Consider the following 130,309-nt stretch of genomic DNA (forward strand, 5'->3'; position numbering starts at 1 on the left):
AATTCCAGAAAATCTCAAACTCCTGTAACATGAAAAATGTCATTCATGTCTGATGATCCAGCAGCTGCTTCTCTGTCTGAGTGTCAAACTGGGTCACTGATGCAGCAGAAAACCCATCAGCTGATCCAGAACATGGCCCTCAGGTCTGGTTCCATGTGAGAATTCTTGCAGAACATTTCATAAAGCTTAGCTCTCAGCTGTGATGTTCTTACTTATCCATAAATAGTCTGTGTTAAAGACCCACTGAAAACGTTTTTAACATGTTTTTGTGGCATTTTTCTGACGTTGGGGGAGATATGTAAAGAAAATTAAGCCTAAAACGGCATTTCTGAGTATTTCTTCATTCAAATCGCTACAAATCAAGAAAATATGGGGGGGGGCGTCATGTAGAAGCTACAACAGCAGACCACGAGTTCCCTGCTCTGCTCCATTCTGATGCATCCACTTGCAGACAAATAGATTCATGTTAATCTTTGTTTTCCTCGTCTGAGCTGGAATCTGGCTCTAAACTCTACGGCTGGTTAGCTCCAACAATGCTTGCCATTTTACTTGAACCGCTAATATTTGTTTGGGTGTGTGAGGGGCTGTAAGTTAGCGGATGAGCGTGTAGACAAAGGTATTATGGGAAGTAAGGCTCACTCTGCACCAGCGGCCCCACCCACAACTTGGAGGCGGATTTCCAATGAACTCCTGCTGCTCTGCAGAAACTCTGTCCAAGAAATCCAGAGTTTTTTTTAAATTTTGCCTAAAAACTGCATAATCATAATTAAAGGATCACTGTGTCACATCTATGTGAGTTGTGTGTGTGTGAATGTGTTCAACTTCTTTAACATTCAAATTTCTAATTCTGCTTCAGAAAAAGTACATAAATATCAAATATAAAGCTAATGAAAGCCAATTTCACTGTTGTAAAAACAATGAACGAATCTTCGTCTAACGAGAGAACCATCAGAAACGGCGGAGACTGCATTTCCATAGCGACAACAAACACTAAATTCTTGACAATTGTGTAGGTTTCCATCACATCTGCAGCATGCCTCTAGAGCGCCACCTAGAGATATGGGGAAACGGAACCCTGTGGATGGAGTCAGAATGTTCAGCAAGAAAAGAACAAATCTGGATGCCGACCGCAGAGACAGACTCGAGGTTCCTGTAGTAGTTTTTATTATTGAAATGTTACGTACAGGTGGGTGTGGGGGGGGGTCAGCCTGGTCCTCGCAGAGCTGGAAACACAACCAGATCAGCAGCAGAACCACACAGAACCGAATCATTATAAGTTAAAATACTGTTTTTACATCCAAGTGATGGCTGCTGGACCGGACCCGCTGACCCGCCCCGGGTCAGAAGTGGACCCACAATAATCACAACAACACCAAAAGCTTATAGAGAAAAAGGATCCCGCAGACGTTATAGATCTGCTGGGTCTGTACAGGATTCCTCGCTGCACGTCGGAATAAAAAACATTCACACAAACATTTGAAACCATCTTTAGCACCAGTGTATCAGAGAGTTCTCGCCGCCACTTCTACAAAATTGCATAGTGTTGGATTTGTGCACGCACAACACGAGTGCCGAGGGCGGAGCGAGCAGGCGCCAGTGAGGCCACGCCCACAGAGGCGCCTGTGGGGGGGTAAGGGGCGGGACCCACAGGTTTTTTAAAATAGAAACTTTTCCCACAACAAACACGTCAGGTGTTAGCAGGAATCCACAAAAAGCTGCAGCCATTTTCCTGACATGACGTGATTGTCGCTTCTAAAAATGTAAAACCAAAACGAATATAAAAGAAACAAATTTTAAAAAAAATGCGGACATCATTTGTTTCGTCTGTGGCCAGTAGGGGACGCTACTTCCTGTGTTGAAGCTTGAGAGCAGACTCTGGACAGTCTGCAGGAAGCTTTTAGTGGCGTACGGCATGATTCCTGCAGTTACATCACATATTTCTGCAGTGCACTCTTCAAGTTGGTGACACAAATGTTTTTTACAAGGCACCAAAGAGAACTTTTTTTTCTTACAAATAGGAGAACAAAACAGGAGTGGGTTATTTGGATTTCCATGATGACGCAGACGTGTGAGCTGCTGAAGGACACGGACTCCTGCTTTTCCTCAGGTTGAAACAATGGTAAAAATATGAATCGAATCAGCTTGAATTAAATACCTGGAACAGTTCTACAGTTTACCAGCTGAGGGCGCTATGGACGGGGCAGACTGCAAGGAAGTAAATGAAACTTTGACTTGGAACGGGGCTGCCCTGTCCTCCACATCTACCACCCTGCTTCTTTCCCAGATGTTTCAGATTACCTGGATCAGTTTCTAGGTTTTAGTTGGCTGAATACCAAATCCGCGTTTTAAGTAATTTGGCAGAAACCTCTGGGAAACCAGCAAGATCTAAATGTTCAGGATGGAGCAGCCATGAAGTAGATGTTAAAAGACGTTTTCAGACAACAGGCTCCTGCATCTGAACATGATGTGTCCATTTTAATGTCCTAAAAACAACAAGTGAGGAACATCTCAGGTTTTTCAACACCAGAGCTGGGACAGCTGCACCTCCGACAGAACCACGAACGCATCACAGCTGAGCTGTGATGTGCGACAGATAGAGGGAAGAAGGTTTCCACAAGTCCAACAGGAGCTCAAGAGGTCAGGACAGTTTATGAGGAAAGATGCAGCTGTTCTTCATCTCACACGCATGCTGAAGAAGAAGCCGAAATCGAGCGGTTCTTTCCTTCTAGTTTCCAGATGACAGGCAGCAGCAAAATCATGTGGATCTGGTCTTCGTGTTTTTGCAGGACCATGTGGATCTGGTCTTAGTGTTCTTGCAGGACCATGTGGATCTGGTCTTAGTGTTTTTGCAGGACCATGTGGATCTGGTCTTAAGTGTTTTTGGGCAGCTTTGTACGGAGCAGGGCGAGTTCTCATGGCTTTACTGCCCCCTGCTGGAGAGGAGAATACTGTAGATGCAGGGAGCCCAGATGACGGTTCCTTCACGTAATCTGACAGGAAGTGGTGTGGAGCGGAGTGGAGCCGCGGTGCGGCTAGACCTCCTTTGAGAAGCTGCAGTCACTTCGGGTTGGTGGTTCTGGTTTTGTGCCTCCGCACGGCTCAACGTCCTTGTTGTGAAACCACGCCCCTCCTGGAAAACGTCGGCAGAGACGAGAATCGACGATCAAATGTTTTAAAAGTAGTTTTGGTAAAAGTCGGCATGTTCGCCGGAGTGTTAGACGTGAGTGAGGGGAGGGTGCGTGTCTAGAAGAAGAGGGCGGGGCTAAGGCCTCTCCAGGGACGGAGTGTTGAAGCAGCCTTCAGGTAGCGTGTTCTTGATGTCATTGAGGTTGGCGATGTCGGCCCGGATCTCCCGTATCTGTTGGTCGTAGCTGTCAATCATGTCCTTCTGCGAGCTGGCCACAGCATTCAGCTCCTTTAGCTTCTCATCCAGCTTGCTATCGCGCATCTTCTCTTTGGCTTTCTTTAATGACTCGTCAATATCGTTCAGTTTGCTCAGGTCCACCTTATCGATGTTGCCTGTGGAGAAAAATGCCATTTTATTACAGTCCAGTTGGAAATTTCATTTCAGGGTCTAAAGCTACATGCATACTGCATTTGACGTGTGTTTAGTCGGTGATATTCACACTGGACAAGCAGGGAGGGGCTTATTTTTTTTCTTTTCTTTTGCTGTTTACTAGCAGATGTCCATGACCTACAGTTGGAAGTGGCATAATGTGAAATGTTGAAGCGGGACAGACCTGACAAATTAGGCAGAAATGAAAACGGTTCCGTTCATTGCTAGCGTCCATGCAATGGTGGATATGGATTACCATCAAAGCCTTTTTTTTAGAAGTGGCTGCTTGAACATGTGTTGCTGAGGGCGGTGTGTTTTTATCATGAGATGTTGCTGATGGTATGGACTCTCCTGAATGTACTTCAGCTAGTTTACCATTTTCCACACAGATTGAGCTGTTATTGCAGTATGTTTATAATTGTTTAGTTCTTCCAACAGTTGTAGGTTTTAAATTGGGAATAAGAAGTAGCAGCATTATTCAGCCTCTACCATGTAATTGCTGTTGATAAAAGTTTCTCTGTTTGTTAACAAAGTTCGACCCTTTCATGCAGTTCCTCTTCAACATCATGAAGCCATCTTACCCAGCTGGGCCAGTAGGTCAGTGATGACCTTCAACACCTTTTTCACCATGTTCTTGGCCTTCCGAGCATTATCCTCTGCCTCCTTGGCGTTGTCCGATGCCTGCGAAGCAGAAGAAGGAGGAGTTGAAATGTGGACAGTACAGAGACTCACAGGTAGCTGAAGAAGTTTTGGTACCATGGCGGCCATCATCATGTCGGCGTCTGCCTCGACTTTCTTCTTCGCCAGGTCCTGCTCTGCAGCGCTCAGCTGATCCATCATGTTGTTGACATCGTTTTCCAGGTTGTTGGTGTCCTGTAAGGCCTTTTCTGCGTCCTCCTTGGTCTTGGCTGATCCCTGCAAGGAGCCATTTTCATTTTGAAGCTCTGAAGCGAAAGACTATGGAATCAGAATGTCAGTAAATGCTTACAATCTGCACGTTGCTGGCGATTTTTTCGGCCTCCTCTGCCTTTCTCTTGGCCTCCAGGGCATTTTCAGTTGCATTGCCGAGAGCAGTCTTTGCCTCCCTGGTCTTCTCGTTGGCAGACATGATGGTAGCATTGATAGCAGGGATCTTCTTCAGGGCTTCTTCAGCTGCAGTCTTGTTATCGTTGACTCTCCTGTCAAAGTCTGCAGTAGATTTTTTTACTTTAAGAGCTTTTTTAACTTATTGTTTAACATAAAAAGGATAAGTACCGGTAAATGCTTAAAAGCTAGTGCCACACAAGTCTAATACCCACTTACCTCACATGCATTTTTTTTTAAAGCGTTCCATCAGATGTACAAATTATCATAAAAACAGACAAAAACTTTTTCTTAGACACAGCCTCGAAAGAAAACTTTACAAAACTAAAGATGCAAACTTGGGTGTAAATTTTACTAAACTAAGACATAACCTTATATGTAAAATTTAACAAGTCAATAAATGGAAACTATGAATTTAACAGAGACATTAACTATGAAATACACTTTAGACTTTAACATAGATATACAGTGGTGGACAAAATTGTTGGTACCCCTCAGTTAAAGAAAGAAAGTCCACAATGCTCACTGAAATGACTTGAAACGCTTAAAAGTAACCATAAATTCAAATGCATTGAAGATTAAATAATCAAAATCAGCCATTACTTTTGAGTTATTGATTAACAGAATAAAAAAAACATTATGCAATAGGGCTGGACAAAAATGATGGTACCCATAACTTAATATTTTGTTGCACAACCATTTGAGGCAATGACTGCAATGAAACGGTTTCTGGATTTGTCCTTGAGCCGCCTGCACCTGTCCACAGGTATTTTGGCCCACTCCTCATGAGCAAACTGCTCCAGTTGTCTCAGGTTTGACAACTGTCTTCTCCAAATGGCATGTTTCAGCTCCTTCCACAGATGTTCAATGGGATACAGATCTGGACTCATAGAAGGCCACTTCAGAATAGTCCAACGCTTTTCTCTGAGCCATTCTTGGGGTTTTTTGGATCCTTGTCCTGTTGGAAGACCCATGACCTGCCACTGAGACCAAGCTATCTGACACTAGGCAGCACATTTCTACCCAGAATGCCTTGATGATTTGGAGATTTCATTTGACCTTGTACAACTTCAAGACACCCTGTGCCAGATGCAGCAAAGCAGCCCCAGAACAGAACTGAGCCTCCTCCATGTTTCACAGTAGGAACAGTGTTCTTTTGGTTGTATGCCTTATTTTTGAGTCTATGACCGTAGAGCTGATGTGCCTCACCAAAAAGCTCCAGTTTGGTCTCATCTGTCCAAAGGACATTTTCCCACAAGCTTTGTGGCTTGTCAACATGCATTTTTGCTAATTCCAGTCTCAACCTCCTTGGTCGTCTCCCATGAAGTCCACTCTGGCTAAAACACAGACGAATGGTGCGATATGACACTGATGTACCTTGATCTAGGAGTTCACCTTTAATGTCTTTGGAGGTTGTTCTGGGCTCTCTGGATACAGTTAAAACTATCCGTCTCCTCAATTTGTCATCATTTTCCTCTTCCAGCCCCGTCCAGGTAGGTTGGCTACCGTCCCGTGGGTCTTAAACTTCTGAATAATATATGCCACTGTCGTCACAGGAACTTCAAGCTGCTTAGAGATGGTTTTATAGCCTTTACCTTTAAGATGTTTGTGTTAGATTTTGTTTCTAATGTCCTGGGACAATTCTGTCTTTCACTTTCTTTTGTCCATGTTCAGTGTGGTTCACACCTTTTCACCAAACAGCAACGTGACTATTTGACTCCCTTTAAATAGGCAGACTGACTGATGATGGGTTTGAAAACAGCTGTGATGTCAATTAAAGGACATACCTGAGTTCATCATGACCCCCTGGGCGATTAATTCTCAGTCTTTTATGGAGGTACCATCATTTTTGTCCAGCTGTATTTCATTAATAATTCTGTTAATCAACAACTCAAAAGTAATGGCTCCTTTTGATCATTTAATTTACAAGAAAGTTTAATTTATTTTTACTTATGAACGTTTTAAGTCATTTCAGTGAGCATTGTGGACTTTATTTCTGTGTTTTTGTTTTTGTGTAATATTAGAAAAGTGACTGCTTGCTGTGGTCAGATCTGTGGATGAAGACTGGGACGTGTTGCATTCGGGTACCTCTGAGGTCTTCCAGGATGTTCTCAGCTTCTGCAAAAGTAGCCTTGCCCTTCTGGGCAGCCTCTTCAGCCAGAGCTTTGGCAGCGTCTGCCCGGGCTAGCAGCTGGTCTGCAGTCTGTCCAAAGCATTAGGAAATGGTGCGTTCAGAGCCCAGTAGGAGTCTGGAGTTCCAATGTGAAGATAAAGCGTGCATATCTCCTACCTGCTGCTCACTCTTGCCTTTCTCCAGCAGCTTGCGGACCTCCTGCTCTTTGGACTTCAGGTCGTCTCTCATGTCGTTGTAGTTCTTCTCCATTTTGTCAACCAGATTGTCAAGGTCTGTTGCCTCTTTCTTGATCTTATTGGCTTCGTCCTGAAAGGACAAAGCATCAGTACTGTTTCATTTGGATCACCTGCTGCTTCAGGTGGCGTCTGCCTCACCTCCAGGGCCTTGGCGTCAAATGGCGGGAGGCTGGTTAGATTGGCGAAGATCTTCAAGGCCTGGTTTCCAGCCTCATCTGCCTCGTCCTGAACCTTTTTGGCTTGCTTCTCCAGGTTCTTGGCGAGCTCCTTACTCTCATTATACCTGAGCAGGAGATGATGTGTTTAATGACATGTGGGAAGGAAAGCTGCTAAAAATGAGAGCACAAACACACAAAACTCCCACAAAGTCTCAGACAGCAACAATAAGACGCAGAAAAGGGTAAAAGTTTAATAATTCAAAGGCAAGACGGAAAAGTCACACAAGAATGAGGCAAAAACAAAGGAAAAAACAGACCAAAGAGCTGCATAATGAAACCAAACCCACTTCTTGTTCAGCTCCTCGATCTCCTGGCCTGTCCGGCTTTCTCCCTCCAGAGTCTTCAGCAGCAGGTTATAGGCCTTTGTCGACGTGTCGTTGGCGTCTTTGGCAATTTTCTCAATCTGGTCAGCTTCAGTCTTGTGCCTGCAGACAAAGGAGACGGCAGAGGTTTCTAGCATGAAGCATTTCAAACAAGACTTCATGCTTGGTAACACTTCCATGTTCATGTGTTTTCCCCGACTCCTCTTCCTGAACGTTCATTGCTGTTGTAGTAAAACTGTGTATGAGTGAATCCTGGAAGAACGCCATGGCTTAATTTATTGTCCTTTTGATGATCGTTTTCTCGCCAAGACATAATCTGTTTCAATTTCCCTTATTTTGTGGTAATTGTAGGCTGTAACCAACACCGTACAGCTTTTCTATTTATTTTCCACTGGTGTTTGTCTTTGTGTATTTTATTGTGTGGGGCTAATTTAATGTATTTTATTGTATTTTATTGCATTTGTTTTGTTTTTATGTACAGCACCTTGAGCTGTCTTTCTTGTCATGAAAGGTGCTATATAAATAAAATAAAATTAATTTAATTTAAGTAGAATAATGCAAACGCCTTAATGCCATCTCATGCACCAGCCCCCCTCCCTTTATTCCCTCTAAAACCCCCCAACAACAGGTTGAATGACGGGGCCGACAATCGTCTCTGTGTGATGCGTTCGCTGAACTCTTTTTCTACAATCCGCAGCAAAACAAAGCAGTTTGTCGGAGAAAATGTTGACTACCAGAAGAACTGATCAATTTCCAATTGATTAATTGAATCGTGGTCTAACTCAGGTGGAGACTGAGCTGATGTTGTGGGTCATAAAAAAACTCAAATGATGTGACCAGATGAAGAGATCAGGCCGTCTACACGGTTACAGAATGATGCATGAGATGGGCGGGCTGGACTCACTGCGTGTCATTGGGGCTTCTTTTAATTACAAAACAAAAAAGAAGGGTAGGCCGTAGAAGCATGATGGTTGTGAATGGTTTTTATAGCCTTAAATCTGGATCTGCCTACAGTGAATGAACAACCAGATTGTAAATTTCAACAATAGATGTTGTAAATTTGAAAAAAAGAAAAGAAAATTTAAAACTCTAAAGTAAAGCTCGAAAGTAAACCTGGTAAACTTGAAGGAATTATTGAAAATTTGAAAAATAAAGTTGTAAATGTGAAAAATATTTTTAACTTGAAAGAAATACTGAAATTGTGAAAAAAATATAATTTTTAAACTTGAATAAAAAACAAAAACTTTAAACTGTTTCCAAATGAAATAAATTTGTTTTGTAACAGCTGCCATTTTGTATTTTTAACTTTTTTTCACTTCTCCTTCTTTGCTTTCAGTTCTTGGTTTTCAGTTTCAATTCAGACTTTCAAGTTTTCACTGCTGAGCCTAATTTTAGGTGGGGGCGGGGGCTTTGAGCTCATTGGCTCCTGGGGCATGATTCCCATGGGTAACAGGGGGGACGCCTCACTACACACTTAGACTCTTTTCTCAGACAAACATGAACATTTTCCCACTTTCCTGTCACGTTTAAAATCTTAAAGTTTAAAACAACGAGTCCAGCAAAAATAAGAATAAAAAAGTCTGATCGAAATGAAGATTTATGTAACTCTGTCAAGCTGCATGTGTCGAGTTTTTATTTTACTTTACAACTTTAGTTTTCTAATTTTCAATAATTCCTTGATGTTTGCCATGTGTACTTTCAAGTTTAAAACTGTTGTTAATTTCAATTTCAGTTTTTCTTTCTCAAATTTACAGTCTGGTTTTTCATTCACTTCAAGCCGATCCTGATTTGACCCCATAGTTTCTGGAACTATGAAGAAGGAAGCATCAGAACTTAAGCTTTATTTGGGGAATCTTTTCATTGTAAAGCAACTTTCATTCTTGAACTTCCTCTTTTCACTTCTAACAGTAGTTCTAACAAGTTTTTTTGACACAACTGCAGGTATGTGCAGACGTGCGCATACAAGGGGCAGACAACTGCAGGATTTGCAGGCGACTGCGGAAGTGTCCAAGCGTTCACATTTGTGTTGGTGATCTTACTTTTCTGCGAGTCGTCTGGCTTCCTCAGCCAGTAGGGTCATGTTGTTGGGCTCTCCTGTTCCAGTGGGGGGCTTGATGTCCTGCAAACGGCCTCAGCGATTATCATTCCACCCACAGGGAAGGTTCCCATGACTACACTGACCCTGCTTACCACTTTGCTGAGGGCGTCCTTGGCCTTGTCCAGCTCCTGACGGGCCCTGTCGATCAAGCTCTCTGCATCCTGGACTCGGCTGCGGGCGCGGTCGGCCTGTGCACCCGTGTCGTCCACGGTGTTGCGGATGCTCTGCAGGCGGTTCCACTGGGTCGTCAGAGTGTTGTTGATGGTATCCAGTCGGTCCATCAGGCCTCTGTCCAAATCTGCAGGATGGTTATTAAAAAATATATATATAAATCTCCTCAGTTGCGCTGAAAATCTAAATCCTCACGGGTTCTGGTACCTTTGCTGGCCTGAGCTTCGGATAACAGCTCTGCAATGGCCTTTTCTGCTTCCTTCAGACGATCCTCAAATGCCTTATCGCTGACGGTTTCCTGGCCTGAGCCCAGGTTATCGATCAGAGTCTGCAAGTCGTGCAGCTTCTGCCGCTGCTGGTTCACCTGGAAACCCAGAACGGAAAATCAGTTTGTCGTAAAAGATGAGGGGGGAGCAGAGGTGTGGTGGTCCTCACCTTGTCCCGAACCAGGCCATAGCAGGAGGGGCACTGCTGGCAACCCGGCACGGAGCGATTGTAGAAGTAATTCTCCTCGCACATGTCGCAGCGGGCCCCCACGAAGCCGGGCCGACACTGGCAGCGCCCGTCATCCTTACACTGACCCGATGAGGAGCCTTCAGAGTCACAGTCACAGGCTGCAGCACAAAAAAAGATCACTTACTGATCCCTTTTTAAGTGGAAATGTCTAATAATTTTTCCACAGGATCTACAACTGCAGGCGAAACAAGCTAATGTGCAAAGTTTTGCGTTAAACCTTTTAAAAAATCGTAAGAATCCAACCAGGAGGAGATTGTGATCCTAGAGCAACCAGAGAAACCCAAAGAGAAGTCTTCCTGGAACTGAAAACCTTTAACTGCCCATTAATGATCCACCAAATTGAGAAAGCTTCTTAGAGAAGAACAGAAAATCTTCATCAATAAAATATGAACAAGGTCCAGCTGTCTGCTTTTTTTTTAACCCATTGCTTAACTGAAATCAGTCTGGGTGAATGAGAATCTACACAGATATGATTCATGAAAGCTACATTTTATGATCTTCCATCAGAAGAACCAATAGTACTTCGATGTTGGAAGAAGTTTCTTAGAAAAGCTTTGAAGTTTCGGTGAAACCAGAGGAAGACTCGCTCACGTTTGCATCCAGACGAGCTGAAGCCAAAGAAGTTGACCTCGCAGCGATCGCAGTGAAGGCCGCTGACGCCGGGCTGGCACTCGCACTGTCCCGTAACGATGTCACACTGCCCGTTAGTGGAGCCAATGGGGTTGCAGTTGCACCTGTGGACAAACCAAGAGTTATGGGAGGACATCAGAGGATGGAGAATAGATCTGCAGATACTGGCCCCTCCTCAACAGGAATTCTTTTTTTTTTAAGGTCAGAGTTCCCATCTGTGGATGGTGGAGAATAGAGTGCATTGCAGTGATGGAGCTACCGGCAGGAACTGACCGCTCGCATCCTTTGCCGCTCTGAAGGTTGAAGTGTCCAGGCTGGCAGGCGCTGCAGTCCCGTTCGGCCACGTTGGGAAGACACTCGCACTGACCCGTGACCTCAGAACAGCTGGTCTGTTGGCCCACGGTGCCAAAAGGGGAGCAGGAGCAGGCTGAGGAGGAAGAGAAAGCTTTAGAGTTTAGCAGGAACATGGCCTTTCCTTTCAGGATCCTTTTGTTTCCTTAGACTCTTAGGAAGATAATTTGGTCGCAGTCATACTGAATAAGAACCCTGAAACCTTTGAGAATGTTCTCCTTGTTAGCAACACTGAGCTTGCTGTAGCTACTTTACCAGCAGGAGATGGCTAGAAGGCTCTGAAGAAGGTCATCTGGGCTTCAGAGACATTTTTCTGTTAGCTTGGGGGAATTATCTAACAAAACTGATATATTTGCAATGATACAGACTTATGGGAAGAATCCAGGTCCTTAATAGTTAAAGGGGATGAAGGCTCTTACATTTGCATCTCTTGCCAGGGCCGGTGCTGAGGGCGTTGCCGTAGAAACCTTCTTTACAGCGGTCGCAGAAGAAGCCCTCGGTGTCATTGACGCACTTCAGGCACTCCCCGGTCTCCCGGTTGCAGTTGCCGACGGCGTTCAAATCGATGTTGCCGCTGCACATGCATTTGTGGCAGCTGCGCACGGGTCCGTTCTGACCCAGCGGGTCCCCAAAGTGGCCGTCGTCACAGAGCTCGCAGCGTTTACCTGCAGACATGTGAGCCACCGCCAGTTATACTTGGTTCTGCTGACAGTTTGAGGTCACCTGCTAGCGGCTGCGGGCACCTGTGGTTCCAGTGGGACAGTTGGTGCACACCACCTCCCTGGTTGACGGCACAATGGCACAGGTGGCCCCCCCAGGACAGGGACAGGGTTGACAGTCGTTGGGGCTCCCCTGAGTGGCGTCGCCGTAGAAACCGTCCTTGCAGCGCTCACAGCTCAGCCCAGCAGTGTTGTCCTGACAGTCGCACGCTCCTGCATGGACAGACGGGTGCTGAGAATGAGTTTCTCCTGATAACACCACCAGCTCACCACAGATCAACCAAAGAGGCGGCAGTACCGGTGACGGGGTTGCAGGCGTCGCTGTGTCCGTTGCAGCTGCATGGCTCGCAGGGGCTAAAGGCACCCAAGTCCGGGCGAGCGCGCCGGTATCCCAGCGTGCACTGCTCGCAGTGCTGACCTTGGTAACCCTGGGGACAGTCGCACTGCTCCACCCAACGGGCTGGTACGCCTGGACCCCGCCTGGCCGTCACCAAGGAGACATCATCCAGGAACCCGGCACCTGCAGATAGGCTGGTTAGAGCGGCAAAAGAACATTCGGACCGCAGTGGGCTGGGCCGTGTTACGCACTCCTTTCGCTGTAGGTGCCACGAATCTTGATGGCTGTCAGGTTCTGGAGCAGTTTCTGGAAATCTGCGTGGCTGATGTGCGGCCTCCAGGGGTAGTCGGTGCTGTCGTGGAGGCTGAGTCGGAACCAGAACACTTTGGATTAGTACAGCTGATAAAACAAGAATTTCACAGTTGTATGAATACATCCAGATAATCCCCTGATTTTAAACTGATCAGACTTTAAGATTACAAATAAAATAAAATAAAAACATAATTTAACACATTAAACTAATCATGTCAAACTTGAAAATAAAGAACAGATTTTTTTTTTACAGATTTTCTGTGTTTTCCAATACAAAAAAAAGTAGAGTTAAATCCAATTATCAAAAGAATATGACTGTTAAATGATTGTAAACCTAATCTATGGTTGTTTTACATAAACACAAACTCACTTCTAAAAATACATTTCAACTGGAAATTCCTCACCAAAAACCACTTTATTAGAACAAAGTCATTTATTAAAGAAAAGGCTAAAAAAAAGTAAAACATTGACATTTTAGAGAAAATAGTTTAAATAAATGAGTTATTTTAGGGGGCGGGGTTAGAAGAGAGAGGTGGAACAGGACCGGGAGCCCTGGAGGGGATGGATTTGCTGGATTGAAATATGCAGATTTTATGAATGCATTGATGTGGGGGTGCAAAGATACTGATACTGATGTCAAGAATGACACCCAGTCTGGGGCGGGGGCAGGGCTCCAGACTAACTTTTTTCACTAGGAGCACAGTGGCCCCTAACTGAAAATTTTAGGGGCGCAACCAGAAAATTTAGGGGCGCATACTGTAAATCAATATTCTAACCAAATCTACTAACTTCCACTGTATTACTAATAAATACTTTAATAATAGATGCAGAAATTACAATGTGCTGTTTCAAATTCAGTGTCACATTTTAATCTGCACTTTTGAAGATGCAACAAGAAGGTAAACTGACAGCACCATCGCTGTCATGACAGTACAAATAAGTAAAGAAAACTGATGGAAATTTATCTTTGTGACACTAAATAGGTGCAGCCAAGATGCACAATAACCGTGTTTGAGATCACTCAGGTGAACTCAACGCTGCGCAGATCACCTGGTGTGAGACATATTTTTGTTTTTGCTCCAACATCAACTGTCAATCATCACAAAAATATCGCGAGAAAGGGGTGGGAGCAAGGGGCAAACCTACCCGGACACAGCTGAAAAGTGAACTGACTGAAAGCTGCCCTACAGACTACAAAACAATGCATTATGGGACATGTGTCCTGATGGTTTTTGTAGTGGAGTGATTAATTAAAATAATTTAAAATACCAATTCATTAAAAAAGGCTACATACATCACAAAACCTTAAATAATCATAAATATATAATAACACAGATCATACTAAGGGGGAGAAGAATATTAAAACTAAATTGAATGTTAAGGACAACTCCAACTGTTCTCCTTCAGTCTTGCTGCAGATTCGCTTTCATCTCACAGCCCCCCCCCCCGCCTGGTCTCCCCAACGATCCAGGCGAGGCGCTGGTTCATCTCAAGCACGTCTATCGTTGCATTTTCCCCACGTATTTTCAGTGTGTCTAAAACTAATGTTGTTTTTGCTCGAGCGTGTTTAAAGTTCAAGCCCCGTTAGGTGTCACGCATGTAGGTGTGGGACATTTATTCTCCTCAGCTGACCCGACTCCCGCGGGACGGGAGCGGTGTGCTGCCGTAACCCGTTTGATGCGCCGCCGTAACCAAAACCTAAACCTTCCTCCGGTTCTGTGCGGCCCAGAGAAAAGTTCAGCACGGACTGCGTGTATGTAGAAAATTACGAGCGAATAAATATGTTATAAAAGAAAGTAAAGAACTCCTTAATGTGGTCCGGGGAGGGAGCTGTCAGGTTTCCTGCTTTCAAACCCTGTCATTGTCACGCCCCCAAGAGTCATATACCCCACTGTGATTGGTTGGTCAGCTCCGTGCACGACAATGAAAAAGTGTCTTCATACAAACTGGCGGCCTGCAGTAACATTAAACCTTCATATTAAGGCGGGGACCGCAAAATATCATCTTGGGGGCCGCAAATAGCCTGCGGCCGCGAGTTTGAGACCCCTGCTGTACACTCTGGCACTGGTACACTAGCCGCAGGTCGGAAGAACGAATCAATAGTTCGCTTACCCATAGCTCAGACGCACATATCAGGTTGTGATATTTATCTCAGTTTCCTTCCCACAGATTTTTACGCGCGCTCGATTATCTCTAGGCCCCGCCCCCTCCACGCATTTTAGCCACTCACAGTGGCTTTCCCTATTCTTCTCACACGCAGTGGCCGCCTCACAGACAGGTATCACGCGAGAGTGTACGTGCTCGCGTTTCATGAGTATGTGCGCGAGTGTGTGTGTCTGCCTGCGTCCGTGTGGCTTGCGTCTCATTGATTATTTCATTGATCATTGACGTGCCCCTTCCACGTTTGATGTATAAAAAAATACGAAGGGTGGGGGAGGCAAATTTATTGGTCGCACATGTGCGACTGGATGTAAAATTCAGTCGCACACTCTCAAATTTTGGTCGCAATATGCGACCAATTGCTCGCAGTCTGGAGCCCTGGGCGGGGGGTATCATGGCAAAGCAAGGGGTGTAATTTACAGACAATGAAGAAAAGGAAGTGTTGAAAAAATAGAGCCTGGGGGGACGACTGAGGTGACTAAGAAAGAACACCAAGATTTCTTATTTTAATATTAGTCCAGGTTAGTGATTCAGCACAACTTTTTACTAATATTTATTAACAGATCATGTGCAAAAAAAAAAGCCTTTTTTACCTTAGTCTGTATTTAGTTACTGTAATCATATTTCTACATCCATACTCTTAACCCAGACCTCACCGGAACACGTAGGTCTGCATGTTCTCATTGGGGTAGGCGTTGCCCTGAGCGATAAGTGGGACGGCCACCCGCATGTTAGCCCCCTCCAGAATCAGATCCTCAGCAGACAGACGGTGGTCCCGGCGCTCCACGCGGAAGTTCAGGCTCAGGTTCTGACCGTAACTCAGGATCTGGTTCCCCAGAAACTTCTCTGAAACGCCACAACCAGAGGAGCAGTAATGGGGGAGGGTCCAGGCTTTTTTGCTTTAAAAGGATTTAAACTATTACAGACTGTGTGTGAATATGGAGTGGGGGGTGGGTACCTGGAGCTACAAAGTACATGGGTAGGAAGCTGTCTGAGCTGAGGGAAACCTCTTGTCCGCTGGGAGACCACTGGATGGAGACGCTGGATCCATCCTGCTGCTGACCCCTCCACTGCTCATTCCCTGTCACACAAACACAATTCAGCACATGAACTAACTTTCTTGGGGGGGGGGGTCGTCCCGGCAGCAATGGCGTTACCGTTGGTGAAGCTGGAGGTGATGGAGTGGACGGAGTATCCCTCGGCGCTGTTGCACACAGACGAGTGCTGAAAGCAGAAGCAAGGCGTGCAGCCCTGAGGGTTATGTGGGTCCAGGTTGAAGAATCCCAGTTTACACCTGAAGCAAAAAACAAACCAAAAAAAGCGACCGGGGGGGTCACTGTCAAGAAGTCAGTCTGAAATATGAGGACGGTGGGGGCGAGCAAACCTGTCACAGCTGAAGCCCTCCACGTTCTCTTTGCAGCGGCACTGACCCGTCGCCACATCACACTCCTGAGTGCTTCCTGCAGGTGAGCAGCTGCACTGCCTGCAACATGAAGGAGGGGGCAGATTTCATGTAACATTATATAAAATTATTTCTGAGGAGTTCAAAACTGCATCACCAAGAGGAGCAAGTGAGGGGAAGTCTGACTGTGAGCGTTTAGAAAACAGGCTCATTTGTTTGTTCTTAACCTCCATAATAATGTAATTTAGAGCAGTTCTTCAACTGCATCCTGTGCATCTTTGTGGCGTTGCCAGAAGAGGGCGCTCAAAGATTACGGTCCATCACTGAAGATATCCAAGAAAAAAAAAATTTCAAGTAGATGGATTTACCTCCTGACCTACAACAAGGAGAAAAGAACCAAACCAAGGGCATCTGGCTGCAGACATCAATATTCAGAACCGAAAGTCCTTGGTCGGAACTGGAAGTACCCCCATTGGCTCGAAAGTTACGGTTTTTCCTGTTTTAAGCTGTCATACATTTTTCTGGTGGCTACTAATCAATAGATGGCTCTAATCAGCGGGGTTTGTACCTGCAGCCGGCCTCTGTCAGACTGTGGTATCCAGGTAGACAGCGGTCGCACTTCTCTCCGGTCACGCCTGGTTTACATGCACACACTCCTCCTCTGTCACACTGAGGAGACAGAGAGCCTGCAGAAAACCACAAGATGAGAATGAAAACAACAAAATGTTGTCTGTCTGTGGGTGTGTGTGTGTGTGTGTGTGTGTGTGATCCAGATTGGTTCTCTGAAACTTTTATTAGGCCATCAGATCCTCCTCTTTTTGCAGCAGGTGTTATGGCTCACCGATGGGGCTGCAGCTGCAGGGCTGGCAGCGGTTGCCGCTCTGGTCTCTGTAGTAGTTGTCCAGGCATCGCTCGCAGTTGGGTCCGTCTGTGTTGTCGGCGCAGTTTCTGCAGTGTCCTCCATGCCCAGTGGCTCGGTACAGCTCTGGATCGAAGTAACACTCTGCGCTCTTCCCGTTACAGTTGCAGGCTGAGACACAAGCACATGCGTGGGTTAACCATCGTCAGTCATGCAGGAGAAGCTGCAGAACCCACATACGGGCAGTAAGAGGCACCAGATGTGGACTAAATGGTTCATGCATGTAAAAACTGTTCCTCAAGTGTTGCTGGATGGATGGCGCAACTGTGGGAGCAGATTTAAGTAAAATCCCCTTTTGGTCACACCTCACAGTCTGGAGTATGAATCATGATCTGATACTGACTACACTTCCCACAATCCCCTACAGGCTCAGTTTCCCACATGAATGTTCAGATAAGCGAGTGGATTTTTGGAGGAGCTTCTGATATGCCTCCAGCTTACTGCAGGAGCTCTTCCCAGAACCGGAGTTACAAAACCCGGAGCAGCTTTATGAGAGTCACACAAATTCATAGGACTTCTTTGTGTGTTTCTGTGCAGATGACACTGTTCTCTCTGATAAAGAGACGTAGGGAGAACCCGAGAAGCTTCAGCAGAACCCAGTCCAAATGTGTTTTCTAAATGGTAAACAGTGTATTTGAACAAACAATAATCAGTTTTTCAAATATGTTTAAAACCAAGAAGTGGGCGTGGTTATCGTGTGGGGGTGGGGCTTTCCACATTTTGGGAGCTGCAGCAGCAAAAGCCTGGCTGCCGTGGGGGGTCAGTGCTGCAGCTGGATTTTCTGGACCGGGCATCAGACTCACACAGACACTCGTTGGCGCTGTCGGCTGTGGCTCTCCTCCAGGGTCGGTCGTTGAAGAACGGTCTGCAGGTGTTACAGTCGTCGCCGGCGGTGTTGTGTTTGCAGTCGCAAACCAGCCGGCCCACACTGTTCTTCACACACTCGCTGGCATGGCCGTTACACTTACACCTGCCACACAGAAGCACACCTGGATGACACACAACCTCCAGGAGGGGAGGAGGACACTTTCAAACACGGCCTTAGAGATTATGCTGAAGCTTTTGCAGTTGCTGCCTTCAAGGGAAGCTTTTCTTCCAAATCCACCCCTCACCACAACAGGACAGGGCTTGCTCAGCGGCTTTTGTCTCAGGTGTTTGCTGGCAGCCCGCTCTGGAAGGAAGAAAGAGCTTTCCCTAAGAGGCTGCAACCCCCCCCCCCCCCCCCCCCCCAACAGGAAATGGGGTTAAAGCTCTGACACGTGATTTGGCTACAGACACCAGAACCCTCAGCTTCAGGACGAAGATCAGAACTTCATCAAGAGAGACTTGCAGGACGAGGAGAAGCTCGGGCTTCATGGGAGATGATCATCACTGACTTTCAAAAGTTCAGGAACTGATAGGAGTTGCATTGGAGGAACACGGGACAATGAAGACATGAGTGCATGCAGGCACTCATGCAGGCGCTTTACCCCACTTCCAGCTCCCTGCTCCGCTCTATTCTGATGCTTCCACATGCAGACAAATAGATTTTGCTCGTCTGAGCTGGGATCTGACTCAAAACTGTACGGCTGGATAGCTCTAGTATCGCTCACCATTTTTGCTGTGAGGGTCTGTAAACTAGCAGGACAGAGTGTAAACACAATGGAAGATGGATGAACAAAAATTAAGAAATATCAAATTATTTACTGTGAAATGTGAAAAAGAGAATAGATAATTATTTGGAATATTATGGACTAATATGTGAAAAGTACATTGAGCGGTAGGCTTAAATAAGCAATGACTTCTGTCTATCACCTTTTCAAACATGTATTTAGACAAGACTTTTTTACTTATATACTTTATTTTTATAGTTCTATTTTGCATTGTTCTACATGTTTTGCTTTAGATGTTTGAAATAAATCTAAATCTAATCTAAATAGATGGATGGTGGGAAATGGAGGCGGCCTTGCTACGCCAACAGCCCTGGCCACAACTCAAAGGCAAATTTCAGATGAACTCCTGAGTACTAATGTCCCAGAAAAACAACACAGGTTCTTGGATTTTGGCTAAGAACGGCATCACCATCATTAAAAGACGACTGGGGGCAACGTTTACAACAGATCAAATGATGAGAGGAGTGGGGACTTTGAAAACAAAAGTGGGAAAAACTTTCTAAAAACATTCAAATGTTGACATCAGGATTTTACGCTTTCTAGAACGCCTCATCATGAATGATTTGGATAACAGCACAGAACTGAGCTAAAGCAGCAGCAACATGAATAAGCACACAACACAAGCCAAATGGCAGATGAGCTCCGACGCAGTCACAACATCAGAGTATATTTTTTGTCAACGTGTTAACCTTCAGTCATTCTCCAAAGCCTGCAAATTAGGTTAGAAATCCAGACAAAATTATGGCCTCAGACTAAACCATTTAGTTCTGTTTGCTTTAAATCAATTTAAGATTTTACCATTTCATTTGTAACTTTTGTCTGCATTCGTTTGTCTTTTTCCTGTAAGGGCTTTACATACAAAATTATTTAAAACTTTAAAAAAAAAAGTCTTTCTGGGGGAAAAGCTCAATTTACCATGAAAAGTTTTGTAGACTTCAAACATCTGAAGTTCTGATTGGTCTGATTCAGATATAAGGTAATGGTAAAAACATTTCAGGAATCTAACGGAAAATGCAGTCTATGACAGATCAGTGTGCAGCGTTTGACCGGCTAAATGGCAGTGAAGGCTGTCTGCAGGCGGGAATCTGCTGGGCAAACATTAACGGGGGGCACAGGTAAAGCCCTCCCTGTATAAGTAAAGGGTAAATCCTGCAGGTGGTGTGCACAAGCCTCCTACCTATTCAGCCGTACAGTTGGCCACGCCCCATTCCTGTTTCCCTGTAATCCATCCCTGCTGGGCAGGAATTTCAGGAATGCCAGTGAAGAAAATTCTGCTCTACATTTTGGACGGATTACGCTGAAGAAGGTTACTGCTCTAGTAATGCCTGTCAAGACCATTTCCCCCCATTTCTAACAGATTCTGGAGCAAGTGACAACAAGGGGGAGAGAAAAAACAAAACCTCAGGACCAAAAGACAACCTGCATACCAAACTCACTCACTTGTTAAAGCCAGTCTCCTACTCTAGTGAGGCGCCCAAAGGAGACTTTAGTCCAGACTCTGTTCCAGACTCTGGTTTTGACTCTAAAGGCCCGTACACACCGGGAGGAATTTTGCGCGCGATATTCGCCGACGTTTAACGCCTCGTGACTAAACAAAGGGCACCAATGTGAGTGTGCACACCGACGCGAAAAACGCCACGCGTAAAAGCGTCATTTTTTAAAAAACGCCTCGGGTTCGTTTTTTTTTGGTTTGACGCGCCGCATCAAAAACTATACGACCAATGAGAATGGCGCTTTCGCAAACGTGTCTGGAGCTTCTGAGGTTACAGTAAAACACAACTTGGGGGCGCTCAAACACAAAACTGTCTTGCTGAGCCCACATACGTAACGGCGAAGAAGATATACGCCAAGTAGCGTCTGCACTGCCGCGAAGAAATAAGACGAAGAAGATGCACTCAGTGACGGACATTCTAAAATATCCCCGAAAACGCTCATGATACATTTTCAGCTCTTGTACCAGTCGATAAAACTCCCCATGTTCTTCTCTTATTGTAACTATGGGATGTACCCAAAATCGGCGTCTTTTCCGGAGTCTTTCATCATTCAACAGAACAATAATTTCTTCATCGCTGGAACTGGAGCTAGAGCTACTGGTGCTGGAAATATTCATGTTTTCTTTGTTTGATTCTGACAAGCGCGTAAATACTTGCTCTCTTCTTCTGAGTGAAAAGCGACTTTAAGAAGCGTAAAGTTGCGCAGTGCCACCTTGTGTAAAGGAGTATTTCTGTTTACCATTAAGCGCCATCTAATGTCAGGGAATGAAATTGCATGTTCGCTCGGCTCATCGTCAGCGAAAATCGCCTGAGTGTGAACACAAAAAACGTGTTGAAAAACGCTGGCGAATAACGGCTGGCGAATATTCGTCCCGGTGTGTACGGGCCTTAAAGCAGAGTCTAGTTTAGACTCTGAAACAGAATCTACTCCGGACTCAGAAGTAAAATAGCACAGATGGAAGCAGACCAGTACAGACCGTAGCAGACCAGTCCAGATCGAAGCAGACTAGTCCAGACAGAAGCAGACTAGTACAGACTAAAGCAGACTAGTCCAGACTGAAGCAGACTAGTCCAAACTAAAGCAGACTAGGACAGATGGAAGCAGACTAGTACAAAACAAAGCAGACTAGGACAGACTGAATCAGACAAGTTCAGACCGAAGCAGACTAGTCCAGACAGAAGCAAACTAGTCCAGACAGAAGCAGACTAGTCCAGACAGAAGCAGACTAGTCCAGACAGAAACCGACTAGTCCAGACAGAAACCGACTAGTCCAGACAGAAGCAGACAAGTTCAGACAGAGGCAGACTAGTCCAGACTAAAGCAGACTAGTCCAGACTTTAGCAGACTAGTCCAGACTGAAGCAGACAAGTTCAGACTGAAGCAGACAAGTTCAGACAGAGGCAGACTAGTCCAGACAGAAGCAGACTAGTCCAGACTAAAGCAGACTACTCCAGACAGAAGCAGACTAGTCCAGACTAAAGCAGACTAGTCCAGACTAAAGCAGACTAGTTCAGACTAAAGCAGACTAGTCCAGACTAAAGCAGACAAGTTCAGACAGAAGCAGACAAGTTCAGACAGAGGCAGACTAGTCCAGACAGAAGCAGACTAGTCCAGACTAAAGCGGACTAGTTCAGACTAAAGCAGACTAGTCCAGACTAAAGCAGACTAGTTCAGACTAAAGCAGACTAGTCCAGACTAAAGCAGACTAGTCCAGACAGAAGCAGACAAGTTCAGACAGAGGCAGACTAGTCCAGACAGAAGCAGACTAGTCCAGACTAAAGCAGACTACTCCAGACAGAAGCAGACTAGTCCAGACTAAAGCAGACTAGTCCAGACTAAAGCAGACTAGTCCAGACTAAAGCGGACTAGTTCAGACTAAAGCAGACTAGTTCAGACTGAAGCAGACTAGTCAGGATGGAAACAGACTTTGAAATAAACTATTGCAGGGTTGTCTTACTAAGTCCAGGAAACAAAGAAAAACTTGTAAGTTTTCTTTTTTTTTTTTTTAAATAAATCCTTTGGAATATATAAAACATAAAGCAGGTATGATGGAAAATAGACACACTAAACCGTGGACGTGGATGTGAGCCAGCATGTATATGTCTCCCTGTGCTCACTCAGACAGAGGGACGGAGCTGCTCCATCATACAAACTCTAGTTTAGACTTTGAGACAAACTAGTTCAGACGCTGAAGAAGGTGGTCTATACACTTAGGCAGAATCCAGTCCAGACTTCGTAGTAGACTCTAGTTCAGAATCTGAAACAGACTCAAGTAATCAAGGATAAAAACAGAGAACTCGTCTGTTACCTTCCTCCCACAGCAAAGTCCGAGATGGCGTAATAGTAGGACTTGAGAACTTTGGGGTCATTGAACACTTCGTCTCCAAATGTATTGAGTCGGTTCAGGGTCACCTTGATGTCCGTGGCTGTCACCCAGTCCTGGAGCACAAAGATTACAATTATTTTTCTGTGTCAAAGGGATGTGAAGAACTGTGCAGGTTCAGGTAGAACCTAAATAAATAAAATAAAACAAAATAAAATAAAATAAATAAAAAAGCAGAAATGTGTTGATAATAACAATGCTAAAATGCTACATATTGAAAACTCTAGATAAAAAGCTAAATTAACTGCATTAAAAAGCATAAAACGGATTGTTTTGCTGAAATGCTAAATATTAAAACAAGCAAAAAGACAAACCATTACACAATAGACAAAGACAAAAACAAGAATGGTAAATATGTTTAACTAGCTAATCTTTAATTGTTGGTAGATAATGTAGATAATTCAAAAGGAGATTAGTAAAGACTAATTGATATAAAAATGTAAATTTTGTGCTCGAATTTAGTAGTCTCGTGTTTGTAAATCAGTTCAAACTGTAGTTCTAAGTCAGTCAGTAAATTCAAAGTAGAGTTCATGAAATTAAAATGTGTAAAAAAATAATTAACCACAGAAACTAAACTGCTCTGAGAAAAAAAAACAATACTATAAAGGCTTCTGTGTTTATTGAAATTAAGCTAAAAAAAACTTGGTGTCAAAAAGATAAACTTACAGTTACAGTGTCAGGAACTTAACGTACTAAAGCTGCTAAGAGATAAAGAACGTTTTGGCAGCTGGATCACCTCACAACAATGGAAAGCTCCAGGACAGCTGCGTTTGTGTAAACAGTCAGGTCGTCTGCATATAATTGGATCATGAGTCAAGGCTTCCACATTGCCATAAATCATGGAGGGATGACAGAAAACATGGAGAAGTTGACTTGAGTCTGAGAACTGAGGTGGCTCCAGTTCTCTGTTCAAACAGTCAGGAAAGGCCAACATTTCCTTCAACTTGGAAAAGTTGAAGCTTTTGTTTGTGATCACAGCCACAGACTCAAGGCTGCCTGCTAGTTTTGCTCTGTATCAGCGGGGGCTAGTGTGTGTATGGGGTCTGTTATCAGGTCCTTTGTTAAGCCAGGCCAGAGCAGCTGTTTGAAGACAAACAAGAGATCAGAGCTGGAAGTCTAGAACAAACCAGACTGTTGGGCATTGACAGGAGACTTCAAATGTCTACACCCCTCAAAACCATTTTTAGAAACCAGGAATCCCATTAAAGGTTTGGCCAGCCACCCTCACAGGTCAGATGTGTCAACGCTCGCCTTTCCCCCCGATACTTTGCACAGTTATGTGAAATCCTGGAAATCTCCTGGGAATGCGTTCAGCGTGGAAGCAAAGCCGTCCCAAATTCACTCCTTCAGGATTTCTGACAATCCAACCCCCTCCGCCCCACTGAGACAATCAGTATTAGATCTGAATTCACCCACAAACATGAGAAAAATGTGCGGGGGGGGGGGTTGGACCCTAAGGCTTCCTGCAAGGTCAGACTGTGTGTCTGGAACATGCGGCGACAGGCCCAGCCCGTTCTGAACTAGAACAGCTCACAGCTGACTTCACTCCTCAGCCCCCCTCAGCTGAGACTCCAAGCAGGCTGGGGTAAGGGCAGAACCTCAGGTCCAGAGCCAGCAGAACACTTGTTTAAAGGAACGCTGTGGTTGGGCTAGTGTAGTGTTCTGTAGTGTTCTGGTTATTATCTGGTAATTGGAGGCATGGACCTGGAGGGTCACCGGTATGGGTCATGTGGGGGCAGGTGTCTGCCGCTGACCCCAGCGGGTTGAACTCTGACTTTGGAAGCACTGACTTTGGAAGCTCTGACATGAAAAACCTCAGATGAGCTTATGTTTCCTTTTTTTGTTTTAAGGATTTCCTAGTTTACACGCTTCACTGTAACTGTGTGAGCTTTCATGGAGTTGCCCCTGCTCCGCTCAGGGTGGAGGGGTTCATCACACGGCCTATCGTTAAAACCATGATGCTGCATGGAGATGAAGTCACTTCAAGGGAACCAGCAGGTTTTGATGGGAGGACTTGCTGCTCTTCGCAATTGGTTTACAGGGTCATGGGCTGCGGGCAGGCGGGGCTTCAGTGGTTATTTCCTGCTCCAAGCCTGAAGACGTCCGGAATGTTTGAGCAACCCGGTGCTGCCTGACGCCCCCACGCCTTCAAAAGAGTCCCCGGCTTTGGTAAAAATAGCTTCATGCCGACAAGTCAAATAGGGAAGTTTGAACTGTGGAGCTAAATCTGTTCATGTTCATTTACTGGTGGTGTGTGTGTGGGTGGGGTGGGGGCAGAGCTGCTGCAGCAGAGCAAAGGTGAGCCCCATCCCCGCTAAGACAGCATCTTCAACATCTTCATCACCATGTGGTTCAGCAAAAGAACGCACTCATGTACTGTGGAGCCCCAAAGGCCCCCACAGAAGAAGCTCCGCCTCACAGGGTCACGGATGCTGCAAACATCATGATGGTCCATTACAGACATTCACTGTAAATGACAATCGGCCTGAGTGACCCCCCTCCCCTAGTGTTCCAACCAGGAAGTCTGGCTCTGAAAAGCAGAAATCCCGTCTACTTCTACAGAGATATAAACAGCTATTAATTACTCAGTCATTCTATTTGTCAGAATAACCAATGTTGCTCAGATACATTTAGCATTTTCTTGGCAATAGTTTTTTTGTTCCATAATATTTTTTTCTTTGTTGCAAATTATTCAGCTTATAAACTGACCAATAAAATGCCTCCATAAAATTATGTAACCTCACATTGAGCGTTCATAACCTTTGACCTTTTTTCCAGAGCCCGCTTTCAAGTGGTAGGGGTGTGGACTTCCAACAAGCTCACTCCTTATTGGGGAGAGTGGTTGCCATAGAGACAGCGACTCAGACCGACTCAAAACAATCATTGCTTACTGACGTTGTCCGAAACCAACGTGGTGGCGTCTTTAATGTGAAAAAATGGCGAATGATTGACTTTATTTCATACGGATCCAGGAGTAAGCCGATTTCTGTGGGTGATGTCACACTCAGTCAGTCCAGTTCTCATATACAGTCAATGATCACAGGTTATGATCATGGGGGGAGGGGGGGTCTCCTTCAGTCGGAGTTTAGAAAACAGCAAAAAGTCAGTTTCAGACTCTTATCTTCAGCTCTTCTGAACTCCTTCAGCCGTTCTGGTTTAAAAGGTTCAGCTCCTTCAGTAGATATCTGCTTCTTCTTAGACTTGACTGCTGTTCTCTAATCAGTCAAATAAATGGAAACTTTTCATGAACTCTCTGAGCTCAGAACTTAAGCAAGCATTACCCAGATGTTTTTTTTTAATATCACACATTCTCACTCAAACTCTGCTTCTGAACGATATTATTTCATGATACTTTTGCAGATTTAGTTTTTTTACATTTAAAAAATTCTACTTTTCAACTAGTTAGGCGTTCAGCATTTCTTGCGGTGAACTTTTATGGTGTTGCATCTTTGCTCAAGTGTTTGATTGAGTTTAGACAATAGAACGTTCCTGAAAGGCTCCTCAGTGTTGAATTCCGCTGCAGCATCTCCAGCTCTGTCCGGTCTGCAGCAGAAGGAAGCCTCCTGCTCTCATGCCTGAAGTTTTGCTCCTCAAATTCCAGTTCTGAGATGATCCGATGGCTCCGGCAGAAGGCCGTGGCGTGTGAGAGCATGCAGAGGGGGCTCTGAAGCCCCAGTTGGAACAGTATCTGACTGTTCTGCTCCGGATGACCCGCTTCTCTGATCAGGCAGAACAGAGCTGCAGTGGAGGGGGCGGGCCCATCCTCCACTAAGTTGAGCAACAAAGAATCTCTCCAGTTATTGAGCAACTATTTCCACAGAGATGGATAATGGAAACATAAACATGGAGGGCTGGGGGGGCTCTCCAGCTGTTGCTCAGCCAGACCAAGCCAAGCCAGTGCATCCAGGGAGGGAGGGGGCAAAGAAACTATCACTCACAGGAAACAAACCTGCAACCTGAGCGGGGATGGGCCCTGACATGCTTCCCCCCCTTTTTTTGAGACCTCCCCCCTTCCTTTCTGTGGTTGTGGTGGGAGGAGTTTGACTATGCAAACGATTCCTTTGCCTCCCAGAGTTCAAACTACTGACCAGCCCTCCAACACAAGCAGGAACCCGCTTCGCTAACTTCTACCTGCATCCCCTCTGTGACCTGGTGAAATCACAGGGCGGGGCCCGGCTCACCTGCAGGACGGGGCTGTTGTCAAAGTTGTGGGAGCTGGGCCGCCCCTCCAGCGTGGAGAAGGCCACGTTGCCCCCAGTGAGAGGCGAGATGTCGCTGAACTCATCAGTGCAGAGCGCCTGCTGCTCGTCGTCTGCGGTGCGGATGAAGCCGCGGTTGACCTTCTGGTACGTCTTTTCGCAGGAGCCGCTGTAGTACTGGTATGGCACCCAGGGCCCCCCCTCTTTCGTGCGCTTGTAGATGGCAAAGCTCTCCGGCCGGCTGGTGTGGAACTTGAGGCGCACGTAGGTAATGTCAAAGGCCTTCCCTGCAGAGAAAGAAGGTCACATGTAAAGCTCTCTGATCCAATCATCAGCACAGCCATTCTGACACCCCCATTTCCAGTTTTTGGAGAATTAAATAAGGGTCCAGTGTAGGCCTGCACAATATACCGCAAATTTATCGTTATCGCGACATCAAGCTGTGCAATATGCATACCGCAAAAGACGGCGAAAATCGCAATAAATGGTTACCTCAAATGTGCAAAAAAAACTCATGGCAGCCTGAAATAGTGAACAAATGAAATTAATCCCTTTATGCATTTAACCAATCCGAAGGACCCGTTTACCTTGTTGATCAATCAGATGGAACCCTTTTATGTTTGATGTTTGCCTCCTACGTCGACAAGGGTCATTTGGAGTATAATTTTTAAACTGTTGAAGTGAAATGTAAATTATGTTTTTGGTTGTTTGGTTATTTTTTTACATACCGCAAATTATATCGTTATCGCGATATTAATCACCAATATCGCATATCGCGAGTTTTCCTCATATCGTGCAGCCCTAGTCCAGTGACTTTCTATAAAAGCCTGAGCTGACCCAGACCCATAAGGCTGTGGGACACATGACCTCAGGGTGTGTCCCCCTGCTCAGTTATTGAGAAATCTTTTCCACAGAGATGGGTTATGGAAACACAAACATTAAAGCAGAAATTTGATGTGAAATAAAACAAAAAAGTTCCTAAAAAAGAACCTCGTCTCCATCAGCCATGGAGCAGAGAAGGTTTGAACGCAAACACAAGTGGATTCTGTTGTGAAGTTGGACTTTTACATTGAAATCACCAAGGTATTTGTAGAAAAAAACCCCAGTGGTTACCTGATAAACTGACGGGGCTTGGTTTGGTTTTTGAAGTGTTTGAAGGAGGCGGGGCCAATGTCTTTTTCATTTTTTTGGGAAAAATATCCCATAATGCCCCCCCTGGGTCCAAAAAGCAGAGCATTTTTTCCATGTCTGACAAATGTGTTCACTGGTTTTGGGGTTGAAGTTTCCTTTTCACACAGCAGCTAATGCTGAAGTTTGCCCCGCCCCCACTGTTGCCACAGTAACAGTTAAGTCAGGTAAATCTGTGCACTTTGTCAGGCTTTCTGTTTCGTCACAGGTCTGCTGGTTGCTGCCATGGTGGCGGTCCCAGGAAATGTGTCTGGCCTGTAATCAAAGATGGTCACCATGGAAACCATAAAGCCGACAAAGTGGCGCGCCGAAGCATCGGAGCGGCCCGCAGGTCTCCACACGTCTGAGGCAGCGTGTGTGGGAGGGGCACTTCTGGTGTTTGCTCAGCCCAAGAATCTGCTCTGTAAACAGCAGGGGGCCCAGCCCTGGGGGGTCGCTGTGTGTAAACCAAATAAAGGTGAAGCAGATGAGAGGACTGAGACTCACAAAAGCTCCAGTTTATGACAATGGAGCAAACACACCAGCTTCCTAAGCGCACGTGAGGGCGTGCACGTGCAAAGACCTGGGTAAACTTCACTGGTCAAGGTTAACAAAGCCCCTCCCAGAGTGAAGTTTGCACTCATCAGAGCGAAGACCTTCGAGTGTTTCAAAGAGAACCCCCCCCACTGCAGGAAGTGATGCAGACGCAGACAGCTGAGCGTCTGTCAATGGGGGGGGGTGGGGGGGTGGGGTGGAGGGGAAGTCCCCTTTCTGAACAATAACTGTATTGACCCTGAGAAAGAATGCTTCAGAGTCACACTGCACCCCCCACTACCACCACCATGCATGCAGGAAACCGTGCAGACGCCTGGGAATCTCAGACGCTCTTTCAGCCTCTGAGGTTTCCACCGGAATGTTTCATTCTGAATGGGGGTTTTTTATAGTCGCCCACAATTGGGATGAAGTGGGCGGAGCAAATGTAAAACTGTCATCTGTAAACAGGAAGACGCAGATTCAAAAAGCCAGTGCTAACTCTCTAATCAGGGATTAAGGATGTGCTTTCAGAGAAACTGAACTCCCCCCGCATGGTGCAGCGACCCTACAGGAGTCACCCCCAGGGCCCACTATCAGGCCCGGACATGAAGAGATAACCCCCCCACACACACAAACACGATCAGGAAGGAGAGTTTTCTTCCTGAGGAGTGGGGGAGGCGGGGGCTGGGGTGGACAACTGACAGCAGGAATGAAGCCTCTGGAATGTGTTTCTGTGTGTGTGTGGTGTGTGTGTGTGTGTGTGTGGGGGGGGGGGGGGGTCCACTAGTGATCACCTCTTATTCCCCTCTTCTCCCCAGTAGAAGCTGCACACCTTCATCTTTTGGACCATCAGGTCAGCTCCGAGCTGGACTTCCTCCCATGACCTCACTGGATTCTGGTAAACTAGAGGGGGCGTACTAATGCCCCCATGAATTTTGAACGAGCAAGTGAAATCACATGACTGAAATCAGGCCCCTCCCATTACTTTTCGCTTTACCTCCTGTTTATTATGTTGGTTTCTTTAGGCATAATAAAGACTGCATGCAGAATGCTTTATTTGTAGGTACTGTCTGTCCTCCCCCAGGCCTCTAGAATAACCTTTGCACTGGTGCACCAGCACAAACCATAGGTGAAATCCCTTTGCTGCTGCCTGTCGCTGGGAGACTAGTAGGGGTGTAATGACTAATCAGTAGGTGAATACATTTCTATTACTATGATCCAACCAGATCGATCTGCTGTTAATCAACTCAAACTAAACCGTTAAAAAATTGTTTCAAAATGAAATAAATCAATGTTGGAAAATACTATTTGGATTGAGTCACAGTAGGTTTATTTTAATATAACGTAAAAATGACATCACAACGACAACACACATGGGATGTCAGCAAAAAATGATCACTTTGAATTTAGCAAAGACGTGAGACCATACAGTGTGGTAGAATGTTCTATGAATGTTCCCTTTGGATTCTTTTGGTGTGGGTTGAATTTCATGAAACTACAATATGAATGGATTTGCCATATTCACATATTTAATTCACACTTTATTATTTTGCAAGAAATACAAGGATTCTGGAAAACCACCTGCACTGTTCAGAACCAGGTTTTTATCTCAGAATCATACTGGTTGAAGTTTTGGCTAAAGATGCCCTGAGTGCATTTTAGGTCGGTGAATTGGATGGTTCAAAATGAACCAATACTGACTATGAATCAGTGACCACTAATAATATGAATCCAGACATCGTTCAAACTTACTTTTCCAGGATTTACCTCAAAATGAATCACAACCAGTCACAAATGCACTATTGCCACCTGCCAATCAAAAGAATATGCACTGAAATCTGAGTTTTAATCAAACAATAGCTATTTAAAAACAAAATCTGCTCCACTTTTTCATAAATAGAATATAAAGCAGTAAACGTGAAGTACATTTACTAATTAATAAATATGTTTATGCTTGGTGTAAAATTAGACTTTTTAATTGGGGCTCAACCAAAAATGTCTCCATTGATCAGCTGATATAATACAGCAGTGTTTTTCAACCAATGTGAGATGGTCAAGTGTGCCGCAGGAAATTATTAATATTCACTGATCTAAAAACATTTATCATGACCAGAATATCAGCTCTGTGTTCATCAAAAATAGTCCAGATTTCACACTGAGTAGTTTGCCAACAGCTTTGTGGAGCTCTTCAATATAAAAACATCTAAATCTTTCATAAGGAGGGCGAGAAAAACTTTCGATGGTAGCTCCTCCCACATGCGGCGCGAGCAGCAAGTTTAACACACTTGTACAAACGTTGAGAAGCGAATTTGACGCAACAAAGGTGCAGGACGCGAGTTTAATCTGCGAATCACGTACAATGTAAACTGACAATTAATATAAATGCAGGGAGGGAGGACAAGTGGGGGGTAATCTGCGGCACACGTATGTGCCAAATCATGGCTACGGATCACGGAATCACGTATCATCCGTGCACCCCTAGTAGCTTTCCGTAGGATCCGGTGTCAGAGTGTAAAAAGTGAATAAAATAATAAAGCTCCGAGATGTGAATCTCTCTCCAATTTCTAACCTCCCCTTTATCTCCAAACACTCGAAAAAATAGCCGCCTCCCAACTTCATCATCCTCTCAATCAAAATGATCTATTTGAACCCTTTCAATCCGGTTTTTGCTCCCTTCATAGCACTGAAACTGCCCTAATAAAAATCACAAATGACCTTCTAGCAGCTGATTCTGGACTCATCACCATCCTCATCCTACCTGACTGGAGCACAGCATTTGACACCATATCTCACTGCATCCTCCGTCACAGACTTTCAGCTCTTGGTAGAAAGTCCACCCCCCTCAGCTGGTTTTATTCATATTTCTCAAGCCGCACTCAGTTTATCAATCTTCTTTTAAATCTCAACTCTCACTCCTTTTCTCTAGTGTTGCTCTGTTCTCCGTCCCCTCCTCTTCATTACCTACCTACTAACCCTTGGCAATATATTCCGTAAGTTCAGCATTAGTTTTCATTGTTTTGCGAATGACACTCAGCAGTAAACACAACCTTGTCATCCTTGACAGTCTCTCTCCCTGACATCCTTTCAGTCTCACATCAATCACATTACTGGGTCTGCCTACTTTCACTTACACAATACTAATCGTCTCTGCCCCTCCGTCACCGTCCACTCCGCTTCCATTTTAGTTCATAGCCTGGTCACTTCTCACCTTAACTATTCCAATGCACTTCTCTCTGGTCTTCCCAATAAAACTCTGAATAAACTTTAATTGGTCCAGAATTCAGCTGCCCGCATCATCACCTGAACTCCTTCCTTCCTTCCATCACATCACTTCCGTTCTCCAGCAGCTGCACTGGCTTCCAGTAGCTTTCAGGATTAAATTCCAACCACTTCTCTACACATTCAAAGCCCTCCATGACCTGGCTGGCTCCATCTTATCTATCAACACTCCCTCTCGCCTCTCTCCCCCCCAAACCTCCGTAACATTAACTCCTTTTCAATTTTTAAATCCAAACTGAAAAGCCATCTGTTTAAATTTGCTTTTCCATAATCCCAATTTTTCATCTTCTGCTATCTGATTTTATTAATGATTTCAACTTATTTATTGTTTTTAACATGCTGTGATCTCATTGGGTTTTACTTTTGAACCTGTACAGTGTCCTTGGGTGTTTTGCAATGCGCTTTTAAATAAAATGTATTATTAATATTATTATCTCCCATAATGCATTGGTTTAATGTGAAGGCGTTTCTTTCTGCGCTGCTGTCAACTGTCATGAAGCACAACAAACACAAACATCTGTTCTAACAGTTTGCAAAGCTTCTTGATGAAATCAGGAAAACTGTTTATTTCTCCTTGAAGTTTTAGAAAAGAAAGATCTGGTTTCTAATCATGTCTGGATTAAAGGACTCATTCTATTACAGACTTTATTCACTTTTGAAAAAATTGAAGTTAAGTTAAAATATAAGTAATAACAAAATAAAAGACCCAGGACTAAGGCGAAGCGTTCAACAGACACATTTAAACTAAAATGAAACAAATTAATCACCTAAAAGTAAATAAATCATTTCTGTTAAAGTTACATTTTTGATTTAGACAAAAGAAAAACAAATAAAACTTCAACCTGTTCAAATTTGGTCTAATTACAACTGAACTTAGAAACATGAATGTAATGTTAGTCTTTTTTGTCTGTTAGTTTGATAGTTTTTTTCTGTCTTTTTTTTTGGTTCATGTGAGGTTTACATGGAATTGCATTTTAATAAACTGGAGGAAAAAACAGTCAATTTTAACAAGTGTTATTAAAAATAATTATAAATAAATAACTATCACAAGGGAAAACAGCTGCAACTTCAAACCTTTTTGTGCCTCAATTATTACAAAAGATGAATGCAAGATTGTGGAGAGACTGCACATCAGAACAGACTGTAGAGTTTCTCTTTTTTTATTTTTGGCTGCTGCGGTATTTTTGTCAAGGACAAAGTGTACCTTGGCTCAAAAAAGTTTGAAAAACACTGTAATACGATGTGTTTAAATCCAGTGGGAAATTCCAATTAAGATCATAAAGTGTGTATGTGTGTGTGGGGGGGTGTCTGTCATAATTTCTTCACATCACAGATGGCAGCAAACAGGAGAACTGTCCAGAGTTGACCTTTGACCCCACAATGATTCAGGGAGGTCCTCTGCTGTCCCCAAACATACAGCAGGGACCACCAAAGAAGCATCCTCCCCCCCAGAAATACACAGCCCTCACTGTTCCAAATGACACCTCAGAAACCCCCAACAAACGTCCGACAAATAACTGCCATCGATGCATAGAGGATGCAATGGAACTGTTGGCCAAGGAGTGAGCTGAGATCTACACAAACAACCCACACCAGCACTAACACAAACCAGTCCTTCATAAAACAAATGAAGTTTCCTCACATTCATCAGCGGAGCACTTCATTTGTCTTCCAAAACTCTAGAAAGGGGAGGAAGAAAGGATGAGGAGCATCCTTGTTTGGCATAAATCTGTTCGCTATTCATTTTTCCCTCTCCAGGAGCAATAAAACTCTGACTCATGTCTGCTTTATTGCTGTCAGCAGACACAGCTGCACCCGAACACCACACGTGAGAAACTGCTCGGTGCTTCATCTGAAGGATTAAAGGACAGCCACGGGGAACATGCAGTTCTGCACAGAACACATCTGCAAAGCAACACGCAAAAGGTTTCTGATAGATTAAATAGGTGCAGCTCTGAAGAACGCCAACAGTCCGCTGATCTAATGCAGCTCAAGGGAAAATGAAACACTCTAAAGGTCTACTCTGCAAATTCAGCACAGTTTTCTAATCTAAAAACACATCTGCGACACTTGTGACACCTTTAGTGTCTGCGATGTTTACGAGATCTGCAACAAGTGCAACATCCACCTTGTAACCTCAGGCTCTGCAACCCCTGTGGCATCTCCAGCATCTCAGGCTTTTGCAACATCTGCATATCTAAAGCATCCCAACATCTGTAACCATCATATGCAAAACCTATCACATTTGGAATGTTTGTGGCATCAACAATAACTGCAACCATTGCGACATCTGCAACACATGCAGCTTCTGAACATCTGCAGCATTAAAAACAACTGCTGCAATGCATGCACCATCTGCAAGGTTTGCCACATTTGTGATGTCTGCAACCGTCATCAAGGTTGCCGTAACCATTGCAACATCTTTTTCAACATCTGCAGCGTCTGCAACATCTGTGGCATGTGCAGCATTTAAGGATTCCCCAGTGTTTGCAACATCTGCAATATTTGTGATACCTGCAGCAGCAGCTGCCGCATCTCTGGCATCTGCAACATATGCAACCCTTGCAGTTTCAGCAACATCTGTGGTATCAATGACAAATACAAGTATACCAAGCATGCAACTCTCCAACATCTGCAATCTTTGTGACATCTGCAACCTTTGCAGCTTCTGCAGCTATGGCAACGTGTGTAGTAGGGCTGCACAATATCAGGAAAACTTGTGACATTAGAGATCAATATTTGCAATGATTTCATTTACGCTAGCTAACAAAAACCAACTAAGACATCAATCAATTCCATTTCACTGCAACAGATTTATTAAATAAAAATGAGCAAAACCTAAATTATACTCCAAATGACGCAGGTCTAAATATGAGGCGGGAATCTAACATGAAAGGGGTCCATCCGATTGGTCAAACGTGTAAAGGGATTTATTGAATTTGTTACACACTTCAACCTGCCAAGAGATTGTTTTAGCATCTGTTTCAACATTTAAGGTATCCATTTATTGTGATATCGCGATGGCGATAAATTTAGGATTTATTGTGCAGGACTAATGTGTGGCATCGTTTGCTCTTACAGGGCATGCTTGGCAGTCTGGAAGGCACGCTTTTGGCATTCCTCAGGGGTTAAAACTGGTTCCTCTCATCATTCACAAAGACTGACACTGCCTTCAAACTTAGAAACCCACATCTGTGGTATCAGTTCAGTCTAATAGACGCGCTGTGACAAAAATATATGTTAACAAATTCAAATATGTAATCTTTGGACTTTCCGTCCCGCACAGCAGCTGTCCCTGTGATGAAGTGGAGACCTTGAAGCGGCGCATAAATCAGTCTGCACGTCAGCGGTGTAATCATGTGTTTACCCCCAACCAGCTTTGAGAAGCCCTTACTGTTCCCCTCCACCTCCCCCAGTAGCAGGGCTAAAATTACCCTACATGCATCTGCTTGTCCTGCAACTCTGTCATGCGCTCAGACTCCACGCTGACTTTAATAACAGACCCCTACGTGCTCTCCCAGAGCTCCCGGAGGTGATCCGACGCTTCCTGGGTAAAGCAAATCACACAGGCCCCTCCCCAGCAGACCCCCCCCCCACCGATGCCCTGACACAGCTTCCTCTCAGGTCAGAGTCTTCTTTTCCAGAACTCATTCCCACAGTGACGTAGTCCTCCCATGGGGGAGGAAGCCAGTTTTACAATCATATGGGGGGGGTTCCAACACAGGAAGAAAAGACAGCCAGAATCAGCCCTTCACAGACCAGTGAAGACTCTCAGGAGGATTTGGCCTTTTTGCTGTTTATCTGCTGATCCCAAAGAACCTGATCTGATAGAACCATCTGATCCATGATGTGTAGGACCTCCAGGGATATATCAGAAGATCTGCAGGGATGAATGTCTGCATAACGAGCGCTCACAGGTTAAAGAGATGGAACCATAGAGCGACTCTGCCCTTACCCAGAACACAATGCTGGGGGAAGGGGGCGGGGTGTCAAAACCTGGATTATGGCTTTGCATCAAGTCTAGATGGAGCTGTGAGACAGGAGATAAAATTAAAGCCCTATAATCTGTCAGACCTTTGAGTGTGGATCTTTTTGATGTCTCTGATCTCGCGCGCGCACACACACACACACACCCACACACACAAACATACAATACAGCATCACTGAGATGTCCCGTCTTCATGCTGCATCCTCCTCTGAACCTCCTCTAAAGCGTCCACTGGAAGATCAGAGACGGAGATGAAGATTATAGAAGCGGGCTGGGAATGCCGAAGGCGATGAGGAATAACCGGAACAGATATGAGCAGCACCATGGAGGAAAACCTATCATAAATAGTTTTTAGTTCTGATAGTGTCAGAACACAGCTGGTTCTGGATCCTAAGACCAAGGGGCAATTCTGGACTCTGACATAACCCAGTAGTAGTTCTGAATCCTCCTCAGAAACAAGAGCAGATAAAACAGTCTGTGTGCTCTGGTGTTTAGTCTAAGGCTGTGCGAGCTGCATGATAACAGGATCATATCTGGGGGGGGGGGTCACAGTTCAAAGGGCTGTGAGGATGAAGACAAGGAGCATTCCGCCGGTTTGGTTCTTTGCTTTCAGGACAGCAGAAACAGCTCAGGTGTGCAGAGATCTTCATCTGCGTTCTGCCTGTGATGCATTCAGGAGCTCTAAAAAAAAAAGTATGAATTCACGTGTTCCAATTTAGTGACCCACATCAGGCAAACAGGAACCAAAGTTCACATGAAACAGAAGAACATGGTTCCAGTGTGACTGCGACAGAGCTTCCTGCTGGAGCACAGGGAGCAGCCACAAGCAAGGCGGAACTTATGCGGTTCTGATTTAAAAAAATAAAATTAAACAGCTGCGACACGGCTCGCCTCCCAAACACAAACGCTCAGACATGTGCAGTTCCTGAACGTATCACAGGAGTCTCAGCAGCCTGACGACCTTCAGGAGGACTGAAGGATCAGGTTTGAGGTTCCAGCTGGGCCTCAAACCTGCAAACCTGCAACAGAGCCCCCCCCCTGAATAAACCACAGCAAACATCACACGAACTGAAGCAACCCTGAACGCACCACGGACCTTTAATTAGCACACGGCAGCAGGAATGTGTGTGTGTGTGGGGGGGGGGGGGGGGGGGGTCATAAACAAAGACCTGAGGGAACACCAGGGGGCCCCGGGCTGGGGCTGGTGATCAACAAGCTGCTGGGGAGGGGCAGCAGCCCTTCCACAGATCAAAGGGGAAATACAGAGAGGTGTTAAGGGAAACTAGTCTTTTTTGATTCGGGGGGGGGGTGTTGGGGGGCTCATTCAAGCCTGAATTCCTGGTTGCTCTTGGCTTTGTTTTCTGAGTGGCTCCAGTCTGACCCGCATCAGACCCGGCCAGCCCAGACCCCAGTCTGACACAGGAATGGCCTATTGGGAGCCGGAACAGTCCAGAGCCTCCCCAAAGTTCTTCTGGGGAGGGGGGACAAAACATCGCCACCATCATGCTGGTCATCTGTTGCTGGCGGAGCAGAAATGATGGTGAAAGTCTGATCCACCGAGAACTGGAGCGAGAAAAGTTCATCTCTACGGATCACGAATCATGAACGGATTACAAGCATGATTAGGAGACAGTGTGTGTGTGTGTGTGTGTGTGTGTGTGTCTGTGTGTGTGCGTGCATGGGGAGGTGTCTTTGAAGTTTGAGGGCAGAATTCCTCTGAAGATGAAAACAGCAGAAGATCAGCTGATCTGTTGTTTTGGGAGGGGTGTGGGGGTCTCTCTCATCAGCTCTGAGTTTTTTGGACAGCTGTCCTCCAGCTGTGCCCCCCCACCCCACCCCCGGACCCCAGTTTCCCACGCTGAGCCCATTCCTCAAACACAAAAACAATGAGGCCAACCAGATGAGCCAACCCCCCCTCCCAAGTTTGATGTAATTTTCAACAGCTGGCTGATCCAGAAGAAACTCGTGATGGGAAACAGAGGTTTCCCACACTCTGTTTTCACACTAAAAGATCCCCAAACACATCGTGAAGTGTCATGTGACACAGATTTGAGTTTTAGAATCCCATTATTCCAAATGTTGCTCATGAACGCCTCATTTAGGACATTTTATCAAACCTGATGACATCACAACCAAGAGTGCTTCTGTACTGCCAGCTGTAGTGGGTGGCCAATCAGAATGCAGCATCAAGGGGGCGGAGCCTTTCAGTTGGAGTCCCACAGAATCCTTTGCACAAAAAAAGACTTTTCTAACTCAGGACGCACCAAAATGACATTGGTGTCACAAAAGTATTTTGGCAAATGAGGCTTACAGACACAGTTCTGTATTTACTAATGTAAATACCCTCTCCACCAATGAGGGGTGGGCAGCTGTTGAAGGGAGTGGGAGTAACACCAGCGGGGGGGGGGGGTTACATCTCGCAGGTTATAGCTGAAAACAAAACTCAGTAAAGCCGATGATGCCCTGTTGGGTGAAAGAGGAAACATGGCTGTGTGCAGGATGGAGCACAAATACGTCTGACAGAACTGCTGCCACTTTCCACTGTACCGCTGTCCAAAAACAGGGGGTGGGGGGGCAAAGGAGCCGTGTAATTATGACTGGAATCAAGGGTTTGGATCGCTGAACAGATATAAAAAAGAAACCTCTTTGGGTTGTTTTTGTGCTTTTATGACTTGGTCTAAACCTCTTTCCCCTCAGATTTGTTTTAGTTTATTTGCATCTGACCTGACCTCAAATGTTTCATTATTTTGATTGTGTCTCATAACCCTTAAACATCTGAATGATATAGCATCTCTGAAGTACAGTGTTCCCTAATCTTGGGACTCGGGCACTAAAAATAACCCGAAATATTCAAAGTAGTGATCTTTATTTTTAGGGCTGTAAAAAAAACCTCACTACACACTTTCTACACTTCTCTCAGACAGACGCGAACATTTTCACACTTTTCTCTTGTTTAAGTTCTTAACCTTCATTGAAAATTAAGTTCGGTATAACAAGCATTTTCTATTGATTGTAAATGTATTTAAAATTTAATAACTGAATGCACAGTCACAGCTCAGAGCAGATTGACAATGGTCCACGGCCGAACAAGATGCAAGACTTTGATTACGAAGCTAAACAAGATGGAGGAGGCATGCTGTTTCCTGAGAAACAGATGTTCTCCTTCATTCCATTCGAAAGATTAAAGCGACATGAAGAATGAGTTGTTTATTTAACAGGGATCTTCTTTAAGGTCTTCTTCTGTATTGGTGACGATTTGTCCAGTTTGAGGCCCTCCATCTGTTGCAGAGGATTTATCAATGGGGCGGCGGAGGATCTCTGGTACAGCTGTGTATCCCTCAGAAAAAGCACATTTTGCTAAACTCAAACCATTCCAAGGCCAATTTCCTTTGGAGTTAAATCGTCCTTTTTTGTTTTTTTACCATTTGTAAATTAGCTTGAAGCTAATTGTTAGTAAGTCCAACGTTTTTCCTCCCTCCATGAGGAACCAACGGGCCTGAATACAGTGAACTATGAAGGTCATCAGCAGGGCTGCACCATATGAAGAAAAGTCGCAATGTGATCAATATAATAATAATAATAATAGATTTGATTTATCTGCGCTTTTCCAGACGCTCAAAGCGCTTAATATTGCGATGACGATATAACTTGAGGTACATGAACAAATAGCAAAACAATCAAAAACATAATTTCTATTTCACGGCAACAGTTTAATTGAAATAAATCAACATAACCTAAATTATACTCCAAATGAACCAGTCTACATCGGAGGCGAGCATCTAACACAAAAAGCCTCCATCCGCCTCCACGTTGTCCATCTGATTGGTCAAATGCATAAATGGATTTATGTCGTTCATTAAATACTTCAAGCTGCCATAAGATCCTTTTAGCACATTTAAGGTAACCATTTATTGAAATTTTCACCATCTTTTGCGATATGCGTATTGATATCGCGATAATGATAAATTCACGATTTACTGTGCAGGCCTACTCATAGCACTACAGTCTACGCTCAATGTTCAGTTTTTTAATGTCCCCTCCCAATAATCTGGACTATTTCCTTGTTTGGTTTAGATTCAAGATTCAAGATTCAAGAGGTTTTTATTGCCATATTCTGCGTAGCTACACAGAGTAGGAATTTGTTTCGGTGCAAATGTGCAACATAAAACAGAAGAACAGTAAGCAACAAAATTTTTACACAATGGACAGAACAAAAATATAAATAGAGTCAGTAGTGCAAGGAGTGTCAAAACAGTGCAGACTGAGAATGTTCAAGGTGCAGGTAGTGGGCTGGTGACTGGTTGGACATTGACGTGAAATTTTAGGGGGGGGGGGGTTACAGGGCGTTTAAGAGTCTGACTGCAGAGGGAAAGAAACTGTTCTTGTGTCTGGAGGTTCTGGTCCTGATGGACCTTAGCCTCCTGCCTGAAGGGAGTAGTTTCAGTAGAGCTGTCGTTTATGTCAAAGTCATCTGTTCCTTTGAGAAAACGCATTTAGACATTCTCCCACACTAAAACCTTGGAAAGATCTGGGGGGGGGGGGTCTTGTTCAACTATCTGCTGGACCTTTGTCCCAAAGAGAGGGGGGGTTGTGGGGGGACTTTTCATCCGTCTTTGTTGAGAGGGGAAATGGGCACTTGAGGGGCCCTCAGCTAGAAGGACAAACGAATGTTCAGCACTCAGGAATCTGAGGGGGCGGAGAGCATTATCACAGTCATATATGACCCCCCCACCCTTCATGAAGTTTTGGTGTCACCTGGTCCAAAGGCTTTCAACCGCTTTAATCCAAATTTGGAGGACCCGCCTCCCATTGTGGGTCTTTCATGTGGCCCCCGGCCTGGACTCACAGGTACAGGCTCAGACAAGCCAGTTTCCTGCTAAAGCTCTTCAAAAATGCATGAAACCCCCCCCCCAATTCACCCCCGTCCCCCGCACCCCAAGACATGAAAGCTGCAGTCATCTGCAGAGATTTGGGATGATGTGACATAAAGCCAACAGGGGGCGCTACCGTCTGGCGGAGTAGTTGTCATAGGTCTGAAATGTTTGACTTTGCTAACGGGAAACGTACAAATACCAAGAAACTGCAACGTCTGAAGGATTTAAACTACGGGAGAAAAAACATCCAAAAAACAAAATACTTACATAAGGATAAAAGTAATTTAACAGCAACAACAGCAAAAACTATGTGTAACAAAAAACTGAACGCTAAATAACATTTCTATATTAACCATGAATAATAAAAGTAAATTCATATCTCCATTGAAGAAAACAGAAAAAGTAAATGCATAACAAAAAACAGCATAATAAAAAGTTATAAATAATTAAACTGTTGAAAAAAAGCCACAAACAGCCTACCTCGCTTTTTTTGCTGTGATAACAACTAAAATTCCGTTGTAGCAATTTGTTTGTTTTCTCATAATAACAAAATAGTAGATGTTGTTATCAAAAGATAAAAATGTTATGCTGTGATAATGAAGAATCCCTTCTTATTTTTCTACAATTTGCAACGAAACGAGAAGGCAAGTTTGTTTTTTACGAGAAAACATGTTTTTTTCTGTAATAACACGAAATAGTAGATGTCGTCATCACGAGCAGCAAACGTCTTAATTTTGTGATTACTTTAATTGTGGCCTAACACTTGTAGACATTGTGCCGATGTTGTCGGTCATAAACAGTGTCCACATCAGTCATCGTCATTTGAGGATTAGGTTGGCCCCGGTACAGCTATGCAGGTGTGTATACAAGCAGGTACACTGTGATCACCACCGAAAAACCAATTTTCAATGTTCTCGTGGTAATGACAAGTACTATCTCGTGTAGACTCGTGTAGGGATGTCCCAATCCAATCATGTGATCGGAAATCTGGTGCAACTGCAAATCTGCAATGGTTGCAGACTCAATTGAAATTGGATGTTGTACCTCAATCAAGGATCGGGCATTTAATTTATTGTTAATACGATCAGCGATTTATATTTCAAGCTTAAAATTCCAAATACTCTACAAGAATTCTGCATATTATGAGCTGATCATGACATTTTATCGCGGCGCTAGTTTGAGTTAAATAGTCCGATTGACGGGTTAGTCATGAATACTTGTAAACATATTTATGCTACAACAATTTAAACAGAAAATCATTGTTAATTTTTAAGATATTTTAATGGAGATATGAATCCCATGTGATCCAAAAAGTTCAATAGTTCTGAGTAACCAAACTTTCTCTACATGACTAATTATCCCCTATTATTATTATTATTACAACTATTTTAACTTGATTGTTCAAGCTACTTGAAGCGGGTTAGGTGGGTGTAGGACTGGTAACCCTGTGCCTTGAAAAATACTGGGTTTCCAAACCGCCAATCAGTGAAAGCCGATTCTCTGTAGCGACCCCTAAATGGACGTGCCGAATGGTATACTTTATTTAAACCCACTTCACATTAGTGTTAAATTAGGCTAATTAAATAAGAAATAATAAAAATAAACATGTTTATTATATTTGTTCATTTTATAAACGTGTTGTAAAAGTATCAGATCAGGACCCGATGTGGAGCCAAATGACTTGGAATCGGATCGATCCCCAAAAACCTGATGTGGACATCCCTAATCTCATGGTCTTGTTATCACATGTAAAATAAAGTGTTTTCTCCTGATAACAAAATAATAGACGTCGTTATGACATGAAAATTTTGTTGTTAAAAAAAAAATGGGCTAAAAAAGCGACTTCCACAGAAAATAGAGTAAAAATAAACAAAATCAATTTTGTAGAAACATTTCGATATTAAAAACCATGACACCTCAGCAGGAGGCGGAGTTTCATGTGACATTGCAGAGCCTCAAAAAGATAAAAATAAGTCTTTATGACACAAATAAACTGATTCTGTTCTGAGGCGGGTGAGGAAGACCCAGCTGAGAGCAGTGATGAAGGCGAGCAGGCGGCAGCATGAGCGCACGCCTCAGGAATGCAGAGCAATGTCAGAACCAGAGGAACTGCTGTTTAACCCCCCCCCCCCAGGGGAATAGAATTGTGAGGGTAATTTTAATACCCTGAACACTAATATCACCACTTTGTTACACAACACACCCACAGCGGACACACAACCACCTGAGGGGCTCCAAAGACGCAATTTTCCAGACAAAACAGTCTTTGTTCCAAACACTTGACTGCAATAAAGGGAGGGGGGGGGGGGGGTTAAAGCTCTGGTGGTTATCGGTGGTACTACACCTACCCATGAGAACATACAATCAACTATGACGGCAGAACTTTGACCAAAACGTTTCATTGCATCAGTCTGGTTATACTGTCCCGTTAGTGGGCGGGACGGTTGGTGCGGATGTAAGCCTCAGCTGATGTCCCATTATCCCTTCATTTACACACTCTCCTGCTAGCTTACAGTCCCTCACAACCCCGAGCTAACATTAATATTGGAGCTATCCAGCCGTACAGTTTTGAACCAGACGTCAGCTCAAACGAGGAAAACAAATATGTGCATGGATCTATTTGTTTACAACTGGATGCATCCGAATGGGGAAGAAGCAGGAAGACTTTGGCACGCCCATTTCAACTGAGAGCTTTTATAAACGACTTTTTTTTTTATCCGCTCCAATTCCTCCTGATTTGAATAAAGAAATACTCAGAAACGCACTTTTAATTTGAAATTCTTTGATGTCCTCCATCATAGGAACAATGCTACAAGAACGTGCTTTTTAGTGAGTTTACTTTTTAAGAATCCATGATCTGATCCATCAAACGGCTGAACCCATTCTGCATTTTGGTCGTCAACTGTAACTGTTGTGAAAGGCCATTATTATTGTCAGTCTATCTGTACTTCAGACGCCTGTTTATCAGTGCAACACAAACCTGAGAAGAACCGTGCTACAGGTAAGCTACAGAGATGTAAGAGATCTTAAGTAATAAGTGAACTGATACAATTACACCATCAGGAGAAACTAAGACAGTTTCTGCAGAGTGGTAGGAAATTTGCCTGTGTTGTGGGTGGGATCGCTGGCACGAAGCAATCACTCTTTCCCCTCCTCCTTGCTGAGAGCTCTCTGTTTAACCCCTGTGCTATCCTATGGGGTCAAGATGACCATTGACGTGTTCTCCCTACCATGACAAAGGTGGATAAAGGTGGAGAGGATTTCATGTAATCCATGGACACCACTGAAGATCACAAATCATTAAAGAAAAAAGGTTCAGCGCACTGTCTAGTGGGTCTAGATGACCCAACTCCCAATGTTAACGTGCCTAGGATAGCACAAGGGTTAAACTCTCTCCCACTAGCTCACACCCCCAACCTAACATCAGCAGTGCAGCAAAAATAGACTGCAAAATTGGACCTATCCAGTTATACAGATTGGATCCAGATACCAACTCAGACGAGGAAAACAAACACGTTCAGGGATCTACTCCTCTGCTCCATCAGAATGGAGCAGAGCCGGGAGCTTGTGGCCTGTCCAGCATTTTTTTTAATGTAATACATATATACATATATATATATATATATATATATATATGTATATATGCTGATTAATGACACTTTGAACATGTTAAAAAAACATTTTCCTCTGAGTAGGTCTCTAAATATGGGAAATATCCACACCAGAAATAAACTAAACACAAAAGTTTGGATATTTAGGGAAGAAAAAAACCTAAACCTAACCAATCAGATTTTATTTGGAAAGGAAAGTTCCTACATATTTAAGATTTAAACATATCTTAGCAAAATTTAAGAATATTTATGTTCAAAAAATAAAACGAATTGATGATTTTTTTTTTTTTTGCTAACTTGCTCACAATAATTTTAACGTAGAGCTTCTCAGAGAGGGGTGCCCCCTTTGATGTTTTCATTGACGCCATCTGAACATTTTCTGGAGACGCCACTGTGAAGCAGGTGATACAGTCATAGAAACGACGTGCACGCGCAAGGGGAGAACCCGGGGGCTCCGACCCGCTTTCCAAAGCTCGAGCACCTTACCGAGATGCAGGGTGAGGTTGATGGAATAGGGGTACTGGACCCCCGCCAGCATGGTCTGGCTCTGCCACCAGGTGGCGTCCTGGTGGTTGTTGTAGTCGGTCAGGTACGCGGCGCCGTGGTGGTTCCGCGGGTCGCGCGCGTCGCAGATGTGGCAGGACTTGGTGACGCCGGTGGCTCCAGTCTGCACGCAGTACTCCTCGGGGGGGGAGCCGCAGGTGTTGGTGGCTACCACCGTCACGTTGAAAGCGGCGTTCACGAACTCGGGCATGCAGCGATGTGGCCGGCCCTGCGCGTCCTCGCACTCGTCCATGGCCGCGAAGACGCACACCGCCGCCACCGAGCTCAGAACCGCCACAGTCCGCACAAAACTCTGCATCCTGCTGGCTCGCTCCGTGCCCCCCCTGGCCCAGAAAAACTTTTCCAGAACTTTCCCTGAACTTCGTGGCCACTCTCCGCTGGGACTCCCGCTGGAAAGAAGCGGCGCTGCGCTCGCTCCAGGCCGCCTGTTGCTTCTCCTTTCCCGGCTGTGCCGCTGAGTTCGAGCCGCTGAGTCCAGACTACACCCAGGCCGCTACTGCGCAGATGCGGGGGGGGGGGGGGGGGGGGGTAGTCACTTCCGTGTCAGCCGAGGCCCTCTGACATCTCCAAATCACAGCCCAGGTCCCCGTGCGCTAACGAGAAGGTAACGGTATGACGTCAAACCCCCGCTGACCCGCGAGATTTCATGAAGTAAAAAACCAAAAAACACACACACCATCACATTTGGCCCACGGGCCAGACTTTGGACATGTAGATAAAAGTCTTTGCTGGTTATAAAAAGAAACACATTATGGAAACCCAAAGAGTGGACATGATTCATTTACTACGTTAATGAACATTGCATTTTTATCTGTTTCTTTTAAGCCTACTTGCAGAAATGGCTCCCAAAGTCCAACTTTGACTGTGGGAAAACCTAATTCAGAAAAGAAGAGTCACAACCTTTGGACGCAGAGTCGGAAGCGTTTAAAGATGGTGGGAAAAGCATAATTTACTTATGTATAGGCTAGATATTTTAATTAAATGCTTCCTGTGCATCGTTTTTGCGAACTTTTTACTTAAAGTACGGAGCCCCCCGGGGGGCAGTGGTTATAAAGAAAAGAAAATCTGCTAAACTGTGCGCACTGACAAGTAAACTGTGTTAACCACTGGCCCCCTGGGGGGCTCTGTATCAAAGCAACCCAGAAATTTACATTTATGTTGTAAACTTTGAGTGTCTTGAAGCGAAACTCCTCAGCCAAGCTGAGTAACTCTCCAGGTCCTCTTTGGTCTGTAGTAAAGGGCAGCTTTCCCAAACATCCTTTCATTTTCAGGACCTGCTGGATCACTTTCGGGGCAGCTGGAGCCAACCTAGTTAATATTGGGTGAAGGCGGGGTTCACCCTGGAAAAGTCACCAGCATGGATTGTAAAAGTTAACTGGACTGAGTGACCCCTCCCCCCTGGCATTCCAAACAGGAACTACCCACTGGTTCCAAGAAGCCAAAATTCCATAGACGTCTATAGAGAGATAATAAACACATAACAAACAGTATCTATTTGATTGTACTACTAGTCTATACTAAAAGGGACGCAGCATACTTGAAGTTTACTTTTTATATTTATTAATTAAATATATAAATATTTATAAAAATTATTTGGCCTGCCAAAATGGAGCAAATTGTGTTGTTAATCCTTAAAGATGTTTTATTTTCTCTGTATTTCTGCCGTCCCACCATATACGGTGCACTATAAATACATCGACATTTGGTTAGTTGCAGAAAGTCATTCAGCTGTCATGTGATTTTGGAAGATTTTGATGTTTTTCTGGTGTTCTTGTGTCTTTTCTAAGTCCGACGGTCATTTTTCTGATCATTCCAACAGCGCATGAACACAGCATGTCACTAATTTTGCATTTTTCCCTGTGGGACATGGTGGGGTGCAATTGGCACTAAAATTAGAACAAAGGCCACAGTTTTGACACACAACTCTGAAATTTTCTGTTTTAAAATATAAAAATTATTTTTTGATCAAAATCAAAGTTTACATACTATACTGTATACTGTCAACTTAAAATGTTCCAATTTAGTCTAAAGATGAATATCATACTTCCAACCCCACACGTACATGATCTATACAGTATACTTGCCATCCTTATGGTTATACTCAAGTATAAACTTCCAGTGTACTACTTTTTTTTTTCAAACTTTATTTGTTTTATGCAGAAATTGTACAAAATCTCCATCAAATCACAGACACCAGTTGAAATAAAGGTACTTTTGCACAATCTTCTTTTTTAAGTTAAATAAAATAAAAGAGCTGAAAACACAACAAAAACAACAAAAATCAAAAGAAAGAAAAAAAGAAAAAAATTAAATAAAAAAGAGAAACACAAAACCGCACCAACCCTCTCTATTAAAGCTTTAGAAAATATAATAGATTCCAACAATTGTAACTTAACACATGCCCAGATTTCTCAGAAGAGTAAATTAAAATAAGCAAGAAGTAAACCTATCCATGAGATAAAATCAGAGCAAAGGGAGCCCCCAGAAGAGGTTACTTAGTCTGGAAATGAATAGAATTGTATTTGCTGTGTCGTTTGGAAGAATGGACGCCACCTTTGTACTGCTACTTTTGTTTAAGGGAAGTGGCTAAGCAATTCAAGGAAGAAGATTTTTAGTCCAGATGCGATGACTCAACTTCAAGCCAACGTCAAATGAGACAATTGAGACAAATGAGAACCTCCACCCACATACACAATCAGAACTGTTTACTTCGCTTTTTTTCCTCAAATTTAAACAATTCTGAGACTTGTTTAGGAGTTGTCCCTATCTAGAAGACTTACATTTGGTTTTTCCTTTTTGTTCATGTGAAACTTTGAGGTGTTTGACATCTATTTTTATTGCCTCTGTGTGAAAGAGGGTAAGCAATCAAAGCTAGCTGGAAATGGCTATGCGAGAAAAGTGTATCAGGAAAAAAAATGAAAGCGAGAAATATTTGTGAAGTAAAAATGTACGAGAGAAAGATGCATGTAAGAAAACTGTTTGATGGAAAACAGGTAAAAGCATAGGCAAATGTGACTTTAACTAAAACTGTCTGAATCTGTTTAAATATTAAAAATGACACATTTAGTTGTTTTTTTTTTTTACTAGATTTATCTGAAACAGACCCTAATTATGAAGGTGAAGGTCTTGTTGAGGTTTCTGGAGCTTTGTCAAATTTCATTTTTGAAGAACCACAGCTTGTCCTCTCCTCCTAATTCCTTGACGGTTCTGCTTGGTGGGGGAAAAAATGCAAACACCCCCTGGTGTGTTTGTGACTTTTTAACACGATTTCATCACAGTTTGTTGACAGATGGGAGTATTCCTTCCGTGGTTTGAAAATCCTGGGGGAAATGTAGGTGTTGGAACATGTTGAGGCTCAACGACTACATTGTTTTTTTATCATCGGGAAGCAGCTCCACTGCTCTGGTTCGAAGTGGTCCAGCTGTGGATCAGCGCCGTATCGCTGGGGTTTGATAACTCCAATGTGGGTGTGTCCAGATTGAGATAAAACAGGCCAACATGGAATTTTGACCTTTTCTGAAAGCAGCTGCTGCCCTGAGATGCAGGTTTGACATCTTGGAGCATGTTGACTTCCTCTCAACACAGAACATCTGGCTGAACTTTCAAGGTTTTTTCTGCATCCAGGTTGATCAGGTGATCACTGATGATGATGCTCCAGCTTTGCTTTCATGCAGTTTCACAGAAAAACGTCTTCAGATGTTCAACACGACCATTTCTCTAACTTTCTTATCATCTCTGGTTGTTGAAATGACAACTCATTGATTTACATATGACTCTAAATAAACTCATGCTATTGACCAAAAAAGTGAAATGACGCCCCCTGCTGGGCGGATTTTCAGTCATTTTAAGTCCAATGCCGATGTTGAGTCAGGCTTAACTTAGTCCTAGTTTACTAAGAAACGGACTATTTAAGCCTGAGCTGGAAAGACTAAACAAGTTAAGCTTAATCTACTCTGACTAGAACAAGCCTGAGTTTGTCACAAGGTCAGAAGAAAGCCTTCATCGGTGGAGGTAAGCATCACCATGGCAACAGGTCAACTAATTGCATTGTATTGATAAAAATGTAGGCACATTTGTATAAGTGTAAGAAAGCAACAGTAAAGGCCCACACAACAGGGAAGCTGCTGCTAACATGAAGATAATGAAAATAAAAAAAACGTGTTTTTGAGTAAACTAGATAACCAAAAGCAGCCAAATGAGGTTTAATGTGAAAAAGAATAAAAATCTAAACAAAATTAACCTAAAATGTAAATTCAAAATCCTGTCCTGCGTTTTCATAGTATTGCTCCCTAAAAGATAATTTGATGAAGAGGTGGAAATATTAAGAAAGACTGTGAAACCTGCAGAGTGACATTAAATCAAAAAATAATTTATAAAATGGAATTTTTATTATTTACTGTTTCAGAACCAATCTTTGTCATATTAAATTGAGAAGGAACACTTTTTTTTTTAGAAGACTTTTGGAGAAAAATATAAAATATTTGTGTTATTGATGAAAGTTATGATGAAAAAAGCATAAGTTTACGTGAGGAAACAGACAATTTCATCTATTTTTTTAAGTAAATCTGCATAAACTCGGAATCAAATGTGTTGAAAGGAAAACTCTGATTGTGACAGATCCTGCAGACTGTCAGCTTAGGTTAGTTTCTCTAGGTAAACCTGCTCCAAGTTAAGCCCACAGTCCAAGTTACCACAAGAACCAACTCACAGAAGGAGATCTCCAGCTTTGTGGAACTATGAATCCTGAGCCTCTGTCATTTTAGCCTGAACGTTCTCCACGATCTAAACTTCTTGAAATGATCCAGTTTGGGATTTAGTCAAGTGTTCGTGCTGCTCTGGTTTGACAAACGATATAAATATATGAATCAAGTGCTTCTGTAGACGCCCCCCCCCCTCTTGAACTGTGTGTAAGTGGAGACTTTCAGAAGAGCAGTGGTGATGGGGGGGGGGGGGGGGGGCAGTCACGGACATGATGAGACCTTTATTTAACCATTTCATCAGTCAGGTGTCCCTTTTCAGTTTTTTGGGCTCTTTGTGTGTGGGGGGTGCATGGTCTAAAAGACTGCAGGATCTCACATGACAGACGCTTTTGCCATTGACTGTAAATAGGAACTGGACAGTGTGACCACTCCTCCCTGGGGTTCAAATCAGGAAGTAGCCGCTGGATCCAAGAAGCCAAAATTCCCATGAACTTCCATAAAAGCGATTACCCAGAATAACCATTTTGCTCAGATACCCGTTTTTAACATGATTTTGTTTAACCTATTTTTTTTCCATGATTTTTTTTGTGCTGTAGCGCAAGTTAGTCAAGTTATAAACCGACCAATCAGATGCCTTGATGAAATTAGGTGGCCTCATGATGCACGTTCAAGACTTTTGGATTTTCCCGAGCCCTCTTTTAGTGGATGGAGTGTGGACTTCCCAAAGGCTCACTTCTGATCGGTGAAAACGGTTGCAATATATATGTCAACTCTGACCAATCACTGCTCATTGGCAATATCTGGTTACAACTATGTGGAGCCTGTATTGCCAAAAAATAAATAAATAAATAAAAAAACGAGGCGACTGAATTGACTTAATTTTGCTGGAACCGGAAGTAAGCCGTTTTCTATGGGTGATGTCGTCCTCACTCACTCAGTCCAGTTCTAGTATACAGTCAATAGTGGGAAGAGAAACTGGTCACACGGGTGCTGTGTTCAGGAAAAATCGTTTATTTGAGAGCTTTATCATAAACTTAAACAGATCAGCTGACCTTCCCTCTACTTGACAAACATTTATCAAAACATCGAGCTGCATCACAAACACAGAGCAATTCTTCTGAAAATTAATACCCTCCTCTATAACCTCCGCCACCCCCCCTGTAACCCCCGCCGCCTCCATAACCTCCGTCTCCCCCTCCATAACCCCCCCCGCGGTAGCCTCCCCCTCCTCCCCCGCGGTAGCCTCCATCTCCTCTGTAGCCTCCACCTCCTCCCCCTCTGTAGCCTCCACCTCCTCCTCCTCGGTAGCCCCCCCCTCCTCGATAACCCCCTCCACCACCTCTGTACCCCCCTCCTCCCCAGCTGTTGCCGCCATATCCTCCTCCTCTGTAACCCCCACCACCTCCCTGGAAGCCTCCTCCTCTGTAGCCCCCTCCTCTATCAAGGCGGGCCATCTTGGGGGGCCGTGGTCCATCTCCCATCCTGCAGGGACAAAGATTTGGTCAGATTCTGGATAAAGCCTGGTTCTGGTTCTAGTTCTGGTTCTGGTACCTTTGACTGGTGTTCATGAGGTTGAGTCCGGCGGCAGACGGCTTGGACACGTATCTGATGGCGTTCAGCAGGCGCGTGTTGCTTTGATCCATCTGGTTGATGTACTCCGGGTCTTTGGTCACCTCCACCACTAAAGCCTCAAGCCCCGCCCTCAGTGCAGCCACGGCCCCGGCCACCTCATGTGGGATCCTGAGCTTGATCCTGCAGACATTCAATGTTCAGCTCAAACTTGGAGGGCCTTAAGAACCAAAACTGAACTCCAAGTGTTCTTCTGCAGCCAAATCTCAGACCCTGAAGCTACGTCCACACTGGGCATGTGTCGCGTCTTCACGAATGTGCTTTCTGTAAACGCTGTTCACTCTGTTCTAGGGATGTCCCCATCCGGTTTTTAGGGCCTGATCCGATCCTGAGTATCTGCTGATTCCGAGCCCTGATCAAATACTTTTGTAAAATGTTTTTAAAAATGAATGAACAAATTTAATAGGCAGATAACAATTTCCTATATTTTTATTTCATTAACATTATTTTATCATTTAAGACTTAGAGCACTTCTGTAAACTTGAACAATCAAGTAAAAATAGTGCAACTATTAACTAGAAAAAAAAATCTACTTTTATCTACTAAATATAGGCGATAATTAGTCATATGAGAAAGTTTAGAGACTTTAGTTTTATTATCCTCACAACCTTCAAACATGTTCAACCAAATGTGATTCATCTTCATTATAAATTTAAAATTAAAGTTACATTCCTGGGCTAGCATTAGCACAGTTAAAACACATATAAACCGGTTTATATTGACATGTCATTGGAAGTGGTAGCCTGAATGTGCGTTTCCGAGGGCCGTGTGAACCTAGCATGATGCGCAGAGAGCTGAAGATCCTCACCAGTCGTCCAGCTCGACGATTTCTCCGTTTGAGCTTATTTTCTTACAGGCGAAGAGCAGCAGCTGCAGAGGGCTGACCAGAGTCATGCCTTTAGCAGAGATCGCTCTGGTTCGGATCTGGAACACAATGTGTGCACTGGTAAAAAGATCCAGGTTCTGAAGGTCCAATCGGAATCAGCAGAACTGAACAGGTTTGGAGAACCTTCCCACCTTCTCACTGAAGACGAAGAAGGGCGATGGGTACTTGATGTCATGGCTGCTGAAAGGACAGTTGACGGAGGACTTGTGGATGAGGGCGTTGCGCCCCTCTGTGGTCAGGATCTTCCTCTTCTCCTTGTGGTAGCAGACGTTGGGGTATGAGCCAAAGGTTAGGAGAGAAATCACCAAATCCAGGTTGTTGTCAGGTTCAATCGTGTTAAACATCTGCTTCATCAGACACTCTGCAAGGCCAGAGACGCAAGTGAAAGTCATGTCACGTTCAATGACAACCGCGTTGTGTTTGCTGACACTTTGTGGTGCATTCAGGTACCTTCAGGGAATCCAGAGTTCACTAGGATGTCCTTCAGCTGGACTTTGGCCTCCCAAGTCATTCTCAGAGTGGACATGTTCAGACGTTTGTGCTCGCAGAAGCGGATCTCTGCATCCTCGCCGTTGACCCTAAATGGTAGAAATGGTGATGAGAAATTGTCCAATCACAGCAGAGCTGGCGCCTGCTCCCCCACAAACCTGACATCATCCCAGGCCTGGAAGACAGCCAGCAGAGCCACGTGGTCCGAAAAGCGGCTGCCAGAGAAGTTCCTGTGGACGAATCCGAGGCGTTTTCCGTCACTGATGAAGGGTTCTGGGAAGCAGGAGGCGGCGGAGATTGTGCAGACGGCATCTCCAACGCTGCGGGGAGACACACAAGAACTGAACCAGACTCTGAAGCAAACAGGCAGGCAGCAGTTCTGAGAGTAGAGACTGACTGAAATATGCAGCCCATGATCATCATCTTCCCCAGTCGAGGCTCGATAGGCAGCCGGGCCAGAATCCGACCCAGAGGGGTGAGCTCATCGTTGCTATCAAGAGCATCCAGCTCTGGAACAAAAAAAACATCCTCAGAAATCCGAACAGCCAAACAGAAGCCAGTCCAAAGAGAACAGGTTCTGTTTAGGTTGAAAAGCCTGGCAGGTTAGTCCAAAAGACGGACACAAGAAGCAGTGGCACCTAATGCAGGAAGTGTTACTATGACACACTAAGGAGTATTATGTCACAAAGGAAGTGACAGCATGACACAGGAAGTGGCAGTATATCACACAGACTCATTAAATAGATCCACTTTTGTGTTATGCTAGCAAATGGCACCCTGGAACAGGTCCTCACCTCTTAACGTGTGCTCGGCCTCTATGACGGCGTCGAGCGGCGGCGGCTCGATAGCCTTAGACAGGAAGTGCCCGATGCTGCCGAGACGCAGCAGCTTGATGCTCAGAGCGACTTCGTGCAGCGGGGTTCTGAAAATCTCTGGAGTCATGTGAGTCTCTAACCTGCAGACCAACACACACACAGTCAAAACCAGCAAACAGACGTGACACGAAGGGGCGGCACAGCTTGAACATACTTGTCAAAGCGAGCCCGGCTACACATGTGGAAGCAGAACCCGGGCCGGACCCTGCCAGCTCGCCCCTTCCTCTGCTCCAGGTTGGTCTTGGAAGCCCACACAGTGGCGTAGTTGGTCATGTTGTTGTGGGAGGTGAAAAGCTTCACCTTCTGCCTGTTGGAATGAGAGCAACGCCGGCGTTAACCTGAGGAAGCGAGCTGACCGGATGACAGGGCGCAGCACTTACTTGCAAGAGTCGATGACGTAGACGACATCGTTGATGGTGATGCTGGTCTCTGCGATGTTGGTGGAAAGGATGACCTGCGACGGCAGGGAGGAGTCAGACATAGAGCACATCTTCCTGTTTTACACGCTTACACACTACCCACCTTGGTGACATCATCAGGAACGGGGTCAAACACCCTCCTCTGCTCCTCGCGTGGAACCTGAGAATGTAGCGGCAAGATCCGGTATCGATTGCTCCCTGAAAAACGACCGCCACGTTTAATGACAGGCTCCTGAAAGGAGGACAGGTGTGGACAGAGGTGGTGCACAGACCAAAGTGCGGGTTGGTCTCCAGGTGTCTCTGCATGGAGAAGATGAGGTTCCAGCCCGGGAGGAAGACGAGCACAGCCCCGGAAACTTTCAGGGTCTCAATGTATTTCAGCAGCGCCTCCACCAGCTCGAAGGACGTCTCCTTCTCGGTCATCTGCCCCATGGTGTTCTTGGTCTGGGGTGTGTACTCAGGCCCACAGATCAGGTTACAGTTGGTCTGCAGAGGCAGCACGATGCACATGAGATCTCGTCCACAGACACGCCCACTCCTAAAGAAAGTTTCTTACATCTTCCTCTCCTCCCTCCTCGTCTTTAGCCTTTTTCTTCCGGTCCATCGGCGGGGGAACGAAGTTGGTCATCTGGATGCAGTCTTCCAGAAAATACTCTAAAAGAACAAAATCTCATAAACACTTAGATTTCCTGTAGTTCTCGTGTTAAAATCGAGGAACTGAGGACTTCAGGTTTCTGAAATTCAAAGAGGAACCTTGAACAGGGAAGGTGCGTCCGAACACCTCGATGATGGGACAGTTGAAGAAATACTCTCTGAACATGCTGGTGTCGATGGTGGCTGACATCAGGAGGATGCGGACGTCGGGGAAGGTCTGGACCACGTCTCTGAGCACCACCATGAGGAAGTCCGTCTGTAGGCACACACACAATGAGAGCGCCCTCGTGTGGATCGCACCCATGGCGACTTTGAACGGGAACTCACATTGATGTCTCTCTCGTGGATCTCGTCCACGATGACGTGGCTGATTCCTCGGATTCCAGCTTCCAGCTTCCGCAGCAGAACGCCTGAAAGAGCCAATCAAAGACCACATTCAAGAGAGGAAAGGCTGGAGGAATCCTAAAATAAGGAAACTGCTTAGAATTCATTCGACTGAGTTTAAAGGGCATTATTGGGTCGGGAAATTTGAGGTGTTCACGCACCCACAGTGCAAAACATGATGCTAGCATGGGGACGGGGCAGCACAGACTCAAAGCGCACGCTGTAGCCACAACTTTTCCCAAGATCCTCTGCTCTCTCATAGGCGACTCGCTCGGCCACAGAGACGGCGCTGATCCGACGGGGCTGCAGACACAACAGTAGATTGTGCATGTGAACTCTTAGCCAGAGCACGACAGTATGGTGCAAAACAGAAAATCACAGTCTTCATGGCAACAACAGTCTCATGTGCACTGCTGTAAGAACTGCAAAAGCTTTTCTGCAGGGCTTACACATGAAAAATGTTAATGACCAAAGGTGGGTCAGAACGACCAAAGTTCAGCTGAGAAGAAAAAAAAAGGGGGTTTGAGACCCAATAGGTTTACTTGGTTTTATTTAGATTCTCATTTCATCTTCAATACCCTTTCTGATAGGAGGTTTTCACTCAAAATCTGACAATACATGGCCCTATTCATTCATCAAAAATAGCCCCAAAGCATGATGTTTCCACCCCCATGCCCTACAGTAGCTATGGTGTTCTTTCTCCTCCAAACACAATGATTGGAGTTCTTACCAAAAAAATTCTATTTTGGTCTCATCTGACCACAGGACATTCTCCCAATTGTCTTCTGGATCAACCAAATGCTCTCTAGTAATAGAGACGGGTCTGCACATGTACTGGCTTTACCAGGGGGACACGTCTGGCACGGCAGGATTTGAGTTCCTGGTGGCACAGTGTGTTACTGATGGTAGTAGGGCTGCACGATATGAAGAAAACTCGCGATATGCGATATTAGTAATTAATATTGCGATAACGATATAATTTGCGGTATTTAAACAATTAGCAAAGCAATCAAAAATATTATTCCCATTCCATTACAACAGCTTAAAAATTATACTACAAATGACCCTTGTTGACATAGGAGGCGAACATACAACATAATAGGGCGCCATCCGATTAGTTAACAACGTGAAGGGGTCCATCTGATTGGTCAAATGCAGAAAGGGATTCTTTCAATCCATTAAACACTTCAAGCTGCCATAAGATTGTTTGGCCACATCTAAGGTAACCATTTATTACAAATTTGCAGTCTTTTGCGACATGCATATTGCACAGCTTGATATTGCGATAACGATAAATTTGCGGTATACTGTGCAGGCCTAGATGGTAGCCTTTGTTACTTCAGTCCCGGCTCTCTGCAGGTCCTTCACTAGATTCCCCCGTGTGATTCTGGGATTTTTGCTCACCGTTCTTATGATTAAGTAATGGTAGCAGAACATTTCATATTTTTGGCTTCAAAGTTAGCATCTGGAGATTAAAAGTCAGTATTTAAGCATTTGATCAAGTTCTGTTTTTGACATAAAAATAAATAATTTTTGGCTAAATGTGTAATTGTTTAGAAAGGTTTTTCTTTAGCAGTCTCAGTTCTTTCAGATAATTAGCATTCTGTGCAGCACATAAGCATGGCTAGGGACCACGGGCATCTCTCAGCTGTGTTCCGTTACCTGGGTGACCACAATGTTGCAGTCAGACGCCCTCCCTCCTTTGATGAAGTGGTCCAGGATGTACTGAGGAACCTGCGTGGTTTTGCCGCAGCCTGTGGCTCCTCTGATGATCACCACCGGGTTGCTCTCCAGGGCCCCCATGATCTCGTCCTCAAACTGTTTGACGGGCAGCTGATCGCGCTCTGCCAGGATCTAAACAACACGGCGTCAGTCAGAGTGCAGAGCACCGCCTGAGCGCCAATAAAGCGGGACTGACCTTCTGCAGAGAGTCGTCGTGCTCCAGCTGGTACATCAGCTCATTGCGCAAGTCCTCGCTGATCTGCTCAGGGGTGCACTAGAAAGAGGGAACGACATTTAGACACGATGGTGTCAGTGTCTGCTCAGACTCTGAGGTCTTCCAGAGCGGCAGGAAAAAGCCTTACAAAAGCCAGCGGGCCCTCATCAATGTTGCTGCTAGTCCAGGGGTTCCAGTTAACCTGCGGGGGGGACCAGGGCACGACGCCGGCACTGTTCTGACGCGTCGATGGCTCGAACGTGTTGATCTTCCCCTGAATCAGAGACACTGGGCAGCTGGGGTCTTCAGGCTAAAAGACACAAGCATCCATGTCAACTAGACCCACATTTACTGCCCCCACAGGCAGAAGGGGGAACAGCATCTACAGTTCACCGCAGAAAAAGCCCACACTAAAGACTGTCTAAAGACTGGAATGAGCCCAGGGATCATCAGATCATCCCCAGCTGCACAGAGCTTCAGAGAACTTCTAGAACTCACCGGTGGGGGGATCTCGACTCCGAGCTCCTTGGCCACAGTATTCAGCTGCAGCTGCAGGTCAGGAGACACGTTCACGTCGTACGGCTCCAGCTGGACATGACAGAAAGAGTCAAACCTTCATCCGTGCTTATTTCTGCTTTAAAGGATTTTATTTAAAACAAACTCCCACCGTCTCGCCTTCCCTCTTCTTGGTGACCCCGGTGTACGCCTCCAGCACCCCCAGGTGGTACAGCTGTCGCACCAACGACAGCGCGCACGACTGCGCTGCCAGCTTCTTGTTAGATCCGTGTTCGCGGGCCGTGATCTCTGTAAACAACACAGCACAAAAGGGGCGGAGTCATCTCTGACATCACCCGTAGGATTCTGCACAGCAGTAACGAATCAAAATCGATTGGTTTTTGTTGCATCCACCTCAACAGGGTTGAAGGCACAATGGGGCGGGAGAAAGTAAACTATTCCTATTTGAGGGGTGATTCGTTTGTTTCATATTTATTAAAAGAATTGGTTTCTGCCGGTATTAGTCTTTTGTCATTTAGTTTTAAGAAAAATTTCAAAATGCTAAAAAATACAAGCTTTCTGATACTTAAAACACAAGAGAAAAGGTTTTCTATTTGTTAAGGAAAGCACCAATTTCTATTTACTGGCTCTGCTAAAATAAGCGTAAAGAATCTCAGCACAGAACCGTCTCTGTGGTCTCATGTACAGACATGTCAAAACTTACTTCTGCCGAGCTTCCTCACGAACAGCTGCATCTCTGCTATGAAGCTCCTGCAGACAAATAACATGGCAGAGTTACATCCCGTGCCTTTCAAAGTAAAAGCCTAAAGCCAAGCATCCCTCAGGAGCAGACTCACCTGATGTGTCCTCAGAAAGAAACCTGGGCGTTTTTCTGCCAGACTTTCAGGTTTTAAAGCCTACAATGAAGAGCAACACCACAAATCACGACCAGAGACCACGGAGCTGCACCCATGGGGGGGCTTTAGAGAACCTAAACGCCATCCCCATGTATTTCCTCAGCGTGGTCGTGAGTTCTAGTGTCGCTCTGCAGGCTTTGAGTTGAGCATGTGGCTGTGAGGGCTCTCCGGTGTAGCCGGCACACGCAGGAGCTCTCTGGGTTTGCAGCAGTCCGGCAGAAAAACACACAGGTGCTACCAGTGAGCGGCGGGCCCAGGAGTGTGGCCCCTTTCAGAGGAAACATTTACCAACCCGAGAAGCTGCAGCTTTTTAATTAGAGTTCATTTGTCAATACCCCACTCTCCCACCCCCACCTGACAGATCTGAACAGCAGAAAAGACCAGATCCAGACTGACGAGAGACCTGGGCTCGTCAGGCTGGATCTGGTCAGACGGCTTGTAGGGGAGCGCTGATCCAGACCTGTTGTGATCGGGTCCCACTTGGCTGTACGTGTACTCGGAGGTGATCTTCTCCTGCTGGAAGAACCGGTTGAGACGGGCCTTGGCGTTCTCCAGGGTCCAGTTTCCGTGCAAGTTTGCATTCAGGTCTACCTCCTCGGATTCCAGCGTCTACAACAGGAGAGCCGCATTAGTGGGACCGGTACTAAGGCAGAGCAGTCCCACCTGTTATGAAGCCGCCTAATGTTGTCACAGTCATGTGACTGCAACATGTGACAACACAGCTCAAAAGGACCGGGATCTTCTTGAAAAGCAGCTTCATGGCACATAGCTGGCTCCAGTACCGCTTGAGCCTCCTGCTCATCCCTCCGGGCGTAGTACTCCTTCAGGTTGGCTCCTCTGTCCCACTCAGCCCCTCCTCCTCCTCCCCCATTGCCACCTCTAGGAGGGAACCCTTGTTCAGTCTGTCCTGGAGGTGCATTGATGAAGGCATCAGCCTCTGAAAACAGAAACCACAGGATGAAGAGGACTGAAGTCAGGGAGCAGCAGGTTAGGTGTGTTCGGCTCAAACCTTTCTCCACCTTCACCACCAGGTGGGGGGGCAGCGGCCCGCTGGCTGGGAGGGTTCCGAAGCTTCCCGGAGGTCCTTCGGGCTGGTTGGGTTCTGGAGCCACGGCCTGGGTAGAACAACAAAAGGCCGTCAGTTCCGGTTAAGTGTTCGCTGCCCACTGGTAAACTTTTGACTAATCCTTGCAGTCTCCCAGTCTTTATGGATCTTGACTTTCTAAATGGTTTTCTGTTCTGGCCTGAACATAGCTGGATGCTCTATTGATTGGAAAGATGTTCCTCTGGTTTGCTTTGTTTTTACATCTCCTTTAAAAAAGCGTAAAAAAAAGCTTTCTGACCCCCAGAGCTGGAACCTCTTCAGCCTTCATCTCCCCGACTCGGACCAGATAGTTGACAAAGTCCCTGGCGGCGTTGGTCTGAGCATCCTTCTTGCTGGTGGAGTTTCCCATCCCCACATAGGTGAAGCCATCCACCCGCACCTTCAGGAGCAAACAGAGACGTTACGGGAGAGTCTGGTTACAAACCAGCTGGCTGTGAATGCAGACCGACCTCACACATGAACTTCTGCCGGTTTTTGTTGCCCGCCGCCCGGATTTCGTAGTTGGGAGTCAGCTTTTTCTTTCCACACCAGGCGTACAGGAAATTCTTGATGTCCGCCATAGTGGCGAGCTTCCAGCTCCGCGTGGGCTTTACCTGCGAGCTTCAGGTGTGCCCTGGTCCCTTAGTGTTGCCTGTAAAACACAGAGGTGGCTCTGAACAACCGCAGAATCACTGGCAGGCGTCACATCAAAACATACAGTGTTGTTCAGGAAGCTACAGTAAACCGCTGCCTGCGTGCGTGTCGTAAAAGAAACCCTAAACAGAAAAACATATGTGCGCCGACACACACACAGGGAGAAACGATAACAACACTAACGTTACTAAGTCACGGGGGAAATGTTTGACCGTTTTTATACTTCAGCTAGCCACGTGCAGCTCCTATCATCAAGCAATAATGTGATCCTCCATGCAATATTTTTCCCCAATTGATCCCACATTGAATCATCAGTTGCAACTGAGACAACTACAACGAAAATGCTAGTATGCTAACGTTAGCTTCATTCATCAACCGGTGTAAACGTTGACAGACGCATTGAGGCTAAACTAACTAACGCCAGTAAGACACGAAGTACGTATGCAAAATAAATATTAAAAAAGCAAACATTTTCATTCTAACATCAACGACTACATTCAACACCTACCGTCCGCTCAGTCAAGTCTGCAGTGCAGATTCCTGCAAAGCGGCAACAGCGGAAGCTTTGAACTCTTCTACCGCGCAACAGCGCCACCCTCTGTTCTGGAGGTGAAATGAACTGTTAGCTCCTGGCAGTGAGTTGATCCTTTTTTATCAACGCCCCTCTGCATGATGATTTTTTTTATTCTACTGGGATGAGAACTAGATTTCTGTCTTTTGTCACTCTAGTTGGTTTCCTTTACTCAAATTACATTGTGGTTAACATCAACCCATTGTCCACAAGGATTATAAGTGGCCACTGTGTCATAAACATTCATAAAATCAGTGTAAGTTTTTGTTGTTGTTGCTGTAATCAAATTTAAATTATTAAAATTATTCCAACCCTGCGAGAGACTGGCGACCTGTCCAGGGTGCCCCCTGCCTTCGCCCACAAGTGGCCGAGATAGGTTCTGGCAGCCCCGTGACCCCGAAAGGGAGCAAACGGAAGAAGATGAATGAATGAATGAATGAATGAATGAATGAATGAATTAACGAATGAATGAATGAATAAATGAATGAATGAATGAACGAACGAATGAATGAATGAACAAATGAATGAACGAACGAATGAATGAATGAATGAATGAATGAATGAAAGAACGAATGAATGAATGAACAAATGAATGAACGAATGAATGAATGAACGAACGAATGAATGAATGAACAAATGAATGAACGAACGAATGAATGAATGAATAAATGAATAAATGAAAATTTTTCACAATTTCTCCTTCATGAATTCAATTCAGCATTTATGTAAGTTCCATAAACAATCAGAAGTTCAAATTTCGAGTAACAACTATGGAAATATTAATCTTGCTTCTGTGTGATTCATATTTGGAGCACGAAATATGGACTCCAAATGTAAATTATATTTTAAATCAAGTCAACAAAAACCTTTTATTTTGTTACGTGGGATGTTCCATTGTTTTTCTCACGAATAAATTTTGTTTTAACAAATCAGTTTATTTTTATAAAACAAAAATCTTCAAATGACCAAATCCTTGTCTAATTTCTAAACTTCTCATCTGATTTTAATTTAAGAAAAAACCAGATCTCTCTTATAAAATGACATAGCTGTAACATGACCTGCATTGTAAGGTTTATTAGCTTAAAACCATAGATTTTTATTTCATTTTTATTTTTTCAGTGTCAACCGAAGATTTAATCTACAGAATCTACAGAAAATCTGTCCTGTTTATAGTCCTGATAAAACCAATAGTATGAAATAGAATTGCACATTTTTGCTGCTCTTTGTTTACTGCTGTAGACAGGAACCTCACAGGAGAGAAAACCACGCTTTCTCTATCCATATCCAGTTTTTTGAGGTGGTCAGTCGCTGAGCAGAGTAGCCATAAACGCCTGTAGAGGCTCTGGCAGAAACCTGCTGTAGTCACAGAGACGGTGAAACCAGTGTGTCTTGTTCTAAAGCCCCATCTTACATATTCTGTCTTTTCTTTTCAGATTCAAACACTGATCCAACCAACAGACTAGAAAAACAATGATACTTTCATTTATTTGGCTCTGAAATAATACAGATCAGGTAAAAACTCTATAACAACATGACAAAGAAAAGAAGCAGGAAGGAGAAATTACTGCTTCGGTTAGAAACCATAAAAGAGATTCAGAAGTCCACACAGAATTTTCCTTCTTCAACAAAGGAATCTTAATTCAGTTTTGAACATTTGAATTGGTTTTTCTTATTTTTTTCTGTAATCAGATGCTTATTCCTGTTAGAGAAGCATCTTTTCAATCTTTTGAAATCTTCTTCCATGAATAAATCTCTTCCTCTGAAATATTGCCTTTTCTGAAATCTTCTTTCAAGCTTTGAATAAATAACAAATTCAGATTTATCAACAGTTCTCTCATCTGCTGCTGTAAAATCAGGTGCCAGAATCAGAGAACAGCAAACCAGATCATTTTGAAACTGACATTTCCATGAGACAGTGAAGGCAACACCTGGCGAAGAAGTTTGGCTAAGACAAAGAGAGATCATATTTTTGTGCAAAATATTGGAGACTTTTTCATTTCATCTTCAGTTCCTCCTCCAAGGAGGGGCGCCGTTCAGGCCTCCTCGATGGGGGCGGTGTTGTAGCAGCCACTGGGGACCGAATTCAGGATCTCCTCCAGGTTAGCAACGTCGGCGAGGAGCCGGTCCAAGTCCATGCTGATCCCAGACAGCTGGCGGCGCTGAGCGTCCTCCTGCTCCCGCATGTCCTGCAGCCGGGACCTGAGACGGCCGTGCACCTCCTCCCGAACTCTAGACAGCGAGTCCTCCAGCTGCTTCAGCTGATCATCACCCACAGCAGAACGATCTGAGGAGAAGACATTAAGTCACAGAGGTGCTACCAGAGATGGTAGGGACTCTGTCTACCGCCCCCTGCTGGATAAAAACACTCACTTGCAGCGCACTGCAATGTGTTTGTCCTTTTGTCACAAAAGTGACAGTGACTCACCCATGTCAGCCAGCAGGGTGTTGATGTCCTGCAGAGTTAGAGCCACTGCGTCTCTGCCACGCTTGGCTTTGTCTGAAGCTGCAGCCGCTCCCACAGCCACCTGCAGAAGAAGCATCTCTAATGACGTCACTCCACAAGGGGAGGGTGGGAGGGTGGTGCCTGCGTGGAAATTTACCTCCTCTGCATCATCCTTTAACGCTCCGGCCTCATTCAGATCTGCTTCCAGGCCTCTAGCTGTCTGGTCTGCCGCCGTCTTCAGGTCTATTGCCTCCGTGCTGAGGCTGGCGACTCCTCCTCCCAAGCTGGAGTGATCCGGCAGATTTCCAACGCTTTCCTGAAGCATCAACACAAAGCTGTTTGCTTGTCCACACACTACTAGCTTCAAGTGTCGCGTGCGTCTCCCACCTTCACGCTGCTGAGTAGGCCCTTTAGCGCGTTGATAGCTTCTAGTGCATCGCTGTGATCTGCAGACACGTTTGTCAGCACAGACTGAGTCAAGGCGTTGTTCCCAGCAGCCTTTTGGATGGTGGCGTTTATTGCTGGGAGACGTTTGGTGGCATCATCAGCCAGAGTCTTGCTGCCATCCACCTGCTGCTCGAAGTCTGCACAGAAGAAAGGACGACTCATGACACACCGACTTATTTTCCAGTGGCTCAGCACAACATGACGCAGTATCATCTCCATCTCTGCTGAAGGACACGTGTCAGTTCCATGGTGAGCACTTCTACCTTGCAGGCCGTTGAGGGCGCTGTCAAGCTCATTGTTGTTACTGGTGATGCGTTTAAGGGCGTCCTCCATCACAGCCTTGGCAGCGTTGACTCTGTCCAGCAGCTTGTTAAACTCCTGCACAGAGAAAATCGTCCTTTTGTTGTAGGTTGCTTAGCAGAGACGTGAGCCTTTTAAAGCTCAGAGAAGAAGATTCAAGTTTTATTGCCGTTTGCACATGCGGTACATCGGAATTTTTCTTTGGCATCTCTCATGTCAGGATAAGTTAAAAAAGGACAAAAGAAAAATTTGAAGAAGAAATAATAAAGAAAATAAAAATAAATAGAATAAAGTTAAAAGTCAAAATTAGACAACAAATTTACATGGTGTATAAAATATAAATATCAGTAAAATATGATAATGAATATTGCAGAGACCCAATCTGTACAGTAGCATTATTGCACATAGAATTATTGCACATATTATTGTTTATTGCACTTAGTAATTTAGTCCAGTCTTCTCTCTCTGATGTCCTTTGCCAGCATTCTGATTGCAGCTGGGAAGAAGCTGTCGTGGAAGCGTGTGGTGTGTGCGTGGATGCTTTCAGGCCTGCGACGCCTGAGGTTGTGGCCTGAGTCCACGCATTGGATCAGTCCATGAGCAGGGTGGTGTCTGTCTCTGATGATCTTAGTCACTCTCCTCCTGCAGCGCTGTTTGTAGATGGTGTCCATGGATGGAAGGTTGCAACCTATGATTTTTCCAGCTGTATTAATGACCCTCTGCAGCATCTTCTTCTCTTTTAAGGTGGTGTTACCGAACCAGGCTGTTAGTCCGCTTGTGAGGATGCTTTCCACAAGCCCCCTGTAGGCTTGGGTGAGGGTCCGGCGCTTGAGACCGGCCTTCTTCAGCAGCCTGATGAAGTACAGCCTCTGCTGGGCTTTCTTCACTGTGGCAACAGTGTTTCTTTCCCAGCTGAGGCTGTTTGTGATCTGCAGACCAAGGAACCGGTGGCAGTCGGTCCGCTCCACCACAGTCCCGTTGATGATGAGCGGTTGATGTGGCGGTGCTTTCCTTCTGTAGTCCACGATTATCTCTTTTGTTTTCTCTACGTTGAGAACAAGGTCGTTGTCCTCTCCGTAGATGGTGATCCTGTGCACAAGGTCTCTGTATGCAGACTCGTCCCCTCCTCTGATGAGGCCGAGGACGGTTGTGTCGTCTGCATACTTAATGATGATGTTGTTGGAGTCGGGGGAGGTGCAGTCGTGGGTGTAAAGTGAGAAGAGCTTTGGACTGAGGCAGCACCCAAGTGGTGTACCGGTGCTAACTGTCAGCTCAGCAGAGACCTGCTTTCCCATCCTCACCACCTGTGGTCGGTCAGTGAGAAAGTCAAGGATCCAGTTTCTGGTGGGTGTTGGTATTCCCAGATCTGCGAGTTTATCAGTCAGCTTCAGGGGCCTGATGGTGTTGAAGGCAGAGCTGTATTCCAGGAACAGAATCCGGGCGTACGTGTTCTTGGTGTCCAGATGTTGCAGGGTGGAGTGAAGTGCCAGTGCCACCGCATCTTCTGCTGATCTGTTGGGGCGGTAGGCGAACTGGTGGGGGTCTACTGATTCGTCGACCAGGGAGTTGATGTGGGACAGAACCAGCTTTTCCAGACATTTCATTGCTGCAGGGGTGAGAGCCACGGGTCTAAGGTCGTTCATCGCTGCGACGTGTGTTTTCTTCGGGACCGGCACGATCACAGAGGACTTGAAGATACGGGGCACTGTTTCCTGCGATAGCGAGAGGTTGAAGATGTCTGTGTACACCTCTGCTAGCTGCTCCGCACAGGCTTTTAGAACCCTTGGTGAAACGTGGTCCGGTCCCGTCGCCTTGTGTGGGTTCACCTGCTTCAGGGCCCTGAGGACCTGTTTGTGAGACACCTGCAGCGCAGCCTCTTCTGGGGCCCAGGAGGTCTTTTGGGGGACCTCTTTGTTGTTCTGGTCGAACCTTGCGTAGAAGCTGTTAAGGCTGTCTGGTAGGATGTTACTCTGGAACTCTGATCTGCTGGTGTTTGTCTTGTAGTTGGTGATGGATTTGATCCCCTGCCACAGGCCTCTTGTGTTGGTTTCCCTGTGGCAGCTTTCAATTTTCTGACTGTAGTTCCTTTTGGCAGCTTTGATGGACTTCTGGAGGTCATAGCGGGCGTGTTTGTACGCTGTGCTGTCTCCAGATTTTGAGACTAGATCAGGCGTGTTAGGCTCAGACGCTTCATCAGTGATGGTGGTTTCCTACCTTGAGGCCGTCTCTGCCTTCATCCAGCAGGTCTTCAACTGCAGCCTGGTCTTGTTGCACCTCAGTCTGCAGATCCTCCAGGTCTGAGATGTTCCTCTTCACCGCCTCCTTTGTCCCTTCCAGCCTGGCTGCCAAGGTGTCTATCTGCTCCTGAGCATCATGAATGTTTATGGTGTTAAAGACAGAACAAATGATCATCAACACCAAAAAGAGACAAACAAATGAAAGCAGCTGTTACCTTTCCTGATCCCAGGATTCTCCCTTCCATGATGGCGATGTCTTTCAACATGCCGTCAGCCATTCTGCTCTCCTCTGTGGCTGCGTCGCTCAGCCGGCTCGCCTCCTTCTCCAAAATCTTGACCTCAGCCAAATTCTGATCGTACCTAAAAAAACAGGTATTTTCCTCAATAACACATTTTTCTCCACAATGTTTTTGTGTCAGGTGGAATCAACAGCTCACAGTGCTTTCAGATCCCCGATCAGCTCCTTGACTTTGTTCTCTCGGTTTGTCAGAGTCCTCAGCAGAGCCAGACTCTTCTCTGAGTCGCTCAGCGCCTCGTTGGCCGTTTGTTCCACAGCGTTTGCCTTTTTCTGGTGTCTAGTGGATGGAGAGATCAAAGGTCAGGGCGGCGAAGACGTTAAACACAAATCTGTCTTTCATCATTACTCACTGGTCAGCCAGGCTGGAGGCTTTTGGCACGAGAGAAGTCAGGTTGTTTGGACTTAGTGGAGCGTCGCTAACTGGAACTTCCTACCAGGAAACATTGGAGATGACTTTAGTCCTCATGCTCCTGCCAACAGGAGTCTGCTTATGACTGGCTTTAGAAAAAAACTGAAAATCTTTAAAACTCATTGACCAACATTTGGCACCAATAACTTTAACCCTTCATGCCATATGTAGCTAGTTCCATGTCATCCAGGACTCTAAGTTTAGCATCACCTTGAAATGGAAAAAAACACTAAAGAATATTTTTATAAATAAATGGAAAGAAACTCAAGCATGAAGGGGTTAACACATTTTGTCTTTTCTGCTTGAATCTGTTTACATAATTTCTTCACTTGAGTTTAGCTGTGACGTGCATCTGTGTGAATCCTTACGACTGATCTGAGTTTTGACTTGGCCTCTTCCATCTTCCGTCCCATCACCTCCATCAGTGCCTGCACCTCCTTCACCTTTGTCTCGTAAGTCTGTCGTTGTTTTACAATGGTGTCGACCTCACGAGCAATGTCCCGGATGTCCTGCCTCTCAGTCAACCGAGTCTTTCTCACAGACGACAGTCGACCCTGCAGTCCTTTCTCTATTTCTATTGAATAAAAGAATAGAAGAGTTTGAATTAGGACTAAAAGTGCTCAGCTGCAGTTCCTCTAACATCCACTAGAGGCAGAAGTTACAACTGGAACAACATCTGAGGAGTGAACATTTGGATCATTACATTAGGATTTAAAATAGTTACAACCAACAATCTATTATTAATCAATACATCTTAAGTAAAAAAACAATTCTGAATGCTACATCGGTAGCTAATCTAAATTAATTACATGTGTGTGCACAACTAAAATGAAATGGAAACACAGGGCATCGATAAATCCTGTGCTGATATAAAAAATATAACATGAAAACACAACTAAATAACAAACTTGCACTTGAGAGGAAGCAGGTGAAGACAAAACAACGGCAAAAATTATTATCACAGAGAAGATTAATGCTAAAGTAGCCAAAGACTTTGCAACACAAAAAGCTGAACAACAGCAAACAATACCAAACAAGCTAAATGCTCCTGTAGCTCAAAAGACTAAGATAGCTGTAAGAATAAAAAAAATGATGCCAAAATCCTAAATGAAATATTGACAATGAAATCTATGCTAAAATCACAAATATTGTATCAGTAGAACATAAAAAGTGAGTTAGTGAACAGTCTGATTGATGCTGGGTTAGTCATATGGATGTCATTACTTTCAGTGATGTCTTTTATGTTGTAAACATTACAAAATTAACAGTATAAATGATGCTTGTCATCTGTTTGTGTGTTTCTGCACCTATTTGTGTGTCTGTTCTGGTCATATGTCTGTTTGTAAGATTCCATCTACCGTTATCCATGAATCCATCCATCCCTCCATTTTCCATACCTGTTTATTCCCGTTCAGGGTCTTAGGGATGTTGGAGCCTCCTCAGTTACTATTAGGCTTTCCATCACTATTTGGACTGTGTGAAGAAGCTAGAGTGCCCGGAGAAAACCGGAGGACATGCAAACTCTGAACAGACAGAAAGGACCCAACCGGGATTTGAACCTTACTATTTGTGAGGTTAGAGTGCCAACCACTACACAACTATGGGGCTCTATGTTTGTACGTCTGTTTGTTTGTCTACTTGTAGGCTGTTTGCATGTTTCTAGTATGTGAGTGTTTGTAGTTGTGTCTGTCATGTGTGTGCGCCCCCCCCACACACACACCTTTCAGCTCCTCTGCCGTCTCCTCCAGGCGTTTCAGCAGCTCCCCTGTGACCTTCAGGGCAGCCTCCATCTTGGCAGAGTCAGCTGGTCTTGGACCAGTGTCCTGGTCTGGTAACAGACTCTCCAGCTCAGCCAGTTTGGCGGTGTTCTCCTCCAACTGAAACACAATCAGACAGGTGCTACAGATAGGCCACGCCTCCTGCAAAGCTTAGGCACTCTTGTCAGAGATGCTCCTGTCTTCAGGTGACTGACTCACCTTTGCTTGAACTGGGCTGAAACATGCGGGACAACTAGCCCTGCGGCATGTTGGACCCTCAAAGCCCAGCCTGCAGGTACAGCGGCCAAACGTGTCGCACTGTTTGGACTCAGCTCCTTGAGCGTCACAGTTACAGGCTGCCCAAAAAACAGGAAGGTTCACAAAGCGTCAGCTCAGTCAAAACTGTAAACAGGAAACGTGTGAACAACCTAAAGACAAATGTGATCTCACGTTTGCAGGGTCGCCGTTCGCCTGTGGAACTGGCCGGGTCGCCAAAAAATCCTTCCTGACAAGTGTCACATCCAGGACCTGGAAACAAAATCAATGCATGAGCACATGGGCTCGGCGCTTAAATGCTCTCCTTTGCTAATCATTAGCAGAGTTTAGTAAGAGGTCCATGAGTCCTCCTTCCAAACCAGAGTCAATGATGGTGTTCCACCAGGTTCTGTTCCAGTTTGCTTCTCCCCAGTCATTCATCCCCACAGAAACACGCTGTTTTATGCTGATGACTCCCCCCCCCTTTAAATGTCTTAGAATGATATTTAAAGTTTTTACTTCTTTCTTTAAAGCTGTTGTTATCCTTTCTTGTTTCTGTGAAAAAAACCTCTGAATGTGTTGCTCTTCTCATTGTCGTGATCTTCTGCCCTTCTGCAGTCAGGACAGACTTTCTCTCAAACATTCATGCTAACAAAAGATTGTGGATGAATGGCTTCAGACTGAAGCTCAGCCTCACAGTTAGGACTTCAAAGACCTTCAGGTCTACCGTTTTGTTCATTCTGAGCCATGATTCCTTTCTGAATCTGGACATTCGAGCATCTGATAGGCTAAACTAACCCGATCCAGGTACCTCACAGGGACAGATGGAAAATAAGAAAGGTGGTAGATTTTTTTGGGGGGTGGAAGGGGAGGGAGAGAAGTATAGAGGAAATTAGTTCTACAAGTACCTCCACAGTGACCTAGAGGAACGGGAGTCTCTCAAAACATTTTAAAATGGTAAATGCCATAAAGTCGTATAGCCCGAGGCATTCCACAGTCCAACTCCCATCTACCCATGCACACACATATTCACACACTGATGGCGACTTACACTGGCACCAACCTGTATCAGGATCAATCTAGGGTTCAGTGTCTAGCCCAATAACATTTCAACACTTTGACACATGGGTTGGCAAGGTGGGAACTGAACCTGATCCTCTGAGTAGAGGTTGACAGCTTTACCTCAGCGCCATGGCCAACATTAGATGTGGCGTAATTGAATTTGTAGCTGGAGTGAGTTCTTTTTGATCGTGTCTGTGTTTTCTGTTGAGGAAAAACCCTCTGGATGAGGTGCTCGTGTGAAACTGAAGCTTTCAGCAATTCTGGAAGTCTGGACTCACCGCTGGTTCCTGGTGGGCAGCGGTCACATCGAGGGTAAACCGAACCAGGAGGCAGTGAGCAGGACTCCCCTTCTGCGCAGGGACACTGCACACAGAAGCCCCCTTGCCTTGGGTCTCTGTAAAACCCTGATTGGCAGCGCTGCATTGTGGGCGTCTCATCTGCAGAGAAATGGTCCGGGTTCTCCGAGTCGTAGCCACCAAGCTTGCAGGGACTGAATGCTCCATCCGCAGGGATGCTGCGCCTGAACCCGGCTGAGCAGCGCTCACACGAGTCGCCCTCATGTCCCGGAGGGCAGATACAGGTCTGCACCCACCGGGCCGGGACACCAGCTCCACGTCGGGCCGAAACTAGATTCACGTTATCCAGGTAACCCCGTCCTGAAAAGAGGAAATCAAGAATTTCATAAGAGCACACGATCCCTGTCCCTAATGAGTCAGAGGATAAAAGTGTCACTTTGTGAGCAGAAAAGAAAAACATTTGAATGAAGAAAACCAGACCAGAGGTAGAAATAAAGAAAAAAAAAGAGCTCACCAGCTTCTCCAAACGTAGCCCGGATCCTGATGGCTGTGAGGTTCTGGAGAAGCTTCTGGAACTGGAAGGAGGAAAGTGGAGGCCTCCATCCGCTGCCAAGCTGCTGGTCCAGCCTGTTCAGCAAACATTTATGAACATCGTGGGAGTCAGTGTGGATATAACAGCCCAGTCTAATGATCATCTAATTATCTGCAGGACATAGCGTCTATCAGATTCATCAGGGAGATGAATCCTCATCTCTCTCATTTATCAACTATGGTGGACTTTCAGGCTGACCTGAAGCTATAGCCAATCTTCTGACTACAAGGCACGACGGAGCTCAGGTCCCCTAGCGAGGCTGACACCTTCAAACCAGCGCCTTCTAGAATCACGTCAGCAGCTGATGGGCGACGTACTCCACGGTCCAATCGCAGCAGAAAGGAGAAGTTCTGAGCATAGCTCAGCAGCTGGTTGCCCAGGTATGAGTCTGGAGGACAAACGATCCATCAGGATGACATTAGGGGAAAATGAACAGAGACATGGAGAATGCAGAGCTGGTCTCACCTGGCACGCTTAGGTAAATGGGCAAACTTTCTTTGGAAATCACCTCCAGGTCCTGGTGTTTGGGTGACCAGCGAAAGAGAACGTCACGGGGGGGGTCACCTTCCGCTGTGGTCACCTTCCAACCCTCAGAACCTGAAACACATCCCACAGTTTTGGTGCTTTTCCAGTGAAAGGGCATGCAGTCAAGAGAAAGCTTAGAAGCTCCATGGTTACCGGAGGTGAAGGTGGAACTGATGTTGTGGACTGAGAAACCAGATTGTGTTGAACACAGACTACTGTGTCCATAGCAGAAACACGGTAAATTCCCAGAATCCTCTCTGAGCTGACGCCTGGAAAACATGAAAAACAAGACGTCAGAGTCCACAACTATAGAGGCTCTATTTTTACCCTTTCCCACTTAATTAACATGAACTGGTTCTGGTTTGGTTCTTAGATGGTTCCATTCTTTTCCTCCACAGAAGCTGTTTGATTCTTACAGACAGCTGAGTCAGCGCCAAGACGACTGCGTGCAGAAGAAAAGCTCAGGTATGATCCAGAAACATTGAGCTATTCATTGTGTTCTCAAAAGTTCTTTTGTTCTTCTAGCCTGTTCTTCCAGAGATGAACCATCATCTGTTTATGTAAAACAGAGAGAATGTGGGTACCAAGTTGTTTGGATTTTCAGAGATCCATCACAGAAATGATTGCCTCTTCAGACCAAATTTGTTTATGATTTTTTTTCTACCAGGATGGAAGATTCAGTGTTCCAAAACTCTTCTCCAACTTATTCACCTGACCAACCCAAAGAGGCTCTTTGCTCTGGTCCAGCAAAGAGTTAGTGTCTGTTTAGAAGCAGGTCCAAGGCAGGGAAAGGGAGTTTTCTCTCATTGTGGACTTCCATCACAATTAAAAATAAACAGAATTTAGCCCAGAACAAGTCCAGTTCATTTTTAGTGGCAGGAGATCTGATCTGTCCAGGTTTTGGGGGGGGGGTTCTGGTTTTAGATTCAGCTGGAGCTTTAGTGGTGAGCTTCCCTTTTCTCACCTTGATGAACATCCATTCAGACCCATTATTCCATTGGTGCAGCGGTCGCATTTTTCTCCAGCGACGCCGTCTTTGCAGCTGCAGCGCCCCTTGCTGTCACAGGTGGCGCTGATGGCCCCTGCAGGTTAAACACAGCAGTTAGGGTGTGAAGTCTTTGTCATGAAGTAAGGACAGTTGTATTATCACCAATTCTCCACCAACTCTTCCTGGATTTGAAGCAAACTAAGAAGTTGAAATGTTGCAGTTCCTCAAAAGCCCACTAGGGGCTGGTTTCAGGAGGAAACATTGACTCCCATGTTATAAAATCACCAAAAGAAAACGTATTTATAGCCCGGTGCAGTGGCGGTTTTTCCCATGGGCAATGTGGGCGGTCGCCTAGGGCGCAATCTTGTAAGGGGCGCAGAAGCGGCCAAAAAACCAAAACAAGTCTTTGCGCTAGAACGCTCCTACTATAGTGTCAACTTGCTGCTATAATGACGGCAAATCACCGTCCAGTGTTTTGCCCAGGGCGCCAAACTAGCCAGGACCGTCTCTGGCCCGGTGGGTGGTGGTGGCCTTATTAAACTCTGATTTTGTCCTACTAAATCACCAATTTACAGAATATGACTGAGGTGGGTGGAGAAAGCTCTTATCCATTGATTTCAGCCATGAAACCAGGTGGCCGTTTAAATCTGATATTAAGTATATAGCAGCAAACTCTGGTCAGATTATTTTGTTTAGTTTTGTAATCAATTTTAAAATTGTAACAATTTTCTTAAAGTTTTGTATGTCTGTTTTTTATGTATCTATGCATTTCATCATTTCTGTAATGAGTTTGATAAATCAGTGTGATTTGCTTTTGTTTTCACTACAATTAATGCTTAAAACAAAATTATTCACATCAAATCTGATAAAAATCCAAATCAAATCAAAAATTTAATATGTTGGGAGAAACTTTTGGGTTGATGGCCCAATTTTAGCGCCTCCAGAAACTTCCAAGTCTCTTCAATCATTGCTGGACTTTAGTAATGTTTCCATCCATTACAGCACCTACATGGCAGCAGAAAGGCACAGATGTGGGTTTTTTAATTCAGGGTGGTCAGCAATGCTGTAATCTGGAAGGGATTAGGTAAACATTCATGATGTAAATAAGAGTCACAGCTTTATCAGACAGGAGATTGCGATTCCTCTGACAGCCTGAGGACATTTTATTGTTCAACAGGTTTTTATTGTTTTTGTAGGCAAACTGATTTTGACATTCATTAGCTTAACGACTTAGACATCTGCAGCTTTCTGCCTGTAAAGGTGGCGTTTCGCTGAGACAGTGGTGTCACCTGAAAGCCACCAACGTGTCTGGGTGACGTCAGAGTTCATCAGTCCAGTTAGAATGAGTATGTGTGTGTCTCACCTGTTGGGTGACAGTTGCAGGGAGTGCAGCTCAGTCCTGGCCCCTGCAGGTAGAAGCCGTCTTTGCATTGTTTGCACCGCAGGCCCCACCCATCCCACTGACAGTGCTGGGAGTGGCGCCCTGTGGAGGCAGCAGCAGACACAGGAAACTTTATATCCCTTTTGGAAACAGTTTTCTTGCTCTAACAGCGTCTGAACTTGTCTGCTCAAAAGTTTGACTTTGAGTAAGAGAATGGTAAATTCTTGTTGATCAGACTTGAAGCAAAACAGTTTTGTTCAGTGTTTGTTGTATGTGTGACCTTTGGGTTCCTAAAAAGTGCATCATCCCCTGCATAGATTGTATTTCCTCCACTGTTTCCCGTCATTTCTGAGGCTCTTTCTTGAACAGGTGATAATCTTTTTGACATGCCATCGACAGAAACATACAAAGATGAAGAGACCCATAAAGTTCACATAAAAGTCCCACAAATAGACATAAAGTCCCATTAAATGTGTGGAAGATTTGTTCTCCACATTTAGGAGCAGTGAGCTGCAGACGCCCATGTGCAACCCAACTCTTTGCTGAACATAAAGCAGGTATCAAAGACTTTAGTATGACTTTGCCTGGATATGACCTCGCAAGATGTGTTGCCCATGGACACATGAATTTTTGACTATAGCGTTGCCATCTTTGAGGCTCTGAATCCAATCAATCTGCCTCCAGCTGGCCTCGATTAAACCGTGCACGTCATTTTGAGACGGGCTGTTACATTCCCTCAGACTTCTACCTTTATTCTGGTGTCTTGAAAACTGCAAACTTGTTGCAGTTTGGCCTGCTGGGAAATCATATGTCATATATCATGGTATTAGGTGTTTTTGGCCTTTGTGTTAAGCTCAAGAACAGTTCCCAGAACCCAAAGACTAAACATAATGGTGAATCATGATCGGCTTGAAATGAGACCTGAACTGCAAGCCTGACATCCTGAAAGACAATAAAACGAACAAATGTAAACATCTAGGTAGCAAATGTAACCTCTTAATCACAACGTTTGTGTCAAAATGTAACATTGATCTTGTTCAGTGATTTTTTTTAAAAACATTTTAAACTGAAAAAGATCTTGACTCATGAGGTTCTTCCTGTCTGTCTGTCTATCTACAGGCAGCAGCTTGTTTCTCTGCAGTTTGAACATCTCCTGCCGACCTGTCACACTTCCTAAAACATCAGCCTGAGCAGAGCGGCGCCTATGAGTCACCTGTGAGGAATTGGAACCTTGGAGCTAAAGAAAGTTTGACAGAAGCAATTTCACCTGAAGTCCTTCATTCTTTTGACCATGTATGCACTCATTATCAGTTTTCAGCTTCTTTAAACTTTTTTTCGTTTGTTTAACTATTTTTCCTCAAGTGTTGGAGCTTAGCTACAACTTGAACATTTCTAGACCTTTAAATTTGCTAAATACCATCAGTTTTCAGCTAAACGGCACATTTTTGTCTTAACTTTGGATACATTTTGGTGTCTAGTAACAATTAGCTTCTATTTTTTATACATTTAAAGCAATTTTATCTTTTTCTATCTATTCTTAATTCTTTTATCATTTTTTAACCTTTTAAATGCTCATTACACTTTTCACCGACATCCTTTGTGCTGTATTTCCTAAGAAATCTTTTAGTGTTAAGCAACAATTTAGCCCTTTTCTAAACAATAGAGTCCTGTTTATCATTAGTTTTCAGTGGAGTATACATTTTTTCTTATACGTTTTTAGTAATATTTAGGTTTCAAGCACCAATTCAAGCATTTTCCAACATTTAATCCGCTCCATATCATTATTATTAGTTTTCAGCTGCCCTACAAATATTTTTTCTTGTTTTTTTAACATTTTCTTTGTTTAGGAACAATCTTAACATTAAAGGTGTTCATTATAATGTAATTTAAACATTGTCTTCTTTCAAAAGTAAATGTTAAACAAAATAAACTTAAAATAATAATTACCATCAGTTTAAGCTGCAGTGTTAGATACATACATTCTTAGATACATTTTATTTATTTTATTTTTTCTACACATCTTTTTTGTTTGGATTTTGGATAAATTTCACTTTAACTGTTTTCTTTTTAGCAACAACTTTAATTCAATTCAATTCAACTTTATATAGAACCTTCATACAACAGCAGTTCACACAAAGTGCTGAACACAAGAAATAAAAGAAAACAACACGAAAACACGAAAAACACAATATTACGGTAAATATAAGGAGATAAAGACCATAAGAACAGTAGAATAAAACTAAAATAACACAAGTCTCATGTTGGATTAATAGCCAGAGCATAAAAATAAGTTTTCAAAGGGGTTTTAGTGATGAAGCTTCTCTTATAGGCAGCAGCAAAGAGTTCCAAAGCTTTGGAGCAGCGACCACAAAAGCTCTGTCCCCTCTGAGCTTCCGTCTGGACCTCGGTGCCTCCAGAAGCAGCTGATCCGCTGATCTGAGGCACCAGGCTGGCGAGTAAAGAGAGAGAAGCTCAGAAAGGTACAGCGGGGCAAGACCATGTGAAGATAAAAACAAATAAAAGAATCTGAAACTGAACCCTACAATGCAGGCAGCTAGTGGAGCGATGCTAAAATCAGCATGATGTGGTCTCTTTCTTCTCTCCTCCAACCAGAAGACGGGTGATTGCATTTTGAACAAGTTGGAGACGTGAGAGAGATGAGTCCAAAATAATGAGAATGACAGTAATCCAGCCGGGACGTGATGAACGCCTGGATTACTGTTTCAAAATGAACAACTTTACCTTGTATTAGACTTTTAAAATGCTAATTATTGTGAGTTTTATCGGCCCTACACATTATTTCCTCAGAAAAAATAGTTTTAAGCAACACTTTAGCATTCTTAAGTCAAAATAAACATATTATCACAGGTTTTTATAGCTTCCTTTCACATTTTCTTTTGTTCTTTTTGTCTTTTTTATGTAAACAAATTCTTGAACATTTGAATGATTATCATCAGATATTATTAGATGTGTTTGAATGTTTAGCAACAATCTAAGCCCTTTTTAACATTAAAAGTGCTCATTTCCTCCAGTTTATGTTGGCTTAGGTGGGCTACTCTTTTAAATACATTTCAGTGTTTAGTGATATTTAATTAGTTTTTTAACATTTCAGTTTACACACTTTTTTTAAATTTCCTCTTCAAATAATCTTTATTTTAGCACCAAATGGAACATTTTCAAACATTTAGGTCACTCACTGCCATCGTTTTCTTTGTCCAGGACTTTTAACTTCTTTGATTTCCAAGATTAAAGAAGCATAAAAATAACATTTTATTACCTCTTAGTGAGACCAGCTTCATTTACGCATCTTTCCATCTTAGCTCTGCTCTGACAAACATTTAATTTCCAAAAACAAGAAGGTGTAGAAGAAGAGCAAGAGATGTAGAGGAAGATGTGGAAATGAATAGGAGGGTGAAGACTTGAAGAGCACCTCCTGATTTGACTCAATCATGAAAAAAAGAGCCTCTAAATGTTAACTTCTCTGATTCTGAGTTCAGGCGTCAGAAAAAGAGTATCACAGTAATCCTGCGTTACTCTAGTACTATGTCAGACTCAGCAGAGAGTTGAGAAAACAGAAAAACAAACGTTTTGTTTAAGTGAGAGAAGTTTGTAGACTTACAGGTGAGTCCGTGCGCGTGGTGCGCGGCGCAGAGCGCGGCTGCCAGAGCGCAGAGAAGAACGAGGCCACCGCCGTTCTTCATGCTTGAATCAGCGCGCAGCCGCAGAACACCGCTTATAACGCCTCTGAGACGCCGCGCGCGCACCGACCTGCTTGCCTTACTCACCTTTGACTCAGCAAACAAAGGTTGTGACGGGCGGGGCGCGTGCATGCGGCCGCTACTTCACCCCAGACACCACTCAGCTGCGCAGAAAACACACGGCGCTGTTTACTGAATGCCCACGCGGACAGACGCGTGCGCATCATAGCTGACTTAACATGAGACAAAGCAGGAGAATGAGGAGAAATGCAGACGTCCGGGGTTCATTGATGTAGTGGTCAGCACTCTCCCACATTAGAGTTCAAATCCCAGCTGGGACTTGTGTAGAGGTCTTCTTTCGGATGCGTTTTTTTCTCAGCACTCCATCTTCCTTCCAGAGTCCAATCTCATGCTTTATGATTTGATTGGTGACTCTAAGACTCTAATTGTCCTGTGTAGTTGTGTTGTCTTCAGGTGGCCCTGTGTTGGTCAGGTGACCTGTCCAGAGTGTAATCCTTTCCAATGGCTGGTCGAGGCTTCAGCATCCCTGAGCCTGGATGGATGGATGATGGATGAATGGATGGATGGATGGATGGACTTTCTTCCCTTCAAAGGAATATTTTAGATTTTTTAGCTCTGTCTTCTTTTCCCAATAGTGAACTGTGCTAGAATCGATGAGCATGCATCAAAAACACTACAGAAAGCATAAAATACCACAAAGCATTTTTGTCCAATTTCTAGTTCATCTTTTTATACTTGATAAAAGACAAAACTACCTTTCAAGTAAATCTTCTGTGAAATGTAACCACTTGCTTTAAGACAAAACTTGAATATTTGACATGAGTGTTTATAGCTAATTTCAATATTCAATTTTGTCCTAAAGAGTGGGACATTGCTATGTTATCTTGTTCCATGGACAGATTTGTTTTACTTGCATCAAGGGAAAAACATCTTGTGTTCTGTTTTTTTTAATTTTTTTCCAGTGAAGAGTTCATGTAAGCTTTCACACCTCCAAAACCCAGAGGACCATGAGAAGAAAACAGGTCTGGATCAGACCAGGACCAAACCTGCAGATCCACCGACATCTTCATCACTGTCCTAATTTTCCTGGTCTCCATGTTGAGTTTGCTGCTGTGGTCAAAATTGTTTCAGGTTTTCCTTCAGCATCAGTTCTGTGATAAGGATTTGGAGGACCACTGCAGTTTTTGTTGTATTTAGTATCCAACCCCTCTTTTTACAGATACACATCCATACTCATGCACGTGCACGTTTTCTGGGAAAGAAAAAGCAGTGCAGGATTTACACGGGGGGGGGGGGGGGGGGGGGGGGGTGTTCAAATCTGGGTGTGTGCTCACAAACGTGTGCAGACACACCCTGCCCCCCAGATGTGTTTGTCCTCATTTAGCTCCAGAATTGACTCACAAAGAAAAAAGAATTCTCCACCTGAGGGAACATTTTCCTCTCCCTGCTCCTCCTTGCTAACCCTGACCTGCAGGCACACGACACACCCTTATGCACACACAGTCATGCACACACACAAACTAGACACTCTTACAAACACATAGACGCATGATGATCCATCAAACACGCCCTGACAGTCACTGTAAACATGCAGAGCCACGCTCGCTTCGTTCCCGTTGCCGTGCCAACTTCACACCTGGGCACATGCTCACCTCGTTAGTGTTTCACAACCTGAGAGTCAGAGGAACTTCCCTTCTGCAGCTGTTTGGTTGGTTCAGACAAAACAGGAAGTAAAGCTGGAAAACTTCAACATTAAAGGCAGACAAAGTTCAGAGCTCAGAGGCTGGAGGAATGCAAGGCGTTTCAGTTAAACGTTTCACGCTGAAGCTTCCTCATGCCCTCCTCTAATGTTTACCTGAACCCAAACAGCCTTAAACATTTGAAATGAGGCTCCACAGGGATCCGGACTGGTCCTCATTTTGTATTCTGGTTCACAGACGACTCTTTTGGAGTTTCAACCAGAACCAGCTGCTTGAGTTCATGGTAACCAGAGAGGATGCAACTGAGCTGACTGGATGGAGATCGGATTGTGTTTTAGGTGAATTTGCCCCGCCCACCTGAACAACATTCAAAATGGTTGTTGGGAGACAAACTAAAGTTGGAAACTCTGTTCGTTCCACCCACCTGCCAATGAAAGTAAGAACCCCTAAAAATGTTCAATTTTGAGCTCTGATGAAATAAAAACGGTCCTTAACAAAATTTCCATGGATATAAATGAATTTCCTGTAATTATCTTGAAAGAAATACAAGGCATGTGGAAAACCTCACCTGCATTGTTCAGTACCCATTTATTTATCTCTGAGTCACACTTTTCATTTTTGGCTAAGATGTCCTGGATCAGTTTCAGGTCAGTGAATCGGATCGTTTCAAAATGACTCAACATCGAAAGTGAGTCAAATCGCCAGCCACAAATATCGTATCATCATTCAAATGAATTGTTACCACCCTACTTTTAAACCTGTTTATATTGGGAACTGGTCCCTCTGAAACCGACCTCTAGTGGAAATTGAAAGGAACTGCAACAGATCTGATCTCTCTCTTCCCCCAATAGCAGCAGAGGACTTGTGCTATCCTGCTGGGCTCTTTCTGGTTGTGTTTTGTGTTAGTTACGGTCAAAGTGAAGCCAACGCATGATTTTTTGGTTTTTGTCATATCTACATTAGTCTGGTAAGTAGACCTGAGGAAAACTTGCAATAGGCAATATTAGTGATCAATGACGCAGTGACCATATAACTTGAGATACAGATACAAATAGCAAAACAAAAAACGATACACAAAAGCTAATACATCATTTCCATGTCATTGCAACAATTATGTTAAAATAAAAGTCAACATAACTTAAATTATGCTACAAATGGTATCTCGCATGAAAGTGTTCCATTTCGTTGATCGAATGCGTAAAGGGCTTCAATATATACTTCAAGCTACCATGGCATTGTTTCAGCAGGTGTGGAAATCTTGAAGGTAACCATTTATCGCAGTTTTTTGTGATACGTGTGTCGCACATGCTGAAACTTCGATGATGATAAATTTTTATTTATTTTGTAGGCCTACTTGGGACAAAAGTGAGTGTTTTATGGGATATATCTCTCATTCGGCCTTTATCCAACCTTCTTCCTCTCCTTTTGAGCACTCACCTGAAACTGTTCCTCTAGGGCAACATTTTCCGTGACCTCTGGATCAGAATTCCTCTATGACCTCAGCTCCATGTTGGCCAGACAAAGACGAAAAAGGTTTTATTTTATTTTTGTTGGTTTGTGTGGCACAAATGATGCATTTTCCTGCTGGGACTCTTAAATCTGGTGAAGTTTTCAGTTTGGAGTGTGAAGATCCTTTCGAGATAAGACCCTGTGTTAGAATTAAAATACTTTATTCTGGGGGCAGGGGGCATCATGTCACAACAATTTGAAAAGCACGTAAACTTATGACACACCTTGAGAACAGCATAATTGAGTCATTTTCATGCATACGCTGCGTGGTTCCTGATGAATCAGAACCCATCACATTTTAGTTTAAAGTCACAGCATCTGAAAGAAGGTCGGCTAGAACCCAAAAACAAGCCGGACCATTTGCAGCAAAACTCCAAAACCTGCCGCCATCCAAAGCTGCGTTTTTTTGTTTATGTTTCTTTTTTTTTTTAAACACGATCACAACAAACCATAATAGCTAACACGTGATAAACATTCATGCCAGAACGAATCTGTCAGAATGAAGCATGCAGTCTAAGAACCAAGTCAGAAGAAGGTCTCAGCAGAGGACTGCTTCGTCTTCATCAGGCTGTGTCGCCTTTGGTGCCATCACCATGAGAACCCTGCAGTTAAAGTCTTTGTGAAACATCTATACAACTATGGTCTTTGATGAACTTGCAGAAAACTTTGAGGTTTATGCAGGAACCCATTCAGCTTCTGATACCAAACTTTCCCATAAGTGTTTAGGTTTGAAGCTCAGCAGAGGATGGAAAATACACCATTTCTGCTCTTTGGATGCTTTTTTGTTAGAAATACAAAGTTAAAAATGAAGACGAATCTGCACAGAGAGAACAACCAAGTCAGAATGCTAGGCTAGCTCAGATTATCTCAATAGTTCTTGTTAAGGTGCACCTTTGTGATCAGAGGAGGGCTGCAGTCGCGATAAAGAACATATTAGGTCTACAGTTATGATTTAAGTTGTAGCCATGAAGCATCATCATCAAATTCTGTTAAGAACCGCCAGTCAAACACGTGCAAATGTAAATGCAGACGCTAGTTAGGAAATGCTGCTCACTCAGTCAGATGTCAAACAACTTGGGCTTTTCCTGATCTGCGTGGATCTTTTGAATAGAAAGTTGGGGTTTTCCATCATTTAGCTTCATTTAAGAAGATGGTGAAATAGTTTTGTTTTTCTTCTGGAGACAAAATGCACCCTAAAAGGAACCAGAGGAATCAAGCTGAGGTACCCGAGGAACCTCACAGTGGAACCAGAGGAACCACACTCAGCAGCCCGTGGTTCAAGCTTGAAGCCCGTTGACCCTGATTAGCTACGGTGCAAATCTACCCTGATACAGAAGAGGTGTCAGCACACTGAGCATGCTCAGTCATGCATTCTTAAACTTTGATTTAAAAAATGGAAAGAGAAAACACATCCCCCCCCCTCCCTCCCTGAAGGTAAAGTCACATGACGTAGATGCAGGAACGGGGATGCTCCTGCTGCCAAATTCAACGAGGAAGCTCCAGATGGACAAAACACAAGGAAATTTTAGGAAGGGGAGTTGTTCTGTGGATGACGGTTGGGGAGGCCCCACCTCTGCTTCCCCTGCTTTGGTGTGTAACAGGCAGGGGGTGGGTCTATCCAGAAGCGTTAATGTAGAGCTGACTCTGCAGGATGTAGTCGATGACGGGCTGACTCAGGTAGTCCACGACGTGGCCATCTCCATGCTGCAGGGCCAGTCTATGAGGGGGACAGGTAACGTCATTGGTTGGTTACTTTGCCCTCATTTTTAGATCCCAGCCTCACAGCAGAAGGTCTAACCCTCCTCCCCAGACTGTGTAAGCCCAACCCACTGCCCCATTTTGGACCAGCTGCAGGACGAGAAGCTGAGCAGCGAGTGCTGACCCATCCGTTCACAGTAAGCACACTGACTCCAGGAGCTGGACTCACCTGCTCTTGGTGGAGCTGACTATAGACATGGGGTGGTTCGTGTCATCCTTCACAACGATGATGTTCTCCTGAAGGCAAACACCAGAGCTGATATTAAGAAAAGAAGACACACGAAGGAACGTTCTGAGAGGAACAGCATCCGCGGGATCACTGGTTCTCCTACTGAAGCTGAAACTCTACTCAGCCTGAGTGCAGAAACAAGTCTAATACTTTTATGCATCTTTAAAGACCTGATGAAATAGATCTAACCACAGGCAAACCTTTAGTACCGAAAGATAAAAACCTGCATTTACACAGCACAACATTTCTGCTGAGTCAGCAGACAGGAATTGAGTGGGGACATCTATTTTAAGGACAGAGAGAAGTGCCTCTACTTTGTCTTCTAGCTCACTTTGCTTGTTGCGACAGTAAATTTCCACTAAACATGAGACGTCATATAGATGTGCAGATTCATTCTATATTGCGTCGGCCCATCAAAAACCAGTTCTGGACGTCTATAGATCGGACAAACTACGTCCACTATTTTGACGTCTAATAACGGCCTCGCTTTCAGTTTGTCTGTTTACAGAAAACCAGTTCTGGACGTCTACAGAACGTGGATATTTTTTCATGCTTTGCCGTCTAATAATAACCTAATTTCAACATCAAGTTCAGTCCAGCATTTCAAAGTCAGATTGACATTTTTATAAGACGTCATAAAGACGTGCAGATCCAGTCTATACTGCATCCGTCCCTCAAAAGCCAGTTCTGGACGTCTATAGAACCTGCATGTTTTGTCCACTGTTAGATGACAGTTTCGGTTCAAAATTAAAACGTCAGATAAGCATTTTACTTAGATGTTATAGTAATATCTAAAAACCAGGACAGGATTTGAATTTTTTATTTTTATTTCTATAACAACCAGATCTGAGCTACAGTTAACCCTTGTGAAAATGTAGTCTGAATGTTGATACTCGACATTAGCCGGACGCCAAATAAAAACATGTCGCCTGGTGTAACGTTCAGCACCCTCAACAGACAGACACCCGACATTGATGACAATGTGGAAATGCTGTCTTTACATCATAACTTTGCACAGTGGGTTGTCCCCTAAATCTAACCCTGCTGGTTCAGAGTTATCAGGCTCTTTCATTCATAGGCTTCACAGATGGCATCATCCTAGGACACGGTCAATTCTATGATGAACACAGAGTAAAGGGAGGCAAACCAGATAATCATGTTAGGTCTGAAGTTTGTTGCTTTAATTTCAGGAGGGAAAGACAGTTACTGTTGAGATCAGTTGGTAACCTCCTGTATCTGAGCGGGATACAGTTTATAGGTTTTGCATCTCTGCCATTGTACTCGCAGTAATGTGAGTTATGTAAGGTTATTGTAGGAACAGTCTTAGGTAGCAAAGGAGATGGGGCATTTCTAGCTGTTCTCCTGGAGTCTAAACCAGGTGTACCGCTGGGCTTACATGAGCAACATGAGGTGTTTCACGTTGGTTTAAGATGGAAACAGAGGAGCAATGTGGTCTTCTGCATTCCACTACCTGAGGTTAGTTGGGAAAACATTGTAAACTGCTTAATTGTTTGATGTCAACAATTTTGTTCTTGTTTTTTGTGCTTCAAGTCATCCTACTCTACTTTCAAATGTAACTAGTTCCAAGCCAACTAATAAAGTTTTGTGAGTGAAATCGTTTCTAGTTAGTTCACAGTTACTATACAACTATTGACTGTATACGAGAACTGGACTGAGTGACCCGTCACTCCTCTAATTCAGGAACTACCCACTGGAAGCCAAAATCCCATAGACTTCTGCAGGTTTCCTGGTTCGTATTAAAACACAGGTTTCCAAACAATGTAAACATTGGTGGTCATTATCTAGAGAAACCATTGAAGATGCGTGTGTGGTTAAAGTGTATTGAATTTTTAATGCCAGTGGCCTTTTATGGTTTGAGATGTAGCTCACTAATACTTCCCCTGATGAAAACAAGAAAGAACAGAAAGGAAAATGACTCCTGACACCACCAGGCAATAGAAATGGGCTGGGGAAGTGACAAACACTGAAAAAAAAGGTTTCATGGAGAAAACAACCAAAAATGCACCTTAAAGTTGCGGAGAATGGACGAGTGATTCATGATCTTCTCTGTGTCTACTCCATCACGAGGTACCACCACGATCCCAAAATCTCCCACTATCACCTCCATCTGGAAACAGAGAAAACAGAACTCTCCAGTGGCAGGAACACGCCTGAACTTTTCCTCTCACACTAATCCGTCACGAAACACGAATCTATCCGTTTCTAGGCTAACCCACACAGGGCTAAGGGGCGGGGCTACATATAATGCAGGTGGGGTTACATGACCTTGGGGTGGGGTCACATTTTGCTTACATCACTGTCCTTCCACAGACCAGGGATGCAGAAGGACTCCAGGAGGTCACTGCCACACAGAAGCAAGATGCGCAACTCTACGGTGACACACGGGCCGGAGGAAAGAGACAAGGACATCCTCAGTAAACATCTGTTTACTCAGTAAACACCACGTTTACAGGGTCAGAACCAGGTCAGACAGGTAAGGAAGGACAACCCCAACAAAGCACGGCAGGAGGCCGCTCAGCCGCCTACTCACCGATCTCTTCGTATCTCATAGTCGTTCCCAGGTTGGCGTTTTCATCTGGAACAAAAGATCTGCACTCAGTCCTTTTTCCAAAAGGACGTTTTCACAACAAACCCGTGGCCTCCATCTATGACCCGATGTGAGGAGGTGTGGAACGGCAGTGCTAACGTAGGAATTCTCTTACCAACAAAGGGAAAGCGATCCATTTGAGGTCGCACGCAGCACATCCTGCTGAGATTCTCACTGAGCTTCCCCCACACTTTCACTGGACATGAGGAAAAATCACACGGGCTTTAGTGCCAGGACAGCATATGCACCCTAAACAGTCATGAGCCGTTTTGTGAAAGTCTAATCGTAAAGAAACATTTCAAGGGTTCCCATGCAGAATTAGATATTTGGGTTTCATGCAGTGAATCATGGATTTCCTTATCCCCTTTAACACTGGAGATGTCGCCGGCACACACTAACAGAGCAATACTGTACGTGTTTGCAAGATCAACGTGAATCAGCAGATTTGGAGAAAAGTGGCTTTTTATACCGGCTTTGCACCGATATGTGACACATCACGTAGACAGAATCAGCTGATTTATGTTGACACTTCACTGCTATGTAAAGTCGGTTTCCTCTGCTTCAGGATCCGTTGTATGTAAATTGCATCAATGGTTGAAGAGTTACGGTAGTCACAAGAATGTAAACAGTGGAGCTAAAGCTCTGCTGTTTAAGGGTTAAGATCTTTTAAGTGGTTTGAAATACTCAACCTCTTTGCTTTCGAGTCAATCCCATGCACATCCCTCTAACAATGTTAAGAGTGGTCATTACTGTACTGAGTGGGAGGGAAACTAATGAATAAATGGTCTTTCTGCATGGGTGTTTACCGGCTGTAGGCTTGTGTTTCATGTTGCTGTGGTTCTGGTAGAGGGACTGGGTCTGGTTCTGTGGCTGTCCGATCACGGGGGTTGAGGATGGCGTGTTGACGTTGGACAGGATGCAGCCAGTGACTCTCTGATGAACACAAACAGATTCATGAGAGCATCTCCTCTGAGCCCTAAAGTCATCAGGGAAACCAGCCAAGTTTTTTTGGGTTTCTCCATCCTTCACATCCGCTCTATTCTTGGGCCCTTCATCATTTCTCTAGTTTTCTTTTAACTGTCTAAATTATTTGTCTAATTTCTCATCTTAATCTGCCACAAATCTTTAACATTTTGTTAAGGTCGTCTCTTCTAAAGATCCAGGTTTTCCAAACCCACCAGACTATGTGGATAATTTATGTTATCTGTACATTTAGGCCCATCCGTTCAGCTGCTTCTGTCTCGTTTCAGGAACATTTCAAGTTTACGTTCTTCTTAGTTTTCCAAATTCAGTTTCAGTTATTTATGGTTCCTTTCCTATAAAAAAAAGGGTGGAGCAACATGTCATAGCAACAGTTTAGGTCTTCTTGTTCTTCCTTTCCTTTCTTCCCTGTTGACCTACATATCAGACAGTGACGTCATGTATTGTAGGTAGCATTTTGTTAGAATTGATCCAGTATCCCAACAAGAATGTTTGGAGTTCTGACATGAACCCACATGAACCCATGGTCATGACATCATTTCTCAGAGACATAGAAGATAAGCTTTGTTTACCTGACCTTTGAAATTTATAAAAACACAAGACCTTGAGGCTCTTTTTGGGAGTTTTCAGGATGGTTGGGATATGGACGGCACATTTTGGATGTTTTAGTGATAAATGCCGAGAAGCAGGCTGTTTGGGTCATTGATTGAGGATCAGTGATTTTGCTGGTTAAAGGATGCTGAGGTTGTATGGAAAGACAGCAAAAGGACGAGGGATGTAGTGAAGAAGCCAATGAGGGAAATTTTACTGAAAGCTTGAAGTTTGGAGCTGAAACTACTGCGATCCTGCCATAGACTGTACAAATTCTGTGAAGGTCAGAGGTCATCTGTCTGTCAGAGTGCTGCCTTGCGGGGCTAATGGTGGTAACCAGAGGAAAACTGTTTTGGAAGCAAGCAAAATCAGTCCAAAAACACAAGACAGCTTCATTGAGGAGGAAAAACAAAATGGAAAGATGTTTAGACCTCATCTGACTGAGTTAAGATCTGAGTTTATAATTCCACATTTAGAATAAAACCTTTAGACAAAAATGGATCCATGAAGGAGTTCAGGGAGAAAAGACACTGCTAAGCAAAAAGAACAATAAGAAACATCTGGATTATCCGGTCTAATGAACAGATCGGACTCCAACTAACTCTTTCAGGGTCCATCTGGAGGTGGGAGTGTGGTTGTGTGGAGTTCACGAGAATGTTAAAGAGGATGAAAGTCCACCTCTGAATGGTTCAAAAACTAATTGATAGTTCTAGTTAAAGTTTGGACTCTTTAAAGATACAAGGAAGACTCACTAACTGGAATCAGTTCTTTCACTTCTTACAGCGCAATGCTATGTGCTTTCACAATCTTCTCCACAGACAAACACTCACCTTCATCAGGTCGCGGTGATGCTCCAACACACTGCAGGTGGTCTGCCAGGTGTCCTGGTAGCACTCCCAGGGGTCCACCCTGCAGAAAACAACAATCCTTCAGGAGAACATCATCCATAGCTGCTTTTAATCTATATGAAAACAATTTAGACTTTTGTTCCAGAGCGGAGAACTTATAAAGTTCTGACTGGTAACAACAACATCATGACTGGAGAAGCTTTCAATGATTCAAGGCTTTTATTATGAATTCTACAGGAAGTCCTCTGAAAGAAAACACAACCAAGCCAAATGAAATCAGAAAGTGAGTTGAACTCACCTGATCCAGTCAGAAGACTGGACGGCCAGCTGACACATGGTGAGGCGGTGTCGGCTGGACACCAGGCCCTACAGACAAACAACACAGAACCAGAATAATCACAAGACTTTTTTGTTTAGTTTCTGAGCAGCAGCAGCAGCTATCTGCAGCATCCATTATTCATGCAGAGCTTCCTGCAAGGCAAGAGCGTGCTACATCATTGGGGGTTGAGCTCCAGCAGCAACACACAAAATAAAACATGCACGCAAACACATACAAACAGCAGCAGCTGAAACGATCCAATCAGAACAATCATCACTGTTGTGTCTGGACTACAGCTCCCATCACTCGTTTGTTTTTTGTGAGCAAACACGATCGAGACCTTCTGACTGACAAATGTTGACAAATTCTGCAAAAAGTCAGACAATGGTGCTTCTACTAGAAGAACTTCAGTCTAACTTTTGGACTCATGTTGTTCATACTCACCGGTTTTCCGTATGAGTCGTGCACTGGTGAGACGATCCCTCCAATCACGATGAAGCGTCCCGTTTTGTGCAGATATTCTCTGGCTTTTTCTGCAAACAAGTCGAGGGGCATCGGCAGACAAACAAACCCAGTTAACGAAAATCCCATTTGTAAAATTCGGGATCTATTGAACCCACTTAAATAGCGGGAGTAGTTAGATAATTGTAAATTGACTATGAAAATATGAAAAAAAAATCTGACTTTATTCTTGAAAGCACTTTTTGTACTTTAGTAACCTGAAGTGCTTTACAAAATAAAAGCGTCTTTCAAACTTAAACACAAACAAGGACCCTTTATATTTAAAGAGAGATTTTAAAAATGTCCACAACACCCCAAGCCCTGCACTACCATCATAGTGAAACCTAAAATTACACATGGAAAAACTTTAAATTTGAAAAAAGAAGCAGAAAAGAAAATTTGGCTTGGTATACATGGAGTTCAAATTCATCACCATTTTATTTCAGAGAACTACGTATTTAGGTAATGATGTCACTGTCAAACTGCGGCAATATCGGAAATCATCCTACTTAGTGCGCTATATGGGACATTCTGCATTTTGTCGGAGATTCCGAATCTACAATTCCAAAATCCAGTGCCCTAGAAAATTCCCAGAAGTCTCTGTGAAAAACTACCATGCACTGATGCTCACTAGATTGACTAATACAGACCACAATGCATTACTTTTGAACAACTTGTCTTTTGAACAAGTGTATGAAATTTTATTTAAAAAAAATTGTCCAACGTTTTTCTTATCAGATCACAGTAGATTCATAAAAGGTCTTTGTAAAATGTTCCTTTTCTTTTAAAAGTCTCTACTTTGGCAAATGGGTGACGTCATATTTGGTGTTTAAAAAAACAACAACAAAGTAGTGAGTCTCCAAATCTAAAATTCACAGCACTAGATTGTCTCCTATATTAGTGGTTAAGTGGAAGTGAGGGAATTCGGACATGGTTAGTCCCAAAACTTCCATTGTGTCCTGTTGTAAACATTGATAGATGCTTGTCACTGTATCATTTTGCTTTTGTAGTGTGGAAACATATATGTCTGTAAATTAAATATAATATTGCTGTTCTCTGTTTGCACTCCATCAGAAAGGCACACCGGTTGCTTTGGACCCCTGAGCTACTCAGTGGTCTTATGTGACTTCAGGCTATACATTTTGTTAAAAAAATCCATCTATAGATATAAAAAATAAAATTATAATATATGAGGTGTAATTTATTGGATATTTAGATATAGATCGATGTCCCCTACATGTCATTGAGGGGACATTTGTGTGTCTGTGTGTGCTCTTTTCTACAGTACATGAGTTTTTCCAGTAACTTATTATTAAATAACTTTTTTTATTATTATATGGTGCTTTTGATGATGCTGTTTATGTTACTCAAAAAACCCAATAACTTAAGAAATCAGATAAAGACTGGATATTTGGTGAGCGTATTAAAAGCTTCAATAAAGACTATGTCTTTAAAACTAAGATGATCTTAGTCCAGCTATAATCTTTGGTCTGGGACTGGGCCTGAGGAATTTGTTCTGGAAAGTGTATTGATATTTTTTTAAACTTGAATCTTTTAATGTTAAGGAGGACAACTTGTTTTGTAGGTGTCTTCCTGTTTTCCAGTCAAAAGTCGGGATCAGAGTTGATGACTCATTTCTGCTTTGGTGCTGGTGTTTTTCTGTTTGGCTGCTCACGCTGATCCAAGATCTGTTCCAAAACCTTCATACCCTAACCACTCCTTATCCCACAAAAAGTGCAGGTCTTTCTAAAGTCCTGGATTGGAATTACATTTTTTTGTTTTTGAAACGGCAAATATGACGTCACCCATTTTCGGAAGTAAAAACCTAATAAATATGAACATTTTATGAAAGACTGTTCATGGATCTACTGTGTACTGATCAAGGAAATTTGGATTATTTACAGAAAATACATTTACAATCATTTTTTTCAAATGACAAATCATTCAAACACAATGCATTGTGGTCTATATTCACCAATCCAGTGAGCATTCGTAGAGTTCGTAGAACTTCAAAAACAAAAGACCATGACTTCTGCAGACCAGAACTTCAGATTGACCAGGACTTTAGCAAAGACCAGAACTTTAGCTGGATATAGACCTCGTCAGGATTATGACTTCAGCAAAGACCAGAACTGTATCATAGATCAGACCAGCATAGACCAGAACTTTATCATAGATCAGACCAACTTAGACCAGGACTTTATCATAGATTAGACCAACTTAGACCAGAACTGTATCATAGATCAGACCAACTTAGACCAGAACTTTATCATAGATCAGACCAACTTAGACCAGGACTTTATCATAGATCAGACCAACTTAGACCAGGACTTTATCATAGATCAGACCAACTTAGACCAGGACTTTATCATAGATCAGACCAACTTAGACCAGGACTTTATCATAGATCAGACCAACTTAGACCAGGACTTTATCATAGATCAGACCAACTTAGACCAGGACTTTATCATAGATCAGACCAGCATAGACCAGAACTTTATCATAGATCAGACCAACTTAGACCAGAACTTTATCATAGATCAGACCAACTTAGACCAGGACTTTATCATAGATTAGACCAACTTAGACCAGGACTTTATCATAGATTAGACCAACTTAGACCAGGACTTTATCATAGATTAGACCAACTTAGACCAGGACTTTATCATAGATCAGACCAACTTAGACCAGGACTTTATCATAGATCAGACCAACTTAGACCAGGACTTTATCATAGACTAGGAATAGCAAAGACTAGGTCTTCAGCTGGATCAGAACTAGATAAAAAAATATTATCGGAAAAAGCTTGTTGATGTGCCATAGACACAACGGGAGGACACAAGCTCCCAGCTCTGCTCAAGTCTGATGCATCCACTTGTTGACACATAGATCCGTGTACGTCTTTATTTTCCTCGTCTGAGCTGCATCTGGCTATAAACTGCACGGCTGGATAGCTCCAATATTTTACCATTTTTGGTGAGCAATATTGTAATGTTAGGTAAGGGGTGTGAGGAGCTGTAAGCTAATGAAAGAGAGTGTAAACAAATGGATGAGGGGAAATAAAGGCGGGCTTGCCCCCAACTCAAAGGTGAATTCTAAAGATGTCCTGCCACTCTGCAGAAACTATGGCCTAGAAAACAATACTGGTTTATTGATTTTGGATAAAATTCTTTCACAATAGATCAAAAGAGGATTTAAGGTGGGACTTTACCAGAAATAAACCATGACTTCATCAGTGAGCAGGATTTCAGCAAAAACAAACCAAAAGCTCCAGCTCTAAAGCAAAGCTCTCAGAAGTGTATCAGACAGAAACATCCATCACTTAGACTCAGATGTTTGTCTGCAGGTAAACAGACCTCATCTGTGTGTTCTGACTCTGTTCTGGGGTGGGGTGCGGCTTGATCAACCAACCATCGTCATGGTCATCGTCGGTATCAAACAGAAATGGGACTCGGATGGAGGCTCCCATCCTGCTCTGACTCATCAACCCTGGTGGATTCTGGGTCGGCCCGCAGAATCTCGGCAGGTCCGGATCATCGGCGCCACAGGATTGAGGCCCGGACCCCGAATCCCAGACCCAGTTCTCTGCTGGTTCTCGGCTTGAACCGAACATGTCAGGCCAAGCCTCCAGCTCATCATCGGAACCGAACCCGACCCCCCCCCACCACCACCACTCCCACCCCCGCAGCCTCACCGAACATGTGGATGTGTCCTTTGGTGATGGGGTTGAAGCTGCCGCACGAGAGCAGGATCACGTGCGTTTTACTGCTTTCCGTCATGGTTCCCGTTCGGTTCCGAGTTCCGGTCCTGGCGGGTCCGTCTTCGCCCGGAGGAGAGCAGAAAGATGCTGCGGCAGGAGGGTGGAGGGAGGGCGGGGTCGTTAAAGAGACAGGCACACGGAGGAAGGGGGCGGGGCTTGTGAGATGCCACCTTAGGGCCCCCCTCCCTCCACCCCCTGCCCCAGACTCCATTATGAGATATAATTAAAGAAACACGCGAACAAACGACATTGGTTTGTCCCAGATCTTTCTTGACGTTCTTATGGGAAGAGTTTGAACCAAATCAGGAGAAGATAACAAGCTATGACAAAGATTTTTATTAAAATGGGGTGCAGGGAAACGGGGCCTCTGAAAGCACTGGGGACCCCCTTCCCCTCCCCTCATCCATGAATCCCAGTGTGGGAATCTTCAAGTGAAAAAAAGAGCAGAGCAGCTATTTTTACCAACTGAGGATGTTCCTCTCCAGCTCAATCCACTGAGTCTCATTGTTTGATTTAAAAATACATACAAATCTAGAAAAATGTGACATTGATAATGATTGATTAGACTCCTATCAGCCCTCCCAGCACACACAGCAGGTATCCTGAATTTCTATACGCTAAACTCTTTGGTCTTTCGGGTTCCTCCGTCTGCTGCCTGTTCTCTCACTGCTGCAGAGATTTACATATCTATTCTAAAAGCAGGTGTTCCACTTTTCCTGTGCTTGTCTTTCTCTTTACTGTCTTCTCAAAGCCCAACCAGTCAATCTGAAAAACGTTTTTTAAACTATTTGATTTACTTTAACGGTTTCGTGGCACAAATCTGCCCCCCCCCCACACACATTATACTGTGGTGTGAGGAAGTTTTTGACCCTCTTCAAGATTTCTTATTTTTGCCATGTTTTCCACACTTAAATTTTTCCTATCATCAAACACATTTAAATATGAGTCAAAGACCACACAAGTAAATGTATAATGCAGTTTTCAAATGATTTTTTAGTATTACGGGAGAAGAAAAAAAAACTTTGGAGTGGCCTAGTCAAAGTCCTGACCTGATCCAATGAAATGCTGTGGCGTGACCTTAAAAAGGCAGTTCATGCTCGAAAACCCTCCAATATTGCTGAATTACAACAATGCTACAAAGATGAGCAAGCCGAAAATCCTGCACAGCGCTGTGAGAGACTCATGGCAAGTTATCGCAATCGCTTTATTGCAGTTGCTGCTGCTAAAGGCTAACTGAATGTTTGATGTAGATGGCAATCCATATTTCACACAGGGCAATAAAGGTTTTATTTATTTTTTTTTAAAAATAACTGCATTTTATTGTTAATTGTGTTGTCTTTGACTCATTTTTAAATGTGTTTGATGACAGGAAACATTTAAGTGTGAAAAACATGGAGAGAAAAAAATCTTGAAGAGGGGCAAAAACATCTTCACACCACTGCATGTATTTATATATATATATATATATATATATATATATATATATATATATATATATATATATATTCAACTGAGACATCAACAGTCGAAACAGCTCGATGCTGAACCTGTGCCTGCTCTGCTCAAGTGAATTTAAGGTAAGGCGATTTGCCTTCTGGTTTTTAAAGTCGAACAAGACAGAGAACCAACACAATTTTCTTAAGAATGTAAAAAAAACCCACTTTATTTGATTAAAAAAAATCATCATTGATAACCATTAATTACATAATTCTCTACAGAATGAACAAAGCAGATTGAAGCCCCCCTCACTCAGGATGTCTAAAACCCGTTTCTCCAGGAGTCCCCAGGGAGCCCAGGTCACCTTAAGTTGACTTTAAATTTGTGCGGTGTTACCATTGTAGCACAGACCTACATTTCTTCTATTCAGCTCAGCTGATTTCTGTCTCAGAGTACGTTGGCTTGAAGTATGACCCCCAGCCCCCCTTCCTCACCGCATGGTTACACCTGTGGTTGTGTATTATCTTAGACGGGTATGACAGCTGGTTTATTTCTGTCCGCTGTGAAGCTACACAACTCCTACTTTTTGGGCATTTCTGAATGAAACTCTTAACTTTTATGGTTGAAAAAAGGTTAAAAAATATATAATAAAATAATCCACCCCCTAGCCAGCTGGTGCAGGTGCAATGAGGTATGAACGCGGTAGAAACTCTTACTAGGAGCTTCTTCCTCAGCGAATTTCAAATAGACTAATGGATAAAAACAGGTGATGCCGTGATAAGAAATTCTTACCAGCAGGTGGTATAACACCTGGGTTTTTGTTTGTTTTGTGTAAATACTTTGTAGCTGTAAACAAAAGTACAGCATTTTTGTACATATTGGGGCCTGGGGGGGTCATTTTGGACTGTCTATCTCCATTCACTCCAGACCTGACATGTAGCAAGTACGACCCGTTACAAATCGTTTCCATTTTTTCTACAACAACAAAAAACTTTCTACTTTAGAAATCAAAAACAATAATGGCACAGAGATGGACAATTGTTCCTTTGAAATCTGGACCAGAGTACTTCAGGTTTCCAGCCTCAGCAGGGCCGCTCAGTTCTACTGCAGCATGTTTCGGATCTGCTTGGAGGTAGTCTCGTCGTTCAGGTGTTTGGTCGTGTACCTGCAGGCAGATCAGACAGAACTTTTCTAACTTTACTGTATAACACATACTTGAAGGGGCGTTCAGCAGTGTACGGACCTGAGAGCGTTCAGCAGACCCTCCACGCTGCTGGGGGCCTGCTCCCTCAAGACCCGGATGCAGCCTTTCATCTGAGGGACACAGAAAGAAGGTCAGACAAGAAGGGCTGGGAGTGGTGCCGAATCTCTGGCTATTAACGCACATCGATGTTGGACGTCTTCACGAAGGCGCCAGCTGGGTGAACGTGGTCGTACAGGATGATGACCCCCACCATCACACGCAGGCAGAACAGCACTGTCTCTTCGCTAGTGAAGCGGCTGCGATACTCCCTGCGCTCACACAGAGACACATACATGACCAAAAACACCAAAATAGAGTTCCAGAGTTGTGGTGATGCATAAACATTTGGTGATGGATTCATGAACTAATCAGGACTCACGGAGTTTCCAGCATCACTTTGCACACACAGGCCATTGTGCTCAAACAATCCGTTGTGTTTTCAATGGGTACGTCTGGATTCTGGACAATTGGGTTTAATTCACACAAAAAAAGACAAGCAATGGTTTATTTTTTTGTACTAACTTTGTAGTCAAAACTCTCACAATGACGACAGTTAAAGTTTCCAATTCACAAGAAAAATGTTTAAATGTAAAAATGCTTTAAAAATACAGACCACTGTCTAAATGGTCTTCATGAACACAACAGATAATATAATAGTGTTTAAGAGTGAGTCTTAAAAACCACACCCTGACAGAAGTGCAAGTTTAAAGAGTTAACTCAACAAACTGACTTTTCAGCATAAACCTCAGAAAGGTCTAATGTTGCTCAAAGACCCACTGTAATGATCATTGTATTTTTAGTGGGTTACATATTCTTGTAGCATTTTTCTCACAATAAAGGACATATATAAAATAATTCAAAATTAACACTTCATTTCTGAGAATTTCGTTTTTCTAATTTGGAGGAATCAGAAGCAGATAAAAAATTGTCATTTGAAAAATCTCTCAGTTTTGACATAGAAAATTAAAATGGGCTGGCCAAAGTTTCCCTGCTGCGCTCCATTCTGATGCATCCATTTGCAGACAAATAGATCCATGGACATCTTTTTTCTCGTCCGAGCTGGAATCTGGCTCAAAATTGGACAGGTGGATAGCTCAGATATTACTATTTTTTTTGCTCTGCTAATGCTAGCATGGGATTGTAAGAGGGGCTGTAAGCTAGCGGGAGAGTGTGTAGACAATTGAGCGAAGGAATATGAGTGACGGCTTTTTTCTGCACCAACAGTCCTGCCAACAACTTAAAGGCAACGAACTCTTGTCGCTCTGCAGAAACTATGTCCTAGAAAACGACACATGTTTTTTCTATTTTGGCTAAAATGGCAAAATTATAATTTAAAGCCCACTGGGAACACTTGAGGATACATAGATGATTGGAGTGGGATTCCAATACTATATTGCTTAGATCCACCTCTTGTTTTTTCAACAACAGTTGAAGTGAAGGGTTCTGTGTATTTGGGAAGGAAAACCCAAGTAGATACAAACCTAACTTTCCACAAAACCTACAGAGAGAAAAATCCCCTAAACAACCAAACTAACTGAGCTTCAAGTTTTTTGAAGATTCCCAAATACATTAGTAAAAGAAAGTTATCAGTGATCAAGTTTCACTCTGTAGATCTGCAGTTTGTAAAGAAACTTAATTTAAATCAATCCACAAGATGAAAGCAAAATGCGACCCATATTTACTTAATTATGCAGAGAAAATTAATGTTTTGATTAAACAATAACTGATTAGAAAAAAAGTCTTTTTCTCTTGGTGTGCTGGTAAAACTTTCTTACATGTGTCAGTGAAAAAGTGAATAAACCTGACGGACTCACATCTGAAACAAACTTGGAGGTGGCGTTGCTCAACGTCTTAAGCATGGGCGTGGCATTGGCATAGAAGAGGGACATGTGGTTGGCCAGCTCGTTGTTCACTTCGCCGCCTGAGTCGGACTGATATGACAGACATTACTCACCAGGGATGATCGTTTCATGCTTACCTTTATCGTAAACTGTCTTTAAAATGAGTGTGCGTGTGCTGCGCTTGTGCTCACGGGCAGATTGTTGATGCGCATGCGGCTGATGGTACGGCGGTAGTAGCTGAAGTCGTTCTGGATGGCTGGGTTGGTCATCTGTGGGAAGCAGGAGTTAAGAGGATGAGGAAGAGCAAGGATGATGCAGGAATGACTGCAGAGGGGCGACAGACCTTTAGCTCGTCAAACCGTAGAGTGAAGTGCAAGATGTGGGCAAACTGGCGGGCAAGGGCCTGCTTCTGCTCCAGCTGCTGTGTGGGCGTGGTCCCGGAGCGGGTAAGGACATCCAGCAAAGAGCGCAGGCTAGACTCTGTGGGACACACATACCTGTTCAGTTCCCGCTTTTATGAAAAAATTATCCGCTCATATTGAAGTCAGTTAAAGTCCTGTTAGCTTTTGTTCTCTGCATTTGACCCATCCCATGAATTTTGCAGACACAGCTGCGCTCAGGAACCCAGGACCAGCTGGGCCTCCTCCAGAGTCTGTTTCACCTTCTCCCAATCCAAACCCTTTATGCCGAGTGTAAAACAGGGAAGCATTGAGTCCCATTTTTTAAAGTCTTTGGCATGACTCAACTGTGGATATGAACTCATGACCTATCCAGTACCAGGGTGGACACTCTACCACAAGGCCACTGAGCTGGTACATGTAGATAACACTAGCTGTGGAATCATTCAGCTGAAGCTCTTGGAGCTCATCGGTCGGATTTATGACTGTAGAAAGGATTCTTTTGTTGCAGAAACCTCGTTTTATTGTGATAGACCTCTTAAAATAACTAACTTTGACAGCTCAGTCTTACCCAGTTTCTGCGAGAACTCATAGAAGGTTTTGAGTTTGGCCACCAGAGGAACCACAGCAGACCAAGCTTTCTCCTGAACATCCTCATCCGCCGGACTCTGGATTGCCTGAACATGCACAAACAGGACAGACAGGTGAAAGATCCATGTAAACCTGGACAGTTCAATGCTAAACCAGCAGAAGCCCCAGTTCCAGGCAGAAGGACAGTTTTTGTCTGCTGCTCCCCACTACCTGTCGTATCTCCTCTCCAGCTCCTCTGTATGCCTGCAGATCATTCAGGACCACCTGGGCCTCCTCCAGAGTCTGTTTCACTGTCTCCCAAATATCTGTTTCTGAGGGGGATGGCTGCGCATCTGTCAAAACCGAGAAGATTTGAAAGATTTCAACAAACTTGATCAACGTCTACAAAAACAGTTTTCCATTTTCTGCAAGTAAGTTAGCAAGTTTAACTAGCATCAGTAACCAAGGCACACAATTACTTCTTTTTACCACTTGTACAGGCTCTGCAGCTGTTTTAGCTTCAAGTTAGATTGGCTAATGTTTAAATGTGTTAATTTGGAATTGTGTTTCTGTGAATGAAACACAACGATTTTGGTGAAATGTATTTTCATGTGAAGATGTGAAATGTTGCTTTGAGGGATCATTTTTATCTCTGTCAGTAGAAGAGAACCTGTTTCTGCAGAAGAAGTTATCCATTCATTCCGACAACTTTTAGAGTGAACTGGAAAGGTTTAGTATCAGTAATTTGCCAGGCAGATGTGGCAAATTGACAATCCCAGTGGCTGCTGGGTGGAGATTTGCAGAGTAATGGTAGGGGTTGGGAGAGTGCCTGCAGAGATTAGGTTTTATGGTGAAGAGATATTTGATTATCTCCATATCTGACATTCAGGCCTGGATAATGGCGAGGAAATCCAGAACACAAATCTCATCTGAAGGATGTTTTAGGTCCTACTCCACTGTCTGAAAGGACACAGCTAGGGCCTTAGCATTTCTATTAACTAATCATTTATTCATTCATCTTCGAAACCCGTTTGGTCCCTTTTGGGGACAATTGGGGTTGAAGGCAGGGTACAGCCTGGACAGGTTGCCAGTCTGTCGTAGGGCCACAATCACCCATACACAATAGAGTAACCAGTTAACCTATGAAGAGTAACCAATTAACCTATGAAGCATGTTTTTGGACAGTGGGAGGAAGCCTGAGTCCCAGAGAAAACCCATGCAAACAGGCATACTCCACACAGAAAGGTCCCCCATTGGGGATTCTGTTTCAGGTTCCCCAGCCAGGGCTTGAACTGGGCCCTTCTTTCTGTGAGGCAAGAGCGCTAACCACTGTGCCACTGTGCAGCCTTCTATTAACTAACTTGAAAAAATTTGCATTGACTCTCTTATAAAGAAAATTTTTTTTTGAAGAGGTTGCAACAGAACTTTACCATGAATTATTCAAACTGGTTCAAGCTGGATTGAACTACTTTAAAAAATAGTTTCTAACTGAGTTGAACTGGTAAAGGCACCCAGACTTATTAAAAACAAAATCTGTGAAGCTTACTCTCAAAGTCCAGGAAGACATTTCCAGCATTGTTGTCGATGTCCCTGGTTAATACTTTGATCAGGTTCCCCATGCTGCAAACACAGAGCACAAAGTCAGTTTTGTTTTCTGCTGAAGGACAAAGCTGTGATTCCTCTTTTTTGAAGAAAAACCAGGAGCCTTCTCCTCACCAAACTCTGAGGGTTGGTTACCTGGTGGTTCTGAGGTTGTTTAACATGGAGTGAAAAGTAGGGGTTGAGTAACTACCCTTTTGCATGAACCAATCAGGTTTCATTGTCCTGAATGTGTGGCAAGCAGCCAAAGTATCACCTTAAAGGTGTTAGCCACAGTCCTGGAAACCAAAACACCTATTTCATACTAAATCAAACCCATCAAGCCCATCCTGCACTGTGAATACAAACCAACTGTTAAATATTTGTGGCTGTTGAGAGACACCCCTCCACAGACGACTATCTTATTGCAGTGTGTGTATGTGTGGGTGGGTGTTGGTGGTTGTGGGAGCTTGATAGATTCTAGAGCGTATTCTTTCTGGGGCAATTGACCCTGGTAAATTCTCAGATGCCAAGACTGGTCCTACGGGACAAGCCAGTATAAGAGCAGTGTGAATGTTCTTATGATAAAATTAAAACAAAATCCACTATGTCACCCAAACTGACATTACTGGGGTCCAGGTCCAGGGTTGAGGCTTGCAGGCAAGCCCAAAAAGACTTTGGGGCTTTTCCTTACTGTAGGCCCACCACTTGAAGGAAGCACCACAAGGTACACGTGTTGTTTGATTTAGGCAGCAGTCAAGGCTGGGTCCAATGACGGCCAATTCCATGGAAATGGACTCCAGCCATAAAGACTTGGCTTGTCACCTCGCTAAGTCATTGTTCTCACCTTACAAGCCAAACACCAGTACAGTATATTCAGCCTTCTTAGAGTCTCTAGAAATGTTAACAGACAATGAGTCTTGAACACCTGGGTGAAGAAAGAGGATCACCTGCGGGCAGGTTGCATTTGCTGGTGGAGGAGAATGCTGGACAGACTCGGCAGGTCCAAATGTGTTGTGAGTGTTGGTAATGTCTGGCTGAACCCACTGTCAAAAAGATCTTCCATCCCTATGGAAGTTTTAACCAGATATTGTGTGACACGGTCTCCAGGTTGTTGGGACAGCAATCCTCAAAATCAGTTGTGGCAGTCAGAAGTAAGATGCCGTCAAGTCAAAGAAGAAGTCTTATCAAGCCTATCAGGACCCCTGAGACAGCTGACACGTATTGGCAGTCTAAGCAGCATGCAGTACAAGGAGGAATTCAGGGAAGCCATGAGGAAGGGCTATTGCTCCACATCAAAGATATTTTGGTTAACCATTTGTTGCCTTGGATGGAGTCATCAGTTCTCTGTCAATGCTGTCAACAGTCCGGGTGGTGAACGGTTAACCTTGGCTAGAGACAATGTTGAGAGATAGAAGAAACAGGGTTTCCTTAAATCCACTCACTTATGCTGAGAAACTGGAGGCTTAGGAAGCAAAAGTGGGCCAGTTCACCACCCTAAATGAAGTCATCCAAGGCAGTTAAAAAGCTCCTTTGTAGCAAGGCACTGAGGGTGGATGAGGTCCGCCCTAAACATCTCAAGTTTCTGGATGATGAAGGACTGTCTTGAATGGCATACTTTAGAAACACTGTTTCATGGTCAGCAACAGTGTCTCAGAACTGGCAAACTGGGGTGGGGACGGTATTCTTCAACTATAGGGGGATCTCACGACTTACCCTCCCCAGGAGAGGAGAAAATACCATATAGTCAAATGTATGATTCAGGAAGAACAGTGCAGTTTTCATCTTAGTGTTTTGCCCCTCACTTCTTGGCGCCTAAAGGGGTTTGCCCATCCAATGTACTTGTACTTGAGCATTTGGAAAAAGTGTTTGATGTTGTCCCTCATGTTGTTTGGGAGGTACCCCAGAAATTTAATGTCTGGGGCCCCTTAAAAAGGCTTTCTTGCCTCGGTAAAACCAAACCAGCAGTATTTTTTGTATTATTGTCAGTAAGTCAAACTTGTTTCCAGTGCATGTTGGACTCTGGAAGCTCAGGAGGTTTTTTGTCACAGCTTCTGCTTACAAACTTATGGACAACACTTTTAGGACTGGGATAGAAACCATCTGCTCAGAGTTCAGAACATTTCAAAAATACTGTTTTTCTCCCGCAAAATTATTAAGAAAAGAAAGTTGTGTCCATCCAGCTCCAGCGTGTGCACCAGCAAACTCTGAAAATAAATAGTCTGGATATGGATCTTATACAAAGATCTTCTAAAAGTTGCAGGTACTGGATCTCTATCTTTAAAAAAAAAAAAAAAACGTATCTCACTGATGACAGTCATCCAGAGCTATTATCACTGTATTGGACATGAATTTATTACCGCTCCAACTTGTGGGGTCTGGTGTCCTTCAGCAGTCTGTGCTTGGGGGTGTCATTTGCCAGCACAGATTTTTCTTTCTCTGCTTAACTGAAAACACACAACTCTATTCGAAGACCAATCCCCATCCCACTTCACCACTTCCACCAGTGACACCCCAGTCTAATAACCAGTCTGGTGAAGAAAAATAACATCCATCCATATTCTAAAACCACATAATCTCTTTTGGGGTCAAGGGGGTTGCTGGAGCCTATCCCAGGTGCTATTGGGTGAAGGCAGGGTACACCCTGAACAGGTTGTCAGTTCGTCACAAAACATTTCTACAGCAAAATAGTTCAAAGACTGAAGCCCTTAGCACTCATCAAATGTACTCCTCCAATAGCTTTCCTAAGAACCTGAAGAAATTAAGATCTGTCTTTTCAAAAAGATTTATTGACTCTCTTCTTTGTTTCACCTGCTCTAATGCTTTTTTGAAATGTCCTTTTTTCAGTTTACACTAAATTAAATTATTATTGCTTATTTTTCATACTAAAGACATTTGCTTTTCTTCATTTATAAAGGATTCTTTAATAAAAAAAATTCATTTAATTTTTGATCATTTTAGTTTATCTGTGTTTGTGCGAAAATGTGCGTATTAAGTTTTAATAAGTTGATTTTTCAATTGTCACATCATTTTCTCTAGGTACACACTGGTCACCAAGTTGATTGGTCAGTTGACTGGTAAGTAAATTGGTTGTTTGGTTAATCAGTCATTTGGTGGGTCAGTCAGTTAATTGGTCAGTTAGTTATTTGATTGGTCTATTGACTAATTTGTCATCTGGTTGGATAGTCAGTTCATTGATTAATTGGTCTTTTGGCTGATTTGTCAGCTGGTTGGTTGGTTGATCAGTTAGTTGGTTGATTGATTGGGTTGTCTGTCGGTTGATTGTTTTATTAGTAGATTGATCAGTCTGTTTTTAGTTCTGTGGTGCTTCGGTGCTTCGCGCCCTTAATGCTACTCATAAGGATTTAGCCAAACAGTTTTTTTTTCTCAGACTGTCTCAATCTGCGTTGGGTTCTTTGCTACAATGAAACCAGGAGGTTGGTAAATCTTTGGGCCGGAGCGTGAGCATGAAGGGCTTGAAAGCATAAAAGAACGCAAAAACGACACTCAAAAATGAGTGGAAGAAAAGATCTGAATGTTTGTCTCAAATTGAGAAGTATGTGGCTGCAAACGGATCTGAGCAGCACCACTTTGACATAACTGAGAAAAGAGGAAGTGAGAAGTCTCTGAAAGTTTGGCCTAAATGTAAGAGACAGGAAGTGAAGCAGACTGTTGCAGACCTGGTGAGGTGCTCATGGCAGCGCTGCAGGTTTACTGCAGAAATGCAGCTGCAGCTTTTCATGGAGTTCCAGCTTCTGCGACTCAGAAGAACAGAGCCATAAACAAAAAACGACAAACTTCATGTCAGGTTTCCTCAAATGATCCAGAGAGCTGTGTTTCCTGCTTCAGTTTCAACCTAATTTGGGGGTGTAGAACAAGCTTCTTAATGTTTTCTGTTTGAGCCCATCCTCTCTGTCAGGAACAGCCACAGAGGAGGAACTTACGCCAAAAATAAAAACCTCCTGCCTTAAATGTCTGACTTAAAATGGAGTGGGCTGGATCTCTGTCAGCTCTGAAAACTGATTTTACTTTTAATCTCTCCAGTGGCCTGAGTCATAACCAGAATCTTATCATCACAAACAAAAGCTTCACTCTGATGAAAACTTCCTCAGCTGGAGCTCCACTGTGTCCAACCGAGTGAACACAGACTCTGCCTCCAACACACTGTCACCGTGGCAACCACGAATAAGCCACAGAGGTGCAGGTGTTCCTCCTGTGTGACATCATGGCAGGTACCAGAAGGCGTGGCTTAAATCGGGCGAATGCTGCTCTAGCCTCCTTAAAACTGGACACTGATAAACCACCCCAAACTGCAGTTCAGACCTGCTGGTTCCAGAATAATGATCCCAAGCAAAGTAGAAAATGTTATGGATTAAAATGAAGGTTCAGCAGTAATCCAAATCTTTATTTTCCTAACCATCCTACAGCCAATCTGACTCCATGCCTGCCTTCCCGGGCTTCTCTGGATAGCTTTGGCCATCTCAAACCCTTTAGGTGAGAATCTGGAGTAGTTGGACCTTCATTGTGTTCTGTTCTGTCTCAGAGACCTGACCTTCTTGTAATCCTCACAGAACTCCACCCTAAATCTGACAAGATTAGCAGCTTCAGACCTAATATCCTGGTTTAGATCTTCAGGCCTCGGAGGACGAGGACGATGATGAAGTTCTCCGGGACTTATTGGGCCGGATGTGTGATGTATGCAGATGTGGTGCAGATCCTGCCAACCCCGTCCACTCCAGATCAGATGTTCTGCTCATCAGCACATGGAACTCCTGACAGAACCGAGCCGTTTTGGTCCACCGGTTGAACTGTTCTGCTTCAACCTTGACGGGATGTGGATCAGGAGGGACCGCTGACTCACTCTTGCTGAGTCTTCTAGACCCGGCACCTTACACTGGGACAGACCCACTCCGCGCGCGCACCGGCGCCCCCTCCCCCTGCAGCCCGGAACTTCCCCCCTCCCTTTGCTCTCACCTTCGCTGATCGTTGACCGGTTGGTGCGGATCGATGCGTGTGCGCGCTCCGGTGTCCGCTGTGCTCCAGGTGTCTCGCGGCGGCCCGCCTCCTCTACGCGTAACGCGAGCACCAACCCGGAAAACGGCCGCGCGACGCTCGTTTGCTATAAAAGGAGTGATTTCCTCACGAGGAACTGAGCTCTCAGCCAATCAACGCGGCCGCTGCACCCTCACTCTCTGAGAGGCCGAGCAGATCTTCCATCCGCTCTCTGATCCAAATCCTGACTTCATCTGAGATGTTCTGATTCTGAATATCCAAACTTTCTACCGAAACCTTCATCTGTCAGTGAATAAAACCTTTCTTAAACACTGGGAAAAGTTAAAAGGAAGGATGAGAATACCAGGACATAGAAAGCGTATGGACAAAGATCACTGCTGCTTCAGAACCTCATCAGAACCTGTTGGGCCAAGTTAGGTTCTCATCCACTCCTTCAGGAACAATGTAGATCCACCGAGGATCATGGAGGGGCTTGTGTGATAGTTTGGGCCCTGGTCCAACGGGACAAAATGACAAAAGAAGAATCTTTTTTTTTTTTTTTAAAATCAGTTTGTCTTTTTTGACTGATAAGAAGCATGTATTTGTTTTTAAATCAGACAAATATATAGATAAAGAAATTCCTGTTTCAACCACTGACGTGCAATCTTCCTGAAAAGGTTCTGCCCTTACTTTGAAACATCACAGCTGAACACACACATCTGAATGCAACAGCAGCTCAGGAGAGCATAGAGCAGCCATGAGGTGTGATCCACAGCTGCTGAAATGCTTCAATACTTGTGAAAAGTCCTGAGCTGTCAGCGTGTAACAGCAAGCACTCACACAAGGCAGAAACGACAACTACAGAGGGTTTTTTAAACCATTATTCTCACAGGGCCGATAATCTCCAATGTCTGTCAGAGGATATTACATAGAGATAGAGAAGTCTGAAGTGGGTTGGGCACTTTGACCTGAGTTGATCCACCTTTAAAGACCACTCTGATGAAAATCATGTTTTTGTTGTATTTAACACGTTCTTGTTTCTCCTGATGGAGCATGTAGATAAAAAGGAAGCTTCAAATCGCACTCCAGACTATTTATTTATTCAAATTGTTGTGAATAAGGAGCAGATCAAAGAATGCTGTTTAAAAAAAGAGTGTATTTTGTTTCGTAGAACCTACAATTGACGGGCCACAAGCTCCATCCTTCAATCCATTCTGATGCATCCATTTGCAGACAAATGGATCCAGGAACGTCTTTGTTTTCCTCGTCTGAACTGCATCTGGATCAAAACTGTACAGTGTGCCTCACTGAGGTGTGATGCCGTAGTTTGAAGCGCATGGTGTCAGGGTTTTGACTGTTTCTTAACAAAGACAAGAACCACACAGGAAACGAGTATTTTTGTTAGACTTCTGCAGAAGGAGAAGCCCAGTTGTCACAGCACAAACTGCAATAGAGGAGTTCTGGCTTCCCAGTGCATGCAGTCTGTTTTTATTGTAGGCAGGGGTTGATTGCATGAAAGTGGGAAATTCAATCAGGCAGAACAGGAACATCATATCTTGTATAATCAGCACTTTTCACATCTGTGTTTTCTCACTGACAGACAGAACTGAGACACAATCAAATGATAATTGCATGTGTGAGCAAATGATAACTGCATAAACGCTATCACATAAAGATGTCGCATGCGTCTAAAGTGAGCTTGTGCATGGTCACAGGCACATTCAGTTCTACTTAATCTGGCATTTGAATCTTTTCTGGTGTTTGTTATCTGTTCTAACCTTAACAGATACTCAAAGTTTGCAGTTAAACCTCATTTGAGGCTGTCAATATCATTTCTAACCTTATCCTCTAAATCTGCATTTTCCCTGCTATTAATCTCTAATTCTGCATTTTTAATTGGATCTAATACTGCTGCTGATTATGTCCCCTTATTCATACTTACCTGGACCCAAATTCTACCTTAACCCCTCCTGCTCCCCAAAAACTTTCTCCAAAGGGACTCCAAGATGCTTTCAGATCAGCCGAGACCTTCCAGTATGTTTTGGCCCTTCTACAGGTGGGACATGCCCATAATACCCTACCACCTCCACCACCACCCGGGAGGTGTCCAGGAGGTATCGGAAAGAGACGCCAGAGCCCCCTTGAATGAAGAGAAACAGAGAGACAGTGTGAGAGGAAACTCTTTTCAGATGCTTGTATCTAAGCCTTTTAGAAATGGCGACTGCACTACTGCAACTGCTGCACCTGTCAATCTCAATCTCCATTCTTCCTGCAATTGCAAATACTTAAGGACCCATTCTGCTTTCCAGAAGTCTTTAAATTACAATTATGCCATTTTTAGCCAATATTAACAAATCGGTGTCGTTTGGTAGGAAAGAGCTTCTACAGTGCTTCATTAGAAATTCACTACTGAGTTTTAGGTGGAACTGTTGGTGCGAAGTATGCCAGCCTTCACTTCCTGTCACCCATCTGTTTTCTCTCACTTGCTTACAGCCCCTTACAACCCTAACCCAACAATATTGGTGCAACAAAAATGGTGAGTAATATGGGAGCTATCCAGCCGTACAGTTTTGAGTCTGATTCCAGCTCAAACGAGGAAAACAAAGATGTACATGGATCTATTTGTCTCCAAGTGAATGCATCAGAATGGAGCGCAGCAGGAAGCTTGTGGTTTGCCGTAGTAGCTTCAACGTCACCTATAAGCTTTTTCAAACTACATTATTCCTAATGCACTATGATTTGAATAAAGAAATGCAAATGCAATTTTTAAGCTTAATTTTCTTTATGTCTTCCATTATGACAAAAATGCCACAAGGACATATTAGGGACACTAAAGACACACTTTTCATCCGAGTGGTTCTTTAACTTGCTGGAGAAGGAGCTCTCCCCCTCCCTGGAGTGGGCAAATCCACTTCTTCCAGTTGAGAACCATGACCTCCACACCTCAAACCACCCCAGTGCACTCTGAAGGTCCTGCTTCAAAAAAGCCAGCAGGTAACTCGGGTTCTTGGTGAAGGCCTGTCCCAGCTGAGACAAACACACACACAGACATGAATGGTCAGTATTTTCCCCACCTGAACTTAAAACAAAACATTCTTTTACAACATGTGCAAAAAGCAGAGATGACTTCCTGCAGTCTCCAAACCAGACTCCTTCAGACCTCTAGCTGCTTCTAGAAACTCTGCATAACTATTATGAATAGAGTTGACAACAAAGGACATTTCTGCTGGAGTCCAACATGTTCTGGACTCACTGTCTCCTGGTTAAAACTCTCCTGGATGTAGGGCATGAAAATCCCTCTGACAGTGGGTTCAGCCACATTCTGACAGTATTTTTGGACTGCCTCTTCCTTGGCCATCTGGAAGTGATGGGTTGAAAGATCCGCCCCTCTGTTTACCCGAGATTTTTTGTCAATCGTCTGAAGGTGAGATGACACCAACTAAATTTCAATCATGGACCTTCCGCCTGAAGTGTCCCAATCCCACGTGCGCTGATGGACATCTTTGTGGTTGAATATGGTGTTTATCGTGGACAAACTTTAATTGGTTGAAAAGTTTGATTTGAAAAAATCCCAGCTCTGGTTAAGACCAGGGAGGCCACTCCCCTTGGTCCCGCCCCTCCAGGTATCACTGTGACTGCCCAGGTGCTTTTCAAGGTGTAATAATTGTGAATAAAAAGGCATCAACATCAGACACATTTCTAAAAGAAAAGCCTTAAAATGTAAAAGAAGTGTAAATTCCTTTCACTTGAAAGTTTTTGAGGTCTTCAAAGCCTTTTCCATTTATGTTTATTAAGCATAAAACAGTTGAATCTTTGGGAAAAAACCCACAGAAGAACAGAATCAGAATTTATCTCCAGAGACATGAACATTTGATACAAGCATGTTTCAGTGAAGCCTGTGTGCGGCAAATCGCAGGCAGGATGTCGTCTGGACCTTGAAGCGCAGGGGTCGGCCTTAAGCTGCTGACCGCAGCTGGAACTCTGGCTCCCGGAGTCAAAGAAGCCACGTGGCCAAGTATGATGTACTTCAGAACAGGTAAGATGCATTTTAGGGGCCAACAGCAGTATCCAAATTCAAAATTCAAATTAATTTTATTTCCATAGCATCTTTCATGTAAAGAAAACAGCTCAAGGTGCTGTACATAAAAGCAGACAAGAATGCAAAAACACCAACCCCACTCATGCAATAAAATAATTAAATGAGCCCCTCACAATGAAATACACAAACGCAAACACAAGTAAAAGAGAAATGACTGGAGAAAAAAAAGCTAAAGAAGAGAGAACCCAGAAGGTGCCGTCTCGCACTGTCCTCCTGTTGGCTGGGGTGTCAGTAGACACAAACACCCCAGCCAAGGGTGAGAAAACAGTAAACAGAAACAGTTTAAAATGTAAAAGTGAGACATAGAAAAATTAAAATATAAAAACAGCTAAAACATGAAAATTAAAATAAGATAATGCTTAAAAAGTGCATTAAAAAGTCTAAAACACCTGAAATAAGAATAAGAATAAGTTAAGACGTTAAGACAGCTTGAATAAAAAACATTAAACAAATACATATGTGATAAAATGCGATAAAATATAAGGGTAAAAATTCTAGATCCCACACAGGAGATCTAATTAAAATACAAGCAAGGCTCTGGTCTTTTATGATGGACTCCTAGCAAACAGGATTGGAGTTGAACATCATCAGCAGATATTCACTCCTTCCCCGTTTTACCTAAGCTGCTTGAAAATATTCTGTCACGGTTGTAGTTTCTTTGCTTTTGTGTTGTAGTTGTCCTTTGTTTCTGTCATGTTTGAGTTCAGTTTCCTTTTTTATTTTGAAAGGTTTCCTGTTACGTTGTTGTTTCAAGTTTTACTTTTGGTCCCCATCTGCCCTCATCGTTTCCACCTGTGTCTCGTCTGTTCTGAAGGTATTTAATTCCTGTCCTTCCCTTCCTCCTGTGCTGCTCCATAGTTTTGAGGTTCCCTGATTCTAGCTCTCTGGTTTCTAGTTTGGTTTGTCCTGCTCAGCAGTGGTTTTTAGGTTATTCTTTTTTTAGTGTTTTCGAGTAAATTAAAGACTTTGCTACACCTGGAACCTCCTGCCTCGTCCTCTCTGCGCCTGGGTACTTCCATTTCCCCCCTTGTAACATAGTTTTGGGGTGCCAAAATCCTTCCATAACAAGCTCAAAGCAACAATAAAAACAGATTTTTTTGCAGCTCAAAGTTGCTTGATTTTCTGAAATTTTGTCATCGATTTGACACAGATGTCAGGAGGTGCTGCAGGGAGGCTCCAGAGGTGCACACCTGAGGTGGATCTGCCGGGAGGTGGGCCTAGAAAACACTATGGGATTAGCCCTTTATAGCGTTTAACCCTAACCCATTACAAGGTAGCATTCCAATGGAGAGGGTATAACCCTTGTGCTATCCTATGACCCCACCCTTACATTGACGTGTTCTCCCTACCATGACAAAGGTGGACTCCAGTTGGTTCATCCGTGCTCCAGTTCCTGACCGTTTACCTCGCCTTTGCTCCCGATCCTACACCTGGCTGTGGATCCTGCCTCTGGCTCATCTCTGGCTCGTCTCTGCTCTGTACCTGACCGAGTACCTCGCCTCTGCTCCTGCTCCTACACCTGGCTGTGGTTCCTGTCTCTGGCTCGACTCGCGCCTTTGACTGTCCCCACAACCACGGCTGGATGAAGCTCGTCTGCTGGACTTTTATATATGTAGTTGTAGATTTAGATAAGTTAATTCTTCTCTAAGAGTTCTGGTAAATCGCCTGTCCGTCCTGGGGGAGGATCCCTCCTTCATGTGGGCACCCCTGAGGTTTCTTCGTTTTTTCCGGAATACAGTTTTTTTGGGAGTTTTTCCTTACCGCGAAGGGGGGTCTAAGGGCAGGGATGCCAGTATAGCTTAGTCAGTTTGTTAGTTCATTTTAGTATTTTTCTATTGAACTCTTTGTATTCGTGATCCTTTTGATTTCATGTTTTACTTCGAAGCCCATCGAGACGACTGTTGTTGTGATTTTGGGCTATACAAATAAAATTGAATTGAATTGAATAAAGGTGGAAAGATTTCATGTAATCCATGGACACCAGTGAAGATCACAAATCATTGAAGAAAAAAGGTTCAACGCATTGTCTAGTGGGTCTAGATGACCCAACTCCCAATGTTAAAGCGCCTAGGATAGCACAAGGGATGAGGAGGTGACATAAGAGCACTTGTGTGCAATCCAGAGATGCAGGAAAACATTACAAGGAAGCCCTGCAGAGGGCGCTACAAGAGGGATTTGTAGATAGACGTTATAATGGGGTCACTGCAGTGAACAGGGAGGCCTGTGCACTGAGGTGTTGCAATGAGATCTTGCAGAGAGGCTTTACAAGAAAAGCTTTAAGCAGGGGGATCTGGGCTTCCTGCAAGGAGTAACAAGGACAAATGCAGGGAGGCATTACAAACATCTGGTGCAGGTAAGTGTTTCAAAGAGATGCTGCCCAGACACAACCCCATAAATCCAGTGGTTTCACATGAGAAACCTGCAGTGGCTCGTTCACAGAAAAATACATTATTTTGAAATTAGAAAATACAAAGAAGCCTTGGAAATTCCTTCTAGAAAGAAAAATCTTTCAGAAAATTGCATTTCTGAATATTTCTTTATTCAAATCATTGTAAATCCGGAGCAGACAAAAACAAAATGCAGTTTTAAAGACAACGTATTTGTGACATAGAAAAGACACCTGGCAGGCCACAAGCTCCCTGCTCCGCTCCATTCTGATGCATCCACTTGTAGACAACCAGATTCATTTACGTCTTCATTTTCCTCTGAGCTGGCATCTGGATCAAAACTGTACAGCTAGATAACACTCATTTTCCTCGCCATTTTTGTTGGACCGGTATGTTAGGTCGAGGTTGTAAAAGGCTATAAGCTAGCGAGAGAGCACTTTAGTCTTACTTTTGTGAAACAAAGACAGTTTTTAAATTCACAAAGTCATGAAGTCAACTCGATGTAAGTGTTACACTTTTGCTAAACCGGATTTAAATTTGATCAGACAGTTGGATAAAAAGTCAGTGTTAAACAACAGTAATTTGTTTTCACAACAGATTTTTTTTTGCAGATTTGAGATAAAAAATGCAAACTATTAAACTTCAAGTAACAAGAAAGCATTTGGCAAAATAAAATAGCAATATTTATAATTCTTGATTATAAATTTTTGCTATAACGTTTATTTAGCAGAATCCAGCTGGACAGCCAATGTTCTCAAAGAGAAACTTTTATTATAACTGGTTAAAGAAAATTATCAAATACAAAATAGGTAGAAAATGCTGCATACAATGAAAAAACAAGAAACTGGTTTTAGTTTTTGAATAAAAAAAAAATGATTGTTAAATGTTGACATTTTATTGCCCCGACAACGACTGTTAAGTTCTTTTCAATTTCACTCCTTCTGTTTTTCAAACTGATTTTCAAAATTCCAATTGTGCTGATCATATAAATTTAAGTATGTTAGTATATTTTGCAGTCAGCCATGCGATTAATTGATGGATCTCTGTGGGTCACAAGGGGGTGTTGCAGGAAGACAAGCTTCAATCTGCTCTGAAAAACAACTTTCCTCCTCCTTTACTCTGGAAAGGAGGAAGCTGCTAGATCTACTAAATAAGAGCATCATTTTTTGCTTACATCATAACTACTTATTTCACTGTCTTGACTTTTTCCAACCCGTCACATTTCTTTTTTCTGCAGTTGAGGGACACAGGGCCATCATCTTAAGCAGGTTCAGATGGATACTGTGCTCGCTGAGGGACTCCACTGCAGGTCAGTCTGTCTCCATGACAACCGTCTCCTAGAGCTTGTGTGTGAAGCTGCTCTTCACTGTCTGTTAGGAAGTGTGTGACCATGTTTACATGCTGCCATCTTCAAAACTTCAGAAGCTGCTCTCATCATTGAACATCAGATCTTCCTGTAAAGGTTTGATAAAGATCAATGGAGTTCAAAAATATGAATTCATAGTTTATTCATAAAATGTGAGCTAAAAAGGTCATCAAAGTGTCAGAAAATACCCACAGTTCTCTGCTGCCTCTTTAGGCACCCCGCCTGCAGGATGAAGTACGGATGGAAACAACCTCAATGTTATGACCCTGTGTGAGCTCCAGAGCAGGATTACTACTCCGGGGGGTCAGCATGGATGAGGACGGACCAAAGGTCAAAGTTGAGTCTTTATTTTGCTTTGGCTGTATGACAACAGCTTCAATTGGAATTCCACATTAGGCTCTAAAGCTGAGATGTTGTCCTCAGGATCCCCTGGTTCCTGTACCCCATCATCTACGACATTTGAGCCCGACCGGGGAGGTCTCCTCACTCACTAGAAGGAAAGGTGGGACTCCTGACCAATCCACTCCCACAGAAAGATTTAGACCCTCTGAATTCTACAGGTTTGGTTTTTAAATGAACAAAACTGGAGAGAAGGTTAGATGGTTTGTGTAATTTTAGAGTTGATGTTATTCACACACAGATTGTGTAAATTGATTAGTCTGTAATTATGTGATTACACCATATGTACCCAAATACATCTTTCATTATCTAAATATATTCTGTGTGATCTAAAATGCAGTCTTTGGAAGCTGAATACAATGTATCCAATTCTCTGAGTTTGTGTAATCTGATTACAGTTTGTTGCTTTATATTTTCAAAGTGACTGTGCGCACGTGTACTCGGGTCATGTTCTTGTTTCCATTTTTGTATTTGTCGTACACTCGGATCATTGTGTGATCTTGTGAGTCAAGATGAAACAAAATATATTTTCAGTGTCCGACCTATGGTGAACCTGACGCTTCGGGTTCTGACATCCAACCTGCCGTCTTGTACCAGGGGCTGGGTCAGGACTATGACAAACGGCCCTCCATTGTCAATGAGGTCCACTTAACCTTTTGAGCTTTGAAGAAGAAGAGGCTTGTGATGAAGGCGCTGAAGCAGTTTCAGTTTAGCTGCAATAGATGGCAGAGGCTGAATCAGGCCTCCACAACAGACTGCAAAGCAGCTAGGAACAAGCTCTTCCCCTAGGAAGAGAAGTATCTAGGCATTATGTTCACAAAGGTGGAGTTTTCAGTTCATTGGTCCTACCCATGACCCACCCATCTATGACAATGAGCTGTGGGTGCTAACAAGTGGTTAAAGTCATATAAATCAGTTTCTTACAAGGGGCTGGAGTCCTCTTAGAGAAATGAGGTGAGGCTCAGACATTCGGGAAGAACTAATGGTTCATCAGTTAGTCCCGTCCCCCCCCCCCCCCCCCCCCCCCGAGTCTGTGGACGTGGATGCCAAGCAAGTGGGTGAGCCCAAGCAGGAAGGTGGGGGTCCAGTTTCAGTGCCACACTAAGAGCACCTGCAGCAGCGTTCCAAACACAAATCCGTGTGTAAACCTGGCTCCTGTGAGAACAAAAAAGAAGGAAAGTTGTTTAGATCATGTCTGAACAAACCTCTGCTGTTCCTCCACAGCCCAGCAGGAGGCGCAGGGCGCTCAGTACTATGTGGAGGAGGCCAAGCAGGAGCAGAGGCAGAAAATCCTCCAGGCTGAAGGAGAAGCTCAGGCTGCCAAGATGGTGAGATCCCACAGTCCTGATCTTCTCTGAAAACAAGACGTGTACAGAAACAAGCAGGAAAATATTCCAGTTCATTAAACTCCGTAAATTCATCTGCCATAAGCTGTGAGTGCACATGCACGTGCATGTGCACGTGTATTCTCTTCTAAATTCTTCAATCATCTGTGAAGGTTCGTGTTTAGAATCAGGAAGTGAATTTAGAAAAAGATTTTACAGAGAAACACACTCAGATGTTCAAGAGCACAGATCCACACAATGATGGAAAGACCAGTCAGGTTACAGTCATCAAAGCAGAGGCTCCGCCCACCTCAGTCTAACCACCACTAAACCTCATCTTCGTAGATTTCTTCATAAGAAGTCCAAAATACATATTTCTGCCTTACTCACTCAAATAATAGAAATGACATAGAAGTTGGGAAGAAGTCAAGGAAAACATTACTGTTCAGAAGAGAAGCAGAAAACATCCCCACTTGTCTCTCTCCCCACTTAACCCCCCCCTCCCCTCATACACACACACCAAGAATGAGACTCTGGGGGAGGACAGTGAGAACAATGGAGCAGTTTACAGATGACCTCAACTATGATGTCATATGCCTGCGACAGTGTTATCTGCATGATTCTTTGTTGGAGCGTGGACAGAACCTTTCTGATCCTGTTTTTAATGTTTGTTTCCACAGAAATCTAGGTTTTAATGAAAGTTTTTGTAAAAGAATGCTTTCTTTTGCGTTCGCTTTGATGAACTCAGGTGGGGAAAATACTGACTAGGTACGTCTGTGTGTGTTTGTCACAGGCTGTCACCAAGAACCCGGGTTACCTGAACCTCAGGAAGTTCCGCGTGACGCGGAACATTGCAAAAACGTGTCGTTACACATTTGATGATGGAGAGGCTGACTTGGTCAGTGAGCCGACTCTGACCAACTGAAGCCATCTTTGTTTTTCTGAGCACTGATGTTTCTGTCAGTCACTGAGACGCCTGCTTCAGTTCTTCCTGATTCTTCTTTTAGTTTACCCCCACCCCCACCACCTCTTTCGGTCAGTTCAGAGATACAAAAAAGAGTCCATCACTTTTAGGATCAGGTCTCTCACGATTCACAGGAGAGTTGTTGTCCATCGGAGACGAATGGAGGCTTTCCTGTCACCGTGGTAACCAGACGTGGCATCAGCTGGTTTTCTTTTGTCAGAAGGGAGGGAACTTCATTTTTTTTTTTCCCTCTTCATTTTTCTCTTCTTTTTTTTTCTTTCTCATCTTCTTCATTTTTGTCAGTTTTTAATGAACTGAAATACCTCCACACAGGGGCTGAAATTAAATTTTTGACAAAATAGTTTTTACCGGGCAAATTATAACACTACATACTTTAGACGTTTTACTTTTTGAACTTTTCTTTGCGTTATTTCAAGAAAATAGTATCAAAGAAATTTATTGGTATGAACACGTTTGTTTTTTTTTAACTTGTCCTGTCCAACAGCTGGGCAAACAGATGAAAGCTGAAGGCCTCTTGTGTTGGACATATTTTACTTTAACAATAGGGATTATGAATCTTCTGACAAACCAGAGGTATGTCTGTATAAACCCCTTTTGTATTTGAGGCCAAACTTTATTCATTTAAATCATTCATATTTGAAAATCTTTTGTGTTGGACCGGACAGAAAAGGAAAGGAGGGAGGAAGAGAGAGGGATGTTAGAGAGAGGGGGATAGGAGGGTGATTATAGAAGGGGAGGGGGGGGGGGTAAAACCATGAAGCAGCGTAAAGCAACAAGTTTCTGGATTGTTATACTTATTACAGTGAGGTTCAGATGTAATACAAGTCTATAAGGGCGGAGCCAGTCCACACACACTCAGATGTTATAACATACCTGTTGGCTCCAAAAAATGTCCACGTGTCAACATGTACACAATACAAATAATGTTAACACACGCATACTTGTGCCTTTAAACCAACTAGTATGAAATATTTCATTCAATCACGTAAACTATTAGTGCATAGGTGAGCTAACACCTGTGCTCAGGTGAGTGTTTATGTTCTTCTAAAATGTGTGGTGGAATGTGAAAAGAAGGAGGGAGATGCCCAGCCATCACCACACCAAGACCCCACCGCAGCAGTAGCAGCAGCTAGAACCCCCCCCACCAACGCCCGCATGGCAGCAGATAGAGAACAACCGCCCCCTGAGCGACCACATCCGCCACCCAGGCCAGGGCCAGCAGGACTGCCGCGGGGCCCCCAGAGCCAGAGAGCAGGGAGGCATGGGGTTACAGAGAGCACAGCCCCAGCCCAACCAGGAGAGCAGCCCCCCCGTCGCACCGGGAGGGCCCAACGCAAGGACCCGCCCCAGAGGAGCGCCCACAACCCCAGAAGAGCACCTCATCACCACCCAGGAGTTCTGGGCATCCCCCCGCCCCAACCCCAGGTACGAGCCAGGACCCCCCAAGGGAGACCCGCTCCGCTGTCCAGGCAGCCACCCACCCGGCCCACGGTTGGTCCAGGAAGGAGCAAGGCAGGGGCCAGCCATCCCCGCCCAGGAGGAGGGCACACAGGGGAAAAAGGGGGTCAACGAGAGGTGTTATAAACATGGCCCTACCAGGCTCACCCACAGTTGGAAATTTGCCGAGGCCCAGCACTCAGGGGCAAGGACCAGAACCCACACCACAGGGACACAGAACTTTTTGAAAATGAAATGTCTAATACTATTTTTTTTATCATTTTAATTAAGTGACAGAATAAGCGGTGTTGAAGAAGAAAAAGAAAAAGTGGTTTGACGTATTGTTTCTTTTTAATATTGAGTCAAAAAATACAGCTTCATTTTGAAATTTAAAAAGGATTTCTGGTTTTGACTTTTATTTTGAATTATGCTAGACAAAAACTTCCGTACCATTAATCCTTTGGGTGATGATAAATAACATCCACAAGAGGGCACCAAACAGCCTGAGCTGAGCTGAGAACCAGGCCTGAAGCAGAAGTTGTTTTCTCTGACCTTTGACCTGGACTTGTCACATGGAAGGAGGTTATTTGGCGTTCTGTTAAATGGACCAGCTGATCTCTGAGCACTCTTCATCTAAAGAGTAGCAGCTTCAGTTTCTTCTGCTCTGCAGGGGAAACCTGTGTTTGCTCTGTGTGTGTAGAAAAAACAGTTTTAAAGCTTCTGATCTGGATCAGACCTAGCACTCCTGCAGCTCCGTGTTAAAGCTGTTGTTTCTCCTGTGTGTTTGTTTGACCTGCAGGTGGCACAGTCCCAATACAAAGTCTACCTGAACGCTGACAGCCTGGTGTTGAACCTGCAGGACAAGGACAGCTCAATTGAGTCCTCACATGTTGTCTTTGTATTTTCTTTTAGTTTGATGTTGTAAAAGTGACCCCCCCCCCTCCATGTAAAATCATTCCTACTCCTTTACCTGTAACCTGGTGTTCTTGGTGACACTGGTAATTTTTCAGGTCACCCCCCCCCTACCACCACCACCGCTGGATTCCTCCACCATCTCAGAAGTGCTGTCTCCTGCTCCAACCGTTCTAAGTATGCATTATTCAGCTTTCAGGCTTAGCATCCACCCACAGGGTTCCTTCCTGGCGGATGGAGGAAAGCTTTGAGTCATAAACAGCAGCTCTGAACCTTCTCCTTCAAAATAAAATTCATGTCTGTTCATAACTGTGAGGACAGTGGATTTATCATTACCCCGAAGATGGTTGGAGACATCAAACAAAAACCTTAGAGACCATGGAGGGGTTTACAACTCAGCAGCAGCAGCAGCCCCTAGGGGCGGAGCCATACCCACCCAAACATGTTCCGTTTTCTCAAATTCATCAGAAGTATTTACCCTCTGTCGTATTTTCTGTGGCTGGATCTCAGTAAGAAGAGTTCTGCATCTGATGAACCCATAAGACCGAAGGACATTTTTCTGTTTGGAGTTCAAAAATGTTTAGCTGGTTAGTTCAGGACCATTTATGTTAACTAATGACTTTGAAAAAAATGTAAAAAACAGTTTCTGTTCATAAAAACATATAACAGTAATCTGAGCTGTCACAAAACTGTGATCAATAATTTGTTGTCTGTGTTTTCATATCTACAGTCATTGATGGAATTGAACTGGAAGAGTTTATTGACTGATAGAAATCTGTGCTCATTCTCATTTTATTGGATCAATAAGTGGAGACAGCAGAGCTCGTGTGAGTCATGTATGAAACATTGTGTAAATGTTTTTACAGCAAATGTGTCTAATTCTGCTGTGCACACACGTAAACACACACATGCTCCTGGCTCTGGTGCTGAGAGAAACTGCTGAACGACACGTCCTCTGATTGTGTCACGTCATGCAACTTGTTAGTGGATTAATCAGGAGCTCAAGTGTTTGGAAAAGCAGAACAGATGACAACTCTGCTGCTGTGAGAGTATGTGGTGTGCCGGGGGGGGATGATGTCCCTCACGCCATAAACAGGTCAAATTAGGTCATTACTGTGCCAAAGTACCATCAGGATGACATCCTTTCATACCTCTGTCAAAAACCAACTCATATGACCTCCCATGGCTGAACTATAGAGTCTGTGCACACCTCCAAGCACAACGGATCAGTCATTTTATAAGCTCCGCCCACTCTCTACTCCCTGTGCTGGTCAGCACATACGTGCATGCTCTTGTTTTCTTTAATTACCAGAAAGGTTTAACCATCAGCTGCTGGGTCGCCATGGAAACGCTGACCTCACTGACCTGTGGTTAGGCCTGGTCATTGTGGAGGAGAATGGGGGGCAGGAAAAGGTCTTCTGTGTCTTGAATGGTTACATGGATGTCACTTGTGTTTGTGATGAGGTTTTTACAAATTATTGAAGGAAATCCTGTAACCTGGTGAATGTTTGGACTCTGCAACATCAGAAATAATTCAAACACTTCCTCAGATTGATATTGTAGAGACGTTCCCAGAGTCAAAATGCAGGTTTCTGCTGGTTTGGCAGTAGAAAGTGTTCGTAATACTTCTTATTTTGAAAAACTAAATCAGTTCAGCTCCACCAATCTCCGTTTTGAGGAAAATTATGGGAAAAAATGGTGTGTTAGCCAATGCAAAAGACAAACATTTTACAAAAACATCCTATCCAACAGTTTTCAGATCCAACGTGGTGTACCTCAGGGCAGATACCTTGGCCACCAAATAAAATACAAAATGTACACCATAAAATTGGACATTGGACAGATGATCTCTAAAGTCTCCCATAGTATTTTGAGCAGTGAAAATGAAATCTGAAGCGTGACAAATGAGGTGACAGGAGTTTACTCCGCCCACCTCATAGGTTAGGTGAGACAAAGTGTAATTTAAGCTTTGTTGGGTTTCCCCAGGGGCCTGACCATCTGCCAATCAAAGACACACCCCTAAGAGTAAATCTGACCTGATTAGAAAAAAAAGGCCAAAAGATAATTAAGAAAATCCGTCTTTCTCCTATTTATACAAGTCTGCTAATTATTTTTTGCTTTTTTTTACATGTATTTCATGTGAGCTGCCTGTCTTTGGATCTGTTTTATATATGACTGTGAGCTGCTTAACCTCTTTCTTATAGCCTCATGAGGACAATAAAGTTATTTGATTTGAATTCCATGTAAAAAAAAAAACATACACCAAAGCTGAACTTTTATTGGCAGGTTGCCGGACCTAACAAAGGTTCAAACTTTATACTTTGTACCACCCAGCTGTTATTGTTGGAGTGTTGCTAAAGCGGGTGGAGTAAATTGCGGTCGGAGTTCCCGTCCCACTTTAGGCATTTGTCTGTTATGCCTAAGAGCTGATCCTGGAAACAAAGAGCTTTGCGTGTTGAAGATACCTGTCGTTCAAAGCAACCACAAAAAGATACAAGTTTTTCGAAATGCACATATGAGACCAGCTTAATATCTTTGTTTAATAAAGAAAAAATATCAGATTTATTGACAGGTTGATTGACAGGTTTCATTTCAGGGAAAGGTCATTTGTGCTGACCGTACACTTTTATGCTTTTTGCTAAATTTGACTAAAATCTGCTGATTGTAATTTTAGCGTTGACTCTTTGATGGAGTGTTTTCTCCTATTGCAAATCAGGATCAGGTTATGGTGAGTTCAATAAGTTTTTGACACGCACATGTGACATTTTTCTTAAGAAAGAGAACAAATGTAAAAAAAAACGTCTTTTCATTTCTTTTCTTTTCTAAGTGTTTCTTCTTTTAAATCCCTGTCAATCAAGCTGTTGCAAAGACGCTCTGTTTGAATGTCACAACGGCCCAGGAGCACATGCGCATTGCACAAGCTCCCTGATCTGCCCGTCCTGCATGCAAAGGCTAAATTGCAGCATTCCCCGCACACATTTCAAGGCTGGATTTTTTTGTTGGCTGCACATATTTAAAATCAAACTTAAAGTCCCAAATGTGTTCTCTCTCTGACCGAGTTTTAAGGCTTGCTGTCCCGCATTAACCAGAGAGGGTAAAAATAAAAATAAGAATAAAATCAGGGGACTTTTTTTTATTTTTTTTTATTATTGCCTCGATAAAAAAATTAGAAAAATATCATGAAGCTCAGGAGGCCCGAGCGGGCTGGCTTCGAATCCCTCAGCAGGTCTCTGTCTGGCAAAACGTTCGCCGGCATAGTGATAGGAATCGGTGTACCTGCCCTCGGATTTGGTTCAGACACTTCAGAGGGGTAAGGTTGGGCGATTTGGTTCAGACGGGTACCAAATTGCACAGCGCCACTAAAAGACCTACACACCGGGCCAATTGCCCATATCGCACTGCTGGACATCAGATCGCGTCTGGACCATTGACTAAACATTGAAACAGGCCGCCTCTACCGCCAATGGCATTCCGTGAGAACGCAGATTGTGGTCTGGTCCACACATTTGCTATGTCATTCCGCACATTGTTCAAAACTTGTCGATTAGGAACCAAATATATGTCACTTTTCACCGTTTCTTCATCGCTAAAGATAAACTTTTGAGAATAGAGACTGTCAGTCGGTATCATTTGTGCCCCCGCCCCCTTGTGTCAAGCTCTTCACTCATGCAAGACGCAGCTTGAAGAAAGGAGGGATCAGGGCGGGGCTACTCAGCTCAGCACCAATGGCCACGCCTTTTTAGAAGAGATTTTGGAAACAGAGGCTTCAGATAGATAGGGCTTTATAATGATAAATAAAAACACGACTTGGAACGTTTTAATTTTAAAAAATTCATTATAGGGGGACTTTAAAGCAGAAACGCTGAAAGCTTACTGCGGTTCAGTTTGACAGGGTAAGACACACCTCCCCTCAATCCACTGATGCCAAACATAAAAAAAACCTGTCTGTAGCTGTGGAGGACACATCCCAGATATCCTTGTCGTACTGACAGATGATCCACTTGGAGACAGGTAAGACAGGCTCCACAGCACCAGTGCATTGATTTTCAGGGTTAAAAGAGAAAAGTAGGTCCCAACCATTTCCCCCGCTGACTGCAGCTCATGCATGCACGCTGCATGTGCAGAACTGTGTCTCTTCTCTTTGGAGATCCCACCCCTCCACCCCCACGCAGTCCTCCAGGACAGTGCGTGGATCCGAGTCTGCAGAGGAAGCGAGGCTGACAGAAAAACAAACGGGCTGAGAAGCTGGCCTTCCTCGCCCTCCTCTTCCTGCTGCAGATAGGACTCCATGTATGGTCTGACAGGAAACTTTGCAAGCCTCTAACAGGGAGGGCCTCTGCCTTGGAGCCTCAGGGGTGAGCCCTGTATTTTTAGAGAAGCAGACTTACTGGCTCTGCTGATGAGGGCTGGAGCCTGTTTGTGTGTCTGTGAATGAGTGTGTTTGTGGGCTTGTTTGCGAGTGTGTTAGGGACCAAACTAAAAGGCAGGAAGGCACAGGGATGTTTAATAAAAGGTGTGATTCATTTTACCCACAAAAAAAAAACTCAACCAGAAGAACAGCCTGGCCTGTAAAATAGGTCAGCTTAACATAGCTGTACTCAAAATAGCAACAATAAATCAGACCATTAACCCAAAATTGACTGATGTAACACACATAGACTGAAAAGGATTTCTTTATAGTTTGATCAAACCACCTGGAACAGAAAGAGTGAAACAAAAACGACTTCATAAAAATCTAACACTTAAGGAACCAAATCAGTAAATCTCCCCCCCATTTTAGACTGGCACATGGTACGGCCTAATAAGCTGTTTTCAGCTGCACCTTTGAACACACCTTTTGATTTTTGAAAACGTCCAAACGGTTAACTAACAGAACAAGATCATCCTTCAGAATACAACTATGTATCATTATTGTGCTCACGCCACCTGTTATTAAATAGTTGAATACATAAACGATGAACCAACACAACCAATCTGCTGATTGTTTATATTGTCACATTGTGGTAAAAGTTGTCCTTCACAGTGTGTTTGTGTTTCAACACATTAATGAGTTTTCTTGTTTGCGACTGTGTTTCAGTGAGTTTGTTGGCTTGTCAATTAGCCTGTGTGTGAATAGATTTGTGAGGTGTGTTACAGTGTGAAGGATTGTTGTGTGTTAGCTTAATTACAGGTGACTGTGTGTTTTTGCTGTTTGTGTGAGTGCATTAGCAGGTGTGCGTGTTTGTTTTCATGTTTATGATTGTTGGCTTGTCAGGTATGTGTGCGCTGTATGTGAGCATGTTTGTGTGCTTGTGAGATTGTGTATTTCCCATCTGTAAGTGTGTTGTGAGCTGTAGCATATGTACTGTATATCAGTATGCTTCTCAGTATGTGTGCAGCTATACATTGTATTTTGGAGGACTGTGTTTGTGAGCATGCGAGTATGTGAGTGCGTGTGTGTGTCTGTAAGCAAACATGAATTTTTTGTGGTGTTTGTATTTCATTGTGTAATTGTGTGAGCATGTTTGCAAGAGGGTGTTTCTTTGAATTTTTTGTCAGTGTGGGTGTGTTGGATTGTGTGTGTTTTAATGCTGTTTGTGTTTTGGTGTGTTTAAGTGTTTGTAAGTGTACCTTTTAGCCTATATAGCACTCATGTTTGTAAGCATGTAAATGTGTGTTTGCTAGTGTGTTTGTAGCATGTTTGTAGACTTGTTTGTGTGAGTCTATTTGATTGTGAATGTGTGTTTGTGCACTAGCCTGTGAGTGTGTGTGTTTTTTTAACCTGTTGGTAAGCATGCTTGTGTGTTATCTGTTAACAAGTTTGTGCTTTTTTACTTAAATTAGGGAGCGTGCTCATGAATTATTTATGCTAGCATGTTTTGTGAGCGTGTGTGATCATGTTTTTTTGGTAATGTTTGTGTGAGTGTGTGTCTCAGGGTGTATTCAGACTGAACACATTTGTTTTTTTAAAGTGAACCAGAGTTCGTTTCCCCCAATAATCCAGAAGAAATTTTCAGTCTGAATACACCCAAGCGGACCCTGGTCCGGGACCAGGAACCACTCTCTGACCTGTCTTTTAAGGTGGTGTCGGTTCGTTTCGGTGCATCGGTCTGAGCTTCGGTCCGCTTTGAGATTCCTCCTGAAAACAATCCATCCTCTGAGCGGAACAACTGGACCAAAAAGGCCACCGTAGCTGATGGTCACGTGATGTAACCAGATTAAGAATGAAGGAACCGGTGAGCCGCAGACAAATATTAAGCAACAATTGTCGTGTTATCAAACAGAAAAAAGGGTCCAACTGTTAGAATGTTTATTTTAACACCTCTGAAAATGCTTCCTACATGCTTTCCTGTGTCTCCTTATCTTTTATTTTCCTTAACTGAATTCCCTTAAAAACAATGTCGTAACACCACAACGATGAGACACAGTAACTCATTGAAATGTAATCGGATGAATTTTTACTCATCAAAACAACACAACACACATTGCTTCTCACTGTTTTCTTGACAATCTATACGTCATAGACATTTATCAGCAAACCTTCTGACCTCCTCAACACTGCAGTTGTTAGCATCCTCTGAGCTAAAGCGAACACGGCACGTCTCCTTGCCAGTAACCGCCCTGCAGCCGGCCTCTGCCAGAGAAAAGTAACAACTAAAACGGGTTTTTCTTGACGTTCTAAAATGATAATCGAAATATAAAGTTGTAATAAGTTAACTGTCCCGACAACGATTGTAAAGTGCAGTACGTCCATCTTCCTCTTGTTGTTTTGACCCGCCCTCGTAGTTCCTGGCCAATGACTGAAGAGATCTTTAGTCACATGGTTTTGTTTACAATCTTTAATCTGGAACAGGTTAGTCTGCTTGATGTCAGTCTGAATAGAGACCCACTTCATGGTTCGGACCTCAATCCGGAACAAATTAAGCAGATTTGATGTGAAACAAAGGATTGTCTCATTCTGAATACAGCATTAGTTTTCTGTGAGTGTTTTTGTGCATTTGTGTTTGTGTCCAAGCGTGTTTGCATCTGTGTTTCTGTGTGAGAGAGCTTTTTTTGCGAAGTGTTTGGGAGAATGTGGGTATGAGCATTATTGTGTGAACCCATTTATGAATCTGGATGAGAGTGAGTGTGGAAGCACATTTGTGAGCACGTATCACAATGTTAGCATCAACGTTAGCTTCAACGTTAGCATGTTTTCAAGTTTGTTAGCATGTTTTTATAGGTGTTTTTGCATTAAAAAGACTTTATAATCCAAAATCAACTGTTTTGAGCTTTTAATGTATTATAATATTCATTCCTCACAAATAACAACCTCATAGCGATATTTTGCTGCGTTTGCACATTTCTGAGTATTCCTCTAAAAACCTGCTCTCTGAGCACCAGCCCCTCCCAGCCCACAAAAAAGTGTGGGTTTTTCACATTGTGACGTAGATAAGTGAGGAACAGCCCCTTCCAGGAAGAGTCTGCACTGTAGGTACCGCCCCCAGGCGGACACCCACTTTTTCCCCTGAGGTAGCGGGAATTGGCAAAATGTTTTCCATTTATATACACAATGTGCACATCCATCTTTGCAAAAGGCAGGATGTGGTTTTTTTCGTGGTAGAACGACAAACAGGCTTCTGAAGTCAACTCTAGGTTGATGTCATGAAATGGGCGGCACCCACTAATATTTTATTAAAAAATGTGTTTTTTACTGTGGCAAATGTAATATATTATCACATATGGATATAGTTTACTCTGAAAGGTTTTAAAATAGCATGATGTATGGGCCCTTTAAACACAAATACACTTTTCCCCCAAACAATTAATTCTGTTTATATCTTTAAAGACATTGTCAAACACCTGTAGCCATAAATACATAAAAAAGTAATAATTTTCAATAAAATCCCCTCTAGAGGTCATGTAGTCCCTTAACCTCTTTCTGGCCAAACTTATTTCCAGTAAAAAACTTTTCTTTAGTGTTTTTCCTGTTCAAGGTGATGCTAAATTACAGGTAAAAAGTCCTGGATTACGTTGCAGTTTACGCACATACATGAAGGGATAAAACATGTTTCCAGGGCCAAACACAAGTCAGATTGTGACGTTTTACCACTGTAATGTCAAACAGTTTCATCCTTTCTCAACTCATATGTACACATTTTGAAACTCAGTAATGGAATGGTATTTGTTTGACCAAGTATGCATTATCTCCCACAGTTATCTTGTTTTACAGGCTTCAAATTTTCCTCTATCTCGAAAAATGCAGAACATTTTTCATGATAGAGGAAAACAAACGCAGAGAAGCAACTTCTGGAAATTTCTCAGACTTGAAGTGGATCAGTCCAGTGGTGTTTCTAAAATATTTACATCAATGCATCTTTCTAACCCCAATATTCCTGTTCAGGGGGGGTTGATGGAGCCTGCCTGGCTACTGATGGGTGAAGGTGGGGTTCACCCTGGACAGGTCGCCAGTCCATTGCAGGGTCAGACACTGACAAACAACCACACACACTCACATTCCAATCTAAAGAACAATTTAAAGTATATAAACTCCACAGAAAGGACCCAGCTGAACTGTGCCTTTCACTCTGAGGCCAGAGTGCTGCATAAACCTTACAAATTCTAAATATTATTACTCTGGTCCAGATCATGCAGATAATGCTTCATTCCATAGATGAAACTCGGCTTTATGTTGCCCTGTCACCAAACCTCCACTGTCCTTTAGACTCTGCTGCTGCTTGGAGCAGCTAAACTCCTAGATGAGGTCACAGTTTCTTCAGTTCATCAATGACAGTCGACTCTTTGTTTTTGGAAATGAGAAGAAAAAGGTGAAAGCAACCAAAGAGCAGCTTTCACGAGGAATAAAAACGGAAAGTTTTGGAGTCATAACAGACTCAGACTTGAGTTTCAGTCTCATTAAATCAACTTCTTCTCACTTTCAGCCAGAGACTGAAACCTCATGTCCAGACAAGATTTGGAGAAGCTGATTCATACTTTTATCCTCTGCAGGTTGAACCACTTTTAACAGTCTTCAAAAAGCTACAGTCATTCCGAACTCTGCTACCACATTTGAACTGCTCTTCTCAAGTCCTTCCATTGTTAATTTTAGAAATGTTTGCTACGTTTTTGCAGCTAGTTTGTACGTCACATAACGCTGTGGTACCCACATACCTGTCAGATCTATTGGTGATGCACAAATCCAGGAGATTCGCAGGAATCAATAAGCTATTAGAACCAAGTCAGAACCAAATGGCCTGCTCACTGCCAAACCAGCTTCATCCTGATTTAAAGCCAAACTTTAGCTCTGATACTTCCTGCTGCCTTTCCTTAAAACACCTTACTGTCACAGTTTCAGTCCTTGAAAGCAAATGTCCAAACACAGCTGGCAAGTCAGGGGGGGCAAGGGTCAGCTCTCATCATTTAATAACCCCCTTGCCCCACCACCCTGACAGAAAATTCTGCACGATTTCTTACTGGTCGGGTCCATCAACACTAAAACAGCCACGGGTAAGCAGTACACCGGGCCAGACGGTGTTGACCATTCAGGGAGCAGTTCTTGCAGATGTGGTCACAGACATCGATCTGAGGTCTGGAGTTTTGTTGAGCGTGCACAAGCATGACATCTTTACAAAAATGTTGGTTTTAAGCTCACAGTCTGGTTTTTTTGTGATTACTTATACTTCTGAGCATTCTGTCGTCAGAGTTTCTGATGTGAAACTGATGTTGCATGTTCTGCAGCTAACGCATGCGAACATGCATTTTCCCCAGCAGCAGCTTCAGCCCCGGGACATCGACTGGACCATATACATTTCATGAGGCTTGCTTAGCTGCGCCCCCCCATCCCCCAACCTGCCTCCATGGCCCTCCTTGCCCCCCCCAGTAAAACTAGGCTGGGGGTCTAAAAAAGCACCTTTCACATGTTTCAATGAGACAGAGAGGATTTTCACACAAAGTTTCACTTTCAAACTTGATCCGTAACCAGACCAGCCAGTTCCAGGCCGCAGCAGGGGGAGGGGCTTCACTCAAACAGCCAAAGAAACGGTCATGCAAACGGGGAGGGGGGGGGGGGGGGGGGGGTTCAGGGTTCAGCATTTCAGTCAGAATATTTCACAGCAATACAAGACGAAGAGGGGAAGTGAAAACTGGGCTCAGTTCCTCCTCAGGAGGCGGTTCTTGTTTTCACTTTGCAAACGGCCACAGTTGGGTTTGCAGTGCATTATGGTTTTAACTGGGTTGTGGTTAAGATCATAGAGGAAGTGATGTTTGAACTTCCTGCTGCCTGAAAGACAGGCAGCAGGAAAAACAAATATGAATGATCTGAGATGCTGGAGGATGGTGGTGGTGGGGGGGAGGGGGTTGAATCCTGCAATAATCTTTTGCAGGATAAAGAGCATCAGAATCAAACCTCTGCAGATGACCCAAAACGCTGCTGTACGACTTATTTTAAACCGTCTCATCCCAATGTTCACATTTCTGCATCACCCTCCCACCCCCCACAGCAGCAGCCTGTCAGGTCTACTGCCTCAGCTGACTGATGACTGTGGAGGCTGCCATGGCTGTTTCACATCCTGAGAGGATTTCTGAGAAACATCCACAAGGACACCTTTTCGTCGTCAAATCAGCAGCTCTTTGACTGAACAATCTCTAAAAAAAAAGGCTTCCTGCTTCTCTAGAAGATTAACGATTCTGTGTCTGAATCCTGATCCTGGGCTGCTCCGCTCCACGCTTTACCTCCCCCCCTTAGCCAGCCGCCATTTCAGGAGCTGCAGAATCTGGTCTGTCATGGCAGAACAAAGCTGCTCTGTCTTTGTCTGCAGCTGCACGTCCTGCTGCGTGTGCACGCCCTGCTGCTACGTGTGCATGTCCTGCTGCTGCATGTTCACATCCTGCTGCTGCGAGTGAACGCACTCCCGCCAGGCTGAAGGCCGAGGCGGCCTGTATGAGCATGACCCTGAAGGTGTGCAAAGGTCACGGGCGTTTGTGTATCTGCAACAGTCAGGAAGAGATTTAATTTGAAATATTAAATGAAAAAATACTTTATCGGTTTTAAAAAGACACCTCATATATTCAATAATAATAATCAATTTATGAATTCACTGATCAGCAAAGAGGACTCACACAAACTCCCAGATGCACAAAAACCTATCCACACACATGCACATGCATTCACACTCACACAGACAAATACACTTACGCACACAGGGATAAACACACTCAAACAGATGAATGCACACACACACATACATCTACAGCTACACAAACACACCTGCTCTCACACAAACATGCACAAAAACACGTTCCCACTCCCACACACAGACACTGACTCACACAAACACACACAGCTTTTGCATGTCCCCAGTGACCTCTGCCGGTTGCAGTATGAAATGCAGCAGCAAGCTTGGTTTGCCTGTGTGTGTGTGTGTGTATGTGTGTGTGTGCAAAGCAATCACACAATAAACAACCAGTAAAAAAACTGAGACCTCCAAGAAAATGATCACTAAAGTTGGACTACAAAAACAACAGAGTGCGAGCAGCTGTTAGGACTGCAGGGTTAGTTTGTTTTTTTTGCGGGCAATTTGGTTGATTTCAGTCTTTGGTTCTCCCCTGAGAGCGCCAAGTGTGAACGCAAACCAACCCAGATGGGGTGGGCGGAGGGATGGGGTGGGGGGTGTCAGCATTTCCGCCCATTCCGGCCTGAACGGGACTGTCCCGGAGAGGGAGGGGCTGGGAAGCGACCTGCCATACTGAGCTGGAAACAAAGTTAGGTGTAAGCCTCTCTGGTGGGACAGACCTTGTGACTGGATTTGAGACTCCAGCCTGACATAAGGAGATCGGGAAACTAGGTGGAACTTCTTGACATCCTTCCCTTTACTTTTCATGCGGGTTTTGGACACATCTCTTAGAATGATCAAGCACAACAATCTCGTGATGTTTCCTGTAGATTTCCCTCTTACTGCTGTAATGTAAAACCCAGACTGACCTGAACACAGGGTTCAAACGTGTCGGGAATGACGTCAGCTGTCCTTCATCAAACGTGCTTAAAGGGTTTAGGAATCCATTTTTAGCTTTCTGAAGGACCCAGCTGGTGTGAAAAAAATGCCGAACACTTAGAAAGTGAAGGTCCTGAAGGATCGAGCCCAGCTGTAGAAAAATACTGTTTACTTCAGGATGATGATCCAGAAAAGAAACAAGGAGGATCCTAACACTGTTCTGCGCAATATTTGAACTAACATTTCTTTAACATGGTTTAGAAACTGGTTTTCACCTGGTCTGCCATGAAAACGTGTGAAGGAGCTAAACCATTAACTTCTCCTTCACATTTGACTCTTTGGTCTGATAATAAATGGCGTGTACTTATACAACACTTAATGATAAGGATGTAATGTTTAATTTCAACAACTGTTCGATTCATTTCATAACTTATGCAGATATGATTCATAGTTGATTTTGGTTCATTTTGAAAGATCCGATTCCCTGACTTAACTTTGATCCAGGACACCTTCAGCCAAAAAATCAACCAATGTGACTCAGAGATAAATACCTGAGTACTGAACAGTGCAGGTGAAGTTTTCCCTATCCTTGTATTTCTTGCAAAACAATCAATTAAATTAAACAAACAAACAAACAAACAAACAAGTAAACAATTATAAGTGGAAAGTCTATTCACAATTTAGCTTCCTAAAGTTCATCCCACTAGTATTTTTCCACATCATAATAATCGAAAGGGAACATTATTAGAACATTCTACCACACTGTATGGTCACATGACTACAAAATCCAAAGTGTTTCTAATCCTGCTGTACCTCAATCCAAATACTTTGAAAGAGGAATGTCTTTTATTTTGTGATGGTTTTATTATGGCATAGGATAATTTGATTACCAGTTTGCTTCTGGCAGTCTGATCTGGTTGGATCGTAGGAATATAAATTGATTAATTGTTACTCCCCTACCATCTCAGAAGGCCCAAAACACTTTACAGGTTATGAGATGCTTCCTAACACTGGCACCAACCTATAACCACCAGGAGCAATGCGGGGTACACTGTCTTCCCCAAGGACAATTCAACACATGGATGGGCAGGGCGGGAACCGAGGCTGTGATCTTTTGGTCGGAGGTCGACAACTCTGCTTCTGCGCCTCGGCTGCCCTTAATGTGGGGATTCTTTTTAACCAACTGATCATTGCAAGAAGTATTTGTGTACTTGTGTTTTATGTGTGTGTCTTTGTGTGCATGTGTGAGTTGTTTGTGTATGTGAGTTTGCATGTA

At 43.8% G+C, this 130,309-nt stretch overlaps 6 protein-coding genes and 2 long non-coding RNA genes across 10 annotated transcripts; 2 read left to right on the forward strand and 6 right to left on the reverse strand.

Moving 5' to 3' along the window:
* Positions 1–2,452: 2,452 nt before the first annotated feature.
* lamc1 (laminin, gamma 1) lies at positions 2,453–45,361 on the reverse strand. The gene is given in 28 exon segments (NM_001201523.2): positions 2,453–3,519; positions 4,138–4,237; positions 4,313–4,471; positions 4,545–4,744; positions 6,728–6,842; positions 6,930–7,079; positions 7,148–7,292; positions 7,515–7,652; positions 9,590–9,669; positions 9,741–9,946; positions 10,027–10,183; positions 10,255–10,433; positions 10,927–11,069; positions 11,239–11,392; positions 11,736–11,981; positions 12,060–12,248; positions 12,334–12,555; positions 12,624–12,736; positions 15,501–15,690; positions 15,803–15,925; positions 16,002–16,138; positions 16,229–16,327; positions 16,815–16,932; positions 17,088–17,276; positions 17,969–18,135; positions 22,620–22,750; positions 26,876–27,180; positions 44,833–45,361. Coding segments are annotated over 28 exon segments (4,788 nt in total). The 5' UTR covers positions 45,209–45,361; the 3' UTR covers positions 2,453–3,262.
* A 5,240-nt stretch (positions 45,362–50,601) lies between these two features.
* On the reverse strand, positions 50,602–60,652 carry dhx9 (DEAH (Asp-Glu-Ala-His) box helicase 9). 2 transcript variants are annotated; one of them, XM_020710807.3, is made up of 28 exons: positions 60,541–60,652; positions 59,849–60,030; positions 59,638–59,778; positions 59,304–59,409; positions 59,077–59,231; positions 58,755–58,903; positions 58,102–58,148; positions 57,550–57,686; positions 57,381–57,470; positions 57,031–57,192; positions 56,865–56,942; positions 56,609–56,800; positions 55,108–55,249; positions 54,890–54,972; positions 54,662–54,818; positions 54,465–54,562; positions 54,181–54,394; positions 54,012–54,106; positions 53,870–53,943; positions 53,644–53,796; positions 53,409–53,569; positions 53,012–53,123; positions 52,773–52,934; positions 52,576–52,703; positions 52,257–52,486; positions 52,048–52,163; positions 51,162–51,362; positions 50,602–51,092 (listed from the first exon to the last, which is right to left on the reverse strand). In XM_020710807.3, exons 2-28 carry the CDS (start codon positions 59,957–59,959, stop codon positions 50,735–50,737), a joined length of 3,852 nt encoding a protein of 1,283 aa, XP_020566466.2. In that variant the 5' UTR covers positions 59,960–60,030; positions 60,541–60,652; the 3' UTR covers positions 50,602–50,734. The 2 variants fall into 2 exon arrangements, with proteins under 2 accessions (XP_020566466.2, XP_023820970.1); XM_023965202.2 differs by lacking the exons at positions 59,077–59,231; positions 59,304–59,409; positions 59,638–59,778; positions 59,849–60,030; positions 60,541–60,652 and adding an exon at positions 58,235–58,294 and having other exon boundaries at positions 58,755–58,834.
* A 1,417-nt stretch (positions 60,653–62,069) lies between these two features.
* lamc2 (laminin, gamma 2) lies at positions 62,070–77,365 on the reverse strand. Its single transcript, XM_011486435.4, has 21 exons — positions 77,213–77,365; positions 73,576–73,695; positions 72,189–72,306; positions 71,378–71,493; positions 71,165–71,296; positions 70,898–71,087; positions 70,622–70,734; positions 70,090–70,467; positions 68,945–69,022; positions 68,714–68,850; positions 68,458–68,614; positions 67,106–67,311; positions 66,679–66,758; positions 66,468–66,605; positions 66,246–66,390; positions 66,008–66,157; positions 63,757–63,871; positions 63,434–63,630; positions 63,204–63,362; positions 63,029–63,128; positions 62,070–62,887 (listed from the first exon to the last, which is right to left on the reverse strand). Exons 1-21 carry the CDS (start codon positions 77,292–77,294, stop codon positions 62,637–62,639), a joined length of 3,162 nt encoding a protein of 1,053 aa, XP_011484737.1. The 5' UTR covers positions 77,295–77,365; the 3' UTR covers positions 62,070–62,636.
* On the forward strand, positions 63,604–74,859 carry LOC110016815 (uncharacterized). Its single transcript, XR_002292152.2, has 3 exons — positions 63,604–63,742; positions 71,623–71,689; positions 74,713–74,859. It is a non-coding gene; the product is annotated as an uncharacterized LOC110016815 (long non-coding RNA).
* Positions 77,366–80,665: 3,300 nt separating the features above from the next.
* Positions 80,666–92,241, reverse strand: nmnat2 (nicotinamide nucleotide adenylyltransferase 2). Its single transcript, XM_004078853.5, has 11 exons — positions 92,051–92,241; positions 88,300–88,388; positions 87,835–87,902; positions 87,519–87,597; positions 85,923–86,049; positions 85,232–85,312; positions 85,060–85,104; positions 84,822–84,898; positions 84,535–84,636; positions 82,449–82,516; positions 80,666–82,238 (listed from the first exon to the last, which is right to left on the reverse strand). The coding sequence occupies exons 1-11, from the start codon at positions 92,133–92,135 to the stop codon at positions 82,136–82,138; spliced, it is 924 nt and encodes a 307-aa protein (XP_004078901.1). The 5' UTR covers positions 92,136–92,241; the 3' UTR covers positions 80,666–82,135.
* Positions 92,242–93,749: 1,508 nt separating this feature from the next.
* On the reverse strand, positions 93,750–104,295 carry fam49ba (family with sequence similarity 49 member Ba). Its single transcript, XM_004078854.5, has 11 exons — positions 104,158–104,295; positions 99,152–99,225; positions 97,837–97,958; positions 97,607–97,712; positions 96,981–97,117; positions 96,829–96,906; positions 96,611–96,727; positions 95,176–95,255; positions 94,939–95,065; positions 94,797–94,867; positions 93,750–94,718 (listed from the first exon to the last, which is right to left on the reverse strand). Exons 2-11 carry the CDS (start codon positions 99,222–99,224, stop codon positions 94,655–94,657), a joined length of 975 nt encoding a protein of 324 aa, XP_004078902.1. The 5' UTR covers position 99,225; positions 104,158–104,295; the 3' UTR covers positions 93,750–94,654.
* A 7,805-nt stretch (positions 104,296–112,100) lies between these two features.
* LOC110016816 (prohibitin-2-like) lies at positions 112,101–117,146 on the forward strand. 2 transcript variants are annotated; one of them, XM_078934285.1, is made up of 6 exons: positions 112,101–112,123; positions 112,241–112,357; positions 112,451–112,529; positions 113,651–113,754; positions 114,545–114,649; positions 116,973–117,146. In XM_078934285.1, the coding sequence occupies exons 2-6, from the start codon at positions 112,337–112,339 to the stop codon at positions 117,096–117,098; spliced, it is 435 nt and encodes a 144-aa protein (XP_078790411.1). In that variant the 5' UTR covers positions 112,101–112,123; positions 112,241–112,336; the 3' UTR covers positions 117,099–117,146. The 2 variants fall into 2 exon arrangements, with proteins under 2 accessions (XP_078790411.1, XP_078790410.1); XM_078934284.1 differs by lacking the exon at positions 112,101–112,123 and having other exon boundaries at positions 112,256–112,363.
* On the reverse strand, positions 115,189–117,280 carry LOC144986660 (uncharacterized). Its single transcript, XR_013650492.1, has 2 exons — positions 117,144–117,280; positions 115,189–117,026 (listed from the first exon to the last, which is right to left on the reverse strand). It is a non-coding gene; the product is annotated as an uncharacterized LOC144986660 (long non-coding RNA).
* Positions 117,281–130,309: the final 13,029 nt, after the last annotated feature.

The sequence above is a fragment of the Oryzias latipes genome, chromosome 17 (assembly GCF_053564925.1).
Source record: "Oryzias latipes strain Hd-rR chromosome 17, Olatipes_Hd-rR_3.1".
NCBI lineage: Eukaryota > Metazoa > Chordata > Actinopteri > Beloniformes > Adrianichthyidae > Oryzias > Oryzias latipes.

Excerpts from the sequence above, each read along its gene's own strand:
- lamc2 (XM_011486435.4), bottom strand. The coding sequence starts at position 77,294 with ATGAAGAACGGCGGTGGCCTCGTTCTTCTCTGCGCTCTGGCAGCCGCG. Across the intron at positions 71,297-71,377 it reads CAGTTCCACCTTCACCTCCG|GTTCTGAGGGTTGGAAGGTG; the intron begins GTAACCATGGAG and ends GATGTGTTTCAG. Across the intron at positions 70,468-70,621 it reads GGCTACGTTTGGAGAAGCTG|GACGGGGTTACCTGGATAAC; the intron begins GTGAGCTCTTTT and ends TCCTCTTTTCAG.
- dhx9 (XM_020710807.3), bottom strand. The coding sequence starts at position 59,959 with ATGGCGGACATCAAGAATTTCCTGTACGCCTGGTGTGGAAAGAAAAAG. Across the intron at positions 54,107-54,180 it reads GGAGACCAACCCGCACTTTG|GGAGCAATCGATACCGGATC; the intron begins GTCTGTGCACCA and ends GTCGTTTTTCAG. Across the intron at positions 53,944-54,011 it reads TTCCTGATGATGTCACCAAG|GTCATCCTTTCCACCAACAT; the intron begins GTGGGTAGTGTG and ends CTGCCGTCGCAG.
- nmnat2 (XM_004078853.5), bottom strand. The coding sequence starts at position 92,135 with ATGACGGAAAGCAGTAAAACGCACGTGATCCTGCTCTCGTGCGGCAGC. Across the intron at positions 87,598-87,834 it reads CAGTCTTCTGACTGGATCAG|GGTGGACCCCTGGGAGTGCT; the intron begins GTGAGTTCAACT and ends TGTTTTCTGCAG. Across the intron at positions 84,637-84,821 it reads GTCTGTGGAAGGACAGTGAT|ATGGAGGTGATAGTGGGAGA; the intron begins GTAAGCAAAATG and ends CTCTGTTTCCAG.
- fam49ba (XM_004078854.5), bottom strand. The coding sequence starts at position 99,224 with ATGGGGAACCTGATCAAAGTATTAACCAGGGACATCGACAACAATGCT. Across the intron at positions 97,713-97,836 it reads CTGGAGAGGAGATACGACAG|GCAATCCAGAGTCCGGCGGA; the intron begins GTAGTGGGGAGC and ends GTGCATGTTCAG. Across the intron at positions 94,719-94,796 it reads GGTCTGCTGAACGCTCTCAG|GTACACGACCAAACACCTGA; the intron begins GTCCGTACACTG and ends ATCTGCCTGCAG.
- LOC110016816 (XM_078934284.1), top strand. The coding sequence starts at position 112,337 with ATGGATGAGGACGGACCAAAGGTCAAA. Across the intron at positions 113,755-114,544 it reads AAGCTCAGGCTGCCAAGATG|GCTGTCACCAAGAACCCGGG; the intron begins GTGAGATCCCAC and ends TGTTTGTCACAG. Across the intron at positions 114,650-116,972 it reads ATGATGGAGAGGCTGACTTG|GTGGCACAGTCCCAATACAA; the intron begins GTCAGTGAGCCG and ends TTTGACCTGCAG.